The 144179-nt window shown below is 41.4% G+C and overlaps 8 protein-coding genes across 16 annotated transcripts; 3 read left to right on the top strand and 5 right to left on the bottom strand.

Annotated features, from left to right (window-relative positions):
- The first annotated feature begins 40473 nt into the window (after positions 1-40473).
- On the top strand, positions 40474-48666 carry ccdc92 (coiled-coil domain containing 92). Of its 4 annotated transcripts, none has more exons than XM_035639595.2 (5): positions 40474-40612; positions 40785-40970; positions 44507-44678; positions 45269-45310; positions 46819-48666. In XM_035639595.2, exons 3-5 carry the CDS (start codon positions 44543-44545, stop codon positions 47625-47627), a joined length of 987 nt encoding a protein of 328 aa, XP_035495488.1. In that variant the 5' UTR covers positions 40474-40612; positions 40785-40970; positions 44507-44542; the 3' UTR covers positions 47628-48666. The 4 variants fall into 4 exon arrangements, with proteins under 4 accessions (XP_035495488.1, XP_035495489.1, XP_035495490.1 ...); XM_035639596.2 differs by having other exon boundaries at positions 40548-40612; positions 40782-40970; XM_035639597.2 differs by lacking the exons at positions 40474-40612; positions 40785-40970 and adding an exon at positions 41011-43179.
- A 1970-nt stretch (positions 48667-50636) lies between these two features.
- Positions 50637-54499, bottom strand: chmp7 (charged multivesicular body protein 7). The gene is made up of 10 exons (XM_035639594.2): positions 53873-54499; positions 53625-53796; positions 53205-53390; positions 52959-53092; positions 52240-52288; positions 52034-52153; positions 51834-51932; positions 51675-51732; positions 51352-51585; positions 50637-51267 (listed from the first exon to the last, which is right to left on the bottom strand). The coding sequence occupies exons 1-10, from the start codon at positions 54133-54135 to the stop codon at positions 51212-51214; spliced, it is 1371 nt and encodes a 456-aa protein (XP_035495487.1). The 5' UTR covers positions 54136-54499; the 3' UTR covers positions 50637-51211.
- A 564-nt stretch (positions 54500-55063) lies between these two features.
- On the bottom strand, positions 55064-62745 carry lgi3 (leucine-rich repeat LGI family, member 3). Its single transcript, XM_035639593.2, has 9 exons — positions 62192-62745; positions 61336-61407; positions 60628-60699; positions 58324-58395; positions 58158-58229; positions 57699-57868; positions 57426-57590; positions 57241-57331; positions 55064-56779 (listed from the first exon to the last, which is right to left on the bottom strand). The coding sequence occupies exons 1-9, from the start codon at positions 62392-62394 to the stop codon at positions 56050-56052; spliced, it is 1647 nt and encodes a 548-aa protein (XP_035495486.1). The 5' UTR covers positions 62395-62745; the 3' UTR covers positions 55064-56049.
- Positions 62746-71810: 9065 nt separating this feature from the next.
- fgfr1a (fibroblast growth factor receptor 1a) lies at positions 71811-99635 on the bottom strand. 5 transcript variants are annotated; one of them, XM_035639592.2, is made up of 18 exons: positions 99045-99635; positions 95049-95229; positions 87237-87479; positions 87051-87140; positions 86267-86439; positions 84167-84290; positions 81928-82118; positions 80297-80441; positions 77350-77540; positions 76815-76960; positions 76340-76461; positions 75766-75876; positions 74935-75125; positions 74644-74766; positions 74483-74553; positions 74260-74397; positions 73217-73322; positions 71811-73125 (listed from the first exon to the last, which is right to left on the bottom strand). In XM_035639592.2, the coding sequence occupies exons 2-18, from the start codon at positions 95200-95202 to the stop codon at positions 72949-72951; spliced, it is 2496 nt and encodes an 831-aa protein (XP_035495485.1). In that variant the 5' UTR covers positions 95203-95229; positions 99045-99635; the 3' UTR covers positions 71811-72948. The 5 variants fall into 5 exon arrangements, with proteins under 5 accessions (XP_035495485.1, XP_035495484.1, XP_035495482.1 ...); XM_035639591.2 differs by lacking the exon at positions 80297-80441 and adding an exon at positions 81230-81380; XM_035639589.2 differs by lacking the exon at positions 80297-80441 and adding an exon at positions 81230-81380 and having other exon boundaries at positions 77344-77540.
- Positions 99636-112189: 12554 nt separating this feature from the next.
- ankrd39 (ankyrin repeat domain 39) lies at positions 112190-114139 on the bottom strand. The gene is made up of 5 exons (XM_035640425.2): positions 113874-114139; positions 113648-113752; positions 113335-113438; positions 113032-113235; positions 112190-112928 (listed from the first exon to the last, which is right to left on the bottom strand). The coding sequence occupies exons 2-5, from the start codon at positions 113739-113741 to the stop codon at positions 112782-112784; spliced, it is 549 nt and encodes a 182-aa protein (XP_035496318.1). The 5' UTR covers positions 113742-113752; positions 113874-114139; the 3' UTR covers positions 112190-112781.
- Positions 114140-114429: 290 nt separating this feature from the next.
- kctd9a (potassium channel tetramerization domain containing 9a) lies at positions 114430-119052 on the top strand. Its single transcript, XM_035640423.2, has 12 exons — positions 114430-114626; positions 114911-115032; positions 115132-115175; positions 115261-115357; positions 115457-115515; positions 115629-115757; positions 115839-115906; positions 116002-116097; positions 116193-116342; positions 116664-116769; positions 116847-116980; positions 117489-119052. The coding sequence occupies exons 1-12, from the start codon at positions 114579-114581 to the stop codon at positions 117603-117605; spliced, it is 1170 nt and encodes a 389-aa protein (XP_035496316.1). The 5' UTR covers positions 114430-114578; the 3' UTR covers positions 117606-119052.
- A 143-nt stretch (positions 119053-119195) lies between these two features.
- Positions 119196-120014, top strand: LOC118314176 (progonadoliberin-1-like). 2 transcript variants are annotated; one of them, XM_035640426.2, is made up of 4 exons: positions 119196-119389; positions 119477-119615; positions 119697-119795; positions 119931-120014. In XM_035640426.2, the coding sequence occupies exons 1-4, from the start codon at positions 119379-119381 to the stop codon at positions 119976-119978; spliced, it is 297 nt and encodes a 98-aa protein (XP_035496319.1). In that variant the 5' UTR covers positions 119196-119378; the 3' UTR covers positions 119979-120014. The 2 variants fall into 2 exon arrangements, with proteins under 2 accessions (XP_035496319.1, XP_035496320.1); XM_035640427.2 differs by having other exon boundaries at positions 119377-119615.
- Positions 120015-129720: 9706 nt separating this feature from the next.
- On the bottom strand, positions 129721-134970 carry npy8br (neuropeptide Y receptor Y8b). Its single transcript, XM_035641083.1, has 2 exons — positions 134816-134970; positions 129721-132516 (listed from the first exon to the last, which is right to left on the bottom strand). Exon 2 carries the CDS (start codon positions 132363-132365, stop codon positions 131262-131264), a length of 1104 nt encoding a protein of 367 aa, XP_035496976.1. The 5' UTR covers positions 132366-132516; positions 134816-134970; the 3' UTR covers positions 129721-131261.
- Between the last annotated feature and the right edge of the window lie 9209 nt (positions 134971-144179).

Here is a 144179-nt window from a genome sequence, read left to right on the forward strand (position 1 = left end):
TGCATTTTTTAGTGTGTCTCCAAATTACTTAATTAGTGAAAGAGTTATAAATACAATAAACGTGTATTTAAAGTAAATTTTTGCAAAGCGTATTAATTAGATAATTTAATTTAATTTGTAATTTAGTAAATTTGTTAAAAGTGCACTTTATTTAAAATATATTTACAATTATATGAATATATACTTTTCAACAGTGTGTTAATGTCATGTTTTGTTAAGTTGAACTTAAATAATAGTTTTCAAAAATCTATTTTTAACTATTGTATTTAATGTACTTTAACAGTATATTTACTGCAAGTTCACTCCAATATACACTTGATCTAAGATTCACTTTATTATACTTCTCAAAAGTACACTTTTTAAATGTATTTTTAAATGTGCCTGTACTTCATCTAAGTTGCACTTAAGTACTACTTCATAAAAGTACATTTTTCTTCAGTGTATGTTTGTGCTTTTATAGTATGTAAAGGTGCGTTACTGTTAAATTAAACATAATTAATGAGCCAGAACCAGAAGTTATAGATTAACTCTCAGATTTATTTTTAGTGAAGGTACAAAACATAAAAAAGTGGACAATATTAAAATTATAGAACCCGTTTAATATACAGACTGGGCTTGTGCAAGCGGTAACAGCTGAGCTCAGAATGAGCCCAGAGCTGCAGAGTCCATGTGGTGGGAGGAGAAGGGGATACAGTGTGGGACTGTAGGGGACGGGAAGAGCAGAGCTGACAAGTGTTGTAACTATAGTTGATATTTTTTATCAACCTTGACGAACATAAACATCGTCCATGATAGTCAGGGATCTGTTTAGGCTTAACAAAGTGTGTCCTGAAGGCCAAATTCAAAGTCACAAGGTGCTGGAGGGGAGTCTGCTGCAGGTCATCTTCACGTTGACCAGCCTGATGCTACTGATCTCCCTCAGGTTATCCCACAGTGGATGATGAGGACGTCAGCTGCTGCTCTTCCTCACGGAGTGGAAGAAGGTTTTTCCACCAAAGTCCACCCGCCAAACACAGCACGCCAAGGTCTGCAGCTCTCTGGACCCTAAACAGACTAACTCATCACCACGTCCACATTGTGACTAGGATTAAAATTAATAAATGAGTGTGATAAATGCTTCAGATAATGAAAAATGTTTAGTCCACTAAAGAGTGTAGCTTACATTTTTATGTTGACAACACTGTTATGTCACATCTTTAGGATAAAATGGAACTAAAGGGCTACATCTCAGAATATAGATGGGTCTCTAATACTTTATTTATAGACTATATAACTGTAAAGTCAAACAGCAACAACTGGTACTGGTTTGTTTTGTGCAGCTAGTGGAAGCATCACAGGTGAACTCAACAACAACCAATGTGCTGGAAATAATAAACATATTGTAACAAATATAAAAGTGCCTTTCTTACAGTCATATTCAAAGTGATAATCTTGTACAGTAATATCTATAGCAGTAAGGTAAGGTAGACTACTACAGTCTTCTGTCAGTGTGAAAACTTGATCTGTGCACTGTTTACAACTGTGCTATGTGGGGAATTATAGTTTTTCTATTTTCTTGTTTGGTGTATGTGTATGGCCCTTAAGGCCAAATTAAATAAATAAATGACAATAATAACTAAGACTACAAGCCAGTGTTAATAACACATTAACTGTATGCCAAGAACAATAACCATCACACGTAACTTCTTTTTAGTTAATGTTTATTTGATTTAATTCATTAGAATCAAAATATAGTCGAGCAAACTAGATAATACAAATAAAAAATACATAATTATATTATATATAATAATTATAATTTCAGTAACAAATATTTTTATTTCAAATGGTTTTTTTTTATAGTTACAGTGTTACTAACCACATGTAACGTTGGCTGGGACGACTGGTACCGGAGCTCACGTTACCGCAGTCAGTACCGACCCGGTGCAGTCTCAGGGCCGAAGCGCTCTCACTTAGCCGGCTCTCACTTATCCTAGCTTATTAGCTTAGCTCCTTAGCCTCAGCTAACTGGGAAGCTTCGACATAGGTGGTCGTGTTTCAGTGAGCGGTCTGCATTTGGCCCACTTCTTTGTCCATATATGGATTAGCCGGGTAAATTTTTTTTACCCGGGTAAAATTTTTTACCCAGCTAAGCGACGGCTGAGCCGCTGCTGAACCGCCCACTTTAGGCTTCAAAACTGGCCTGCAGAAACCAATGTGTGATGTCACGGACGCTACATCCATGTTTATATACAGTCTATGATACTGAATGGAGGATCACTACTGTCGCTGTGTGCGTGCAGCCTGACCGGGTTGATATTTGTATCATGACTGGGTGAAGAGGGAGAGGGCACGGCATAAAGTGAACGAAGAAGTTGGACACTAGCTAGTTAGCCCCAGTTAGCACAACCATTTTGTGTAGCTTCCCCAGCGACACTCCCGTCCGCCTTTTTTTCCTTCAACAGTTTGTGTGTGTGTGTGTTTGGGATTGAACGGGCAAACTTTCGCCCAAATTATAAAAATAAGCACAAATGCACAGATTTGCTTTTTTTTTTTTTTTTTAACCATCCGGTGTGAACGCACCATAAGTCTAAAAAAGTTTTTTTTAATTTAACTTAGCTTAGTATATTCTTTTCAAAGTGTATTAATGTCTGTATTAATGCAAAGCTTCACTTAAGAAACACTTCTGTAATACACTTAGTACAACTTGAGTGATATCCATTTACACAATGTAAAAGGACACAACGGCGGTGGCTCATGAGGTAAAGTCACTCGGCCAGCGACCTGAAGGTTGGCGGTGCGATTCCATCTTCTGACAGTGTATGAATGTGGCAGAAAAATGCGAAGTGTGGCAGCGCTGTATGAAAGTGTGTAACTGGGTGAATGTGCTATGAGTTGTCAATATGACTAGAAAAGCGCTATTTATGTACAGACCATTTATTTTCAGCACAAAAAGCATACAAAAAAGCTTTCAGAAAATATACCTCAGTGAACTATTTCCATATTTCCAGCACATTTTAATTGTATTATAAATACAGTAAAATGTTAAAATGCAGTGACAGTATATTTTAAGTGAATTTATTTTGTTTTCAGAATATATTGGAAATACACTAGACTCACTGTCAGTATACCTTTTTTACATTTGGAAAATCATACTTCTGATGCTTTAAGTATATTTTAACACTAGTGTGGTATTTTGGTAAGTGAAAGTACACAAAAATTCAGAAAATATACTTTTAATGTATTTAAGCATACCTTAAGTGCAACTCCCAGTATATTAAACAACTTAAGTTGTTTCATTTTAACACAACTTCAAGTATAGTAATTTTAAACATAAAAAAATAAACTTAAGCATAGGAAATATACTTTTACAAAATCTATTTAAGTATATTTCTTTTTCACCTGGGTAAATTTACTTGCAGGAGCTTGGCCATTGGCCATAGTCTTGGTAGCACATGTCATACTCTGCCGTAGACACTGCCTGTTGTCTCAAATGAACTAGGGAACATAATAATCCTATTGAGTTTAGATGACCCGACTACTGACTGAGTGATGTCCCCAAAAAATAAAACACCAGTTCAGATGCCTGCTTCTCCCCCCCTTTTTCAAATTACTTGGTATCAGTGGTGGATGATAAGGTAAAAAAAAAAAAGTAGCAGTACACAGTGACAATTTTTTTGCAATCATGGCAGGAAAAGCAGATAAGACAAGATTGACATATTAACTCCTTATTACGTAAGTTGATAAGGTGAACATAGTTAACAGAATTTACTTATTAGGCAGACATGTAGCAACATTAGAATTTGTTTAGAATTGTGTTTCTGACGACCTGATGAATATAAGTCCAATATTTACTTTGACAATTTTAGCTCTGTTTTGTTCTCCTCCCACTCTCGAGGGAAATATTGGATACAATAACTACTAAATACTCTCCTATGTTCACCAGCTATTTTCTTTATTTGTCCTAACTTGGTTTGCCAAAACGCTAAAAATACTCAAAAAAATCTTCGGGTAATTATTTTGGCATAGTATTGCAGGCACCTTAAATAAGAACTTTATCATCCAAAGAGTGGCTTTCACTCTAGATGTGTATTTAGATTTCTGCTGTGGCCCTAAATATATTAGGACTCATGAGGAGTTAATGCTAAAAAGACCACTGATATTTGGGATTCCTTCCCCTGGGATATTTTGCTTCTTGCACAAATTGTGTGTTAAGTTGAGTAATATATATTATGTGTCTGAGTGGCACTTTGCACACTTGTATCAAGTATTTTCGATTTTGTCTTGAATTGCCCTCTGCTGCTTTGTTTTTTTACTTGCACTTTTGTTTTTTTTGCAATATAAACCATTTGATTTACTTATTTTTCTTCATCAATTCTCAGGGAGGTGTGCCACTGGGACCATATATTTCACACCAATATCATGCCTCACAAATAATAGGAGACATTTGTATTCACCCACAAAGATCCTGTGTGCCAGTAGCCTGAATTCTCACCCACAATGCTACAGTAGGTTTTTCCCCCTTTCAACAAAGTCTCCATGTGCATTTAATGGGCCTGAGGAACAATGTTGGCCTTGTGAAGGCTTTCCATTCGTCCAAGGACGTGGCATTTCACAGAAACAGAATCTTACGAATGCCTCACAAAGGCAATGGATATTTGTGTTTCAAAGTGTGGGCAAAGTAGGCTCAGAGTTGGGAGGAAAAAGCACACTCACTTAACAAAGTGTATACTGATATTGTCTACATGCCTTTACATATGTATTTGGCTGCTTCCTTCTGCTTGCAGACATGTGTGTATGCATTGTATGAGTGCGATGGGAAGGTTTCCACTGGAGGTGCCGGTGGGTGGGAGGTGGTGGAGAGCAGAGCAGTGGCTGTAAGCTGTGGACAGATCGGTGCTCCGTCCTATCTGATTGTGTGTAGCTGACATTCTGGCTCAATGGGCCATTTCAACACCTCGACACTCTATGTACATGGGACTGCAGACAGAGCTGCAGAGCTTGCACTCTCCCACTCATTCCATCTCTCTCTACCTTTTTTTTCTGTCTAGACAGACAAATGTGCCTCGTTTCCTTTCCTACACATTTTTTTATTGAGTTATTTGAAGTGCAGCTGGTTAATCTATGATCATTTTTGCTAAACCCATAAGTCAGGAAACTCAAGTGAACTATACTATTTGTAATGGAGACTTGATAACTACTACTAAAAAAAGAGGAATATCATCATACAAGTGAAACGACAGTGCTAACAGGATGCAATTAGTAAGGCTAATACATGGTAATCAGTATAACTTTACTACAAGTAACTATAGCTGCTTATATCAAATAACCAAATAATAGACAAGATAACACATCAGCTCCTTATTAAATCAAAAACACAGCCTTCTTACTGCTGGGTCTCAGTAACAGCAACCCAAATGTAGTTCTCTACTACACAACCATGGTAAACACTCCGATAATAATTATGCAGTGTCATGTGAGTACACACATAAGAACAATAGTACTGTAACAGTAATAATACTAGGCATTAGCATGCTGCTAGCAAAGTTTATGCTAACATACTGCATTTCAACTGAGTATCCCAGACCAGACAACATTCATATAAACCTAAGGCACCGAAAATACACATGTAATCATTTACACCAGGGTACTCACATGTCTCTGAATGCACACATGCACAGATGGCGACACAGACGACAACTATACACGTCAGAAATATCTACGATGTGCTTCTCCCGGCCACTCTCACTATTAACTCAAAAACGAAAACTTATCAGCCAGCGCAAACAGGTGTCCTCCCTGTGACCCCAAAACAAAGGCACTGATTGGCTGATCCCCGATACCCCAGACATATAAAAAGTCCTTCTTTACACTATTATTGTTTCTCTCATGATTTTCATTAGGCAAATACTTTCAGCTTAATAAACTGAGCACCAAACAAAAGACAGACAAAGTTTGAGACTATCTGGTGATCATAGTGGCGTACTGCACTTACACTAGGAAGAAAAGAGCCATTGGTTGAGACCAAAACAGAGCTAAGCTTCACTTAGAGTGAAGTTTAGATTGCCGCAGAAGTGATTCCAAGTGAATGATAATGTTACTTGAAATAATAATGTTGAACTGCATGTGTCCTAATGAAACCAATGTCTGCTAAGATGTTTGCCATATCAACTGATGATGCAAAATGTAAGAATGGGGTTTAATGCTTGAGGCACTATCCCCAAGTGGCTGACAAAAAACAGAATGAAGCAGATTCTCCTTATTTATGTCTATGACACATACCATACAATAATTCCTGAGACCAAAAACAACTAGGAATGCAAAGGAAGGTGTGACACTATGGAATGAGCGAGGCTCCTGTGGGAGAGCCTGGTCCATCATTTTTCTTTTTTGATTAAATAAACAAGGCATAACTCAGTCCCATATTCACTCTTTAATTTCTTAGCTATGTGCTCAATATATGGCCTAAAGGAAAGCCAACTTCAGATCAAAGATCAAAATAACTCAAAATGTCCCCATTGTGGGACGAATAAAGGTTTATCTTATCTTATCTCTTTCATGCTTGTTTTATGAATACCACATTAAAGTTTTTTCCATGATGCCACACAAGACAATACATTGAGAAACAGCCAGCTTTGACAACCGCATACAAACATTTCTCATTCATTTCAAATGTTTTCTACTAAATATAACTTACCTAACTACAGTATATGGTGTGCCCTAAATTAGTTTTAACCAATATCTAATATTGTAACGGGGGGGATTGAACCCAAGAGCAGTACACCACGGGGAGAGTTGGCAATATCCTTTATTGCAGCATACTAGCAGGTTGCCAGAGAAAACAGGCTAAAGGCAGCTTTTAGCATATACCAGGCGGAAGAGCAGGCACCCAGGAGCAGTCCAGACGACCGGGGCATAACACAGCATAGAGTCTTTAAGATGAGACAACCCACAGCATTGATGGCTGGAAACTCACGGCGAAGAGCAGGTACGGGGAGAAGCCAGGTCGCCGAGGACACAGGCAGACAGCGCTCCAGAAACACACTGACAAAGCTCGTAGTCGGGGGCAGAAGGCAGATGAGTTTACCGTGGCAGAGACAAGGCAGGGAGGTCGGGGTGAAGCAGGGTCGAAGCCGGGAAATCACTCCAAACACTGGAAAGTCTTTCATCGATGCAAAGAACAATCTGACATTGAGTCTGTGAACTGGAGAGGCTTATATACTGGGTTTGATTGTGGATGAGATGCAGCTGAGAGACCAGGTGAGGGGCATGAACTAATGAGGTGGGTGTGGCTGGCTGGCAGATAGGAGCAGAGGTGGGGTGAGTGGAAATTTACTGGAGCAAGTATGGAGGTGAGCAGACTGTGACAAATATAGTAAAGAACATAACATTAATTAGCAATTATTTTTTATCACACCTGGATAATAGGTGGATAGGTAAGAGCTGAGAGCTGCCAGGAGAAAGAGAGAGAGAGAGAGAGAGAGAGAGAGCGAGCGAGAGCACTTTTACTTGCAGTCTGCTCTATTTATAATTCTCAGTGGGTTCAGGGAGGCTGACTCCTGAATGGCTGCCCACGGCATTCGGTTTCCAAGAAGAATTGAATGTGTACAAGCTTACATCAGGAGCCACTGGCTGCAAATATGACTGCTGAGTGCAATCTGATGTTGTGAGAGCATGTGTCACCTCTACTGGCAGGCTCAGAGAGGGCACAGTTTTGCAGAGCATGCATAGAGGCACTTATGTAGGCTACTGAAGTAAGGGTTGAGTTACTGTCAGCTCTGTAGATATATTTTCTCTTGATTGTCGGCTCCTTGTGTATGATTGGACTGTAAGTGATAGCATGCTGTGCAGTTTGATACAAATGACCTGGTTTGTCAACAGTGTTTCTTAAAACTATGTGAGTCCTGTCCTCTAATGCACAGCACAGAAAGCTGTAAACACAATTAACTGACATGAAGTTGACATTGACAAATGTGTTAGCAAACAGCTACCTATATTCACATCTAGCATACATGGAGCAACAACCCTCTGTTTACGGTGATGTTTCTGGCAACTTGATGATGAATGTATGTCCAAATTTCTTTTTTTTAACTATGCTTTAACTCCTGAGGGAAACATCTAGTTCTTTAGCTTTTAAATGTTGGCTAATGGAGTCTGTCTTTCGTCTGGTGTTGGATAGATAGCACATAGTGGGTTTACCTTTTACTTGAGTTTACTTTTATACTGAAAATAACTGTCTGCTGCTGCTAGAGACTTGGTAAACTGAGAGTGAAGTAACCAGTAAAATATGTTAAAATGCTTAATTTAGCTGAGGTAGACTGCACTGATGGATGATAAATCAAATATTGGTTTGTACAGCTTTAAGCATGGATGATCGAATACTCCAGTTTAAAGTGATGATCCAAATGAAAAAAATAACATGAAATTTCCATTAGGTTTAATTCTACACATTTAGACAGTTTTCTTTTGGTAATAATCACAGTATAGTCCTCCGGTTACCTGCTGAGACCTTGGAATGTGGCTACACTGCTAAAAAGTGGAGCAGGTGAAGAAGTTCAAGTAGTAGTAGTTGCTTTATCTCCAAATAAATCAGTTTAGATAATTTGAATAAGATGTTGGATTGTTTGTGACCTGTCTGACTTCTCATGTATGTGTGGTAGTACGACTTGGACGGCCACCATTTTAATGGCTGTACAGGAGGTCTGAGCAGGGCTCAGGTTCTGTACTGCTAATGTCCTCTTGCAAAGTCAGCAAACCACTATACCCCCACACACCCCTAATGGCCATCAGTCTCCTCATGTGATGCCCCGACTGCCAGGAAAAGCACCAAACAGTCCAATAGGGTGCTCTCATCACTGCCACCTCATTTGCCCCCCATTAATGCCATTATACCTGTTATTTTCTAGGCTCACCTCTTCATTGCAACCAGTCCTCTCCTCTCACTCTGTCTGTCTAATTTGCCCCTGTGTGTATAATAGGAATCCACTGCATGACTTCACTGAAACTGAATCCTCAGAATGGGAATGGGAGAGCAAGACCACTGGTTAAGGGGGGTCACGTAGGTTTATGGAGGGTCACACTGGCTCCAGCACAGATCAAACAGATTGAGATGTGCTTTGATAATGTGCCTAGAGGTGCTGCCCCATTCAATGTCCTCGAATAAAGGTTTGAAGTTACGTAAGCATCACGAGAGGGGATCCACCTCTGAGTCGGCAGCAACAGCTTTGCCTTCGATCCTGACCTCTTGTCCCACCTGAGTCTTGTGACTACAGGGCACGGGGATGGTGATGGGCATTTGAGCCATGCCTGGAAGGTGACTCCTGGTGCCAGTGTTGGGTTTCAAACTCAACATACAAAATTTGAAGCAGAGGCCATGTACCACTGCTGCCAAGGCAGCATGTGAGTAAATGAGATTGAGAGAAATAAAAAAGACTGCAACCTCTACCCCCTATACTGCTGCATGCTGGTTATGAGTATGTTTTACCAGAGAGCTTGAGTCCTCACCACTACTGAGAGCCCACAAACCCAAACACTGTAGGGATACTTCATTTTTGGGACCATGATGGTTTCTGGCACTAAATTCTGACATTTCATTTCAAATTGGTACAAAACTTTAATTAAAAATTGGCTCTGAGTAAACATTTCACCACTTACGCATGAATTAGGCTGCGGCAGGGATGAATGCTCTTAACGATTTGCACTTGGTTATACAACTGGCACCTATTATACTCTGCCACTTATGTGGAGATTAGATTATTTTTTTAATTTTTTTGTATTCAAGATTTGTGGTCTACTTCACTCCAAAGCTGCCAGATCTGCTCTGAATCATAAGAAATAACAGAGAATAGATCTGAGTCCCAACAGGTTGATTCAAACACAATCCACTCCCACCAACCAAGCAGGAATGATAGGAATGAATTTCTCACCAACATTCTCTGTTGTCATCCTGAGAATCATGGTGAAGGAGTGATTTGTTGGGGGGGAAAACTTGCAGAATGTGTTGAGCATTATCTGTTTATTTCAGCAGGTCAGGATGATATACTGTTTAATTCCTAGGTTTGGTTGAGTATGTAGTGTTAAAATCATTGGAGGAAAATGCTTTACAGCATGAAGTGATGGTACAACTGAGAATCTGCAGCTATGATACATTTTAACATTAGAATGCTAACACGCTAACAGTGAAGAAGACATGTAGCCCTGCCCTGTTTGCCAATCCATCTTGTAGTCATTGAAATATTCACAAATAAGAAAAAAAAAACTTTTCTACCTGGGGAGCACAAAGAAGAGTCAGGAGATCACTAAAATTAATATGATTCATCACCTGGGCATAATCTGTCATGGTAGTCCAACCTGTTGTTAAAACATTTCTTGAAAGAAGAACATTCCACAGAGAAATACATGATCTGGGGACACTGACTTTCAATAATTAGTTGTTGAGATATTTCAATCTGAACCAAAGTGGATTGACAGACAGACTGCCACTGCCACTAGTGTGGTTAATAAACTACTGATGCAGGACACTGACATAGCTACCATGGCCTACAAGGGTGTGCATGCATATTTGAATGTATACAGTATGTGCTTAATGTACTGATGTACTGTATGCATGTATCATCAAAACCATCTTTTTTATGCTGCACGCTATACCCTTTGAATTACATTTGCATTCGCACTGATCAGAAATTAGCTTTGGATGTCCACTTGCAGACACAGTGCAGTGTGCTCCAATGTGTCTAGACAGAAGATATATTAGTCACATGTACCATTTATAAACAGTAAAGAGAAAGACACATGAGAGATGATAGCGTGATACAGCACTGTTGGGTTGACAGATTAAATGACAACGCTATATGTCTGTGTGTCTCCGACAGGCATTTCTGGCTCGCCCAGTCAAACGCCCTCCTTCTTTCCCCTCTATATGTTTGTTGCTGGGCCTCCCCGGTAGTTGCCAGCTCAAGTGAGCTAAACTTAACCCCAGCCTACCATGAATGTTGGACATATATTACCACACCCTTCCCTGTCAGTGCTGCCGCCTTCTTCTCGAACACTTGTGTTTTTGTGCCTGTAACCAAGGCAGCAGCCCTGCAGAGAGGCTGTAACTGACTGCCGGTGAGGCATAAGAGCTGTGAGAAACAGAAATTGACACATGCCCATTAAATATACAACACAAACAAAATTCTAGAAGGGGATCCATCGAAAAATATCCCGGAACTGCACCCACAATAGGACCAGGAACACTGTCCAAAAATACATGGTATTGTTAAGGTAGGACACGGCAGGCTGCTATGTGTGGCTGAATGTTTGGGTGGGTGCTCAGTGCATGGTTTGTTTTAATCTGTGAAAACAAGTTTAGTACCTGCCTACCAAACTCAAGAAAACACGGAAATCTGCTGCTTACAGACAAGAATATATGACCCTTGATAACATTTCCTGAAATATGAAAACAGTGTGATTACTTGTGGAATGTGTTTCCCAGTGTGGTGTGTGTATTTCTGTGTGAGAAAGACAAAGGCGGGAGTGGGAGAAAGAGAGAGTGTTTACATATCCCAGAGTTCTTATCAACAATGTCGACTACGAGGGACATTTTAGCTCACCTTGACCTTGAACTTGCGTGGGACACAGCTTGGTTAAAATGTTCAAACATTAATTCTGCAGGTAACTAAAAACCTCATCTTTAATTTGCATCTTGTGATTCTTTACTTAGCTAGCTACAACAATACTGGTGATCTTCCTGTTACGGGGTTGTTCCGTTGGGGAAATATTACTAAACAAACTTATATGACAGTACTGTTCAAGCGCTCTCAGTAACAACATTCCATTCCATAAAGCCAGCATATCAAAATTATGAATGCCATTTTGGGGAGTACTAACTGTACCCCCACCAAAAATAAATTCCCGCCCCTGATCAAATCCACCCAATCCATCCCAAAAGATAATTACCCCAAGTATCAAATAAATTAAATTTTCACTTTTAATTATTGCCAGACCTTGCTTAAACACACTGTCTACAATGAAAGCTCAAGCTTTTAAAGAGTGTTAACATTATTTGAAACACCCTTTAAATATATTTTTTTTGGCAGCCAATAACAAGAGCAAGTGGCACATACACACTACTCCACACTGTGGTGCATAAAAACAGCTAAGAGTCAGAACTGGGCAACAGTCTGTCAGCAGATTTTCTGAGACTGATGTAAAGATATATTGCCTGAGCTGGTGGGCGGTAAGAAATCAAGTGCTGCTGACAGTCATGTAGTCAAACAAGACCAAAAGACATCCTCATGTTTCTCGGTCAACACCACCATGTCCGGTCCAACTGTGAGAGCGGATGTCCAGCGGACCAGTCAGGCCGTGTTCATACAGGGGCTTGGTTACTTGGTTCTTCCACTGCCGTGCAGAAGCTGTGGTTCCTGGGGGCTTCTGTAATGTTGATTCTCATGCATTGGGAGTGTAAGAAATGGTTTTCAATAAGGAGAAAGATTAAGAAAGCAGCAGCTGTACAAACAGGCAGGTCTGTGCCAAATGAAGTGCAAGTCTTCAAAGCTTTCATGGGAGATGTGAAATAGTGAAAAAGGCTTCCTGTCTGTTGTAGTTGCTCCCTGGTCTGTTGATCGTGTGTTCCTCCAGAGTGCAGATGCTGATTTGATATAGTCTGTGATATGGGGAAAAGAAGACTTTCTCTTTCTCTGGCTGATGTTTTATTTTTTGTAGGAAACTACCAGGTACTGAATGTTTTCCATGTAGCTGCAATCTACTGCACTTCCAGTGCAATACTTTCTCATTCCACACAGAAACCTATCCACTGTTCACATTTGGGTCTGATTATTGAAATATGAAGAACAGGTGAGAGGACAGAAGTCAGCTAAAATGATGAAAATGATCTGTAATGTTTCTATATTGTTGTGCCTGGACATTGGTGAATGTACCATTTGTTTAAGCAATATAATTGATCAGTTATGGCTATCAAAATATTAATATAATAAATTTTAATATTAAATAATAACTTTAATTAATATCAAAGTTCCTCGGGGCACCACCCTTCAAAGGAAAGGAAATGATAGCCAATCAATTGATTGAGTCTCATTTACAAAATGCTAACTATCAATTTGGAATTCTGATTGATAATTCAATTAATAATTACCACCAGAATCACCACCTTACCAGTACCAGACTTTTCAGCCTTGGTTGGTCCTTTGGCAGGCTCTCGTGTCGCTGCCTGTGGAAGTTGCAGCAGTCTGCTTCTGCAGGCCTGCATGGAGGTCAGGGTCCAAGAGCAGTGGTTTCTCCCAGAGGAAAAAGAGAGGTTTTTGCTCTCCGTTGAGAGGTTGGACAAGAGAGTGTTGTTTCCTAGAAGTTAGAGGCAGGAAGAGAGTGAAAAGATGGGTGCGCTGGGGTTTTATGGGCCTGATGACCCCCTGGGGTCTGGGCCACACAGTGACCAATGGCAGCTGGAGCTTGGAGGAGAGTTCACACCAAGGTGTGATAAGTCAAGCATTAAGCCCCTTCACACTGGCCAAAAAACCCGTCTAAACCCACGAACACGCGTCGTTTTCTGCAGTGTGAAAACGTTTAATCGGCATTCAGCCCCGGGTCAAATGACTCTGCAATAGACCCAGGTAATAATCGGCTTCACCTCCAATCGGCATTGATGTGAACATCACACCCGGGTGAACCCGCTAATTTGCGCGATGACGGAGGCAACGAAGGCTCGACTCCTCCGTCGGTAACTTCCGTTACCTCACCAGCTGTGGTAAAGACACCTCTCGCATGTGGCTAGCTCGCTTAGCCTAGCTTTGGCTCGTTGGTGGTGACAACTAATACCATCCAGATCATCGATGAGGTTCAGAACGGGGCGCTTTATTTCAACCCTTCGGTGGATATACACGGCCTCATCAGGCGGTCTCTCATTACACAGTGGCCATAAACTGTCGGTAACATGGATGATGTGTGGAGCACATTCTCTTTGTGGCTGCAGCTACGTACAAAACAACAGCGTGCAAAGCCAAGCTTCTTCACACACACTTCAAAACCCATATGCCACCTGTTTAAAGGGCCAGGCTCGGCTCGTAACACTGCGCTGAGCTTGTAAACTTTGAAAGAGTGACAGTGACAAGTATGAGATATAAAGTAACGTTGACCACCGGCTCACTGGCTACATGCTTTCTGTTGTTTACTACACTGTTCTTCTTCTTTGTTTTACGGCGCGCACTGCTCTCTACCGCCATATATGGCCGCCAACTGTCACTACACGATCATCAGACCCTGGTCTGCTCGCAGTGTGAAAGTGGCCAATTGCCGATTAAACGCGGGTCGACCCACGTTTAAAAAACCCGGGTCTACACAGTAATTTTGGTGTGAAAGAGGTATTCTTGAGTTTTCCAGTCTGTTCCTTTGTCTTTGAAACAAAAGACCAAATGATCAGATCCTCCATTTTGTGAAGCACTACAATATTGATCAAGATGATTCCAGGTGCAGGAAAAAGTACCCCCCCCCCCCCCAAAAAAAAAAGAAAAAAGCATCTTTTTATCCTCCTGCTGATTGTCAGAAAAACTGTGACCACCACCGTGCGCATTTGACCCTTAATCATTTCCATGCATCTCACAGGGCTTGAGAAAATTGCTGTCATAAGTACAAAGACATATGCTGTTCCTTCCATGTTAAAGTAAACATGGAGGAAACTCATCCTCCTCTTTGTTTATCCTGCCTTTCCAGTTGCCAAACAAATACAGCAAGTTGGACTTAATCGAAACCTTGTGAAAGCGCAAATGATTTTTGAACGCATCCTTTTTTTCTATCTTGAGCAGTAATCCCATTTGAAACATTTGACAGTAAGTAATGTATGGCATCTCTGTGTCCTCTAATTCTGCAAACCACACAAACTTTTCTATTTCTCTGTGTCCCTCTTTCTCTCTGCCTCTCATCTGTGTAGTCTCTAATTTCCGCCTGGCCATGGGCATTAATTAGCACACGCCAAGACCTATAGGAAACAGATGACTTTTAATAAATCAGGGTCACGTTTTTAATTTGCTGTAATACTTCCACTACAGTCCCTATGTAGCAACATCTCTGCCAGTTCAACCCAATGACCAACATTCATAGAGATTCAAGAGTGGCAGGACAGCTGGGGGGAAGGGCTGTGGACCCACATACTCAGCAAGTCCTGAGTTATCCTTTGGGCTGCCACAGATCACCATCTTTTTCCTTTTCCCAGGCGCAGAATCTTATTTGATAGCCAGACAGGCTGATTCATCAGAGACTAAGAGCCTGCATTTAAAATAACCAGTGCCCCTATCTGGGGCAGGTCCTCATAACCATTTCAGCACTCGCGATTAAGGTCAGGTTTGGTATCTTACCTTACCCAAGCTTTCCCCTGGAATCAACTCCTTCCAGACGTTTTGTGGTTTCATCTCAAGTTCTCCTCTTCGGGGAGATTTTCCTGATTAGAGTCACAGAGCTCAGTGGGTAAAATGGCAGACATTCCCCCTCTTCCTCATAGTTCGGGGCCTTCACCCCCTGTACACCTAAATCCTCAGGGTCTTCCATCATTTACAACTATAGGATTTGTCATGCATGGCTCCCAGCTCTTGTCCTAACCAGGAGCAAAACAACTGCAACTCTAATCCTCCCTAAATAAGTCTTTCCCGATGTCACAGTGTGTGTCCGTTCACTTTCTTAAGGTTTCATTATGCTTCAACTGTGTGGCCTCCCCTGATTTTTTTTTTCTCTCCAAGGAAATTTAGAGGCACAAGCGTGAAAGCCCAATCACTACTGCAGGAGTTATGTGCATATGTGTTCCCCTCATTGCTAGACAAAGGCAAACAAACACATAGTGGCTGACCTCCAAATCCTCTCATAAATCCATAACTTTTTCTTTCCCACCTTATATTGCATATTACATTGGTGACAAATCTATCACTGCACCAACTGAGTCATTACTCCATTTATTTTATTTGCAATCCCCTTAATCTTAGCAGCTAAAATTGCTATATTAACATCCAACTCTCTTTTTGACTGCTCCCATCGTAAATGATATGGGTATGGCTGGCGTTCTGCTTCTGCTCTCTGTCCCCTTCTCTCCTTTGGCATTTTTTTTCTGTTGAGAAGAAAAATGGCTTTGGTTTCAGAAGAGAGAAGCAGATTCCCAGGAGAGCTCAGCTCTCCCAGCTTTTCTCTGCAAGTCTTTACAGCACTTGGTCCCAAACATTAACCAACTGAAACACTTTTTTTCTCCTAATGACACAGATAATTTCTTGGCTCGTGCTGAATGTGGGTACTCTTTCTTACCGGCCACCTTTGGCTTCATGCTTTTTTGACATTTTATAATACCATAAACCATGATAATTACATTTAACTGCTTAAGCCATTGACATTTGACTTGGTTTACAAAGCATTATAGACGTTTCTCAGTTTCCTTACTTTTCTTTACTGTGTGAATCGATGGTCTCTCTACTAACAAGGAACCTCCACATGTTTCTGATTGAAGTAATTGAAGGGAAAGCAGTGTATTTAACACTAATTATAGGTTTCTATTAATTATACCACCTCTCTGCAGTACACCATCCAGAAGATCAACCATGTAGATATGTGGCTACACAGTTGATTTTGGTGGTATTTGCTGTTGTGCATTTTATGTTTAGAAGTCATGTAAAAATATATATATTTTTTAAACATTTAAAGTTCTTCTTTTTTTATTTGACTATAACAAATTGTTAGTTCAGGTCAGACACATTTTGCCTGTGATCTTAAGGGTGGACAAACTATTTTGCTAATAATAAGACATGTCAATCAAGCTTGTTTAAGCTTATGTTTACACCATGTTTACTCTACCCTCCATGCTTCTGGGAGCAGGCACCTCCATGCTGCTATTGCATAGTTGTTGTTGCTAATTGTATATGTGAGCACTTCTTTCTTCCACTTTGCCGCAGCCTCCTGTTCCCTGCTGCTGTGGAGGAGAATAGAAAAATGCCATGCTCAGAATTGCATTTTACAAAGGAGTAACACACACTTTCAGTCGTTAACTTCCCCTTTTATTACCCTAAAGCAGTAAGGAGAGAAAGGTGCCATATGCAGGCTTTTTCATTGCCCTTGTCCGAACACTATTTTACACACATGGTAAAGTGGTATGGAACTTTACAACTAAGAGTTTGAGCTGATAAAATGTTGTATCATGAGATGAGGAGATGGAGGAATACCTGCACAAAATTCTACCTAATCAGATAATGTCTGAATTCACCGAGGGGTGAGTGATGGGAGAACAAGATGAGGTGCACAGGGCACAATTGGAGGAATGGGTGTAGCTCTGCAACAATCATTCCACCCCAATTCAAATTATCCTCCACCTCCTGATCATTCTACCGCCTGTTGGCAGCCCCACACCCCACACTAAGCAAATATACAACCCAGCTTGGTCCTGTTTTGCTTCCTCTCCCTCCCCTGCAACCTGCACTGGCTCTGATGCCCTTGACTTTGTTCTCAAAGTCTTCGATGCCAATCCTCTGAGGTTAGGACAATAAACACCAGACTGATGGGGCAAAACCCAGAGGAGGCCTCACTTCCTGTCTGCGCGAGCTGGTCTCTGGGAGACAGACCAGAGAACTGACAGGAAAGAAGTTCAGGGAGACAGAAAGAGAAGGTAGATGAGCCACAAAAATTGTGTGTGTGTGTAAATGGAAATGGAAAAGCAGAAAATATGGTAAGACAGTTGCAGGAATGTGATGCATGACTTATCAGCCAGGTTGAAGAATGGATTAAGGTTAGTTTGATATTTTATTTATATATTTGAAAGCTCAAATACAATTAATTCACAGATCTTTTTTATGACCTTTCAATAATTTAGAACAAAATGTGCACACAGGCTCAGGCTTATTTCTGGATGGATGCAGATCACTGACGATCAGAAAGCATGCTTTTCAGGCTTTGCAAGCCTGAAGAGAGCTCAAGCATGTTGCAGCCTCTGTGAGGGGCTGCAAACTGCCTCTTTCTCCCCGTCTGTCTTTCTCTCTGTCTTTGAGACATCTGGCTGCAAGCATCTTTAGGATTCCATCAATACCACAGCAAGGGGGAAAACCCCACAGCTGAAAAAAGCAGCCTCAGCAGTCTGAGTATGCGCCAACTCATATCAACTCCAACAACCTCTCAGTCATCTCACAGAGCTCTCTGAGCTATAGATCTCGCCCTGCCAAGAGTAGGGAAGCCAGAGGAATGAGGGTTGAGGTGCAAAGAGGGAGCTCATTACTGTCCCAGTAAAAAACAGGGGGTCATTGGTGTGTGTTTGTGTGTGTGTGTGTGTGTGTGTGTGTGTGTGTGTGTGTGTGTGTGTGTGTGTGTGTATGTGTTTGAATGGCAGCTTGGCAGTTCCAGCTGTTGTCCTTCATCTTGGCAATTAGCTGTAATCAGGTCTCTGAGCTCGCTGGGTGTTCTAGGACACTTTCACACGCTGGCACTCCACCGGATAGCCATCATCACCACATCTTCATCTCACACACACATATACATACACTAAAGCTCACACACTGACTTCTACCTGAAAACTAAGGTGATGGTGTGAAGGTTCAACCCCCTGTAAAAGTAGAGAATGAACAAGAACATGGGTACTTATGCACGTGTGTGTGTGTGTGTGTCCGGGGGTGTGAGTGATGTGTGGTGCTTGTTTGTAGCCAGGTCTCTGTGGGCCTCTCACGCCCATGGCTCTCAGTCTGTTCAAGCTTCACCATGTGTTGCACACATGTTCCCATCAAGCCTGTGAATCACTCTTTGTGCAGAGCAGCATCCTTCACAGCAGTTACTGTATTCCTCCTTTGTTACAAACACTGACCTCGTCTGCCTTTTCATCTGAGCGAAAGCACTTTCACCCCAATATGCGGGACAAAGTGGGTGCATATACCCATAGGGACCTACACATTGTGGAGAAAGTCCCACAAATATTTAGGCATAGGCAAGTTTGGGCACAGGCATTGACACAGGCATTGACCCAGGCACACACACACAATCACACACACACACACACACAAGCACACAGCTATCCCCTACTTTTTTAAGATCTACTGCGACTGATCCCAGCTACAAAGGAGGATTACGGGATAGTCCAGTGAGTTCTCCGTGGCACTTCTCATCCCCACAGTGTGTGGGCCGAGTTGGCCTGCAGAGGCACCGCAGGCAGGCAGGGATGACTGCTGCTCTGGGCAACAGCTGCTGAACAAAATGGAGCTGAAAGATTCCACTCCCAGTTCCCATAAAAAGGACTGAGACAGAGTATAATTTACATTTTGAGAGACAAGAAGAAAATTATGCACCTTGCTGCAGGGCAATTGTCTTTTAGAAATGTGTACATACTTGCAGAATACTTGTTTAAACTATTTAACTACAATTAACCCATTATGCATGCCTCAACAATCCATGATGGTGCAACTCAGGGGTCAAAATGTCAATATTAGAAAGGGTGACATTCTTCAATATTCAGCCCAGTTTCCATTTGCCTCCTCCCGGGCCAGATACAGAGCTGGGAGTGGTTTAGTATTTTTCTCAAGGACACTTTAGCAGTGTGGGTGCCTGCAGATGTGGCATTGAACAGGTCTCATTATTTTTTATTGTAATGTAGTGACAGTTGCTACAATGTTGTATTAAAGTGTAACTGTCTGTATCAGTTCATGTTGGTCAGCGACTGTCCGGCACCAAACAGCCTTCTTAACCTGAGCTCTTCATCTCACGTCTCCACTCACTTGTCACACATACACATGCAGGCCCAGCTGACCCATCTTAGCCCCACCTCATACACACCTACACACACGGATAGTGAATCCCACCAACAGAAACATATCTGCACACAAGCACCCGAACACTGCACACACGTGAACACATGTACACTTGACTGACCTGTGGATAGAGTGGAGCTCAGCACATTCTTGTGGGGCATGTTGACAACCTGGCAGGAACTATAGGGAGGTTCTGGCATCAGGAGCATTTTGTTATTCCAATTACTTGTGAATACTAGCTCCCCCATCTTAGACCACGTAAGAATTCAGCCAAGTATTTTAGTCGCACTACATGCAACATTAGTTGCGTTTGGAACTCTGTGAATGGATGTGTAGCCTATTATTACTTTTCTGGCTCAGTCGAGTTTATTGCCCGATGTATTTATATAAATTCATGCCTAAAGTTTAGACTGTTGTACAAATGTGGAATACCCTGCGTGCACTGAAAAGGCAAGATACCCTGGACACTCAAAAAGCCCATTCACACTTGTTTAAAGGGCCCATATTATACCCCCTTTTACACAAGTTACATTGGTTTTCAGGTGTGTGAACTACATGTCTTTGCCATTCCATGTCAAAACACCTCAAGGATCAAGCCACACAGCACCCTCCTCTTTCTGTATAAACAGCCCTGTGAGACTATGGTCGATTCCAGCACTTTCCTGCTCACATCTCGCCCCCCTCCCTTCGTGTACCGCAAAGCCTCGCCCCGCCTCACTCCTCCCCGGGTCTGCTGCGCAACTACGGCGTTGCGCTGCCATGACAACAGTCGCACGTGACAAGGCACAAACACAACGTAGAGACCCGGGAGGCACAGCGAACACGTTCTCCATAATAACACACAGAGCACAAGGGGCTCGGCGATAGAACGATAACGATATGTATCGCGATAGACACGTTATCAATAGAAAATGCGTTCGATAGAACGTTTCGATAATAGTTTTGTCCTCGTTGCAAGAAACCGGAGCAAAGAGTCTAGCTACCCCGGCCGGCCGCGAGTCTAGCTTGGCCATGCCCGCGGTCATCGTTCGCTTGGGGGGAGAAAATTATGGCGCAGACGCAATCTGTTTTTCCGCACTTCAAGGGGGGAGATGCTGCTCAGGTTGGGGGCGATGTTGCCCCTGATACAAACTTCTAAACCATTGAGAATATGTGGGGCTTTTCACATTTTTAAAGGGGATATAATTACATTAATCATGTTAACAACTGGGGCTGCACGGTGGTGTAGTGGTTAGCACCTTCGCCTCACAGCAAGAAGGTTCTGGGTTCGAATCCCGGTTCAATCAGGGCCTTTTTGTATGGAGTTTGCATGTTCTCCCCGTGTATGCGTGGGTTCTCTCCGGGTTCTCCGGCTTCCTCCCACAGTCCAGAGACATGCAAAATGGGGTTAGGTTCATTGGAGACTCTAAATTGACCGTAGGTGTGGATGTGAGAGTGAATGATTGTCCGTAGGTGTGAATGTGAGAGTGAATGATTGTCCGTATCTGTATGTGGCCCTGTGATAGGCTGGCGACCTGTCCGGGGTGTACCCCGCCTCTCGCCCAATGTTAGCTGGGATTGGCTCCAGCGACCCCCCGCGACCCTTAAATGGATAAAGCGGTAGACGATGAATGAATATTAACAACTGATCACATGGTAAATGTTCGGTATTCTTTTTCGGTTTTCTACTCTTACTGACCAGTCAAAGCGCTTTGCAGCACGGTTCATTCTCACTCATTCACACACATTCATACAGCTGATATTTAATACGCTTTTCTGTCACATTCATACACTGCTGTCAGAGGGAATTTAGGGTTAAGTGTCTTGCCCAAGGACACATCAGCATGCGGACTGTCTCTACTTCCCGCCCTTAACATGACTACGTACTGTACTTATATGTTAAAAAATATATTGGTACTGAACGTCAGCTGATAATCATCCGACGTTCGCCTCATTTCCAAAGAGTGTTTTAGCGTCTTTCAGCTCATTGTTTTGATTTTGCACCTGCAACTCTGCAGTGTAAGTTCACTGTCAACCCCCAAATTGTTTATTATTGGCTGCAGCAGGCAGCTGTGTGTCGAGCGTCTAGCAGGTGAACAACCATCTATTTTCCTCAGCAGTTGGTGGACATCAACAATGCAGCAAAAAGAGGAGTGAATATTGGACCTACATTCATCAGGTGGTCAGAGACTAAACACCAAATGAAGGCTGACCGTGGTCTGTTAGACATGAATGCAGGTTTGCATTATCAACTGTATAAGGTGATAATGTGTCAGTCTTGTTTTAACAGCTTATTTTTGCTGAACCCCCCCCCCCCCAAAAAAGAAGCCATTATTATGGTTTAATTTTCTTTCATAATAGAACCTTGTCAAACTGAATCTTTTGGTCATAATTAGCCTTGTAGTTTCCCGCAACTCATCTATGATAACTATTTACGATTGTAAAGCAAGTAATTTTAACAATTAAATACATATTGTGAATATTACTTGTAAATGCATACTGTGAATATACTGTTGTGCTAGTGAATAGATTGAATAAATTGTGACGGATTTGCAAATTAGAAGCATATTTTCAGTTTAAAAATCTCTACCAAAATGTCTCATCTTCTGTGCCTTTAAACTTTAAACCCAGATTTCCAACAAGCCAGCAGTTTGCCTCCTTTACAGTCAGTGTTTCTCTTCACCTGTGTTTCCCTACATATCCCATTCTGTGATGAACCTGACTAATAAGCAGCAGCTTGTTGTGGCCCAGGACTATAAATAGACTTGGGCCCCTTAGCGGTCTTAGAATGTCTTTACCGATGTGGGGCACAGGACAGCTAATGTCAAACACATGTGAAGAGGAAAAGGGTTTACAGCGAATGCAAGTAAAGACGTTTCATCTTTTAAATAATAATTACTTGATTCCTTCTCTGCTGCTCTCAGCGTTAGCCTTTGATCTCCTGCCAGTCAGCCTGCAAGACAAGCATAAAATTACAGGAGAGTGTAATGAGTTTAAAAGGCCCGTACTTTAGCGTTACATGTGAAATTAGGGAATTTCTCTCACTTGCTTGTTTGCCGATTCATCCCTCCTCCTCCCTTTCTCTAATTCGTTCTTTGACACTTGTTGTGTCACTCCCATTTATTTTCTGTGTGTGTGTGAGTGTGTGTGTGTGTGTGTGTGTGTGCTGTGAGTGCAGCATGCATGCCTCTTGACACATTCGCCGCTGACTGTGGTGTGACTCAGATACCAGTGGAACAGGGCGCGTCTCCCACTGCCAACTGCACATATTTCTGAAGTCAAGATTTGCAAGTGTCTTTCACAGAGCCCCTTCATTTGTGGCGAGAACAAAGGTCTGTAAGAGGGAAACTGAACTCCAGTTAGGAGCATTGTGGAGTTATTAAAAATGCTGAATAGAGCATTGTACTGTATCCTCTTCAGTAAATATATGAAATACCAGTGCAGTTCAAATGGTGTAAAAAAGGTTATCATCTCTGTCCAAAAATGAAACATTCAATTTTTATTTGTAGCAGCTTTAAACCAAGTTAATACTATGTGCTTTTTGACTGCATCTTGAAATATACTGACTTCAAGACAGAGAGCTTAAAGGGATCGTTCATTGATTTTGAAGGGGGGTTGGATGAGTTACTTATGGATATTAATATGTTTCTTCATGGAAATGGTGATCAGCAATGTAATTTAACAGAAAAATGCTTACAATTGAACAGATATTTTTTAAGGTAAGCATTTAAAAATGTGGCGAAATAGACGTTTTTCGGTGGTCCCCTCTGCAACAGTGGGACTCAGACTTGCGCTACTTCCATTTCCCTTCCAAACTCTGTTAAATGACATCGCTGATCACCATTTCCATAAGGTAATATATTACCTATGCGTGAGTAACTCATACAAACCCACTTCAAAATCAATGAACTATCCCTTTAAGAGGCCATTTGCCACTGCAGGGCTCAGTCTTTGGCCTTATGTGCCTCCTCCCCCTGTCCTCCCTACCTCCCTGCATCCCCTGACCACTTCCTCCTGCCTTTGAAGCTGGGCGCCCTTATTCTGCTGCTGCCAGACAGGATACCCCACATCCTGTGAGAGACAGGAAGGGACTCTGCTCCAAGCCCTAGACAAAAAATCCGTGTTCCAGCAGCCTCCAGCAAACCCTTCACTCTGCTCAGCTCTTTCGACGAAAATATTACTCCAACAGAAAAGATAAATAACATTCTTCTCATTTGATTGTCTCAAACAAAGCTACTTCATCCCAGCAAACAATGAAACCAACTGATTCAAATCATTTTTTTGGAGGTGCACCTCAAATCTGTGAGGATCTCGACAGCTGACACCAATTTGCCTGAGTCTCTTTTGGACGGGCTCACTGCAGAGCTAGTGGTGGTTTTGCTGGCTGCACTGATAAACCAAATGCAAATCAGAAATTTCTTTACCAGTGTTTTCAGAGCTTTCTTCTTCTCATACAAATGCACAGTCAGGGTCTGTCAAAAGATCAGCTGAGACAACGGCTATCAACGTGCACTGATGGCTGCGGACAGGGCTCAATCCAGCTGCAGGACAGATTTGTGAAAAGTAAATCTTTGCATGTAAGAAAAAGGCATTTCACTGTAATTAGTGCACCTCAACAGTAGCTGGGTGTCATTTACTCATTTACCCTCCACGAGTCAGTCTTCAAATTGCAATGTCTGCTGTAAGTAAGAAAAAAAAGGAGGCAGGTTGTTTTCAGGCTCAGGTTTTATTCAGGGGACTTTATTTTTGTGTACTTAGATTTTACTGCTAAATTTGATATACTGCAGCCTCGCTCTTCGCCACCGCCCTGTGTCGCAGCCACTTGCTTAAATTGGCCGTTTGGTCCATGATGTGGAACTATGCTTGTTTTCCCATTCGCCTGCAGTTTGAGGTCAAAGTCCAGAGTGCCTCACTAAACCTTCTCCAATGCTCAACTGTCACTTGTTTTCATGCAGGCGTGTCATCCTGTCAGAATATTGCTTTTCAGTGCCATGAAAACAGGCGCACACCCAAAATGCTTGGTGTACTTCCAGAAAGTAAAGAAAGGGGGGACAGTGGCTGTTGTAGCTGTGAACCGAATAGCTCTATATCTAGGGCCAAAATGACACTTCCCTGTCCAGCAGAGTTGGTCTGAATTTGCCAGCAGCAACGGGCTTTGCTGTCCTGTCAGCTTTCAGGTGTGGGAAGCTCCTCTCTTCCAGGCAGCCATCAAATGCAGAGCTGTAATTGAGTCCATTAAGATGCAGTGTAGAGGTCAGGAAGCTGGCATGGGGACACACCACTCCCAGCATTAAACAGTTGAGCTGGGAGAGAGAGGAGATGGCAGGGAGGTGGCCTGATTGGCTCAACTTGATTCACTTAACTAGTATCTCAGGGGATCGGATCACAAGCTTTGCATGTTTTTTTGTGCAATTCATTCATGGCTTTATATATTTTTGCTTGAATTTTACTTGTCATTCAGCCATGTCAGCCAGACTCTGTGTGAATGGATTTGTGTCCTGAGGCTCAAAAAGTGGGCCCATGGGCCCTAAAATTGTCTCCCTACAGCAAATAGACCCTGCTGCCAGTGAGTGTGCATGAATAAACAGCAGTCCAAGCCAGAAAAATATTATACCTTTTTTTTTTAATGGGCCTTATTCATTTATGTTCCACACTCCGCAATCTCTATTTTACTAACATGCTCATACAACATTTCAGTTCAGAGTGAAGCCAAAGTTCTTCATAGTAGGATTTATTTTATTCAATATTTGTTTATTTGAATGTGTTGAGTTATACATATTGTAAGGTTTTGTTTCATATTTACAACTGTCAGTTTTTTATATAATTATATATTTACTGTCTGATTTAATGGTCCTTTTAATAAACTGATTGCATTAACCACATTGTTTCTTAATGTAGTGGTTATGCAGGCTTATGTCCTTTTGTAAATTGTGTCAGTTTGTTCTGACAGTATATGATTGATGTGTCATGTGCGTTTTCCTGTAAAACTCGTGTCACTTTTGCTATTTGTCTCTGTGCATGGGCAACCAAACTAGTTTTCCCTGATATAACCACAGTACCATGCATTTCTGTTTTAATATAGAGGCTGAGTTTTTGTCAGCAGTGACATGAGACACCTAGTGGCCTGTTTGGATTTGAATACAGAGAAGTTCACTGATCATAGTCCAAACATATTTTAATTCAAAAGTTTATTATTTTATATCTAACAAAACAAACTAAAGCGGCAAACACATGGGCAGCTCCTTCGTAATGGTCTGCCATCTAAGATTCAAACCCCCCTCTTGTTTTCATCTCTTCTCCCCGCAGACTTTCAAAGAAACATTGATCCTATGAGCAGGCGTTAAAGTATAGGTTTTAAATATTACTATAGCTCTTAAATAAGACTTCTCTCTGCCATAATACACATTTTTGCCATTTAATCAAAAAATGTTCCTTAATAATCATATTTTACTGTTGACATTATGATGTGATAATAATGTCAATAGTATATCTACAGTGCACTATATTATTGTTTAAAAATGTCTTGTGTCTTGAGCTTCCTCTATGTTGGTTAAGCATGGGGCAATAAAGAGATATGGCCAGGGAGCAGCGCTCTGAAGAATAGTATAGTCAGCAGGAGACATGGAAGATGTGGACACATTAGCCTGTAGACGCTTCAGCTTTTAATATGGTTGAATTGGCACAGGAGCAATGTCAGCTAACCCCAAAGTTCATAATGCACCCCACTCATGTTGTCCCATCAGGCCCCCTCATCCTGATCATTGCCAGGCCGATTGTTTCTGCCACCCATTTCTCTGGCTGTGTTTTGACAAACTTCTTGCTGTGAAATGGTTTGTTAAGAGTAGCGCTGGGTCAGCAGCAGAGCCAAGGTAAGAGTTATAGCTGCCGCGTCAGGACTGCATGCTACACAATAACAACCTAGGACACTTACAGTAAAGTATGATTGAAAGAGTGCATATGTCCAGTGGTACCAACTACATATATTCAAACTAATAAATATTGACATACATACACAAGCAGTAACTTTAACATTTTCATGAATAGTTAATAGTAAACAAAAGAGTCCAAGCAAAGTCGAGGACCTTCAAGGTGAAGTGTGGCTCCTGCAGTGACAGAGGGCTTTTTGTTGGTCGGCCTCAGCCTCACGGTCTCTCTGCTCCGGACAGAGGCAGCAGTGCCAGTGTGCCAAGTGGTGGAAGTGGGTCAGTGCTCTGTCACACAGTGGCTGTAACACATACATCACACATGAACCTGTACAAACATACAGAGGGAGAGGGGACAGAGGAGAGCTGGAATGTCACCTCCAGAACTTGAATTTAAACTTGAATAGTAGTCCACTTTTTACACACAAAAATTGCTCTGTAACCAGGGTTTTTGCCATGCAGACTGCACAAAGATTGATGTTATATGCAACAAGTTTATAGATACTGTGGGCTGACTGATGCTTTTTATGAAAAACTATGACAATGACTCGACAAAATATGACTAGTATATGACATATACATTTAGCAATTTGTTGGTGTTGAAATTGATGCCGTCTGTAGTAACCGCTGTACTGTTCGTCTGACTCAGAACTCTTGTCTACAACAAAACATAGACTGCAGGGGCAATATATTTTACTACTAGTTTGTTAGTGGTTCAGAGCCTATGGCTTTTTGTGACTCAGCAATCTGAAGAGCTATGAATCTATCGTACAGATGAATGCAGGCAGGTGATGCCAAAGATAGTGTGGCTTAGTGAGTGTATGTACAGGCATGTCTGGAAGGAGCAGTGTAATATTTCATGTCAAGGGCATTTACGGTCACAGAGCAGTCCTCAGAGCTGGAAGCTTCTATTACAGCTAACAAGAGATGGTTAGCCATACTGCTAATTCACTTCTGTTTTTTTCCAGCCAGACAATGCAGAGGAAAACAAATTATGGAATATACGTTTACTAAGAAGAAACACATAACTTGCTTTGAAAAAAGAACACATTTGAAAATCTTTCACAGTAATTATGGTAACAATAGTCATACATCTATGAGGCTGTATTTTGGCGAAACAGTGCTTTGAGGTAAATGCTAATACCAGAATGCTAACATTATCACTGAGACAACTGACATTTTGATGTTACAGTAAGCAGGTGTTCTCTTCCATAATCAATACACAGCAAATATTAGCTTGCCAACCTACTACACTAAGATTGTGAAGATGGTCAATATATTTGCTTAAGAGCATGGAACAAAAAGTATTGCACAATATTGTTAAAATTGTAAAATTGTTGTCAAGACATTTTAACTCTAAATCGCAGGTATCAGCTCTAAGACACCCCAAGTCATGGGATTACCATTGCTTATATTACATTTTGTGCCAATTTATGACATCAGTCAGGATATTTAACTGGATAAATAAAAACGTTGACATGCTGGCAGCACAGGTGCTTGTTTATATGATGTAAAATGAAAATGAGCTCTTCAACATGAAGTGCCCATAACAAATGATGGGAACCAGCAAGTGTCGCTGTCAAGTCTGTGAGTCTGGATATGTTCAAACAAGAGGAAAGGCCACATTCATACCTGGGAACGGTGAACAGCATCTGACAACATCGATACCAGTGAAGCAAAACATATGTAAACTGCCTGTGTGAGGCATAGACTAATCAGAGTATTGCAAGGTGGACCTTGTTTTTTTCTGGGAATATAAGCATATGTTTATGAAATAAAGGCAAAACGTCTCTTTCTGCATCCTGTATTCCAAGCGCCAGTATGGGAGGAAACCTTAGTCACTCCTTGGTAAGTCTAAAATTGTATGTCAGTGTCTTGATTGGCACTAGTTTGTTGGGAATTTAACAGCTTTATCTCAGTCTGTAAATATTTTTTATGACTTTACTCACAATGTCTGTATGTTTGTGATCTCAAATGTGAAAGGTGGCTGCCCCACTGTCTCTCCCCCATTTCTGTGTTATTCTCACAGCATGAGCTGTCATGTAAGACCTCAAGTAAACAGCTTCTTTAAAGTTTGACTTTTGTATTGTATGAATAAACTGTTGCAAGCCTGTAAACTTTAACAGCTATTTTGTTGCTCATTGCACTTTCCTGTGTGGCTCATGTTTAGAGTGGAAAATGTCCCTGACAGCTTGCCCGTTGTCAATCTACTTGTTCCCATGAAACATTTTTTTATTTCGGCAGGATTTTTTGGATCAGTACTTGGACGTAAGGGCCAGTCGCAACATTTCTTCTCATTGAGGGAAACTTGTTAAGAGAAACTTCTGTAAAGTGGTTCATTAAAAGAGTTTACAACTGCTAGGTGATTAAGGAACTTTTATTTTAAAAATACAGATAATTATGTTGCATCAACAAAGCTGAAGCTGGTATAGTAGAGTGCACCTATTAATGCAAGATCACCAACCTGCTTTGCGAGATATTTAGGAGTCAAATAGAGACTTAGAGGATTTAAGTATTTCCTACAACCACAGTACTGGTGAGCTGGACTCTCTTTATTTGAGCTGAATCAGCTTTTAAAGGCCAATATTTCTATGAAGTTCCTTCTAATCCTACGAATAAGCAGAAAAAGCCTCAATTAGACCGTGTTCACCTGACTAAACAGCTGCTGAACAAACAGGTTTGTGTTGATTGGCACCCCCTCACCCCTTTTTAGAGTGAAAGGTAAATATCCCACTCCAGGATGTTGGCTGTACCTGAAACAGTCCAGAGCAGGCACTCCTAAATCCTAGAGCTGTCCACTGCAATGAGAAATTTGCCACATACATATATAAATAAAAAAATAAACTGACATCGCCAGCTGTGCACACTTCACATTACTAGCAAATTCACAGGACATCAAATATGCTGTCCTGTTGAAACATTTATGCCTTGTTTATCAAATATGTTGAAATAAGTGTGTAGTGTGTTCACTGGTGAAATACTGTTGGCAGCTGCAGCCCTTCATTTTCACTGCAGTAATAAACGAGTTTACCTGTAGAAATAATCAGCTATGCGTCTGCATGGCTGCAGCAGATGTGTCCTCTCCACCCCTGGTGGTTCCGACGAGACAGACTAACCTGTCTGAAGAGATCTGTTTCACCTTAACACCTTGTATTTCTCACATACAGACAAGTTAAAGTTTTACCAGATGATTATTCAATGCATTATTGATTTATTATTTACTGGCTGATTTTGAGAATGTTTAAACATTTCAGCATGTATTCATCTATGTTTTTGACATATTGAAAATATCTCTGAGGTCTTCAATATAAGAAATGTCAGTGAATATACCACACAGACACACACACACACACACACACATAGACACACACACACACACACACACACACACACGTGCATAAGTACCCATGTTCTGTACTTGAGATATATAAGCTTTATGTGAAGCAAAATTTACCATTTAGCAAGTGTGTGTACAGTTACATTCTAATATATTATTACATAGGAAAATACATTTATTCACTTTCTTTCTGAAGGTTACAGTACATGAGAAAATTGATACCACTCTCATGTCTGTGTATTTAGTATGAAGCAGAGCCAGCAGGAAATTAGCTTAGCCTATAGCTTAAAGACTGGAAACAGGGAAATTCTCTTGGCGTATAGAAATACACTACCAACATTGCTAAAGCACACTTATTACCACATTATAATCTCATTTTTTTAATCTGTACCCACAAAGAGATAAACATATGGAGTTACATGCTGTATTTCTCATAGAGCAGCAGCCATTTGGCTTTAGCTCCATACTTGAAGCACATGAGATAAATTTTCTCATCTAAACCTCAGCAAGAAAATTCATAAATGTATTTTTTAAACGTGCAACTATTCCTTTAACAGTGAATTCATCCTGTGACTTCAGCTGTGAATGGTGCTCGTCAGGTTACGGTGTAGGGTAAGCATATACCTTTGGTGAATGAATTGTCCCTTTAAATTTCATCATCTAACTTGAGCAGAAGGAGCTGAGCCTTGGTCCCTCCATTGCGGTTGTGTAGTTTGAAGAACGTAGGAATATATGGGATGAATTAGAGCGACAAAGGCCCTGAAGACCCACTCTGAGCCCACCAGCCGCAGAACCAACGGGGCCACAGAAACGTTCCATATACTACAACTTTATTTTTAGCCAACATTCTTCAACCGAACAAAGAGGTCATACAAGTTAATCCAAAAGCAAATATTTCTTTGCCCGTTACAGAAATAAACCATCTCAATTATTTACATATGTGCAATGAGTGTGTCATATTATGGCAAATATAGTAAATCCTCTTGTGAGGGTTTGGTAATTATAAGACGGATTAGGAAAAAAAGACTGAGTAAAGGTATTGTCATATGCTATATTCTTCATAAAATATCAGTTGAAAGAAAAAAAAACAATTCTGCTCATTGGATGTGACTGCTTCACTATTTCAACAACAGTAGAACATTCCTCAGTGGCATTAGAAACTATTTGGAGAGGGAGGAAGAAAGAAAGAAACCCAAGACATAAACCCATGGGGCTGGGAGAACTAACAGACATGGGAGGACAATTTGCCAACAGGAGCTGCAGCTTCCAAGAATGTGCATAAACACACTGCCTCTCTGTTGCCCTCAGTGCCAGGTATCACCAGCCCCCGCTTTCTCTCTCTGCCTGTCTCACCTGCAGCTTGCAGACGTCTGAAGCTGAAACTGACATCTTTCAGCTAGAAGCTGATAATGATATTTTTGGCCTTAATTTGCTACATTTATTTTGAATGTATTTTTTGGGACAAAAATAATAATAATCTTTTGGGGGGGGGGGGCTTGTTCTCGCTGAGTTTGATTAGAGGAGTGATACCTCTGTCTCGTATGCTTATTATGAATCTAAACAGCAAGGCCCCTCTTAACTACACTCTTAAATACATAAAGACTAAAAACAACTATAGCCTTGCTCTGTCTGAAGGTAACATATCTGTCTACCATACTACTAGTAATAGTGTGTATATACTGTATATTATAGTTCAAAATGCAAAAAGAAAAAATAATGAATTGGTTATATTTATTACAAGAAAGGGCATATATTTGGCCAATAGTGCCTTATTCAGTTTCTGGCAAGTTGTCATTCATAGTAAAGAATTTGAGTGAGTGGCAGATAAAGTCTCCTTTCATTACACACCCTGGGGCACTGGAGTAGGCCTGTCAAGTCAGAGTTGTGCTCCTGCCTGAAAAATACTGCATGGAAAGAATTTCCTGAAATGAAACTCAATCGCATTTGCCACCAAACAGCAGTGTGTACTGAAGGAACCATCTGCAAAGTTTTGGGTTTGAAATGGCATGTTAAAGCAGGTCTTGAAAGTCACCCAACAATGAAAATTAGAAAGGGTGAAAGGGAAAGATCTGAGGCTGGAACACTGACGATATTACACTGAACAAAATTATAAACGCAACACTTTTGTTTTTGCCTCCATTTTTCATGAGCTTAACTCAAAGATCTAAGACTTTTTCTATGTACACAAAAGGCTTATTTCTCTCAAATATTGTTCACAAATCTGTCTAAATCTGTGTTAGTGAGCACTTCTCCTTTGCCGAGATAATCCATCCACCTCACAGGTGTGGCACAATAAAAGGCCACTCTAAAATTTGCAGTTTTACTGTATTGGTGGGGTCGGGGGGTCCGAAAACCAGTCAATATCTGGTGTGACCACCATTTGCCTCAAGCAGTGCAACACATCTCCTTCGCATGGAGTTGATCAGGTTGTTGATTGTGGCCTGTGGAATGTTGGTCCACTCCTCTTCAATGGCTGTGCGAAGTTGCTGGATATTGGCAGGACCTGGAACACGCTGTCGTATACGCCGATCCAGAGCATCCCAAACATGCTCAATGGGTGACATGCCCAGTGAGTATGCTGGCCATGCAAGAACTGGGATGTTTTCATCTTCCAGAGATTGTGCACAGATCCTTGCAACATGGGGCCGTAAATTATCATGCTGCAACATGAGGTGATGGTCGTGGATGAATGGCACAACAATGGGCCTCAGATGCACCTGTGGTCGTTGTCCATAACATACGCCTGCCCATGCCATAACCCCACCGCCACCATGGGCCACTCAATCCACAATGTTGACATCAGCAAACCCCTCACCCACATGACGCCATCTGCCCTGTACAGTGAAAACTGGGATTCATCTGTGAAGAGAACACCTCCAAAGTGCCAGACGCCATCGAATGTGAGCATTTGCTCACTCAAGTCGGTTACGACGACGAACTGCAGTCAGGTCGTGACCCCGATGAGGACGACGAGCATGCAGATGGTTTCTTCTACATTCTTTGGTTATGCAAACCGATTAAGCAGCTGTCCGGGTGGCTGGTCTCAGACGATGTTGGAGAAGATGCTGGATATGGAGGTCCTGGGCTGGTGTGGTTACACGTGGTCTGCGGTTGTGAGGCCAGTAGGAGGTACTGCCAAATTCTCTGAAACGCCTTTGGAGACGGCTTATGGTAGAGAAATGAACATTCAATTCACGGGCAACAGCTCTGGTGGACATTTCTGCAGTCAGCATGCCAATTGCACGCTCCCTCAAAACTTGCGACATCTGAGGCATTGTGCTGTGTGATAAAACTGCACATTTTAGAGTGGCCTTTTATTGTGGCCAGCCCAAGGCACACCTGTGCAATAATCATGCTGTCTAATCAGCATCTTGATATGCCACACCTGTGAGGTGGATGGATTATCTCGGCAAAGGAGAAGTGCTCTCTAACACAGATTTAGACAGATTTGTGAACAATATTTGAGAGGAATAAGCCTTTTGTGTACATAGAAAAAGTCTTAGGTCTTTGAATTCAGCTCATGAAAAATGGGGGCAAAAACAAAAGTGTTGCGTTTATAATTTTGTTCAGTGTATATGTAATTCAAAAATGCATTGCATTTAGTTTTTTCTCTTTACAGTTATTCAGTTTCTTCCGTCTGACAGATTGAAATGTTCTGAAATGTGCTTTTGTTGTGGAAGAGCCTTTCCTTGGAGCAAAGGTGGACTGGCCGCCGAAGGCAAACAGCGGTGTTGCTGAAGATGGTATGGCAGTGGAGGCCATAATCCGTGGCTTTCCTGTGTTGACTGGTCTCACAGAGCCCAGCTGGTGTTGGGTTTCCATCCAAACAGCTGGGCAAGGGTTTTTTGTGGTCCTCTTTGAAAGAGTATAGTCAAATTAAGTCCCTCCATGAGGCCCTAAGGACTGCAGCAACACTAAGGAGAGGCGTCCCTGCTGCAGACCTCTAAAAAGACAACAGGCCTACAGAGAGCAGCTGGAAGACTCTGGGAGACATTGGCAACAGGTGAACGCAGCACCAATGTGAGGGAGAATATCTGGCAAGTAACTTGGAAGGTCTTGAACCAATGTGGGAAGTCAGGGTGTTGTCAATGTGGGTGAAATGTGTGTGACTCAAATGATGGGAAGAAATAAAAGACACTTGTCAAAAAGCCAATGTTTTCTGTTCAAGGAGGTTTCTCAGACAGGGTGGGGCACGTGGAGCTTGTGAAGCAGTTCTCCTGCTGAGAGAGCCGCTGTGTTTTTGTGTAGCTTTGCAATTGCCCCCACAGAGGAAGTGGACAACTTTAGGAAGGGCTTTGACAGTGTGTTGATTGGGTCTTTTCATCAAGCTCACTGATCTACTGTTTCTCGATGTGGGAAAGCCTACGGGGTTGAACTGGTTTCGTTGTATTTTGTCTGGCCACACAGATGGTGGAAAATAGCTCTGTAGTGGGTTTAGCTTGGCTAGGCAACTCTGTTTTATTTGGAGTCTGGGCTAAAGGATGAGTAGCCCAGCTTGACTGGAGCAGACCCAAGGCCTTTGGAGATCACACAGGCACTAAAATCCATATGTGAGATGTATAAACAGCAGCCACAGTTTATTTGCAGCATTTGATGCTTCAGCATGCACCCCCATGCTTGCCAATTCCACACTTTGGAAAGGAGGATCTTAAGTCTGACATACCTGGGTGGAGTGAGGGCAATATAAACACACAGAATAAACCACAAACTGAGATAGGTTCTATAAAAAACATGTGTCACTGCAGTGTAATTTTTAGTTCACTGGACAACATCTCTTAAACAAATTATTGTTCTTATTATTTCGAAATTATAACTACTGAGAAGTTCGAGAGGACTCATTAACATCAATCAGTGTCCATGTAGGATTAAACTGATAATTGGACATTTTCTAAAATACATTTTCCTTTTTGTTTTTGCTTAGAGTTATATTACAATACCACTCATATATCTGCCCAATCAATATAAAGCAATCACCAGCAGGCATTAAGACCGGAAACACAGGGGAACAGATAACTGGCTCTGTCCAGTGGTAACTCAATCCACATAACCGCCCATAAAAGGGGGTGGTGTGAATTTGCTCATCTAATGCTGAAGTAAAAAGAGAATAAGTGTATTTCCTAAAATGTGACAGTACTCAAACAGTGCTGTTTGGTTTTTGGCGGGTGTTTGGTGTTTAGCTTTTGGACTTTTCTGCCTTGTCCAGTGAAAGTGGCAGAATTTAATGATTTATGCCATTTGGTGGGATTAAGGGTAACTTTAGAGGCTACTGTTCAGACCCCAAGCCAAAAATTCAGTACAATTCTGAGGACACATTGATATGCAGCACATTGCACAGCAGGGCTTAAGACATTATTCTGCAAAGCCACAGCACCGCCTCTCACAAAGGTCGCCACAATGTGACATGGATCTCATGATTCCTCTCTGCAACGACACACATGACCACATCACTCACACGTGTTTTAACCATTTCCTGTAACCTTTTTAAGAAGTGCATTGATGTGAAAGTTAGGTAGCTTACACATGCATCATTTGACACTGCCAAAGGTTTTGTGCAAAACATTTCAAAACATGATGACTCTGCATTTGAACATCCTCAAAGTTTCCCTATTACATTCTCCAGCAGTAGTTTGAGGATGGATAAAGATGAGGACATGAAATGAAGATTTTAGCAGAAGTCTCATCCTTATCGTGACCAGACACCAGGATTAAATATTTCTATTGAAAAACAACCAGTGTCTGTTGTTTTGGGAAAATCCGAGAATCTTTGAGTTGTGTCTTGGAGCAGTGATCATAGTGGTGCAAAGTTGATGGCTGATGTGGTTAAAATAGATTTTAAAAATGGTTAAAAATGAGCCTGGAGGATTTTATTACTCCTCTGAATCCAGCAAAGGCCTGTCTGCTTCTGCTTCTTTCCTGGTTGTGAACCAAACTGGAAAAGTCAGATTGCACATAACTTAACCACACAAATTAGCCTCAGATTAATAATGTGCCAAAAGCTGCATTTATATTCTATGCATCTGAACATCCACCAAAATAGCTGCCACAAATAAAATCGAAGCTTGAAATAGGAGAAGTAGTTTGTGCTGTATTCTCGGATTTGTATAAAGGATTGGATACAGTAAATCAAGTCCAGATTTAGATTTTAGTCTAGACCTATGAGGTATACAATGTTAGGCCTTCTATTATTTAATCTGCATATTGTAGTGATCTCCCACAACAGTCAAAGAATACTATTGTTAATGTTTGTCAAAAACGCCCTTGTAAACACACAAGAAAAAAACAGCTACTGTCAATCCACGGCTAAAGCTGTTATAGAAAGGATCACAATGTGACTTGATTAATCAAGTCTTTGTTTGAGTATTTTAAGTTTAAGTAATGTAAAAATAGTCAAACAAAAAAGTTAGATGCAGCTTTCTGAATAATAAATTAAATCAATCGATTGATTCATACCTTCATTTTACATTCTATACATAAAGTGACATTGAGCAATGTCTGCTCAAACACCACTTACATTAGCGTTTGAATTAAGAGAATAATCTGATGTATGCAATACTTTTACTTTAAAATTCTCCTGTATTCAAAAATCAAGAGTCTCAGGCAAAAGCTTAAAGCTTATTCCCATAGTTGCTCTCCTTTGCTTTGTCCTGTGAGGTCGTATGTTTTCTATATCATTGGCTCATTTGAACTGAGTTATGTGTCTTATCACAGCAGATCATGTACCAGTATGTGTGAAAGGATTATACCATGGCACACGTTTTTCCTGCTGAGGCTGGCCGTGCTGGCACCTCGAGTTACAGCCACTTCAAAGTCTGGTATTAGTGGTCCATTAACCACTGGTAATTAATATGTCACTTTAAATGGCATTGAGTACACTGCTCTCCTTGGACTGTAGAAAACTGTAAAAGAAAAAAAAAAGTTATTAAGAAAGCATGGTTTCCTGCAGTCCACTTTCATTGCCAGATTTTGGCAGCGGTGGTGCAACGACTCTGTTGCAGGGCTTTCCATGTGGGCCCTATGTAACATGTTGGCTGTAATTTCCTCTCTGTGTTCACCTATGTTTTGTCAGCTAGTAAATTTGTCATGAATGATGAAAATGAAAATGTCCAAAACTACGCCAGAGAAGCTGATTGCTGTTGAAACAACCTTTTCTTTAGTTGCTCATTTCACATATTCTGGCCTCCTTATTTTCAAATGGCCTCATATAAAGTCCAGATGCTACCAGCATTCATAGGCTAGATACAGTGTCAGAACTTGAAAGGACACATACTTTCCATACCACACAGGCACAGAGCAAATCAAAATAGAAAAATCTCTGGGTCCATTTACCGTTGGACAGAGAGAAGATTCAAAAGTCTGTTATAGACTTGACTCAACATCTGGCTAAAATATGAGCAGCTCTACGAGAAGGGCTGTACTCTGTATGTGGGCCAAGAGCACGCACAAGCATTTACACTTACTGCAGTGAAGTAGAGATTTCAAGGTTATGATGTAATGATGGCAAATGATCTTCAATGTGTCTTCCATATGCATTTATATTATGATTTTTACATTATGTTACTGTATTTATCCATTATCAAATGCGCTGTAATAAAATTGAAACAAGTTTGCTTGCACTGTCAGTGGCTTACTTTGAAGTTGTTGTTACTTAAAAGACACATTTAGTTCAACAGTGAAGTGATTATATTTTCTTTGGACAGACAATTAAAAACAAGGCTTGGAAATTGAATTAGGTTTTTTAGAGCTATAGACGCATTTTGTCTTGCCAATTTCAATATAATAACTGTAAAACTATTACACCCCGAGAAGTGTTGATATTGGCAGCCGGTCAGAGCCGGTCAGGCAGTAAAACTGTGCCATTGTAAAAACTGTGCCATGTTCTTACACCATGTGACTGCCGGTCTCCTCTCCACCCCCAAAGCCTACCTCCGCAGCTTTGGAGACAGAGTTTTCTCCAGGCCTGCTCCCAGGCTGTGGAACTCCCTCCGCCAAGAGATCCGTGACTCCGACTCCCTCACCAGCTTTCAGTCACGCCTTAAAACCCACCTCTTCTCATCTGCATAATCCCCAGATTGTACCTGAACTTTGAGCCCCCTTTCCTTCAGATTATACCTGAACTTTGAGCCCCCCTTTCTTCGGATTGTACCTGAAACGTGATGACCTCTTATTTGGCATGCTGGACTGCATCTAGATAAATAGTCTGAACTCTACAACTTTCCGCCTCCATCTTTCGTCTGCACTCTCACCTGAACCCAATCTAGTGTCCTGACCCGACACCCTGGAGCGATTGTTGCCACACCTTAGGATCCGCTACACATACTTTCACACAATTACATTTCATCTGTAATTCCATGAATCTGACAAAGATGTGTGCTATCTGTTTGTTGTCCCGCAACTGCATCACTGTGGATGCAAAACTGCACCAATGAGAAACATTGGTGCAGTTTTGCTCATGAGATTTTTTTTGAAACTCACACTTAATGTTTGACTTATGCCCAGAAGTTGTGACAAAGGCTCAATACTCCAATCTTATTACTTTTCCAGCAGTAAAACATACAATATAACGTTGTGGGCCCATGTTTAGCACCCTTGACACTGTCTGTACAGCATCAATAGGAATATTTCTGAGTGCATTACTTTGTGTCAAAGAATGCATGTCCTCGCCTCCATCATAAAACAACTGAATGTCTGTCTATAGACACACATGACAGTCAATCACAGACAAATTTATTAGGGCTGCCAGATTGTTAAAATCTAACTGTGGACACTTCTGCTGGGAGAGAGGCTTTGGTCAACTTCTTTGAAGGACATTTCTCAGGTGGAGTCTATCCAGCACCGGATCACCCGTAGGCAAAGGGCAAAAAAAAGAGTATAAACAGGTATAAACTGGTCAGTAACAGGAGGAGTCCAGAGTCAATCTTGCTTTGTTTTATTTTGTTGGTGTCTATCATTGAGCTACTTTAATACCTGTAATGATATGTGGAGATTTCTAGGAGTGTGTAAGTAAAGCAAATCACATGGAAGGTATGGGTCTCTGTTGGAGAATTATTTTTCACCTCACTTCTGCTGGGGTGGGGATAATTTACCTTCTCTTCAAGTGGTTGCTTTCTGCAGGCAGCTGGGAAGTGTGCCAGCGACCCTAAAAATAAAGGAGAAACATTGAATCCCTATCACAAACACGCCAAAGCCAGGGGAAGATTAAAAGCTGAATCCGAAAAATAACATTTCTGGAGCTAGACAATAATTCCATTTATTCCACGAGATATTTTCTTTTGACGTGTGAGACTCTTACTTAGGCTGGGAATGAAAACTGATGCTTTTGTTTTTGGTTTGTATCGTTTTACACAGTATCTGTGCCACCGAGGAATTTCTCTTGCCAGAAATAATTTACGGTGATATTTTGGGTCAGAGTGAAAAGGCTTCTGTGTCCCAGGTTTCCATACCTCAAACTTGGAAACTCAGAGTCAAGGGTCCTGATATCACTTAAGATTAGACAACGTTTACTCGTTCCTATGTAAACTGCATGAGGTGAACTTAATAGTGTAATTTAATATAACCGACTTTAACAAATCAAATGAAATGAAAATATATGCACTTTAAATATGATGATAAAATAAGTAAATATATGCTCTTACGCGCGGCATACACAAACAATTTACATAAATATCATCTATGTGCACAAAGAGTCAAATTTCACTTTGTCAAAGGGTTGAAACAGCAAACTGCGTATGGTACTTTACTTCTTGGCTGTTATATAATCCAGACATGGCATGTTTTGCTCAACATCTAATTGTTTAATTACAATAGAAATAAATCTGATAAATCAGACAGTGACATTCCTGAATAATCTCTAATGACTATTGTCACCTGAGTCTGGTTCCAACAGAGGTTTCCTCCTGTTAAAAGGGAGGTTTATTTTTCCTCTACACCCTCGCCAAGTGTGGGAACTTTTGGGTTCTCTTCTTCTCCTTTTTTTTTGCTTTAATGACGAGAACCACCTAGTATTTAAGGTGCATTACCACCACCCATCATGCTGGAGTGTGGGCCAGAGCTCAAAAAGAAAGCCGGCTTCTTTGAAAAACCCAAACAAAGATCCATACTTTCCCTCGTCAATGCAGTTGCTCCACAACTGTAGGATTTCTCTCTCAATATACAATATATCAAGGCTCTTAACAGAGTGAGGTTGAAAGCTCATTCTGTAAAGAGCCTTGACATATTGTATGTTTGGATTTGGTGCTAAGAGAGAGCAGTGTTGCATGTGAATGTTTGAATACAACACGTGAAGGAGTAAACCCACTCTGCCGTTGCTGTGTTCTCACTGCCACTGAAGGGCAACACTCCCCTCTGCTGTCCACCAGTTGTAGCAACTCGGCCCACAGCCTTTATCTATTCGCATTAATTCACTTCATCCCTGCAGTTTGACAAGTGCTGGACGTTACACCTGACACCTAAATGCAGCTCGGTGAGCGTCAATAAATCGCCAGAAATTTCACGTATTGCAGTAACCCTATATCCCGAAGCCTTCACTAGATGGCGTGAATTAGTCGCTGGTGAACAGGGGACCCACGCTGTTGCTATGGTGATGACGCCGGCCTCTGAGAACCGTGGCACGTCCCTGACGACAGCTGCTTCCACATTTCATGTCGATCAAGGTGAGTTGATTTGTTTCACCGCTAATGTTGGACTGTTTTGTTTAGTTCGAGCTGTGATTGTAACAAGTCGATGTTGACAGACAAGGTGAGAGACAGTCGCTTATGAATGTCTTAAGGCCAGAAATAATTGCCTCTGATTTCCCATGATGCATCGCTTTATTTTGTCTAGTAGCTCGGGGAGATAAGAGGACACTGACACGGCCACCCTCCGCCCTCACCCGTCCAAGGCGAGCCCCTGACAGCATCACCGACATGCCCCGCGAGGAGGAACGCACTTAGCCGGTGTGGCCGGTCTGTTACCCGACAGTTTACAACGTTTTAGAAAGACCGTCGACGCCCTCGTATTCTGAGCCACAAGGTAAGCTTTCCCCCAAGATAGTGTGCCGCCTTAGCATCGTTAGCCGTTCGGCGACGCTAGCACGAATAAAGCCTCACACAAAGTCCCCTGTGCGGATATGCTGCTTCCATCCAGGAACATTTTGAAGTGTCACCATTTAATTAATTTGCTTCGTTTCGTTGTCTTCTTTTATTTTACAACTCAGCATTCGTCCGAACAGTTTGACTGTTTGTTAAATGACATTTTAACTGTTATAATGTGTTTGCCTGGTATTGCTCTGGGTTTTTCTTTCGTCAGACAAATCCTAGATCGGTGAATACATGGGTGGCCGCTGCTAATGTGCAATCTATCCAAATGTTGATAGACCTGGCACTTATATTGGGAAACCCCTTGCCCCGTGTGTGCCGAATTTACCAGAACACATCAACACTGAAATCATATCATTGTTCACATTTGACCATTGTTACATTTCCCTTTTTGTATAGCAGGCGATTGTGTGGGTGTCGGATTGGGAAGGGAGTCTGGGGTTACGTTTCCCCCCATTCAACAGAGAAGCGGCGCGAATCGAGGGCGCTAGCTTGTTTTGCGGCTGCTGAAACGGAACAGCTGCAGGACATAATGTCAGCTGCAAGGGCATCCTTTGTGATGACAAGAGCAAGTATAGTGATGGCAACCCGCAGTATCATCAGGCCATAGCGGAAGAGAGGTGTTTTTACGTGAAATGTTTTTAGTCGTTCACAGGCGACCGCTCGCCAGCCCCGGATTTGCGATCATTGGCGTGTTGTATGATAACGATGAAGAAGGTCATGTCCTAAAGGATCTCCCTGGTTGAGGCTGGACAGTGTCGTTTGTGTGAAATGATGACAAGCCCCTGGCAGCCATAGTAAGGACCAGCAGCGGGTCAATATGAGCTGCGGGTTTGGGGTGCTGTCCGCAATGCAGGTGCTGAAAATTGAAAGTGCCGTTGAAAGTGTGGAGCGTCCCTGCCGGCTAACACGCGGCTTCATATCCTGTTACAGCTCCAGCCACTGTTTGGAAATGGTCCACCGGTTTAGCTTTGGTTGTTTGCCTAAATTCGTTGTCATTGTTGACGAGAAGACGAAGGATGCTGGAAGTTTATTACACGCGTGATCGTGTGTGAGTCGGTTGACTGTTCCAGATTGTGTTGTGGACACGTTTACCTATGAAATACTAGGAGAACGCTGAAGAAAAGCCACAGTCCACATAGTCCAATCTAAAAATGAATTTAGGATTTTAGTTTTGTCCCACAGAAACAGTTGAATAGTGACTGCAAAGCTGGTGGAGTTGAGGATGGGAGCTACTAGCTGTTGTTTCATGTTGCTGCAATTCATTGATTATTTATGTTCTCTGTTAGGGGGAAATGCTGGTTTGTTTATTAGAAAAAGAAAGACGTGGAAACACCTCACACTGGTTTGTTAATCTCTGTCTGATAAATTTACCCTCCATGCTGTCTCTGAACAAAGGGACACCATTTTCACCACTGTCACCTCAATGCTCTGGCATGAGTCATGCTGTACAGTTGGATGAGGTGATGTCTTTGCCACTGGAAACATTTCAAGCTATTCTAGGAAAGGGATGGGATGAGAGATGTGCTTGCAATGCAGGCTTTACCAGAAACAAGCCACATCACTGATCAATAATAGATTGTCTCTTCATCCTTTATGACACACAACTGGCTCTATTTGTGACTGTTGTTTTGGCTATCAAATGCTTTTTTTCCCCCTGTGTGACCAATGGAGGAAAAAAAACACACACACACAGAAAACTTCCCGATCGGAGGAGTGTGTCCAGCAAAGTGTCATGGGATGCACTGTATTATTCATGCTAGTAAGCTGGTCATGTAAGAGTGAGAAGCTCTAGGATGTTTTATTCAAGCACACTCACTGTATGTGTGCTGGGAGAGGCTTTCTCTGCACTCAGAGAGATGGGGGATGTTTTAAAGGGATCAATGTGCTCTCAGCCCATTACAGTTGTCTGGCTGAGGGGGGAGATATTGGGACTGAGTAATTGTTTCTTTCCCTCGGTCTCCGGCTTGGCTGTGGAGACGAGGATGTCCAGTGAAGGGAGGGAAGAGGCAAGTGGGGCAAGGCAAAGAAGGAAGAGGCTTGCTCAAGACTGGCCACCTCCATGCCACACCCAGTGTCATTGGGATGTGCACCAGTGTGTTCAGCTTTGAATTTCATTTTAGTGTTTGTTGTTACTGAACACGGTAAGAACACTGGCAGATACGTTTTTCCTGCCATCTGTTGTATTTATTTACGTACCAAGTGAAGAAAAGCTGCGCTACAGGATGTCAAGTCAAGTCAAGTCAAGTCTCAGAGTCCAGAGTTCTTGGGGGCAGAGGGGAGGGGAGGGAGTGAGGGAGAAGGGGCCTTGAGCGTCCTGGTGAATAAAACTGTTTGCCAGTCTGGTTGAACAGGCCCCGAGACTCCGGTACCTTCTCCCAGATGGCAGGTGGTTGAGGAGGCTGTGTGACCGGTGGCTAGGGTCACCCACAATGCTGGTTACTTTGCGGGTGAGGCGGGTTTCATAGGTTTCCAGGAGTGAGCGCCACTATGCGCTGCAAGGTCTTGCGGTTGGAGGAGGTGCAGCTCCTGTACCACACAGTGATGTAGCTGGTCAGGATGCTCTCGATGGTGCCCCGGTAAAAGGAGCACATGATAGGTTGGGGGGCTCTTGCTCTCTTCAGTTTGCGGAGGAAGTAGAGGCGCCGGTGGGACTTTTGGCCAGTCATGCAGTGTTCATTGTCCAGGAGATGTCCTCACTGATGTGCACCCCCAGGAATTTTGTGCTGCTCACTCTCTCCACAGCAGCACCATTGATGGTCACTGGGGGTTTAGGGGTGTGGCCTCTCCGGAAGTCAATAACAACCTCTTTGGTCTTGTCGATGTTCAAAAAGAGGTTGCTATCCGTGCACCACGTGGCCAGTTGGCGGACCTCCTTCCTGTAGTGGGTCTCTTCATTGTGGGAGATGAGACCCACCACGGATGTGTTGTCCGCAAACTTCACTATATGGTTGCTGCTGAAGGATGGAGTGCAGTCATGGCACATCTGATACAGCATTTCATACTTTTTTGCTACTAAAATTCCAACATTAGAATTTGATCAATCTTCTGTTCTGAGGATTATTTCAACTGGATTTCCTTGTTAAATTACACAATGCAGTGAAGATTAGATTAGCATATATTAGATCAGTGTTACTTTTCAGATGTCAGGGTTTGGAAGGCCCTCACTGCTCACCCTCTCTGGTTGTGAATCGATAGCTTTATTTCAGTGATTGGTTGCTAATCACAGCCAGCAAGAACAGAGTGTCTACTTATGTTCACTTAGCTTTTCTCTGATTTGTCCAATATGTCATCTAAAGCAAATTGTGTTTGTTGACAGAGCAAAGTTGGAGCAAACTCAGAAGTTTAAGGATGTGGGTGAAAGAGTGAGAATGAACTGTTTACCTGATCAGTTTACTTTTGCTTATCGTCTTCTTCCCCTCTCTCCTTTCTCCGTACCTCCTTGTTTTTTTCCGTCATCTCCTTGTGGAGGTTGAAAGCCTGGTGTGTGTCGGAACATTGTCAGCCATGGCCTCTGCTAATGTCACTCTGGAAAATCAGCTGCACAGTGCACAGAAAAACCTGCTGTTCCTCCAGCAGGACCACGCCAACACGTTGAAGGGTCTGCACGCAGAGATTCGCAGATTACAACAGCAATGCACAGGTGAGCACGGTCACGACTACCAGCAGTTCTTCTCGTCATACCACTGAAGAAAGCCAGCACATTCAAGAACTTTGCAGGAGGTTTCTGAAGACAGCAGAGCAAACAATAAATGTCAATAATGACCCTGGTATCCTTGAATTGGGATAGATGTACAACCTTAATAGATATTTGGTACCAACAGTCAACAAGGTGCTTTGGTGCCACGATTAAGTCTTTTAGAGAGAAGATGATGACTTATAGGAAATGCAATCAAGCCTGTCGTAATGCATCACGTAAAAATGCGTATTGATGAACCTGTGATAGATATACTCTGCACCAAAAGAAAGCGAGAGGGTCACCCAGTGCAAAGAAAAACAAGACACTGTTTGCTTTAGTCCTGCTTTTCTGTATCCTTGTTCAACCTGTCACCTAAGCTGATGTGGAACTCTCACTAATCTTGTTAAATGCATTCTCCACCATATGGAAATCGCCGACATGTTTTCCCCAAACATGCATCACTGCTGGTTAGGCTGTCTGTGGAGCCTGTTTGACACTTCACGTGATGCAGACATGTGAGTAACCTAAAGATTTTTCGTGTTTTTTTTCCACAGACCTGACATATGAGCTCACTGTGAGAAGCTCTGATCCCTCAGGTAAGCCTCCATCATACTGTACAGTACACAAACACATTAGTTTAACCGCTGGCATTCAATGTCTAGTGTCATTAGCGACCATCACCATTAATGTTGCCTAAGTTGTATTTCTGTGGAGCTTCTCAGAAGTGTGATCCCTCTGTGTTTTCATCTAGAATTACTGTTGTATGACTTACGGCTTGTAGTTTAAGTCCTGCTCTCACAATTTACTCTAATGATAGTGTGTAATTCTTGAATACTCATTTCAAACCTGTTGTTGCACTGTGCAAAAATTAAGTTATAGTATTAAGTATTTTTCGTTGCCAACTGGTTTGAGAATGATATTTGTTCTTGTAATGTCTCAGTTTTACTTACACAAGTATATATAGTGGTTCATATAGTGAAAGTTCACATCAGCAGCAGACAAACTCTACAACAGTCTGAGCTATGAATCTGTGCGTTCTGCAGAAACAGTGGTCTGTGTCAGTGGACTGGCCTGAGACCCGAGGGTTCTGTCTGTTTCCTGGTAACGAAAGTCCCACCCAGGAAGCACTGCATTATGGTACACCCCCACTGTTCATTAGTTCTCCCACTGCTCAATACCAACTGCCCCTCCCCCCGTGTTACCATGGCCATGACATGGAGTCACAACACTGATCTGATTCAGTCCCGGCTCCACTGTCTTCTTACTGGCTTGATGTACAGCACAGTACGATCAGTGTGGCCCCTAACAGGCTGCATGCACTACAAGTGATTCGCAGGCTGCTGATGACCCCTCTGATGTGTGTATCTGAAAATGAAGCATGTCGCATCACACCGGGAGTGACTGCATGTTCTGAGCATTCCAACATGGCTGGCCCAGATCTGAGCAATGTTTTTACTGGGCCTGCAGTCAGAGGCGCTATCATGTCAGTGTGGGACATCTCAGAGATTGGAGTGCAGGAAATGAGATTATCTGTCACTGCGATAATGCACAGCCTGCAACCTACTTAGTGCAGCAGGGCTCAGCTGCTCCAGCTGGGGTAGACATTTTTACCAGCGCCTGTTAGAAAAATTAAAGGAAAGCAGAACATTTTTGCAGCCCTCTCTCTGCTTGATAGAAGACTGAGTTTAGGAAATGTAAACGTAAACCAGACATAGTACACAACCATTATTTGCATAAATATGCAGACGTGGCTGTCACTGGCTGGGGCAGGGCAGGGCAGGGCAGGTTATGGTGTGGGCAGCAGTGATGAAGGTGAGAGGAGAGCAGTGCCTTTCTGTCTATAGAGCTGTAATGTGAGACTGGAGTTCTGTGCCCACTGCAGATGAGTCTCCTTAGCATCATGTCAGCTGACAGACTGCACATACTCAGTGTCTGCACTTAATGTACTAATGATTGGACCGGTTTGGTGGGGTTGTGTGTCTCTGGGTGTGTACTTCTGATGCACATCCGTTTAGGTGTGGTTATATTTGCTGTTTACTTTAAGTGTGTATCTGTGCCTACATGTAAGAGCTGCATATTTGATTATCTTTTACTGTGTGTGCAGACAGCAGTAAGGTCCGTTGCAGGGAGCTGCAAAGGAGGTGTGAGGAGCTTGAGGCCGAGCTGAAGAAGAAGGAGGAGGAGAACACAGAGCTGCTCAGGGACCTGGAGCAGAAGAACGCCATGATCTCCGTCCTGGAAAACACCATCAAGGAGAGGGAGAAAAAGTATTTGGAGGAGCTAAAGATGAAGAGCCACAAGCTGGCTGTTTTGTCTGGGGAGCTCGAACAGAGAGCGAGCACCATTGCTTACCTTACCTCACAACTTCACGCCACTAAGAAGAAGCTGTTGGCCGGCAGCTCATCTGAGGGCAGCCCAAACGTCAGTCCCGTCACGTCATACAAGCCCACGCCGCCTCCAGCCAAGGACAGACAGCCTGAAACCCCACGTCGCCGCATGAAGAAGAGCCTCTCCCAGCCTCTTCACCCGGAGTTGACAGAGGTGTACCGGCTCGGCCAAGATGGGAGGAGGCTGGTTTTGCGGGAGGCGGTTGATGCCATGCCTGACCCCACACCCTTCCTTCAGGCTGGGAGAGAGTCACCGGAACCGCAGGTAGTGCGTGAACGGCCCGCTGTCATCCCTCCCATTTCCTCTGAGCGCTCCTCTGGCCCTCCACTGGGTGCTAAGTCCAGCCCTCGCCACAGCCCCGCTCGTGACCGTCAGTACAGGGCTCACGTGGGTGTGGCGCACCGCATCCCGCATGGAACCTCTCCCCTGGCTCCGCCACAGGCAGAGCTGGAGACACTGGCAGTGGACCAGGTCAAGGAGGAGAAGGTTGTGCGGAAGCGCTCAGGAGCCGACAGGACAGTTTAAAACTGCGATGCTAAAACGCACATACACACACACACACACTACTACTGTACATACACTACACCATTGCAATGTAAAAAAAAGAAAAATCACACAATTATCATTTTAACCATAAAAAGTTTTTTCTTAATATAAAGTAGAGATGGTCTACTATAAAGCATGCCAAATGTTTCTTAATACAACCCATTGAGATCTTGTATTACACACGTGTTGATTTTTGTTGCGTAGACTTTCACTTCAGGTGGTGAAACTAAACAAACTCTCAGCCAAATATCTGCATCAGTGCCTGCTTGACCGGTTACATACACAAGCTGCGTAGTGTAGTCAAGGCTGACAGTGAACAGCTGCATATCCCTGTCCGCTCCGTCTTCCCAGCATCAGTCTGGACATATCAACCAACTATATAACAAGATGTCTGCATAGGATAGAATTTAACTGATTAAACTAAATGCTGCCCCAAATGTCTTTCATCTACTCGTGTTATCAGTATAATAACTTTACTGTAGGGACGAGCTGCGTAATGTGCAATTGAAATCTGCTGTTTGTTGCGGTGAAAGCTGTGATTTCACCCTGCGTTTGCTGACTTGCGAAAACAGCAGCGGCGTACATGTTTGGATGCAGTATGAAATGATGGTGAACATTTCATATGCGTGTATGCGTCCTTGTGTGTGTGCGTGTGTTGAGAGAAAGAGAAGGTTTCAGAGAGAGACAATGAAGGCCATTGAGAGACTTAAGTTTCGGCTTGAACAATATCCATTGATTATAGGTTATTTGTGATACAAGGGCATTTTTGAAAACACTGCTGTAATAGGATTTTGTGATATTATTACTCTGTACTTTATAAAGGCTGTACATTTCTAATAAATTCTTTTTATTTATTTATTGTTCAATAGAGAATACAAGAGCACCACTGACAGTAGTTACTGCACCACCAACAAGATGGTAATTATAATCACGTAATAATCCGCTTTTCATATTAACGACACTTTTCCTTGAAGTATATAAGTCAATACAATAAAGCAGTGATTTTTTGGTTTGGTTACTCTGGTTTCTGTGTTTACTGATGGGTGGACATTTGAAGGAAAAACAACACAAAGCATCTTAGTTAGGTTACAAGTCGTCTGAAAAACTACTTCTATTGAGTCTCTGGAAGTCAAATAAAGGGATGAACGATATTTTTCCAAAAGATATTCCCTCATCTAGTGTTTGATGATGGTTGACACAAAAGTTTGTTCAAAATCCCCCATTGGTGTTTTGCTTTGGTTGAGATCTGGTGATTGTAACTCATGATTTCACAAAATGTTCACACTCATAAAATAATTGAATGCCCCCTCGTGCCCTGTGTCAGTGATACATTTAGCTACACCAGGGTGTGATAAGAACATTGATAACATTACATGTGAAAGTGTAATTCTGCAAACCCCTGAGCTGCTTCTCTGGATGAGGTGGAGGTGAAGTGTTTCAATTAAGTGCATTTCTGACCCACTTATTAAGGAGAAAAATGGAGACAATTATAGTATTCAGTGTCATCATCAATAACTCACAGTGTCTCTGGGCAACAACAATTTAATGTCCAACCACTGTCACTGAAAAGGCGAGGGAATCTCTGAAGAAAAGTGTTGTGCCTCTTTATACAAACTTTTGTGTAGTTCAACCAGTTGGCCACCCGGTGTCCTCCTCGAATCACAGTAAAAGCAGAGTGATGGCTGTGTATGGCGAACAGGAGATACTGTACCACCGGCATCCATACAAACACTACAACACTTACTGTGGAGTACATTAATTAAATCCGTGGATTAATTTCCCTGATCTGAAAATGAACTGCTCAAATGCTAAAATACAAAGGCCTCTCGTGTTAGCCTATACCAAGACCAGGATTGATCTGATTGTAAACACAACTGAGACGCTAAACTAAAGTCTTAGTGTAAATAAATCAAAATAACTGCAAAAAAATTTGATACAGACACTGTGAATTTTGAAAAAATGATTTTGAATCAATAGCATCCTTGTCGATTTGGAAGGAATAAATACATCAGCAAGTTTTACATCCATTCAAAGTACATTTTGATTATGATATTCAGTAATCTGTACCAGTTTGCATTTTAATGTTAACTGCCTCTCTAGCGTTCAGAATATTTATCATCTTTAACACATACCTGGTCTCTATGTATCAACTCTGTTCTGCCACTGCTACAGGTTATGTCGTAATATTGTTTTTCAAATAACATTTATATATTTTTATCTCCTGATCTTCATCTGCTCTGTTGATGCAGAGAAAATTTATAGTATTCATGTGTGATAAATTCTTTAAATTGAACTACTCATATTTCATATTAATTTTGATCAGGTCAAAGATATTGTGCACAAACACTAACACAATTAGTTTTCTTTGACCAACCACGGATCCAGTCTATAAACAAACATAAGATATGAGATAGTAAAAGCAGAGAGGTTGGGTGTAAAAGTACCAGTAAGTTTGGATTGTGTCTGAATGACTGATAGTAAGTACTTGTGGCCATTGTACTGTACATTCTTAGGTAAATACTGCTTGTTATATTGGGTGGAATAATATCATTGAATCCAACATTTTGAAAATAAGTTTGTATAAGTTCACTTCCATTTAACCACATTACCAAATTTTACATTCACAAACCACTGATTGTTTAACAGTATGTACACAGCATGTTTAATCTTGTAAAAACGATCTGAACCCTTGGATTACAAATGTCCCTCTCTGCGAGTTTAAAATGCACATTTTCTATATCATAACACCAAGCACACAAAGTCCAAGACAAAGTATCACGTCTGTGTGTCTGTTTAGATTACAGCCATGTTTTAATTGGTGCCGAAGTGTCCTGGGGCCTTAACCCTGCTCCTGATGGCTGTACCAGAAGTGTATGAATGATACATATAGAAGCACTTTATGAATGTGTGTAAATGGGAGAATGTGACCAACACATACACACACAACACAAAATCCATATCCGCTTCAAACAAACAACATGTCAGACGCGTGATTAAAATAAACTTTATTCTGACAAACATATTAGGTCAACTTCACTTAAGGTAGGCTTCTCAGTTAACACAGATACTGTACGTTGTAGTGAGGCTAATTATACATATGGTTGTCATAAATCATTTGGCATAATATTCTGTTATATTGACAGTTCAGGAGGCCACTTCCAACACTTTACAGGACTGCCAATGAGGGACATTTACAATCAACAAACACACAATTTCCCAGAAACAATGTAGTTCTCTGTCAAAAACACAACAAAATGAAATGCGTTCCTGATGGTGGCGACACTGCACAGAATATTTTAAACTGTTAAAATCTGCAAGTCAAGTTAATTTATGAAAGAAAATGTTTAAAAAAAAATCCTTTTTGGCATGCCTCCAGAGGAAAAGGAATTTTATCTTCACTAAATGAAGGAAAGCTTTTTGTTTTCATTTTGATATTTATTGCACAACACCTCAAAATTCTGATTCAGCAAATTTATGATTTTGTGCTCACAGAGGATTTTTTTTCAGACATACAGTTTTTCTTGATATGTTAATACAGAGACTTGCCACGTTTGGCAATGCCGTCACTGTGCAGGCTCTAATCTCTTGGCGGGTGATGTAATTTTCTTCAGTTGGAAGCCTGGACAGAGAGGCGACCATGTTGATTAGAAACATTTCTATGACATTTAAAGAGGAAAAAATAAAGAAATCTGAAAGCACAAACCTGAATCTGTAAGAGTTAACTGATTCAACTCTTCCTCCAGTTGCTCGTTCGTAATATCCAAGTGGCTCTGAGGCACCACAGTGAGAGAACTGAGCAGGTAGTCAGCTGGTTGGCCCAGCCCCCCGGAGGGTCCCAGAGCATTTGTTGGAACTTCAGGTAAATCTTGGATGGAATCTGGCTTTGACTCATCCAACAAAGATTTTAGTTCCTCCTCCAACTCATCTATGTCTTCATCTGCATAAAAAAAGAGAAATGTAGCTCTCAATGACATTTATACATACAATACACTGTTTAAAATATATGTCAGAAACAGAATGGCATACCTCCGCTGGTCACACCACTGGATATAGTTTGATTCACCTCATCTTGGATGTCACATAACTGGTGAAATAATAGAAACAATCAATTAAGATGCTTAAGCTTGAAATATTCAATCAAAATTAACAAAATACAGTAATCATTTTCTTAAAGTCAACAGGCACCTCCTGGATTTGATCCACGAGATTCTCTGCACATTCCACAGTCACATCCTTAAGAGAGAGTTGGAGGGCAGACACTCCAGCCTGATACGCTTGCATCACCTACGGACATGTTCAGCACACACTGTCAGTACTGACAACAGACTTGGTAAGAAGCAACCTTCACAGACAATCTAGATTGTTGATGGATAAAACTTTATTACCATCTTATCAGTCTGTGACTGGGCGATTCTGTCCAGGATTCCTCTGATAGTCTCCAGTTTGGCAAACAAGTGGTCTGCTTTCTTCTCTACCCTCTTGCGGCCTCTCAAACATCTCAGTGCCTGGGGAATAGGTGATGAATATAACCAGCTGAACTGACAGCTTTAGGATATTTGAATAAATAAAATGTTTTGAAATTAGTAGCAACCTGTGATTTCTTCCCCTCACACAGCAGGAGCTTTGCCTCCTCTCTGCACCTGCACAAAGATAATGTAAAACGGTTGGAGTCTTCCTGTCTGAATGCATTGCAATCCATCTGGCCTGACTAAAACTCCATTGCCTGGAAATGGATGGCTCAAGAATCAAGTTGCACACGAACCATGGGTCATTTCAGAACAGGAGCTACTTAACACTGAACCATCTTAAATATAGCCTGGTGTAGCCAGACTAATACTCAAATGCGTATAAGTCTGGGACCTCGGTTAATTTTCGATTCTGTGAATGAGTGTTGCCGTTTATGTGGGAGAATTTTGAAAATATCGGATACTTTAAGTCAAATGCATGTTCATAAGCCGCAGCCATCTTGGTTGTTTATAAAAGTTCGCTTTTCTCCCAGTAATGGTATAAACCCCGCCCATTATCAGATAATCGGTTGTGATTGGACCGGCAAGATTTCTGTTGGTGGGAAATCACTTCCCAATGGAGGGGATCCAGACCATAGTCTGGCAGAGCAAATTAAAAGAGAATTTGTCTTGGTCCCAGGCTATCTTAAATATGATTCCTTAAAATAATAAGACGTGTTGCATCCACAATTTTACAAGCACAACTTCATGGACTTTGCACAAACCGATTTCCTTGGTTAAAATCTACAAACCAAAAGCCAGCATCAATCAATACTTGAGATTCTATTTTAAGTTAAATACGTACTTGTCTGCCTCCAGGCCCAGTTTCTCCACCCGCTCTCCGAGCAGCTTCTCACTGCGCTGCAGCTGGTAAATGCCTATGTCCACGTCACTCACTGGAGAGACGCGACCCTGGGCAGGCTGACAAAACTTAACAATCTGTAGAGAAAACAGAGTAAGACGGAAGGATCGCTGGCCTAGGACGCCTCTAAAAGGGGCGTATGAAGGGACGGTTTGCCAGACTTTGGACTGGTATGGTTGCACTTCACACCTTTTCACCCTCATGCAGTGAAACCGTCACTTGTTTGTCCCTCTGCAGCTGCAGGAGAGCCATGCACAGGGTACTCTCGTCAGCACAGACACCAGAGGAGAGAGCACAGAGCTCTTGGAATGACAGGATGGAGCGGCCTGCAAACTCACTGCCCCTGTAGACCCGGAGGAGTTCTGTTGCTTTCTCCTGGAAAACACAAGACAACTTTGAAAATAGCAGCTGTCATCTAAACAGTCTAAACAAAAATACTTGTGACGGGGAAGGGGAAACAATTTCGCATGGCGGCAAGTTTAACCATGTTGCACAGTTTTCCACCAACCAGTTTGCATAGCTATGAATGTAAAAATCATGGTGGTTCATGTACCAGGGCATTGTTATGTTGTAGTGCGTCTGAATCACAATCCTCAGAGTCGGACATACCTTAACTAGGTCAATGACAACGAAGGACTCCTCCAAGTGAACTCGGCTGCTTCCCAGCAGAGTGGAGACGGTCCACTTCAGGGGCTTCACCAGCAGCAGGCCGACCCCCCACGACAGCCAGCCACAGTCCACATTGGCAGCAAACTCTGACTCCTTCTGGATCTTCCCACATCTGACGGAAGTGAAAATAAAGCCAGTGAGAAACCAGACCGAGCCCGATAGAGAGGGGTGGACACAACCGCAGTTACCTGGCCATGGACTGGAGGACAGTCACCAAGCCCAGCGGTGATTTCTCTTTCCTCCTGAAGGTCTGATTCAGCTCCTGCAAATTGACACACACGGCGCCCCGGTCGCAGCAGCTGTTTGAGATCAGAGCCGTCCAGAAGTCCATCTTACTGTCCCAGTCCGTTGTGTTCACGTCTCGGTTCTCCTTGAAGTCGGAGAACATGAAGTTCATCCGCTCGTCGTCGTCCCAGTCCGGCGGCAGGGTCATCCCAACAGAGTTCGACATGTGTAATACCCGAAGCTAAACTTTAGCTACCGACTTAGTTATACCCAGCAGGGCAGGACTGGTAACTAACGTTAGCTAGTTTAGAGCCAGGTTGACGTTGTGCTAGCTAACAACGTCCACTACTACCAGCCCTCACTTCCAAGTTCCTACCAGAAACACAAAGCACACAACTTAACGTTGGTCGACGTGTTACGGATACTGTCTGTTGAGGAGGACGTTAGCCCAAATGTCGCGGCCACAGCAAACCCTCACCTCACCATGATGTGTTAAAATGTAGCTAAGATGCGCTAACGTTTCACGCATCAACAACAACAACATACGGTAGAGCGCGTTTTATCGCTCATCTCGGAACCCCGCGGGAAAGCGGAGTCTTCCGCCCGTAATTGTAAATGAGCTATTTCCACCCACGCGGACACACTTTGAAAACAAAGCAAGCGCTCCTACGACTCCGCTCAAAAACATCGTGTTTGCACACCACATGCGCATCTCTGAGCTTTTATCTTTCCTCAATTATTTGCAATATGTTTTCCCCTCATGTCCTTTCGTTCTTTTTAGGGCCCGAGCCACTGACTATGTCAGGCGAGGATCTATTGTAATTTGGGGAATTATTATTTTTATTTTACTTAGTACGCATGAATCGGCTTTTTCAGGGCCTAAACATGCTTGTAAAGTTGTTTAAATTTGCACACGCATCAGAGCTGGTGAAAGATTTGATATTTTGGGGGTCTCGTGATTTTTGTCAGTTAGTGTACCATCGATGACTCATTATGCACCATCATTATTAAACAGCAAATACAGACTCATGTGGGACCACCTCTTCAAGACTAATTTGTAGGCTACTGCAACAAATGAGAAACTATGAGAGTGAGTGCAGGTGTGCATTATGCTCTTTGAAAAGCTGTTGTAGCCACATAAGACAAAGGACACGAGCCGTAAACAGGCTTTATTTATACACCCATTCCACCCTTCGATGTGCAAATGTACACAGAAACAATTCAATACAGCTTGTGAATGTACATTAACAAGTTGGCATCAGAACTTTAATAAACATTCTCTGATCACATTACAGCTCAGACAAATCCCAGTTTTTGTATCATGCCTCTAAAATAGAGACGCAGTTATAAGTGTATATGCTTGTGTAATGTTCCCTCTTTTTACAAGTTCCCAAAATAGCTGTCGCTGTCATAAACTGAGGATATTTTAGGGATTTGGGCACTATAACAAAATCAACAAACATGTTATTTAAACCAAATTACAAAGAAAATGAACAGAGCAAAACTTAAGTATTTTCACATTTTCATTAATGCTCATGCCCCAGGCCAGCCATGAACTCATGTTATTATTGCAGATCAAACATTAAATCCAAAACAGATTCAAGGATATCTCATATATAAAGAAAAAACTCATCAAGGATTCAAAGCTTTGTAAATGTAAGTATTGCTTGTTTTACATAGTTAAATCATTTTGTACAGAATCATGCAAAATGCTACACAGTTAAACTGCACCGTGTAACTTACAAAATTCTCATGGTTTTACAGTTAATTATAATTTCCAGTCTCGTCCAGTCAATAACACACATGCACATCATTTTCACATTAGTAAAGTAGCAGATTATACTTCCAAAAATAATTGGCCTAGAAAAGTGGTTTCGCAGAACAGAAGCAATGATATGATAGTGGCATGACACTTATGTTGGCATGTTAGTGATGCTTTACATGATCACATCACATCATTTCATTCAGATTTTAAGGAATGGTGCATACAAAGAGATTAGTTATTATTTAGTTTCCTCTCTTAAAACAACAGGTATAACAGCAGATCTTCAGTTACATGGCTGAAACATTTTGCAGTCTTTAATTTATTTGGCACATTATATACTCAGCAACACCTCCTTTCTGTCTGACTGTAACATGCCTACTTGGCACTGAGATCTACCACCAGGTGCTGGTAGGCCAGGGTGTTGCCTTTGAAGCTGGCAGTCAGCAGAAGGTCCTTTTTGTCGACAGATACCAAGCTGAATGCCCGCGGGGCTCTCATGTTGAGCTCCTGGAAGGGCTGAAAGCGCTGAGTGAGATCATCCCACAGGTATACCCTGGAGAAGGAGAAATCACTTCCAAGAATCAGGTACTGGCGGGGGCCCACTGTGAAAGGATACACTGCCATTGAGCCCCGAGATGGGAGAGTCTGGATCTCTGTGAAACGCTGCCCTTCCCAGCGGAGGATCTTGGAGTCACCAATGAAGCGTGTGAGGCAAAGGTAAAGAACTCTCCTCACCCAGAAGTGCTTAACCATCTGCACGTCAGCTAACTCTGTGATTTGGGAGTAGAAAGAAAACTGCCTCTGGCTTCGGCTCCACTGGTAAACTACAGGTGGTTGAGAGGCGCTGGAGAGGATGAGGTGAGGCTTTCCCCCCACATCGAGGAACTCCACATGTGTGTCTCGATGCCAGGGATGGAGGGACTGGTGGGAGTAGAACCCATTGCTGTTCCAGCGATAAATGCTGGTGGAGCCCGCCTTGGAGCTGTCTGCCACTATAAAGTACCACTCTTCATCCAGCTGGAAGGTCTCCACAAAGTTTGGTTTCCTCACTCGAGTAGTGTCTATGTCTTGGATCTTTACAAAGCGCTGCGGGCCCTCTTCCCACCTGTGATAACATGAGTTGACATAAGATTCCTGAAACTTGTAAACAATTAAAGGAATAGTTTTGGGAAATATGATTTTTTGCTTCCTTGCTAAGACGTAGATGAGAAGATTGATACCACTTACGTCTGTACAGTAATTATGGAGCTGGAACCTGCAGCTGGTTAGCTTAGCTTAGCATTAAGTGAAAAAAGGGGCAACTGTGCCCAACCACGAATCAGCCCAGGACATAATGTCCTGTAAAGGGAAAAATGTAAATTTTACACTTAAGTTTTTGTAAGTATTAGACAAACAAGATATAACATGTAGTGTAGTGAGCTCTAGATGTGCTGGTAGGTGGTTATCTTTTGACAGAGTCAGTCTAGTTGTGTTCCCCTTTTTTCTTCTCTTTATGCTAAGCTAAGCTAATTGCCTGCTAGCATCAGCTACATTCTGACTGTACAGACATGTAAGATTAAATCTCACTTGTAGATATGAGAGCCCCCAAAAAGTTGAGCCACAACCATGTAAACTGTGTTGTTTATCACCACCGGTTTGCAGTACACAGCAGAGTGGGCTGCAAGACAGACACACAGAAGCAGAAAAAAAAAATTTATCAATTTTTTTTAAACATGGAAATGCACTTTTTTTATGCTTTCATCACAACTTACAGGTAATGTTGTGAAACCTCCTGAAGACCAATTCCACATGATCCCATACAAACAGGGTGCAGAACCCTGACTCAGGCTGAGCAAAGGCCACAAACTGATCTCCACTGAACTCATACGACTCCACTGACACAGAGTGGAAAGGGAAAGTTTCATAAACAGCAAAATCTATAGGAAGAAAATAAACAACCAGCGTGAGTGACAACACTTTAAAACCAAGAATTAATGCCACGACTCCACATTGTGAAAAAATGTTCAGATGAGATAGAGTAAAACCTGCGCTGATGCAGCTGAAGTCTCGTGGTACGAGATCATGGATTCTGCGTCCTTGGAATTCGAAGGGGCTGGCACAGTAGATGGCAGGAACAGAAGTGTTGGTCTTTTCCATCCAGTCAACCAGCCACTTAATTTTACAGTCACAGCGGAAAGAGTTCCCCCGCAGGTCTCTGAGTAACAGAATCGGAAAAAGAGAGAATGTGTCTGACTAAATATGAAAGGCTCAAACATAAATCTTCCAAACCAAACAGGAAGGGAAAAAAACAGACAAAATGAGAGCAGAAACATAGTATGAATTTGAAACAAACCACACGTGCATGCAGTTTTGCCGATGAGCGTGGTAGTCCACTAAACCGTCAGGGAACCCCAGCAAACCAGTGTTTTGTAGTGACAGATTGTTGGGTCAAAGCTTTGGGGATATCAAGCCACTGTTTTAGATTTCAGTGTGGGCACACTTACAAATCTGTCAGGATATCTAGATGTATGAAGAGATCTCTAGGCAGCTGTTGCAGGTTGTTGTTTGAGAGAGATCTGGGGAAAAAAGAAACAATCATGTCTAGCTTGTATAGTCTGTAATTGTTAAAGAAATTTTGTCTCCATCGTGTTTGCCCAAGAAAATACTCACAGATGAGTCAGGGATTTGAGTCCTCTAAAGGTGTACTTTGAGAGAGCCTGGATGTCATTATTCTCAATGAACCTGAGGGGAGGTGAAAGCGGTATTTATTTAAAGCCATACTTGTTTGGAGAAGAGATTGTATTGTAATGTTGACGATACAATAGGTGTGAGACTCTAAGCAGTCATTATCTCAGTAACAGAAGGCCTCCGGTGGATTAACAACAATATAATCTTATCGGAATTGACAACTTCCAACAAACAACAAATACGAACGTGACGATACCGATTTAAATTAATACGCATTTCATTTTTATTTGATAGATCCTATTCACTAATACAATTTGTGTATTGGCAGCAAAAATGTAAGAAATTGAATTACTTTTAATGGCAAAAGCTAATTTCTTGCCTTTGAGTTATGTGCTTAAATGGAAGCTCTGAGTGCAGCATCATTTGATCGTGTCCTGTCTATTGATAGTTGAGGACATAAAGCATTGTACAGACTTCCCGGAGGTGGCTGGATGTGAACTGAAGACAGAAAATATCTCAAAACCTTTGATACAAGTCCACCTAACTTAATTAGCACAAGTAGAAGAGAGTCACAGTCTGCAACCTGACTCACTGATGTCACACAGTAATATCTGTTCAAGGTTTTCCAACATTTGTGATCATAAAGGACTAAGGCCTATGCAGCAAAACATCTTCTGTTCATTTAATTGCTTATTGACACATTGTAGGTGGAAGAATGTGGTATTATCTTTTCCTTGAATAACTTTGTCAGTGCATACTGTACACAGTGGCACATTTTATTTTCAGGTACTTCACAACTGAACACATTATTGCCTTGAGGACTATATTCTATCAAAAATCATTATAAAGTAGTAGGAGTACTTTGAGATTGCTTTTAGCAATGAAAAGTGCTTTATAAATGAAATATATTATTATTATTATGTCATCTCATATCATCTCATCTTCAACCGCTTATCCGGGGTTGGGTCGCGGGGGCAGCAGCTTCAGTAGGTGGCCCCAAACTTCCCTTTCCCGGGCCACATTGACCAGCTCTGACTGGGGGATCCCAAGGCGTTCCCAGGCCAGTGTGGAGATGTAATCTCTCCACCTAGTCCTGGGTCTACCCCGAGGTCTCTTCCCAGCTGGACGTGCCTGGAACACCTCCCAGGGGAGGCGCCCAGGGGGCATCCTTACCAGATGCCCGAACCACCTCAACTGACTCTTTTCAACGCAAAGGAGCAGCGGCTCTACTCCAAGTTCCTCACGGATGACTGAGCTTCTCACCCTATCTCTAAGGGAGACACCAGCCACCTTTCTAAGGAAACCCATTTCGGCTGCTTGTACATGCGATCTCGTTTTTTCGGTCACGACCCATCCTACATGACCATAGGTGAGGGTAGGAACAAAGATTGACCGGTAGATCGAGAGCTTTGGCTTCCGGCTCAGCTCCCTTTTTGTCACAATTTTGAGGTGCTGATTCTCATCCCAACCGCTTCACACTCGGCTGCGAACTGATCCAGTGAGTGCTGAAGGTCACAGACCGATGGTGCCATCAGGACCACATCATCTGCAAAAAGCAGTGATGAGATCCCCAGCCCACCGAGCTGCAACCCCACCCACCACGACTACGCCTCGATATCCTGTCCATGAATATCACAAACAGGATTGGTGACAAAGCGCAACCCTGGCGGAGACCAACCCCCACCGGGAACGAATCCGCATTACTGCCGAGAACCCGGACACAGCTCTTGCTTTGAGTATACAGGGATTGGATGGCTCCAAGAAGTGACCCCCTCACCCCATACTCCCGCAGCACCTCCCACATGTAGACTGGATGGGCATACTCCCAGGCCCCCTCCAAGATCCTTGCAAGGGTAAAGAGCTGGTCCGTTATTCCACGTCCAGAATGGAATCCACATTGTTCCTCTTCAATCTGAGGTTCCACTATTGGCCGAACCCTCCCTTCCAGCACCTTGGAGTAGACTTTACCCGGGAGGCTGAAAAGTGTGTTACCTCTGTAATTGGCACACTCTCTGGTCCCCCTTTTTGAACAGGGGAACCACCATCCCGGTCTGCCACTCGTTTGGCACTGTACCCGACTTCCACGCAATGTTGCAGAGACGTGTCAACCAAGACAGCTCTCCACACCCAAAGCTTTCAACATTTCTGGGCAGATCTCATCAACCCCCAGTGCTTTGCCACTGTGAAGTTGTTTAACTACCACAGTGACCTCCGCCAGGGAAATTGATGATGATATAATTAGATTATCTTGAAATACATACTCTAAAAATAAAGTTAGACACTCACAGGTACTGCAGGTGAGACAGACCAGCAAAGGCATCATCAGCCACTGTGGTGAAGGTGTTGGAGTTCAAGAGCCTGTAGAAAGGAAGCGATGATGATCAAATCATACAGATGTGGGGGTGGTGGTGTGTTTGTGTGTGTGTGTTTGTGTGTGTGTCCAAGTAAAGCAATAGGGGAACATTTAATTTAAATTTCAAATAGAGATGCTGTAGAAAAAAAGGGAAGAACCTACAATGATAGAAAATATTTATAGCCTCAATTACATTCACAGTATATGAAGCGAACTGTAAAGCTAAACTTCTGAATGATAACATAAATACATTTCAAATTTACACAAACCCACACACTTTCACAGACAAACATGAGCACACTCTCGTGACTGCATCTGAGGAGATGAACAGCCCTTTGTCTGGAAGAGCACAACTGAAGGGAGTCACTCATTGGCAATGCCACTGATACAGAGCCACTTTACACTTATTACTGCTATGTCACCACTGTTTTCAATAACCATTCATTTCTAGCAGCTCAAGTCCTTCCATTGTCACTGCAAAACAAAAGATGTCTGAGTCTGTGATATAAAGTGTTGTGAATATTTTCAAAAAGGAAAACTTAGTCAAACTGATACAAAAGTTCAGTTTGTTCTATTTATTTATTTATTTATTTTTTAACAGTTGTAGCACAAAGCTGTGTGGGGTGGGTTGGATCACTCACAGGAACTGCAGTAGGTGAAGGTGTGAGAAAGCTCCCTCTGGGATTGTAGTGAAGGCTGCATTCACCATGGTCCTGTTCAGACAAGCAACAACAGTTATCATCAGATGTGTCTCCTCGATGTAGATTACACAGGAACTGTCAAAGCTTAGGCCTGTGGCGCCATGTGTTTCACGGTGGAAAATGTATTATCACATTTACCATGTGATTTTCATTCCCTCTAGTGCCCGTGTTGTCTTCTGTCCTTACAGTTAAGTATCAAGGAGGGCTGAATCTTTTAAAAACTGGGACACACAACTTCCTTCTCCACTTCTTCACTTCTTCTCTGTTGCAGAATGAGGGCACCTCTGCCAGCCATGTGCTCTTATGCTCCCTTGAGTGCTTGAAACTCAGCATTCAATCCATGGGCAATGGGAGTCAATAGGGGATGAAAGGGGGACACCCCCCCCCCCCCCCCCCCAAATCATGTGTCAAGCTTTTATTATTATAAATACTTGTTTTATTGAGCGTATCTCTGTTCACTCTTCAGTATTAAATTTCTCAGAGGAAAAGCAGGTCTCCTAAGGAGAGATACTGAATCTATTGTTAGTACTCCTCCCTGGAGCTCGGCTGGATATTACTGCTGTGCTCCCTCAACTAAGTTAACAGTATAGCAGAGGGATATTATGGTTTTATCACTATGTAATTCTGGCTGCTCTGCATCTCTCTGCCAGTGCAAAAATACTACATCAGAAGACAAGCAGGAATTTTATGTATCATTAATGGAGGGTGACATCAGCGATGTAGTCATCTGTACCAGCCTGCATTGAGACAGATACTTTTGGTGAGTGAACTGCACACATATGAATTTTGAACTCACAGAGAGATGATTCCAGGAGGGAAGCTCTTGGGGATAGCCTTGGTATCCACACAGAAGGCACTGTCTTTGGTGCAGGAGCAGGTCGCGGGACAGCGGGGTATCTTAGGGGCTCTCCTGGCGTTCAATCCACTTGGCAGGCAGAGACACAGGCACAGAATGGACAGGCAGATCAGCCTCAACCATCCAGGTCCGAGCTCCAACATCCTGAGGCTGGAAGAAAGGGAAGCTCCTTGAAGTTTCTCCTCAAGTGGCAAGTGGCTTGGTGAGATGCGACGACGGTCAGCCTGCCCACAACCCCAGCACTTCTGATAATGCTCAGTGCAGAGTTGAGAGAGACAACACGAGAGAAAAAGAGGGGAAAGGATGGAATAGGGGAAGTAAATGTAGTCCTGTGTATCCTCTGGTGGGTGCGGGTGCTCTGCAGCTTCCCTGGATCTGTGCAGTCTCTCTCTGGCTGTTAGGAACCACTGCCAGATAGTGCACACTGCAGGAATGACGAGTGAGGCTTCTTTCACCGCACCACGACCTGTAGGCAGTGTAGCTGACAATGAATTATTTACTGTTGGACACGAAAAACGCCTTAAAACAGCTGCAGCAAGGAGAGGGGAGTTGGAGGGTGGGGGGACTTCACATCAGTGCTGATGGAAGATAATGCTGCCAACAGTCTGCATGCTCTCCTCTTATCAGGTGTAAAACTGGTGCAGTCATGAGAGTGGACAAGCATCAAGGATGCACGGAAACGTGTGTTCATGTATTCACATGTCAGTGGTCAGTGTGTGTGTGTGTGTGCGCGTGTGTGTTAGAGGCTGGTTATATTCAGGCAGTGTCTGAGTAGCAAATACCATTTTTTGAAGGCATGAAGCAGGCACAGCACACTAATTTCATAATATACAGTTACATACAGTGTTGTATCAGAAAAAACACAAACTGCAGAAGTTCAAAACATCTGTTTTTCACGAATTTCCTGAATCATCACAGCTAGGGTTGCAACAAAAGATTATTTTCATTATATTTCATTTGCGTATTATCTCAATAACATGTTTAATTGTTTGGTCATTCTTATCAGCTGTAAAGAAAGATGCCTTTCATAAGTTCCCAGATCAATAAATACAAAGATTTATTATAAAATAGAATAGATATTTACATATGATTATAATTAGATACTAACTTATTAAAATTATTATTAACTTTGACTGAAGATTAAATCTTCTCAAAGAGGCTTGAGATGAAGTGAAACTATACTACAAACTATAAACTCTTTGTCATTATGATTGTAAGGAAAAAATATTTTAACATTGATAATCGTAGTATTAACTTTTTCTTTGTCATGTTATTTGTATTAATGTAATCATTATATATCATAATTCTTTATTTGTTTTAGAATAATTTGTTAATTTGATGTCAAAGACCATGTCTTCCCGTGTGTCTGGGTTTTCTCTGGCTTCCTCCCACAGTCATGCAGATTGGAGACTCTAAATTTACCAGGTGTGAATATAGATATGTTAATGGTTGTTTGTCTCTGTATGTGGTCCCTGGGATACGTTGGCAACCTACCCCTCGCCCAATGTCAGATTGGCTCCCGGTGACCCTTAAAGGATAAAGTGGTAAAGATAATGGATGGATGGTGATGATTTGTTTTAAACAGGAGAAGCGAGACTAGGCAAGGCAAGGCAAGGCAAGTTTATTTTGTACATTTTAACACCAAGGCAATTCAAAGTGCTTAAATAATACATTAAAAGCTTTGGAAGAAACACATAAAATGACATTAAAATACAATATATTTAAAAAGAGAAAATAAAAATGTTAAAGTAGAATAAGACAGGTGATAAAAGTTACAGTGCAGTACAAACAGGATCCAAATAAACAAACACACACTATGAGAATCAGGAACTAGTGAATATTTTGAATCTTTTGAATCTTTTGAATCTCTTGTCACAAGAAACATCTCAGGCTCTTACTTTGAAACCAGTCCACTGTCAGTGAACTGTGACGTTGTCAGTTTCAGACTAAATGGAACATTTGTCTTTAATTCATTCCAGTAGTTGTTGAACTTTTTAAAATCAAAACAATATGTATTTGCGTCTCCCTACAAATCAAGGGCATAGATCTCATTATAACTTGGGACACGACAATAGACATGAAACTTTCTCAGGAGCATTTTCTGGAGGGGACATTATCTGCTGCAACCGACACAACAAATTAAAAAAAAGAATTATACATGAATCACCTTTAGGTCATCACTATACATATTTATTTATTTTACAGAGCCACACATCCACAAATGCAACACCACTCACTTTGAAAAATAGGTAGAGGTATAAGGTGCCAATTGTTAGTAACTGTGTAGCTGGAACAGGATGAGCAATAATATATATTATACAAAAAATTGTTCTGAGCAACTATTACACTCTGCTTTATCTCATTGTTGTCACATCAGTCATGGCTGCATCATTGTCTTGACAATAATCATATTAGAGGCCCCCCCCTTTAAAGAAAAAAAAATTCTATTGTTTAAATCAGAATTTGATGTTTAACTTGAAACTTCAAAAAGGCTTTTGTGTAAATTATCTAAAATGTGGATTTGGATTCTATTAACTAGACATTTTTAATTATATGATATATTTAGAAATGTTGTGTTTTTCAGAAGTTCTGCCCATGTTGCCCCTGCCAACAACAGATAAGCATCAGATACATGCTCACACATTTGAGAACACATCTGCCCAGTGGTTCTCAGTACTTATGACAGGAGAGGGCGCTGTTGGCCATAAGATAAAGTGAGTTGAGGGCAGGCGACTGTGCAGAGAGTGGCTGAATGTCAGGGCTGTGGCCTCGGTGCCAGGCATCACCAGCCTTCCTGCACAATGACTGTGTTGTCACAGACACAGAGCCATCGTACAGTCTGTCCAAGTCTCAGCAAGTTGTCACAACACAGCAGATACAACGGGCAGATGAGTAGTTTTACTACAACTCTTGAAGCAGATGATAATGCCACAGACGAACCTATCAATAAAAGTTGTTGTCCCCCCCTTAATAGTCTTTCTTTCTGTCTTTGTCTTGATGAATGAAAGAGGAAAAGCCCAGAATATCTTTGGGGGCTTTTATTTGAGACAGTTTCATGTTTATCCAAAGATTCTAGTGTTTGTGAAAAGAAATGTGTCTAAGCCTAAAAATCTGTGAAGCCCCTTCGGAGAATTCAAAATGAATAAGTCACAGAACTATGGGTGGTGCCGCCTTGTGACTGATCCAGTTAAAGAATAACATTTCCTGGACAGCAGCTATATTTTCATGGTTTATCTACTTTTATGCTTTGCTGCAGCATGTTTGTGTGTGTCCAAACTCCTCTGCTCCAACTACGTTTGTGGTTTTTATGTAAGTCGTGCTCAGAGAGGCAGTTAATGCCTGAGCTTATTCCACTGCAGAGCTCCACCCAATCCAAACCTCCGGTGGGAACGAGCGTAATTGCATGGCACACAGAACAGAGCATGAAACAGCAGCTGGAGACCCGAACATGCCTTGTGTGAGGAAGAGGAATCTGAAATGCTGCAGACATTAACCCACTCGATACTCTGTACTCTTCAGTCTAAAATGGTGTTTAAAAGGTATGCTGTGTGACATTAATCACACCAAAGCATGTTTTTGTCTTCAGAAAGTTGTTTCCATATTGAATGATTGAACTGTTGTTCTCTATGATAAAACAGGTCCTACACCATGAGGAGATATAGGAGGAGGACGCTGCAGGAGAGTCAGCATGTTGGAGCTTTTTCGCTACTTGTGTGGCGGAAATGCATCAGGCTGAAGTGCAAGATGATTACAACCAGCTTTGACTATTCAATGCTGTTTGTATATGATTAAATTAAACTCAATACATTATGGTGGGAGTGTCTTGAGCAAATTCACATGATTAAAAATGTTGACTGATTTGTTTGAAACTAGTTGTAGACAACTTTTTGGACAACTTTTTGGCTTAAACTTATTGCACAGTGTAGTGACCAAAACAAAATGACACCATCCGCACTTATGTTGGTCCTCTATAAACCAGTTTTTGACCATGTTATTCTCTCGTTTTTTGCGAAAAAAAGGTGATTTACGGCACTAAGTAACTGCGTTACCCATTGCATTGCGTAACCAAAACAAGGAAGAGAATTGACGTGTCCTGGTTTCTATCCCCAGTGATGGAAATGGCAGAATTCATAAAACAACTCAACCTCGTAAGAGAAAAAAAGTGAATTTTTACTAATAGGTATATCAGTAATAATAAATGACCTTTCCAGGCTGTGATCTGCAGCGACACTGAGGACATATCTTGATAATTCTGTGTGCTTCAATGAGCAGTGCGGCTTTAACACATCTCTTAGTCAGGTACAGTACAGCATTAATAGCTGTGCCTATTGTGCTGCTCTGTTTCATATCAACTTTTCAAGTAATAAAGGAAAGTTCAGCCACGTCACCACTCACTCTCGGAGCTCAACATTACTACTAAGGACCTACTTGGCCATGCCAAAAAAAAGTGTCAGACTCTCTCATCATATCCTCTGCTGTCTGGTATGTTTTCTAAAATCAGAGCTTTTTCACCTCTTCACCAGCCAGCTCTGCATTGTCGCTGTTTGGACAGCTTGAAGTCTATACGTCACAGCCGCTTTTAACTCTGGCTTTGTTCACTTCGGCTTAAAACCCACATCCCATTCTGATTATGGGCCAAGGAGCCTGAAAAAGCCTCTCTGTCTGTTCATTTCCATTTCTGTTTAGTTTTCCATGGTTTGGCCTCCTGTCTGCACAGGAAGCAGAAAAAACAAAATAGGAGGAACAACAAAATGTGTTTCACCTCGGCTCTTTTCAGGGAAACTCCCAATAGCTCCAGGCAGGATTCACAAAGGTGTTGACACTTCAGTCAGACATGTACGCACACGTTTTGGTGTTTCTATGTGCCTACTGTTGATACTGTACTGTTGGAGATATGAAGGCAATATGTCTGCACCTCCTCTGCAATTCTTTACACAAAGTGATTAACGGAGGTGGACAGGGGCACAAATAAGCAGGTGATTAAATCATCATTAACATATTCTTCATGTGCTTTGTGTGGCCACTAGTTGATGGATGCCAGCGATCGAGTTAGCCAAGTCTGAGGACAAGCTATCAGATGTCCTCCCTGGTGAGTCAGGAGCAAATAATGCATTTCACACATGAGAAAGAAATTCAATAAGGTAAGTGTTTGTCACAACAGGCCTTACTGAGGCGCAAATCTGTCATGCTTGATGAGTCTGTCTTTAATAAGCGATCGTGTCGCTACAAACACACCAATAAAATTCACAATTATTTTATATTAGACGATAAATGTTCGGGCCTTGGAGAAGTCAAGGGGCAAAGGCAGGCTGTAGGATACCTCCAGGACTTTATGCCTCTCTGTGCCAAGAGAACAACCATCACAAATTGCTTCTATTCCTTGCCTCGCTCTCTAAGTCACTGCAAGGTATGTCAGCCAATCTCATCCCGAGCCTAATTCAATTAAAGAGAGTACAAAGACGTATGGCTCAGGGGCGAGAGATATGATTAGAGTCCTGAGCACGATGACGCTGCTGCTTTGATTCATACCCCCTCTTCTCTGGTCACTCACAACGACGAGCCTTTGAGCTGAGACAAATGAGCTAAGCAGCGATCTCTGAGGTGGGCTGCAGTGTCCTCAAGGAGCTTCAAAAGACCTCTCATTCTTATCTCTCGCAATCAACAGGTCATATTGTCACTATATTGTCATTATCTCTGCAGTGAAAATAAAGCCCACAGCCACAACAATTGCAAGAAAACACAAAAACTATTGATTTGTTTTTTTCTACAACAGGGATTTTCTGTTGATCGGCATCCTGATATTTTGGGACTCAGGGGATCAGGAGAATCCTCCAAACTGCAATCTTAGTTTTCAATCAGGACAATGCAGTGGAGCAACTGTACCCCAGCCCTCCATCCACCCTTGAGCCTCGAGCCAAGCTGCCATAAAGGACAGGTAATACGCCACTTGGGACAGGGATGTGTCAAAGGAATGCATGTGCAGGTATCCAGCTGCCTGTGGGGACTGTGGAGAAAGGCCCAGTGCACCAGTTGATCCTGTTTGATAAAGGCCTTGACAGACCCCGATTATATGTCTTAGCCTGGAGGAGGTGTCTGTGTCTCATTCCTCCGTTGAAGAAAGTCGATCTGGTGGGAAAGAGGCAGGGCCATGCCTGTAGGCGTCTATTTTTGCATGGACGCCAACGCACACCTTGTCGGGCAGACATCACTACCACCGCCCCTTCCCCAACACCCCCCTGCTAGCTCCACACCAAACAAACACCCTCACCTACTTCATTTACCTGACCACACCCGCGCCTCCAGACACCATAAATACCATTTCCACGAATCATGCTAGATATGTATTTCTCCATCAGAGCACAAGCATTTGCCTCAAAATTTCTTATTAGTCTCCTCTGTTTGATGCATTCCCCTGAAATATAATATATTTGCTACATATATTCAAACCCTCCTTCGTTTTTTTGTGATGAGGAGAAAAGAAGGAGAGGGCCAGTGTCTCCAAAGACCGTAGTGAGACATGCAGTGAGTGACAGGCCGTGCCCCAGGCTCACCCCTTCTGCCATATCTATCCCACGGAGCAGCCAGGGCACCGGGGAGCTGTCATACAAACAGCCAGCTCACAAACAGTGGTCTGGGCCCTGAGTGGAGACAGACATATCAACAACCAAAGAGAACAGACGGGGAGATGACACGGAGCGCCTTCATCTGTCATTTCTACTTGGGAAGCCAACAGAGGATTCATCAAGATGTCGACATCTACTGACAAAAATATTTACATCATTAAAAGAATTGCATATTTTTGTTCTGCTGCTCTTCTCAAGTGAGCTGCACCCAAGACCACAGTGGCCACATGCACACAGAACAGCTGTACATCATCTCAACTATTGTTGATGCGGATGGGGAATCGGTCACAGTGAGCAAACAAAAGATAATTAAAATTCTTCCTGTTTTGAAATTTGCCTGTCTGCTGCAGTTATCAACTCACTTAAACTTTCCAAGGTCTTTTTTTTTCTCTGTATGGAGCACAGGGAGGAATGCCAAGACAAGAGATATGTCTCCTTCACCTTGCGCATGGATGCTGGCCAGAATGATATTCATGAGTTCCTGTATAGTACTGCTGTTACCCTTTTCTCTCTGTCGCTTCATGTGCACTGATGGCTAAACTCTCTTCCCTCTGTGCCATAAATAATAAGTTCATTTGTGAGGAGACAGAGGTGCACAGCAGCAGGCTGATGTCAGGCCGATGATCCTGTTTCCTGGACACACACACACACACACCATCACAAGTGTCTCATCATCACCACCTGCACAGCACCCTCCCTGGACCCTCTCTCCTGACTGTGTGGAGCGGAGAGATGAACTCTGATTGATGACGTGTCTCCTTCACAGGGTGGCAGAGAGTTGAAGGGCAGGTCATCTGTCAACACTGACGGAAACACACTAGGTGGAGATTAATGGAGCAGCTCAGGCTTTTCTCTCGACCTGGAGATGATAATCCTGAGCTGTAATAAATCAAACCATCTCTGGTAAACAAGAGCATGAAGCAATTCATCGAAACAGGCCACCAAGGATAGATGCTCGGGCCACATCTTGCTCATATTACTGACTTTCAAAAAATGTTACACAGTTTGAAGATTACACTTTAAATTTTTTTTGTCTTTTTTATTTGTGCGACGATGGAAAGAATACATTAAGTTTAACAGTCTGTTTAAAATAATACACATTGTAAAATGAAACATATTTTAGTTTTAAGGTTTACTCCCAACATTTTGTCACGCTTCACCTTCTAAAAGTAGAAGTTAGAAATAAGTCTGAGGTTATTTGATTGTTACACTCTTTCAGCCTGTCAGACATTTAATCCAATTCATCGAATCTGACTGAAATATGAATGAGATTAATTTATACCTATATGTCAGAGTTTGTCATTATTTCTTTGACAATGAAAACACTGTTTGTGTGTTGTGTTCCAGTCCCTCACCCAGATAATTTTCACCTACATTAACCTTATAAAAAATCTTCATTATAAATATATGGTTATCATCACCGTACAGTACTGTAATAATGCTTTAGTAACACATTTTAGACAAGTCCTTCCTCAACCGTTTTTGAATTATTTTGGGAGGCTGAGGTTAGCCGAAGTAATTGCCTCTGCTTCCACACAAAGATAACTCTGCCATTTTCGTGCAAGGCTTTTGTTCATCAGTCTTTTTCAACCAATACTGGACAGAGCAGCTTTACTTCCTTAGTGTGCGTCATATGTCCAGCAATCAAGGACAATTGAGAGATTTATAATGTCCTTAAACTAAGCAGCTGGTATACTAGGGCCCTGTGTGTTTGGCTGAGAGTTGCTCATGCTTTAACATGCCAGTTGCAGCTGGGTAACGCTCAGATGGCTGAAATTCCAGAATTCCCAAATCAATTTGCATTCCCAGAATCAGCCATCAGATAGTGATTTCTCTGAGAAGACCAAAACAGGACATAGCAGCCTCCTGAGTGATGGGAAACCACTAATTAGATACGGTCACATCCCCAATTTACAACTGCTAACATTATGATTCATCCCCAACGGAGCAAAATAAAGACTCACACCGTCTGAGTGCATGAGTCACACCGATCACCCGAGCATTGAAAGTGTTGCTACATCGGACGATAGTTGATGAACTTTGCTCCACCAAACTCTTCCTGTGCCATCTGTCAGAAGTGATAATACCCTCCACCCCACAGCACCTTTGCTCCCTGCTTGGCACCATTAGCAGGTTATAAAGCTCCGGTCTCCTGTCCTTTCTTTTCTTGAATAGAGCTCTTCATTGTCACCTAAACCACGGCGCATACGCATACTTTTTTATTGCTCCGCGTTTCCAGGAGTGGATGATATTTCTCCCAAAAACAAAAAGGTTGTGTGTTTGCTTGAACCCTGGCAGTGTGCGAGGAAATCAGCAGGTGACAGTCAGACATGACTTTGTATCTTTGAAGGCCACGACGTGTAAATTTGGTGTTGATTTACAAATCCCAGTAGCACGATTCATGTAACTGTTGGGATCCAAATAACAAGGATCTGTTCTCTTACTTACTTAATCAGCTGCTCTCTCCCTCTGCTGTAACACAGTACGTGCAGAAGGCTAACTACATTGGCCATAGCTGTAAGAGCTGGCTTTTAAGAAAGGGTCGAGAGCCAGTCACATTGTGCGGCTGATTTTAGCCTGTTGCGTGGAGACTGCAATCCAGGCGATACGTCAGCAAATGGCAGGAAGCCAGAACCACACACGGGCATCAATGTTGGTGTGGCTGATGGATGGGAGTGTAGCACCAGCACTTGCCAAGCCATTCACACGGCCATAAATTACATGTTTACTGCCGCCTGTGGCTCTCCGCGCTCGCCAATTTCTTCTGATGTCAGCAGCGCATTATCATATCTAATCAGCCCCTGGCAACCCGCGTCAAATGGGCAGCAGATTGAAGTGGCCATTCCTGTAAACATGATCTACATCACAAACGTGAAAATCTTGATATTTATAGACCCGTTTATGAAGTCTAGTTCAAACTCTGAAAGCTTTGGAGGTTTGTTTTTCAATAGCATTTTATTTAATGTAATCTTTTTACGATGACGAAGGTGTTCTGCAACCCTTCATCAGAAGTTATATGGCAGCAAATGTAATTCCGTTAAAGCATTTACAGTAAAAGACAAGTTTGTCACATGGAATGCATGCACAGTGGAAGTGCATGACGTTGACCGAAGCAAATTACTTGGGGGGGGTTAAACAAGCATGGAACCAGGAAAGCAACCAGGAATATTTACAGTTGTGACCATCCTTGAAGTAAATTAACAATCTTGATTGAGAAAAAATGAAATATAAGACCGACCACACACACGTGCACGCACGCACACGCGCACACACAGAGTCGCACTAAAAAACAATAATTTCATTTCCATTAATCCATCTCTATTCATGGAGAGAAGCCCCTGACACTGAGTTACACTGTATTGCAGGTGGGGTCATGAAAAGCACTTACAGTTAAAAAAAATAGAAAACCCAATACATATTTTTTTTTCCGTCGAAAACTGGCCATGTAATCCTCAGCAATTTTAAGATACTCTAATGTAACTACCCCTCCTGATGACCACATTCAAAAATGGATCAAAACAAAAGCACCCTTGTACAAAAAAGAAAATAAATCAATGATGGTATTCAAAATAAGAGTACAGTGTAAATATATATTCATATTTATAATTTTCGAACTGTATTTACAAAAGGAGAGCGAATGACGCAGTGAACCATGTCCCTTTGTTTTTTCTGGATTTGGTCTGAAAAGCAGAATGTCGTCCTTCACTACTGATGAAACGACCATAGAGGGGGTTAAAAACAACAATTAAAAACTTGACATCATCACAGTCGGTCCTCCCGTTCTTCTGATCTGTGGCATGGCCAAAGTGGAGAGAAGAGTGAGAGTCTTTTTTTTGACACTCCCGTTAATACAAAGTGCCCCATAAACATAGTCACCGCCAAGAACTGGAAAACTGCTGCACTCCTTCAGTCCATGTGATCCAACAAGTTCTACAAGGTGTCTCCAAGCTCCTTTCTCACAGAGCACCAGTGTTTTGTTTAGCTTCTTCTCTGGGAATACGGGGAAGAGTCATACCCCATGAGGCAAGGAGTGGAGGAAATGTCAATCTTTTACTGAATGGAGAGATGAGGTTATCAGCGTTTCTTAATGGCTACCCCATTGGAGTGGGGAGGAAACTTTGGCAGGCACGGCTCATCGGCTCCGGCATCGTGAGAGAAGACCGAGTCCTCGCCGGAGGAGCAGGTGGAGCTGCGGGTGTCGGGGTAGCTGGGGGAATATTGGTCCAGAGGCACTGAGAGCTCCAAATACTCCTGTTGGCACACAGGGCAAAAGAATATCAAAATTTCCCTTCCAACACAGACATTTCTACTTCATATTCGCATATTGAATAGGAGAACTGACCTGATTGGAGGTCATGGCCAGGCAGCGATCTAGATCCTCTACCAGCTGTTTGAAGGTTGGTCTCTGAGACGGCACAGCATGCCAGCAGTCCCTCATCATCATATACCTAGGGAGATTCACAAGATTGCAGTCTAGATAATCTTGTTTTGATTATCACTGAGTATGAATCTCTAAAAAAACCAAACAAATGTCATGTTAAAGACCCTCCCATCTGTACAAAAAAAAGGGAGGGAAAGGCTGAACAATAGGTTCCATTCGTAACTCACTGAACCTTGGAGCAATTCATTATATTGGACATCATGCCAAGCAATAGTAGGGATTAGGGCTGGGCGATAAAATGATAATGATATGTATCGCGATAGTCACGTAATCAATATCAATAGAAAATGCGTTCGATAGAACATTTCGATAATTTTATTTTCCTCGTTGGAAGAAACCGAAGCAAAGAGTCTAGCTACGCTGGCCGCTAGATATGGCGGCACTCGTCCTCTGTTACCTAGCAACGTATGGAGTGACACGCCTAATAGCCAATCATGTAACAGTATCACGTTTGGTTGCGCCATCTCGTTGGCTCGTGTTTGTGTTTCTTAGGTCATAAAAATTATCAATAATTATCGATATCGACCGATATGAAACACTTATATCTTGATACAGTTTTCAGCCATATCGCCCAGCCCTAGTAGGGATGCTTACTATGTTGCTTAGCGCTTGGAATTTTTCTGATATACAAAAACAAGGGTAATATAAATATTAATGCCAACTGTTCTGGGCAAGCATGAGACAAAGCAGTGACTTAAAAGCCTTGTGAAAACTTGTGTGAACTAAATGCTCAAATACACAACTTTTGTAACTTTTTAAAATCAAAATCAGCCAAAAAATTTGCTTGTTCTTGTTCGAGTAGGGCTTGAAGGTTCTTATTCTGTTACGACTAGTTTAAAAGATCTTTTTCCAAAACAGTATTATCCATTTTGGCCATGTGGTGTCATTCAAGAAAAAAGACAACATGCAACATGTTGGCCTTTAGGTGTGTAGTATCTCCTTACAGCTCGTGCGTGCATGTCGAGGGTTTGTCCATACGGTGACCTTCCTTCAGTAGCTTGAACAGCTCCTCCACTGGGACGCCGGGATAAGGAGAGCCTCCCAGAGTGAAGATCTCCCAAAGCAGCACCCCAAACGACCAGCTGGAGACAGAACCAGACACAACTAAAATATCTTCCTCACGTTCCGTCAAGACTGAATTGGAAACTAACAGGACGGGATACTCACACATCACTTTGGTGTGTGTATATCCGGTCGAACAGGGCCTCGGGAGCCATCCACTTGACTGGTAAACGACCCTGTAGGAAAGAAATGCATGTTACGGTGATCAACAGAGAATGTTTTTCTGCATTTGTAAATAACATAAAATGGATGACAGGAGGACTCACGTTAGTGGTCTTCTTATAGTAATCAATGTGGTGGATATCTCTTGCCAGGCCGAAGTCCGCTATTTTCATCACGCTGTCCTCCGTAACCAAAACATTGCGAGCGGCAAGATCTCTGTGGATGCACTGCGCAAATAAACACAAACGTTACTAGAACTGAACCAGCGTCCCAGGAATCAGTGTCTCAAATACAAAGCCTGATCGGTCAATACGTTTTTCACAGAGAGGTGCTCTAGTCTAATCTGTAAAATAGACCAGGACGGCTGAAAACCTCTGGTTGCACTTTGTGGTTACCTTTTTAGAGGCCAAATACTCCATGCCTCGGGCCACTTGGTAAGCACAGGACACCAGGTCTTTGATGGACATATTCTCCACAGGAACCTGGTCTGGGTTGTAGCAGTACTCCATGCCTGGGGGGCGCCGAGCTCTCAAGTACTCTCGCAAGTTTCCCTTGGATGCATACTCCACTATCACATACAGAGGACCTAGAAACAAGCCGAAAATATTAGAAGAAAATTATTTCATCACCATAAAGTGACGCCATGTGATATTCTAAACAGACACGTGTGAAATATGTCGGAACAGTAATGACACCAAAAGCAATGTGCAATTAACAGCACATCAGGAGTTATAGTTGTACTTATTAAAAAGCAGAAAAAATGCAAAAGGTCACAAGGTCATCAAAATCAATGTGGATCTGTCATTTTGTGAGATAGAATGTGAAGAAATTTGATTCCAATCCAGCAAACTGTTTAAATTCTGGGGTTATAGCCAAGCTGCACTCACTGGCAGAGGCAATAAATACCTCAACGGGTATAATGCAAACTCAAGGTTCATTTCAAAGTTAGAACATTTGGTTAAAGTGGAATGAAGAACTTTGCGTGTCTTTGAGTGTTAAAGTGTGCACCACAAGGTCATCAGAGGTTAGTCTTCCTTCAGTTTGGCATCAGGAATGATTGGAGAGAAATGATGGTTGATTCAAACAGTGAGCTCGAAAGCTGGTGTCAAAGTAATTTATTCACGCTGCTCTTTACTTCTTCCAAAGTAAGATTCACTGTGACACTTGTCTATGGGTCAAAAGTGTGTTTTGGTCTGAATAGCAGACCCCCAGCTCTATGGTCCTACCTTCCTGTGTACAAGCTCCTAGCAGATTAATGATGTTCTTGTGCTTCCCAATGATCTTCATCATCTCCATCTCTGAAATCAGGTCCGACAGGTCTTTCTCTGTGGCATCAGCTGGGGGAAGAGGGAAATGAATAACGCGAGGGCTATTAGCTGATGTTCTGTTGGTGAAAGGGCCCAAAAATGGCCCTTACAAAGTATATACACACACACTGCAGCTCTTGCAGAGTTAGGCTGCCGTTTGTCTTGGACACTGCTCCCTGGGGAAAGGCACTTCTCACTCCTTCGTGCAGTTTAATGAACACTTTTTTGTATATGGGATGTCAAGGGTTCCCATAAATTTTTACTCTGCTCTCCCATTTGCATGGTGACTGGGATCCAGTGGCACATGTATCTAAGTATCTGTTCATCACAGTGTTGGTGTCAGACGTTTTCTTATCTTTGGAGTCTGGACTCCTGTTAATTCTTTGACTAAGCACAGCAAATATTTCCTTTAAGCAATTCCCTAAACTCACGCAATCCAAAACTACTCTACACTCGCACAACCATGAACTCTGAAAAAGAACAGCCAACTTACATTTCAACATTTTGACTGCCACCTTGGACACACGGTTCGGCTTCTCTTTGTCGAGACCCAGCACCTCTGCCATCACCACCTGACCGAAGCAGCCTTCACCCAGCGGCTTCCCAAGAACAAGTCTGTGAGGGGCAGGAAACACATGTAGCAGCAGTTAACAATCAGTGGAGCAGAACTCCAAATCTGTAATGTGTGATTAATTAAGTTTAGCCTATCATTATAAAATTGTTGTCAATTTGTTGTTTTCAAATTTAAGTTCAATTTTAGTCACATTTTATACAGAATGCTCTAAACTTGCACCCCCTTAATGTAGAAGCTGGGATGTACAAATACAACCACATTGCTGTTATAGTTACGTGCCTTGCATGACGGCACCTCAACACTAGTAGGAAGAGTGAGAGAAAATCTTTCATTGTACAGCTGGGAACCACACTGTTTGAGGCCCTTCTGAAGGTTTCTTTTTTTCAGGACATACCTGCCCCGGGAAAGCTCCCAGCGGGGATCCTGGGGCAGTTCATACTCAGACACCCCTGACAGCATTGGAGATCCGCTAGAAGAGAGGCGGGAGGGGCGAACCAGCATCACCCCAGAGTGGATGGAGGAGCTCGAGTCCACAGACACCTGAGGTAAAGAACACTGACATTACTCCCCTCATACTGAAACAGACACCAGTAGTAAGAGCTTATTTAGAAGACAGTGTTCAGAAGAAATTTAAAATTAACAATTGTAAATTCTTGTAAAAACCCCCCACGCCATTCAAGAGTCTAGCCATTCCTTTAATACTTACCTGCTGCACAAGGCCTCAAGGCTCAACAATGAACCTGAAACCTCTATGAATGCATGCTTTTAGTTTTATGAGTGCATCCAGATTAGCTGCTGTGAAATTGTGCAGGTGAGTCAAACAAGTCAGATACATTGTAAAGATTTGAATGTGGAAAAATCTGAGTGACAGAAAGACGAACAGATGAAAAGGTATAAATGTTCCAAACCCCCTATCTACTTTCTGTTACCTGTCTGCGCAGCGGGATGCTTTTGGCCAGCTTGTGGACAGCCAGCTGACTGTTGAAGTCGCTCTTCTTCGACGAGGTGCGAATCTTGACAATAACGGCGATGGCAATCATGACGGCGATGAAAAAGAAGCCCACGCAGTAGATGACCACCTCCAGGTAGGTGTGGCTGGCTGGAGGGTAGTTCGTGACAGCTAGGTGTGGGGGGGACATCGGTCATGAATCAACTGACTTACATACGCAAGCACATCAAACATATGCTTCAAGCGCACACACACACACACACACACACACACACACACACACACACACACACACACACACACACACACACACACACACACACACACACACACACACACACACACACACACACACACACACACACACACACACACACACACACACACACACACACACACACACAGCTAAAAACCAGAGCCTTTTACACAGACACATATGGGATGCAAAAACCCTGAACACAGGGTTTCATACTATATTTGTTTTCTGAATGAGAAGTGATCATAGTCTCTTGAATCACAGCTAGACCGGAAACAGGACAGACCCAAACTACCCATATTCTGTTACACAAGCTAACAGTGTTCACTCAGATATATCAATATTTAAAAACAAACACTAACTAGTAAGTTTTAGTTTTAGATTTGGAGATGTACTAAGTAGTGGATTTATTTAAGAGTGTATCAGTGTGCAAAGGATCTGACTTTCATATAGACAATCAACAAAATGTTTGGACACTGAAAATCATTTCTACTTAAATAGTCTCACTCACATTTCCTGTCAGTCTAATATCAGCATATCACAAAACATGAACTCAATACTGTAGTTTAAAGTGCCCATATTATGATTTCCAGGCTTTTCTCCATTCCTTTACTGTGTCATAGCCTTTTGTGGATGTAAAAGATCTGTTAGGATACAGAGACCAAAGTCTAAAGCAAAGGGAGAACTTCTCTCAAAGAAAAACATTGCGTTTGTTTCTTTTCAAATACAAAGCGCCTACATTACCAAGTAACTTGTAATTTGTCAGCCTACCAGCTAGTTTGAATTGTTGCGACAGAACCACAGCTATTGTTACTGGTGAAATGATGAGACAAATAATGCTTTTTTAAATTTAAATATATATATATATATATATATGTATATATATATGTAAACTTGTTCTGGTAGACCCCCAAATTAAAACTCTGAAACTGTAAATAGACAAAATATGGGCACTTTAATAGTTTAATAAGTAAAATTCGTATTCCCTTTGTAATGTATTCTTAAGAGAGTTGTGTGTTGGTGTTGGTAATGCAATTAATGCTTATTAAATAAAGATGTATGTACTTAAAGGTTTTAAAAGAAACACTTCAATTCAGATCTTGTTTTTTCCTCCCATTCAGTGAAAACACCAACATTTATTCATACCAACACTGGGGGTGTGATGGTTTCTATATTTTAGTGGAATAGAAAGTTCGGGGTGTACCTTGGCTTGGGATGTGGCTTTGTGTACAGGAAGTACTTATCACAAATATTTAACACTAGTTCTGAATGAGTTTCTGGTTTATAGACAAGTCTACCTATGGTCTAACATCCTGTTAATAATGCGGTTAATTGTAAAAGGCATTTAAAAAAATCAAATGTAGTATAATGTTGAACCGTGTCTTTTAAATCCATACAACTGCTGTCATTCCTGTCTGGTGCATTGCTACCACCACTTCTGAATGAATAAACATATATTCCTTATGAAACCCTTGGTATTGATTTTATTTATGTAACAAACAGAGCTTTAGTAGATTTACATTTATGTTAGGTTAACCTAAGTGCTCATTTGATTTTATAAACCCTGATTTTAATGCTTGATTTTGTATTTAAATTTCAGATGCACATCTGCACTCATAATAAATCTCGCAAAATGTATTACCACTAAAAAAATGATATATGTAACCCACTCCCTCAGCAGTCCCGATCACTGCTGTTATCTTATATTAGTGAGAGATTTATACCATAAACTTATTTATGCTTTAAGTTCTACATGCTGATCAACAGTGCTTCCCAAACCAAGGGTCCCGAACTGACTGAAGCGTGCTGTTACACCCCAAACCAACACCAGCAACACAAGTGAGCTGCACTTGTGAGAGGAGGCTGTCTGACAAGCAGCGTGCTAATTGGACAAATGCCCATTCCGACCCTCAGGAATGAGACACATCCAACATAGCAAGCCAATTATCAAAGGTAGCCGCTGTGCTCACAGCAGGAAATGACATCGGGAATACATGTCATTTGTGGCACTTGTCAAGGATAATCAGCTTTACACCGAAAAAAAATGCAAACACCAATTAAAGAGCAGAATAGTAGAGAAAGTTCAAAGTGATATATGATCAGAGCTGCCAAACAACACTCGCACAACCATACAAAATTACAAAATTGTAAGATGGTAAATGGACCTCAATTACGAAAGCACTTCACTCACACAGTTCAGTGTCTTCCGACACACTGACTGGAGGAGCCATGGCTCAACCGCCGACTGTCTGATTAGTTGACAACCTGCTGAACCTCCTGAGGTTCTACCTGGCTGAGACCATTTAATATTAATCCTTATGAGCTCGTTTTTAAAATAATACCGGCCTGTATTTATATGTGGATTTCTTTGTTGAGATAGACCAGGTAGGAGACAGCTTCTGGGTTGTTTGGCATTCTGTGATTGCATTAAAAGAAACAGCAGAGAATGGCCTATACTCGTCCATCTAGCGAATCTAGATAGAGCAGGAGCCATGCTGAGCACGGGGGGGGGGGGGTTAGTAATTGTAACATGCACTGGCTTCCTCTCACATTTTCAACAGAACTCAAGTCAGAAAAGACCTAATTCTGGCAAATGTGAAGGTGGAAGGCCAGGCGGTAGTTGGAAAAGGAAAAGTTAGGAAATATCGGAAATAGACAGAACTACTGATACCTTCAAAAACGGTCAACCATGCAGAGTGATGAGAGTACCCGATAGAATTGCCCGCCAAGCAGGTATACTCCCCAGCGTCATCAAAAGACACATTTCTCAGTTGGAGCACTTCCATTTCCTTGTCGGTGGTGTTAAGGCCAGCGGTCTAGAAAATGACAAAGGAAGCAGACCCGACAAGAGGCCCAAGAGGGAAAAGGAAACCATGAGTAAAGTATTCTGAAAAAGAGGAAGGATGGAGGAGCGTTCTCCTCCACGATCCAACACCATCTGCCCAAAAGGTACCACAGAGAGCCCCTGCAGAGGACTCTGTCAGGAAGAGCCCTCCAGTATCTGTTAGTGGAGGAGCTGGTTAGGTTGAGTCTGCACTGTTGAACCACACATTGGTTCACCCCATCACCATTTCAAATACCTCAGTCTCATCTCTACATGCAAGAGATGGGCTACATGGAAAACTCCGCAGCAGAACAGGTCACACTTGTACTTTTGCCAAATATGCAAGCATCAGACAAACAACAGGTCTGTTAAACGTAGGTAAGCAGAGGAGGATAGCTGGGAAAAAACAAAGGAGAAGAGAGAGAGAGACGCACACAGATGACTTTAAAGGGCAAGGGAGCGAGGGTAATAGAAGAAGATGGCAAGAGAGGCCCTTATAAGGAGGGCACGGCACAGGCATGGGGCACGAATGAGAAAGGGCCCACATAAACCTGAGGGTGAACACTTTCAACTGTTCTGCTGGGAATTTTCCATAGCGTCATTTACAGTCAGGAGCACTGAGGCAGGAGAGAGGGAGGGAGAAACGAAGGGAGGGAGGGAGGAGAGAAACAGCTGAGGTTGTCTCGAGTTATATGGCCCTAGTTTTTCCAGGTGGTCCCAGAAGCGCCTCCACTCTGTGTCGTCCCTGTGCTGCGGCTGCGTGGTGGTGGTGGTGGTTACCTGTGGGCTCATATCTGGTGACAGTCAGCCAGGCCGACTGATTGGCCTCTCCTATATAATTGGACACTTTACATATATACTCTCCGCTCTCCTCCTCAGTCACATTGTAGAGGGTCAGCACCTGAGCGTCCGAGCTATTGACCCCAGAATGCTGGAAATAAAAACAAGTCATGTGCAGCACAGACAAAAAAGTCACAAACACAATACATTTGATTGGTTTTCGTGGAGAGTCACATGAGCAACATTACATTCAAATTATTACCTGCGGTTATCATTTGTTTTCTTTTTCAGCAGGATTGTGCAAAAACTACAGAGATGATTTGGACCAAGCTTGGTGGAAGGATGGGACAGGGGTCCAAAAGATACAGTAACATTTTTGGTGCAGTTAAAGGGTGGGGATTTGATTTGAAAAAAAAAAATTCTCAAGAAATATTACGGGGATGTGGATGTAATTCTTCTTTTTTACCATATTTGTGGCCTTGACGGAGATGTGCACCCTATTGTGTGACATTCTAGTTTGTTACCTCCAATGGACTACTTTCCCAACAGAAGTGACAAGCAATGATGGAAAATACACAAATAAATGTTACTTCACGTTAAAATCTTCAGTTTCAGTTTTGCATTAGAAAAAAAAGTATTTCAGTAACGCGTGCAGTGTTGGGCTCGGTGTGGCTATATTGGTCAGAGTGAGCTCCTACCTTTAGGATACGGACATACGGTAAACCATCAGGACCAACGCGGCTCCCGTTGACCTCGATATGCTTCAGCCACTGGATGTGAGGCTGAGGGTCACTGAACACCTTGCACTCAAACTCCACGTCGCTGCCCACTGCTACAGTGCGATTAGCTGGTAGGCCAGCCTGCAGGATTGGCCTGTGGGGAGAGCGCTCTGCAGACACACACAAATGTTATGAAGGTAAATATGTTGCAAAATGCAAACGCTTGTAGACTGAATTTGTGAACCTGTAGTATACAATGTGAGAACTTGTAGAAAAAAATTTCAACCTGTATGCTGAAATTTTCTTTCACAGAAAAAAAAGGATCATATCTACAACGGCGAATATGGTTTTAAAAGTAAGCACTCATTCACAGGCACATAGGAAAAAATACATACAAATATAAATCTTGTAAGATCGCATGGAGCTGGATTCGATCTCTCCACAGAGAGTCCTACAACTGAAAGTCTCCGATTATCACTGTGAGCCACGGCCACTTAACGTGCCGGTGTCGGTCACATATTGATACATTATGTCATCATCCAGGTAATGTTTTGATCTCGGTTCACCTAAATCAATTCGTTACAGAACTAAGCGACTAAAAATCAACAATCAAGCATTTATTTTAAGAAAAGGCATTAGACAAAATAAAGTTTATTTATTATTTATAGTTTTTCTTCAATCATTACGAGTTATATTTGATCTCCTCCTGTGGATCAGTGTTAGCAATTATTTAGTGTGTTTTGACAGTAATGTATTGAGTTAGATCATTACAGTTATGAGAAAAATGACTGTAACGATGAGAAAACAATCTAGATTAATTCTGGTATTTCCTGAGATGATGCGAGGGTAACCGATTTAGGTGAACCGAGATCAAAAAGTTATCTAGATGATGACATAATGTATCAATATGTGACCGACACCGTAACGTTAAGTGGGTGTTGCTCACGGTGACAGGTGGAGACTTTCAGTTTTAGGATTTTGCTGTGGAGAAATTGAATCCAGCTCCATGCGATCTTACAAGATTTATATTTTCTGAAGTGCATTTGTTCCTAGGTGGCTGTGAATGAGTGCTTACTTTTAAAACCATATAACCCCCCCCCCCCTGCTCAGCTCTCTCACATCTCAGCTACAATTGCAGAACAGTTTTGCAACAGGCTGGCGGCTAGAAATGTTGCAAAAGTCAAGGCGCAGATTCGTCACTTGTGAAGTTGCAGTAGCCGATTCGAGAGGTTGTAATGAGTGAGCTGTGGCTGTTACAAAAAAATTAATCGGTTAATGTTAGATTACAATTTTGCAGCTGCCATTGTATTCATGTAAATATAAATCTAGACATTTGTGAATATTTTTTTGTGACTTCAAATTCAGATAACAGGTGTGAATTTTTTCTGTTAGTGAAAATTTCAGCATACAGGTTCAATTGTTTTTACAAGTTCTCACATTGTATTCTACAGGTTCACAAATCCAGTCTACAAGTGCTTGCATTTTGCAACATATTTACCTTCATAAAATGTTAGTTTGGAAGTTTGGTGAGCAGAGAAGCAATGTGATGTGTACAGGACAAACATGTCAAGGCTTTCACTGGAAATCAAGTTTGGCTGTAAAATTTGATCTGACACCGGAGCAATTTTATAAGTTAAAGATTACGATTTCACATACAGAGAATTAAAGCGGCTACTTCCCAGCTGTGTGCTGCTTGCATAATTATTAAGCCACAATAGATGGCCAAGCAAGTTAAGTGTCTCATCTGGAGTCGTTCCTGTGAAATGAAATGTTCTTGTGGCTCCTCAGTGATGACTGATAACTATCTTAAGTAAACTTTTGTGTCAAGAATCTGGCAGAGTTTCAACTCGAGCCAAGTCCCAGGGCGACTTCATTAGCACCTTTGACATAAGACCCACCCCCCTAACTTAGGCGATCTCACTGTTCATCAGACCCTAGACTTCTGAGGTCAGGCGGAACTCGGGGGAGAGGGGTGATGAGGAAGTGGGACCATTGGTGTTAGAGTGAGCCACAGGGCAGATCCTAAAGGAGTAATCATCTCTCTCTTCAACATGGATCCATTATAAAGCATTATAAAGTACACAAAAAAGACGCAGTTCAGCCAACACGTGGGCTACAAGACTGTCACACTTGATTGATTAATATGGTGTACTGGTGCAATATCCAACAGGTGATTCAACTATGACATGTTATAGCCATCATTACACTTGGTACTCACCGACTACATCTAGCTGGTAGGTGTGATTGATGCTGCCATACTGGTTTTCCACCAAACAGGTATAGTTTCCCTTGTCAGAGGGAACTACAGATTCCATGATGATGGTCCACACATGGTCACGGACCTAAACATTTTGGAAAAAAACATGTAACATGTTATGTTGGCTGGCATCTAAAACAGTACATGATAACCAAAACAAAAAACACAGTCCCGACAGAACTCATAGTGAAATTAATATTTTAATAGTAAATTATAGTGTTTTTTTTTTCTCAGGCTGATGAAGTTTATCATACAAGACACAGCAGGTCAAACTCCAGCTGCTTGAACAGATCCTACGGTCTGTTGGTGGCTTTGCATTTCTTCACCAAAAAAAAAAAGCTAATCTCAGTGAAGATCATTTTAATTCCTCTCTATAATAGAAATTGTGAGAATGAGCAACGCAACACTGAATAGCTCTTTTCTGCACCCTCGCTCTCACGATATGAATTGCAGAAAATAAAAATTCTTTCATTTTAAAAGCAACAAGTCAATGATGTGTGATGTGATGATAACAAAATAAAACACTACCCCCTCTTCCTGTGACACCACCCAACGTTTTCAACAATGCATTTTTGTCCTACCTAACAAAGACCACGGAAAAATGGGTAGATGTTTTAACATGCATTTGCCCCAACATGTCTCATTAGCACCAACTGATGTCTGGCTCTTTTTTTCTCGAGACATGTTATAATTTTTCTTCCATAAATCTGACAAGACCAGCAGTGTGTGATTAACCAACGAACCTCTAAGGCAATGGCAACATCAAACATGCATATACAGAGACCAAGCCTTACGGTTTCCCTCATTTATTTCAAAAACGTGATGAGGGAGTCCAGCTGCGTACTGCCAGATGTGTTGTGCTTGGCTTCATGTACATGTGGTCCACATTATTCCCTCCCTCCTGCACGTCTCCATGCAGACGATATGAACACTAGAAGCCTGGCCATAAAAGCAAGAGTGTGGGATGACAGACGTCCCTGGTCGCTGATGCAGACCTTTGCACCTTGACTGAAAAAACAGCAGCCAGATGGTTAAGTGTGCTGCCTGGCTGGGTGGGGGGGCTTGGGGAGAGAGGGGAGCCAGCAGCTGAGAGGAAACTCCTAAATGTGTCCCAGCTGGGGAGGGAGATGGGCTGGGGAAGCACAAGACAAGGCTGGACTGGCCTACACCTTGATGGGAAGAGCAGATGCTGAGAAGGAAGACGGTCGTTTCCCCCGTCGCTGTGAACATGCACATACATCCAACACCTGTGGGCCAACTGCCACTGAATACAGCCATTCATAGACAGGTCACAGTAAAGGTGCATACAGAATCTACAGCCTACTAATACATAATGGCCATATTATGTCCTGTGTGATAAGGATTAATAAAATGACTGGCTTTCATAAATTTCCTGTGCACAAAAAGAAATGATGATAAAAAAATGATTAATTGTGTTTATCTCTCAGGGCTCATGATATCGTTGCCAGAAAATGATGGTGATATAATAAATCCAGTCCACACCCCTCACCTGTCACACCTCTGCTGAGTAAATCTAGAGACTGGTGTAAACTGTCTTATCAGCCATTACAACCTCACACTTTACCAGCTGTTAGCCTCACATTTGAATACACCCTGGCTGCAAATGGGAAGACGCTGAGAAACAGTAATCACGCACATCTTATATGAGCAATACAGAAGGTTTTATTCTTCTAGCTGTAAAATTTACGGCCGTGTGGATTTAATTACAGAAAAAATGATGCACTGACAACCAGAATGAGGACAGCCAAAGGTATCTTTCTCCCAAGCGGATGGCTAGGATTGCCCATCTGGAGGTATTATTCCTTTTTGTGGCATAGGGTTTCATCTTGCATTGTTTCTCAGGTCAAATATGAAACTTGCCTCTGCTTTTCACTCGCAGAAAGTGTTTCTTACTCAAGGGGAGTGTGTCGTGATGTGAAATGAGATCACGACACACCTTCATTTGTAGTGAGTGAGGTGAATGGAGAAGAAATGCAAAGAGGGTTTAGTGTCTGCTAGAAGAAACTGGAGGGAACACATTTGTGAAATATAAATATTAACCTTGAAGCCTCCAATGCGATGGTCTCTCTTGAACTCCTTTCCATTCTTGTACCATTTCAGAGTAGGAGTTGGGTTGCCGCTGGCCTGGCATCGGAACTTCACAGTCTTACTGGCCGGGACAGCATGGAGCTTTTTCTCCATTTTTTCTGGATGTGCCCATTGTGGAGCCATTGCTAAAGAACAAGACAGAGGAAAAAAAAAATTACAAAGATGAGTGGCGAATACAATTGTGGCTCTGATATAGATTAAAAAACTTGTTCAACCCCAAAAAACATTTCCAAATTATAGTCACAGGGCTTTGTTTCTCAAATAAGAAAATCCCTTTCTTTTTCATGCTGTGGCTTCAAAATTGCCACTGTTGAGTTAAGTAATGTGTATATTTCAGGGGGAGAGTAAAATCTGGGAGTCATAGTACAAACTGCTGCTGGATTCTCTGTGGGCAGAGTTGGCGGCAGCAGCCAGCTGATGAAGCCCGGGTGTCTTAATTGCTCTCTGGACAAATTGGAAGACGTCCAAGGTTAACCATAGTTAGTCACCGCCGGGACATTCCTCATGTAAAAGCTGTCACTGAGGTAGTGAAAAACCCTCTGATTCACAGTGAAATCATTCACCCAAATGTGACCCACACGCACGCATCAGACCCATAACTGAATCATAAAGCTCTCAAATCACTGACTATTCACTACCCTTAGGCATAACCCTGTGACTTTTTGTGAAAGGATAATGACCGCTTGTTGCAGGCACAAGGTGAGCACTGGTAATGTAAAGAGATCAGCACACTTACGCAACAGCTTTTGACTGCCCAACAGTTTGGCTTCCTCTGATGAAGACTCTTCATCTTCATCATCATCCTCAGATGAGGCCAGGGTATCAACTGGTGAAACAAAGACAATTCAATTTATAATGATTCACACTGAGTTTTGTGATCAATTCATTGCAGACTAAAAGAGAAAAACATGCGACTCTTTACCTGTGACATTGAAGTGGAGGCTGTGGTTCCCGAAGGTGGTGCATGCGTACAGACCAGAGTCAGTCAGCTCCACGGCCTCGATCTCTAGCTGGCCGTTACGGATGCGTGTGTGTTCTCCATCCACTACGGCCAGGTGGTCTTTGGTCCAGTTGACAGCGTGGACTTGCTCCTTGGCAGAGCAACTCAGATCCAGACGATCACCGAGATAGAGCGTGAACAGGTCCGCTTGCGTTTCCACAAAGACTACAAGGGAAACAGAGAATGTGGTTCTGCTTCGTCAGCTTAGCAGGCTTTTCAACACCAACTTTAAGCAATTATAAATACAACCAAAAATGTTGTACAAACTATGATACGTCATAAAAAAATCCAGGATTGTTCCTTCTCAAGGAAACGGTTGACGGGTACAGAGCGTCCACAATGTTCAGATCGCTCAAACACAAAATAGCGCTGCATGCATATTCTGTAAACACATCACAAAAGCTACGTTAGCAACTATTGCTCCCCCTCAAAAACATCAGCCAAACTCTCCACTCAGTCCGGATCACCTGCCATGCTGTAGATCATCCTGCTGTGTGTCTGACTCTATCCTATCTATCCCATCTTTAGTCAGCAAGTCCGTGGTAAACACACACGGCTATAAACTCCGCATCCGCCCTGACCCGGCACCACACCGGCATGATGTTTAAGTACTTAAGAAACTCCAGCACTCCAACATGTATGTCAGCAATTAAACAACTTGGACTTCTACGCCGACCCCGCTACATCCATAGAAGCTGCCGCAGAAAGTTTGTTTATTCCCAGTCTGGTGACTCCATCCCATCTTTCGTCATTGGAACATCCCATCTGGGACTAGTAGTAGCGTTGCAAACACCGCGAGACCTGCTCACACGAAGAGGGACAGAAGACGTGGAGTGGATTTCAGTCTACTTCGGCCTCTACAGTCCACCACCCCAGCAGTTATACATCGCTGTGAAACTCACCCCTCTGTCTCTGCCTGAACTGTCCTCCTTTGAATGCCTTGCTTTCAAATGCAAACCCCCCTCTCCAGTGACTATTCTTCTCATTTACCGGCCACCCAGATCAAACCCAGCTTTCATCCCAGAGATAAGTGGACTTCTCACCTCGCTCTGTACCACATCTTCAAATATTATCATACTCTGAGATTTAAACATTCATGTTGACACCCCCTCCTGTCACCCTGCAGCTAAACTCCTACAATTATTGGACTGTCTCAACCTCAAACAGCATGTCAACGTCCCCACACACAACAGAGGGCACACGCTCGACCTGGTCATTGCTGACACTGCCCCCATCAAAAAACTGCTGGTGTACGATCTGGGAGTGTTGGATCACAAAGCCATTTCATTGGAGTTGAACTTATCTCACCACACCAAGCCAAAACACCAAATTAATTTCAGAAACCTAAAAAACATCAACCTGGACAACATGACTTTGGACCTCCAGCAAATACCCTCTGCAAAATTCACATCAGCAAATGAATCAGTGGATATTTACAACAACACCCTGAGCAGTATCCGGGTCCTCCACGCCCCTGAGAAAACACAAACAGTCAACTTCTCATGCTCAGCCCCCTGGTTCACTTCAGATCTACGGAACAAGAAAGCAGCTGGGCGTGTACTCGAGCGGCGTGTTGCAAAAACCGGACTCACTGTCCACAGATTGGCCTATCAAGAACACCAAAAGGCCTACTCAAAGTCACTTAGAAAAGCACGGTCACAGTTCTACTCCAACATCATAAGTACAAGTCCTAGAAACTCCAAGCAGCTTTTTTTCTACTTTAAATCATCTCCTCAAGCCTCAAACTCTCACACACCGATACCACAGAAGAGCATTGCAATAACTTCATCATCTTCTTCAGGAAAAAAGTCGACACCACCCGCTTTCTTCTCTCCAGCTCTCCTGCTCTGTCAGTCCCTACTGCCGACCCACTTCCTGAGATTTTTCAGCCTCTCTGCTGCTTCCCCAAGATCTCTCAACGAGAGATGAGGAAATCATCCGCAGGATGAAACCCTCCACCTGTACCCTGGACCCTTTTCCCACAGCCCTGGTAAAATCCAAAGTCTGCGCTCTAAGTCCCCTAATCACCCAAATCATCAACCACTCACTCCAGGCTGGATACGTTCCATCTGATCTCAAAATTGCTGTGATCAGACCCCTCCCCTTCACCCTCTACACTCTTCCCCTTGGCCGCATCATCAGGCAGTATGGAATATCATTCCATTGCTACGCTGATGACACACAGCTCTACATAAAAACCGACCCTATCCCATATAAAATATCAATAATCAAAATATACCCCTGTCATCAACAGTCACCAACCTGGTTGTAAGATTTGACCCTCATCTTACATTTGACACCCACATTAAACATCTGTGCAAGACCTCCTTCTATCACCTCAGGAACATTGTCAAACTCCGACCCACACTCTGTCTGTCAGATGCCAAAAACCTTGTCCACGCCTTTGTCTCCTCAAGGCTGGACTACTGCAATGCTCTCCTCATCGGGACTCCTGGCAAGAGCATTCAAAAGCTTCAATACGTCCAAAACAGGATCCTGATGAGGATACGAAAATATGACCATATCACGCCAGTCCTTCACTCACTCCACTGGCTTACTGTCTCTTTCAGGATTGATTACAAAATCTCCCTACTCACCTATCAGTGCATCCATGGCAATGCCCCTCCCTAGGTGAAAGATCTAGTCTCACCACTTCACCCCTCCAGGACCAGGCTGCGCACCATGGGGGATCGAGCCTTCTGCTCAGCCGCTCCTCGCCTGTGGTATTCCCTTCCAGACCACCTGAGGGCCCCACAAAGCACTCTCTCTTTTAAGAAGGGCCTGAAAACCTTTCTTTCATTCACCTAAACCACCGATGTTTTTTCTTTTTAAACCTTCTTTCATCTTGTTTCTACTCTGTAGCACTTTGAGATTGCTTTTAGCAATGAAAAGTGCTCTATAAATGAAATTTATTATTATTATTATTATTACTTCAATTATGAAAGAGTGTCAAAAAGACAGCAGAAAGGAGCTTCCCTGATTTCTTCCCGGCACCTTAACCTCTTCCCAAAAATTAAATTGCACCTCAAATTAGTCAAGGCCCCATCGTCAGGCAGGCAAGGAGCTACTTGGGGAAGGAGGGTGAGATTCAATTTGAAGAGAGGGGAGGCGTCACCGATCGAGACACCTGAGCCCCCCTGTTCTAAATGACTACATAGTCGGCGAGGGGGAGGGGGTAACGCAATTATTCTGACATGTTATCCATCACTATGGTGTTGTTTGTCTAGTTACAAACGGTAAAGCTCGTTACTGGCTACAGTGGCCAAGCCACTTGAAATTTGTTCTCTAGGATCACATTTCTATGCTAAAAATGCACACAAGGAGGAATGTTGTTCTGATGAAGTCAACTGACATCCTGATTTTGGGAACGTGAGGGCTGCAACCAATGATTATTTTCACAGTTATTTTCTTGTTTTGTCTATACATTTTTAAGAAAATTGTGAAAAATCACTAACAACCAACAGTCCACAGGCCAAAGTTGTTCAGTTAACAATGATGTAAATCAACCAGTGAGGAGCAGCTAATCCCCCAATTTCAAAAGATGGAACCCAAGATTGTTTTGAGGTTTAAATGAAAATGTACACAAAAAAAAAAAATCAACAGACTATCAAAAAAGCTGCTGATTAGTTTATGTTGACTGACTAACTGATTATTCGATAATTTAAGCACTGGCATCTCTGTGTTGCACCACTGTAATATAATTCGTCATTTTACACCTCCTCTCTTATCTCCTACATGGTCTGTTCATCTTTGTAACAAGAAAACCTGAAGAAGTTCATTTAATACCACAGTGGTGAGCAATCCCTCAAAATGAGATCAATCTGGACCTTTCTCAAAGTAAAAGTGTACCTCCTCACAACAGGAAACACGTCCATATAGTATAACCTCAGGACAACACCGGCAAACTTGACTAATCCTTCCCACCATCACAACAAAGGCCTCCAAACAATGACGGGGAAGAGCGAGCAGGGAGAGCGAGCCAGTGAGCATGTGCACAGGAGCAAGCAAGAGAGGGCCTGCAGCGGCAGGTTCTAGTGCCAGTTGCTATGGTGACCCCACTAGGGCCTAGTAAAGGTATTTCCTGGATCACATATGTCTGACAGGCCCTTAATCCCAGTTGGAAAGGGGCCGGGGGGTAGGATCAACTTTCTCCTCAAAAACAAAACGGGGGGGGGGGGGGGGGGGGGGGCAGAGCAGACATTTGGTGATGGGCTACAGCGATCCAACCCGGACACAGCCTCAAACACAAGGTCTCTGCTCCGTGTGTGCCTGTTTGAGGCCAGCCTGTGTGTTTCGGTCCCTGCCTTCTAAATGGAGATGCCACTGATAAGGCTGTGTCAACATCCCAGCTGTTAATCTGGCAGAAGACGTCATAAAACGCCCATAAAAGCCGTAAAATTTGCTTGTTGCTTTATTGTAGGCCATTTGTGCTTCTGTGACAACCTACTTAAACCTGGAGCAAAATATTGCACAACATAGTCAAATCAACCTGACCGCTGTCTAGAGAACAGACTGAGCTTCTGACTCACACAGAGAAGAAAACACACACACATTATATTTATTTTCAACTTTCCATATGGATCTAAGGGCCAAGTTTCCTACTTTTCCTTTGGATCTAAGGGATTTTTCATCTCAGCTAATCCTCCGGCTGCTATGACTGGGTTAAAATGGATTAAAAGAACCGTATTATCAGAGAGCAATCCATCTGGAACAGTCTCACATGTGCTCCTTCCAACCATTTGGAAAAATTGATTGACATAATTTATAATCAGCCTAATTACACAAATCATGAAAAGAATGTTGTTTAAGACAAAAGCATTTAAGGGGTTTTAAACTTGGGGAGTGGAGGGGTCACCAGTCTGTAAATGCAAGATCAAGTAAAAGGAAGAGTTGGCGCCAGTCTATGGAACCTTACTTGGCTAAAAGATAGGAAGCAATATGCCGCGTGAATGACTTCTGGGATTTCCTGCTCTCACTGGAGTGATGGTTGAATGCAGTAGAGTCGGGCTGGTTGAGGCCCTGCTGTGGCACACAGAGAAAAGGGGCTATGGCAACTTTTCTCTGCTTATTTGACCACACCACAGTGAAGGGGTGGGTGACGTGCAGAGGAAATTGATAAGAGACAAAAGGCAGGACCGGCAGGAAGCAGAGGAATACGACAATGCCTATTAGCAAGCACAGCAGCCCCTCAAAAAAAGCAAGCGTCCCTACAAAAAGTACTCCAGTGGAGGACCTTTTCATTCCTAAATGAACCTCTGGCAATCAGCGTGGATTAATTACACTTGGGAGCTACAGAGATTACTATGCAGTGTTCCACTGTCATTCAAATGAGTCCAGCTACATTTAGACCGACATCATGTCTTTATTGAACAAACATAGTACAACTAGCAGATCTTAAATGAAGAGACCTGTACTGGACTGGTCTAACTATTACTTCCATTTACTCTTGCAAAATTTTGCCTCAGTAACCAGAAAATCACATGCCAACACAGTTAATCCGATAAAAAATTAGATAATTTTGCTATACAGACAAAAGTGATCCACTTAACTTGAAAACACAGGTCCTTCCTTACTTGACTTAAGTAATTATCAGGTTTAACTGGATCATTTCAATTTCTATCCTGAGGATGGTAAATATTTAGAGCATCAACTGCACCAAAATGATTATCTCAAAAGTATATTTCCTGTATTGTTAAGATTTTTCAGCATGAGGAGCAGCTACGGGTCCTGTGAGCTAAAACTCGATCTAGCCATTTGCCTTTTCTGAAGATATGCAAGACACAAAGATTTGTCAACAACCACAAGTTACTATGCCTTTATGTTCAGGTGGGAACATTTCAACCATTTCATTATTATTCATCGCAAATTTTATACCATAATTCATGGGGCACTATTGAATCCTAATTAGGGCGATTTTTGTGCATCTATGTTGAATTCTGAACCCTAAAGACTTTTTTTTCTCATTACCATGTTGGAAGTTTGGATGAAGGTTAAGATAAAACGTGACTATATAAAAGTTGCTAATATTACCCCATCACTACATCATGTCACTGACAGATGATGGTAGTTATCCTTGAGTGGTAATTACTTCTTCTGACGGGGGAAATTGTTTCATTAATCTGGTGTTCACCCTTATGTTCACCATCTTCCCCGTTTCTCCCTGAAAAGAGTCTTTCTCAGGACTGTGGCTGTTCCAACTCTGAAGAGCCCCTCTGACAGACAGCAGAGCATAGAGTCACAGAAATCCACTGGGAACAACTATTTTTTAATAACTCCATAACATTTCACTGTACCAATCAAAAATATACACGAAAACATTAGACTGCTTTTAAGGAAAAGGTTTCTCTGAGCAATCACACAGAAAAAGTTAAAAAGGCTGTGATCAACTGAATGGCTGTGCAGGGAATATTCTTTTCTCATGTGAACAACACCCCCACCAAGACAAACAATGAAGCATGCATAAAACATGGCCATTTCCATACAACTATTTTGTTTCCTCGCCCAAGACAAAAAGGAATGCAACCAAATGCTTCTGCTGTGATTGTTTGTCGACAGCTGAAGCCATCCGTCACCCAGCGGGGAGGCGGGGAGAGGGGGGGTGAAGCATTCCCAAGCACGAGTCAGTGGGGGGGGGGGGGGGGGGGGGGGTGGGCGCATAGATAGTACCTGGCCATTTGGTGATTAAGAACTGTGTGGAGTGTAAATGCATCAGACTTCCCCAATCCCCCGTGAAAATATATGGCTCACCTTAGAAGACAAGCATTCTCCTCAGAAAACCTATCCTCGAGGATAAGGGAGGGCTCAAAGTAGCATCTTCTTTCCTTTTTTTCAAAAGACGGGCTAATTTATAGTTTCCCTGGCAGTTAACTCCTCTCTCTGTGACAACAAATACCTTCTCATTACAAAGGAGGAGAAGAGAAGGGACTGCTAGGTAGCAGGGCTGGCCTTGGGCTACACATGGGAGTCATTTTCTCCTCCCTGTCCCACTGTCGGCATAAACATAGCCACACCACGTTTATTTTAGGGCTTAGAGCCCAAGAGAGACCCTCTTGCTTAATTACTCTAATTATAATGCTGGGCTTTATCATATTCTTTTGCTGCTCTCCACTTCCGACTGCAATGTGTAAACATCCAAACCCATCTGCCCACATGTCCAGGCAGTTATTACACTGCTGGACTGGATCCAAGAGACACATTTTTAAGGATTCAATTTCAGCGCCTCTTTCCCCTTTTTCAGAACTGAACTCCTGTAGCAGCTCAATTTGTTGTTCTGAAGTTGTTCTGCCCACTTAAGGAAAAAATTTAAAGACTTGGAAAAAAACTGTCAGTAAGATTTCTTACGAACACATTTCACTAATAAGCTCAGGGGTATGAGTTGGTTAAGTTAAGCAGGAAAAAGAAATAAAGGGGAGGTTTCCTACTAGTCAGAAACAGACTTGTACTACACTCAAACATCAGACTCAGGCAAATGGGGGTAGTGGGGGAACAGTGACGCTACAAAGGACTGACTTCACCAAAGCCTGGAGTGTGTTAGGATTACATTCCTGCACCAAGAACAAAGCTTTGATTATCAGTGGACTGTTTCTCAAACCAAGAGTCAAGTTAAGTCAGACTTAATACGTTCATGAGTTCAAGTAGTTACACGCTATTCAATAATGCTGCAACAAGAACAACGGGGGGAAAAACTGTGTACAGATACAGTCTAAATAGCTTGAAGTTATCAAGCCATCTTACCTTCATCAGTGTTGGGTGGTCGGCACTGGATCCTTAAAACTTGGGCAAATAAAGCCAGAAACAGAAGTAAACTTTGCCTCATCAGCATCCTGCTGAGGAAGCTACAGCTTTTGGCTTCTCTGTGACTCGAACTCCATTCAGACCTTTGGGGCATCAGCAGCGGGTCATTCGCAGTGCTCAGCTAAAAACAAACAGACAAGAAATGAATAAATAAATAACAGTTAAAGGAGAAAGGAAAAATTGCTAAAGACAAAGAGGAAAATAAACCGATATACAAAACTAGAGAAACTAGGCCAATTTGTAAGCTTTTTTTTATACTAATGACAATATATATTTTACAAAACTAGGAATTCCTTGCTTGTCCAAGAAAAGAAGAGAATATTCTGTATGTCTACAAGGTTCAAGGTATGTATACAGCATTTAGGGCTGCTTGTACAAAAACACTGATAAGACACTACAGAGCACCCGCCTTGTTCTGATATCTGAAAGCACACAAAGAGTGGATGCGTCATGCTCAGTTCTTGGGAATGAAATGTTCTGTTTTGAAAACTCCAAGTAGCTATTAAAGTTTGAACTCATAAAGCCCGTCATCACACTCAACAAGGCGATGCCGGATAAAGTTTCTGCTTTCGTTGCTTGACCACTTTTGGTGCTGAAGGATGTACAGAACCCTCTAACACAGGGCAGGGTGCAGTGGGTGACCCTCCAGTGGGTGACCCTCACATGCACATCTGCTCGCATCATCACCTCTGCAGCATCTGACCGCAGAGATTAACACTTGGCCCTAACCCCCCTTGAGGAATTTGTTAAGGGCCAAAAAACTACAGCCGGCTACATGACACCCTTGTAGAGAGAGCGCCAGGCCATCATTTCCACACAGAGATCTATCACCTAACAGTTGGTTTTGGTCCTAAGCCTAAAATGACCCCCCCTGCAACCATTTGCTCCAAGAAGTGTCAAACAAATGTTGTTATTAGGGTTCCTTTTCCCTCCTTGAATCAAGCTTGAGAACACAGGACTCACAGATGAATTTTTCAATAATCTATGACGTCAGGAATAAATCCAAAATATTCATCCACAGTCAAAAAAAACACAAGCGTCACATCTGGGTCAAAGAAACCCCAACTTAGTTTTGCGTTTGCACACAAAGTCCTGTTCAGAGGAAGCTGTGTTTTTGTTGCGAGGTAATTGCTTGTGTGAGCGATCATCACTGAAACCATCATTGTGTTCTCCGCAAAACCAATTCAATTTCTCTTTCCAAGAATGGTCTAGTGTTCTAGCAGCTGAGCAGGGTCAGGGTAGGTCCGAGGGGGATAGAGAAGCTTGGTCATCGCAGCTCTGTATGCGGTGAGTCAGTTTTTGGGAGGGCTCCAAGAAAGTTTTGTCCGCTGCCAGACAGAAGGAACCACACAAGCCGACCAAGTTCCCCAGGCGAGGTCTCTACAACGATGCTTCAATAATTCAAACAGGAGGAAGTAGCTTCTTTAAAGTTTGACATAATGCTTTGTCATACACCGCTCCCATGGGAGCACGGGTTAAACATACATTATGTCTTAGTATCTACACACAACACAAAGCCGACTCAGCTCATACTTGTGAGGAAGTCCGAACAGAGACTGACCCACAAAAAATTCAACATCTGTCAGGGCATAGTTACTTACAATATAGATTCTTTAAACATTTACTCTTCAAAGTTGCTGTAACTCTTTAGCTACTACCATTTTTAGTGTCTTATTAAATATTAACATAACCCAGCTCTATTTATTTTGCAAAATGCAATAAGTAAATTGGAAGGATCCCTGACAAACAATACTTTTTTTTATAAGGTGCATTTTTAAATGCATGAAGCAGGAGATATGTTATGTTCTTCTGGCTGTTTTTTTGTTTTTTGTTAACTAACAAAATCATAGAGGACACAATCTGATTTACAATTATGACACAAGCCTGTTCATACCTGGTGATAACATTTGTCTTTGGTGACCCGATCACAAGTGGACAGCTCTAACGTGTAAATGAACCCAAGACAATTTTCAGAAAGAAAAAAAAGCATAAAATGATTCACTTCCAACATAATCGGACTTGACAGGGAACAAAACAGAAGTCTGAACCCTCCAGCATTGCAGGAGTCACTGAAATAATGCGAGGCTGATACCCGTCTATAAATTCATGTTTCTTAACTTCTTTTAACAACGTTCTTATTTTATTTTTTGGCCTGATGAGGTTTCTAAATAACAAATACTTAATGTTGATTACTCTTGGTTCTAAGGAAGCAATCTTGCCAAGAATGTGTAATAAAATTATTGGATTTGAAAAAGAAATAAATATATCCAGAAATAATCCAGAATTAATATCAGTGTCAGCAACAAAACAAAAAATCATTATAGCTATAAAACTCACATTTCCCAGCTGAAATGTTGTTTGATTAGAAAAGGGTGTTTCTAAGATGTGAGGTGAAGAAATCGTTTCCCTGAAAATCTGGCAAATAAATGGGGTTACACTAAACAGATCAGAGGCTGCAAGACACATTTGGCATCTCCCGTTATACAAAGACAAAGGTTTACAGGCCTAACCCATAACATGACCTGCACCATCATTACTGTTCACTGGCATCCATGCATAAAATTCCTCAGCTCCCAAATTCTGTAGCCCCCTTCTGCGCTAACAGCCAGCAACAGGCCAGTCTGCACATGGCTGCAGTTCAGCGGAGATAAGAGCATCAGACCATTTCCCCATGGCTGCTGTTTGCACAAAAACATGCACCTTTTTTCTCTTTGCAGCCTCACGGTCGGCAGCGTGCCATGGAAGGAGATGAGGTGTCATGAGATTACACTCATAAGTAAAGATGATTAATGTTGAGCCATTTGACACCGAGTCATTTGGTTTGACACTAAAACCCAAAGTGTTTTTTTTCTCCCAGTAAGTTGGTTCTATTCCTTACCTCACTGTGATTGAGTATGATTTCCAAAGGGAAGTTAAATCAAGGAACAAAACTCTAAATCTGGAGACATTGCCAACATGCAAAGGAAATATGATCTATCTGAATTAAATGAGATTATTATCACAACACACACAAATCACATGTTGCTTTTCTAAACCATCCATCTTCTCCCTGTCCCTCTACAACATAACACTTGGAGCTTTATATAACATCAGGTTTGCCCCTCACGACCCCAGACTTCACGGCTGATGTAAATGACGGCTGTCCTCTGAGGATTTTTGGAAAGATCCAACTCACTGTGCTGCACTTCTGTAAAAGCAACGATTTGAAAGAAAGATGTTGTTGGCTGAATTTTGCTGCTCTGGTTTGATAGTTTGGTGACATGAACCGGCGGCAAAGGGAGCAGGGCTAAAGACAAGGACTGGGGTCCATCTGCAGGGAATGCAACACAAAAGAGAACCGCAAACCCATATCACAAGAGACGTTCAGAGACCCGCTAGTATGGATCCATGGAGCCAAACTCCATTGTTTAAACGGGGACAACGCCATCGTGTGCAGCTGTAAACGTGTGCATCTAATGGTTGTTGCCTTCGACGTGGGAAGGTTTATCCGAATAAATGATCAAATCTGAGTGAAAGCCTCCACTGTGACTTTAGATGGAGAATCAAAGCGGTTGTTTTGCAGGACTACACGCGACATTTGGGCCTTGCGCTTAAACGTCTCCCTCTCGAGGTGTTGATGAACAAAAACACGAACGTAGACAAGACACATTTTCATAATTCCACTCGTTTTCCAATTTCCAATGCACGAAAAACACTTTTTCTACAGAAGAAAAAAACAAACAAACCAGGTGCTTGAATGTGAACAATTCAATGGATGCGTTTCAATTCATCGATCGTTGATCCGCTCCCTCTCGGGGCAGGACGCTCGCCAATTAAATCAACAACAGAAAACATTAGCTAACCGCTTGTACAAGTTCAGAAACAGTAATGGTTACACCAAAATGAGGGAGGTGGAATTTAAAAAAACAAAAAAAAAAACAAACAGCACAAACTCACCTCACAGTCGTGGGGCTGAAATCTGCTGCAGGAAAAACTTCCCGAAAACCGTCAATCCAGGCGTAAACGTGCGGGGCTCACGTACTCCGAGCGATCATGGTTCAGCCTAACAAGTTTGCTCTTTTCTGCCGAACTTGTGCGGCAGAAGTAGAAGTATGTGCCCCCCAGTCCCGAGAGCCTCCAGATAATCAACAGAGCGGGAAAAGAAACGTCCTAAATACAGTCGATTTATAATCTCTAACCCTGGAGTCTGGTTTCCTTTGAGAGCAGCCTCTGGTGTCCCACCGAGCTAACCTGAACCCAATCCGAAGAAGCTGCTCGGGCGCAGCCGGCGAGGTCCCTTTATCCCCAAAAACGTTCCGCTCGAAATGACACAGAGTGTCCGCACCTCCGAGAAACTGCACCTGAAGTTGTTAAACCCGCACTAACAGAAGACCCGAGGACGAGTTGTCCTTCAGTCGTATGTCCCTACGGATAGTAAGGTTTCGGAGGTGAATCCTAGTAAGTATTTTCGCCCGGTCCTGGCGGAGAAATGCTCTTACAACGAGAGTCCGGTCTGCTCCGAACCTCCCCCCTTAAATCTGAGAATATGCGCATCCTTTCGGACCACCATCAAGGCAGAGATAGTGACAAACACAACTTCCGGTCTCTCGTTATAAAATAAAAGCCAACCTGAGCATTACCTCGTGGTTGTCCTTGACACAAGTTGAATGAATAACTTTACTGGATTTAGTAAATAGACCTACCGAAAGACATTCCCCAGCTGAGTTGATATTTCTGCTCCATTAGTCATGTTGAGCTCCAAAATGACCAGGAAGGGTTAATGTGGGAAGAATGGTTGGTTATTTTGAGTAAAAATGGAGGGCAAACATTGCATTGTTTCTGGTTACTTATTCAAGAGAAACTGCTGCCAAATAAAAATGTGCTGTTTATAAGAGATAAGATACGATTTTACTTCATGTATTCCCCGTAGGGGAAATTCAAATGTTTTAATTACTTCTTACCTTTACTCGAAGTTACGAGGGAAAACAAATTCAAATTTGTTCTATAGTTTGTTTCCATTTGGGTTATTTATTGTAACTACTTTTTTTTCTCAACTCCAATTCTCAAAGAAAAAATTCAATTTTTCTGGAAAAATTGTTTGTCATATTACAAAGTTAATCACTTTCAACACAATATATTTACAGTATATTAATTTCAAATTTATTGAACTATATTGAATATGTATTCACTCCACATTGATTGCACTGGCTAAAACAATGTTATGATTGTTGTTTAGCTCCACACAAATGATGATGATTTTTCCTCCTTTGTAAGGAAAGTAAAGCTTTTATTTTGAATGTCATATCATCGGAATTCCGGTAGTATTCGGGTTTTTGCTTTTCAACTTGACGCAGGTCTGCCCTGGCAGTAGAAACCTGGCTCCCCCTGCCATCCACCGCACCTCTCCAGCCGAGCTCCACCAACTCTCCACACTGCTCTCTTTGCATTGTGGGATTGGAAACCAACACAGCACAACACACCGGCTATTGCCTCGACATTGAATAATTAGAGCACTGCTCATTTCCGCTCCCACAGTGGTTACAAACTACACACACAAAGTCAGTAGAAACTACAGCCTAAGATTTGACCACAACGGAATCATTATAAGGAATAAAAATAAACGGGACATATCTTATAAATGTAAAAACTATAGAGGTGAACAGGATCTCATTATAAGAACGCTAAATGTGCTTAAAACATGTAAAGGCATGTAGGAAAAAATGGTTTTATTGATATTGAACACCACTTTTACTTTAAGGGGATACTAAGGATCACTGGTAAATAACCCAAATAAACAAAAAAGAACAACATTTTTGTTGAATTTGACAGATAAATCAATAAGGAATACATTTTCCAAACTAAAAGTACAATGTTTTTTAAAAAGCTGATGTGAAAATACACTAGCGTACACAGATAAAGACATGTTTACCTACCGAATGAGCGGACGCTTCACAGTATTTCCGGTAAACAACATGAATGCTAATTCACAGACAGAAAAGAAGCACTTTCATCAAACTTCCCATTCAAGGCGACTATAAAATAGCTTTATTGTGCTGGCCTAAGGATCATATTATTTGGCACCATTTCAAAGAGCATCAGAATTTTAAATGTATCTGCCAACTCAGCACAAACACAAGTTTGCTCTGTCTGATCAAACACATAGTTCATATGAGGCACTCATATGGTCTTTGATTTCATGTCACAATTGACAAATGATTGACGACTAAAGCTGCAGAGACACATGAAAGCCAGCTTGGGAGTGAGATTAAAGAATGGGAACAAAAGAAATAGATCTGTGTTTCAACATGTGTTGGTCTTTCCTGTAACCTTGTGCGGTGTTACACATATTCACAAAATGAGGCGACTCTCTTGTTTGCTTTATTTCCAATTTGTGCACTGAAGGTCAGAGAGTCTTATGAAAAAACAACAGCACCACACAAAAATACTTCTTCTGTATCTGTAGATGCTGCAATATTCTATTACTCTACTGAGAAAGGAAACACCTTATTGCTGTTGTATTTGTGGCAACACAAGCCTCAAACTGAGCTTCTACTCAAGCAAACACAGCAATTCAATTCAATTGAATTTTATTTGTATATCGCCATATCACAACATACATTGTTTCAAGGTACTTTACATAGTGAGGTCAATATTACAATATTACAGGGAAAACCAAACAAATCCCACAATGAGCAAAGCACTTGGCGACGGTAGAGAGAAAAAACTCCCTTTTAACTGGAAGAAATGTCTGACAGAACTGGACTCAGTTTTGGGCGGTCATCTGTCTCGACCGGTTGGGGTGAGGAGAGAAATGGGGAAGAGAGGAGAGGTGGGCAGAAAGAGGGTGGGAGGAGAGACAGTAGGAAAGAAGAGAGAGAGAGGACAGTTGTACAACCGCCGTTTTAGTCTCTACCAGACTGACACTTATAATTACAAAATAAATACAATTATGTTGTTGTTATTATATAAAAAAATATATAATAATAACAACAATAACAATAACAACAACAATAACAATAATAATAATAATAATAATAATAATAATAATAATAATAATAATAATAATAATAATAATAATGATGATAATAATAATAATAATGATGACAGGTTTGGGTCTTGCAGCTCTGGGGTCAGAGATACACTAGGAGAGATAGAATAAACAAACAGGGTTAGTGACATGTAATGTAAACGTATTGGGGGAGAGAGGAGTTGTATAGCAGTTGCTTTAATCTCTAGCAGACTGATACTTATAATAATGGAAAAAAAATGACAATAATAAATCCAATGATGTTATTAATAATAATAATAGCATAATTATAATAATGACGGGTTTCGATCCTGCAGCTCTGGGGTCAGAGATACACTAGGAGAGAGAGAAAACAGAGTGAGTGACATGTAATGTAAATACATGGGGGCAGAGAGAGAGAGAGAGAGAGGGAGAAGGAGAAAGAGAGAGAGAAAGAGAGAGAGAGAGAGAGAGAGAGAGAGAGAGAGAGAGAGAGAGAGGGAGATTCTTTGAAAAAAACTTTTATTTAGAAATTCACCAGAAAAACCAGGGTCGGTTCCACAAATGCACTTAAAAAGAAAACTAAAAAAATCCAAGAATGCATTAAATTAAAAAAAGTCATCAAAACACAGAGGGAAAAATGAGCTCAATATCCGGAAAAGGGTCTCCCGCAATCGGGGGTTCCGGTCCCATGGGAGAAGGAGAGACCGAGAGAGGGAGAGAGATGCTCATGATATAAGTTCCCCCAGCAGTCTAGGCCTATAGCAGCATTATAAAGAAATGGTTTATTAAACACCCGAGCAGCTCTAACTATAAGCTTTATCAAAGAGGAAGGTTTTAAGTTTAACTTTAAATGTAGAGAGGGTGTCTGCCTCCCTGACATTTTGGATTAACCGGAGGCTTTTGACAGACTTATTGGGGCATCCTAGCAGTAATGAATTACAATAGTCCAGTCTTGAAGTGACAAATGCATGGACTGGTTTTTCAGTATCCTTTTGAGATAGGATGTTTATAATGTTGAAAGAAGGCTTTCCTAGAGACTTGTTTTATGTGTGAGTCAAAGGACATGTCCTGGCCAAAGGTAACTCCAAGGTTTCTCACAGTAGAGCTGGAGGCCAAAGTTATACCATCCAATGTAACTTTATGATCAGATCATTTTTCCCTGAGGTGTTTAGGGCCGAGTAAAATGACCTCAGTTTTTTCTGAATTTAGAAGTAAAAAATTATAAGTCATCCAGGCCTTTATGTCTTTAAGACAGTCCTGAAGTTTGTCTACCTGATTAGTTTGACCTGGCTTTATAGATAAATACAGCTGGGTATCATCAGTGTAGCAATGGAAATTGATGTGGTGTTTTATTATAATATTGCCTAAGGGAAGCATATATGAAGTGAAAAGTATCAGTCCCAGCACAGAACCTTGTGGTACTCCATGTCTCCCTTTTGTATGAATGGAAGATTTGTTGTTAACGTTAACAAACTGAAATCTATCAGATAAGTAGGACTTAAACCATTCTAGTGCTGTTCCTTTAATCCCAATGTGTTCTAGTCTCTGTAACAGAATTTTGTAATTGATGGCTTTATGCTAAGCTAAGCTAACCTTGGCTGTGGCTTCATATTTAATGTATAGACATGAGAGTGGTTTTGATTCTCTAATTGCACCTTTCGCAAGAAAGCAAATACATATATTATTTCTTAAAATGTTGACCATTTCTTATAGTCATAATGACTGTGATGCCATAACTGCCTTTACGTTTACACTTTTAGATTGGCATATTTTAGTCAAACATTCTGGCTTTTTACATTTCTCAATAGCTTTTTCAGCTCAAATTAAATTGCAACATCAAAGAAAACTGTTAACTATGAAGCTCTGACAAGCACTTACATACCAGAGAAAAAAACAGGCATGTTTATTAGGGTAAATAATAGTGAGAGTTAAATGTTCGTGCTGCCATCAGCCACATCTTACAAATTCAGAGCAGCAACCACGACTGAGGAGATCTTTGATGCAGCCACAATTAGAAACCACATATTTTATAGACATTTATCTTTCTCTTTATGTCACTGATAAAGAGTTCCCTTGAGATATGCATCAAGCTGTTAATGATAAAAAACAAAAGTAACATGACAGCCCTTGCAGTATCCATTACATATGTTTTTTGTTTATTCATTTGGCTATGTATTGTTTTCCTCTGATGATAAGAGGTGAGTGATATATCTGGAACTCTGGAAATCTTCACACGAGTCTGAACAGAGAGTGCAGAGGGTGGTAAGATTTATGCAAAACAGATGAGTTAAAATTGCAGACCAATTAAAGATAGTCTTCGGTTGCTTATAGCAGAACGGGGGAGACATACAGTCTATATTTGTGTATTAGTTCACTAGCACACATAAGACAATAAAAGCTTGTATAATCTGGGGCTTATTTGAAAAAGCCTTGATCATTAATCATTAACCCGTCCCTGTGATGTGTACATGCCATGGTAGCGCAAGGATGATGTGGATAAGATCAACAGGATTTACCAAAAGGATACAACATAGAGTTCATGATTTTTATTACTAATTACAATGCAGAGTTATTTTTAAGTAGTATACAGGTTGTCTAAAAGGATTAAAAACATGTCACGGTCATCAAGGTATCTGAGATAGCAACACACGTCAACTTCAAAGTCAGTTGAACCTTTGCTTAGGTGCTGCTGAGAGAAAGCTCAGCGTACGCACAGACTGTTTTAGGATGAGGCGGGGCATTTTTGATCACTCTGCGCTTCCTTTCAGCGTAAGGAAATGTGCCGGACACTGTTAAAGCCAGGAATACTTTATGCAAAAACAAACTGAAGGCAGTCTACGCCACTAATCAGCATGAGAAGAAACCCAGAGTCATGCAATCCTCAGAGTGAACACTATCTCCCCCCGGGGATGCTTTGCATGATGATTTTCCTCGCAGCAAGTGGTGTTATATGTTGTCCTCGCTTTTGTGTTTGCATTCCATTTTTACTGGGCAAGCACAAATATCCTCCTTTATGCACAAAAACCTCAGACAGGCCTTCCACTACATCACCTAGGGCCCAGCCCTCATCCATCCATCAGCAGTGCCCCTGTTCTACACAGGGCCCCCCAAGCTCCGCCATCACCCCCAGCCTACTCTTTGACATAACGCAATTGTGGCTTTCCGGGCCTTTATGCTTGCTGTTGTCTTAGGAAGATTGAGGACCCTTTGTGTGGGTCAGCCCCTGTCCTGAGTGGCCTAGAGGAACCTGCTGGTCTGCGAGTGGACAGACAGGAATGTGCATATGAATGAGCCAGTGTGTGCTGGGCACCCACTGACAGAGGGACGGCATGTCTCTATATGAGTCTTAGTTCATCAGCTCAACCATCTTGTTAAATTACACGTGTAGCCCGGTGTTGCACACTGAATGGGAGTATTGTCACTGCAGTTGTGAATACTAGTAATTAGGCCTGTTCAAAATGTACCATTCAAACATAACAAAAAGGAACAAAATAAATAATGAGCGATTAAGAGTTAGGGTCTCAAAAACCCAGTAAACACACATTTTAATCAACACTGCACTTCCTGGTGTCCCCAGCAACACACCCACCAAGTTTGAAGTCGATCAGAGGAGCAGTTGCAGGCAGACGGGAAAATAGACACTCAAATTAAAACTCAATAGGGTGAACAACATGTGCATGTGAACAATATGTTGGAAAACCTATAGGGTGAAAAGGGGGAAATACAGCGTACAGTAGATCTGCAGAGTTCCTTTGCAGATCTGGCAGATGATAAATAACAAGCTGATTTCTAACAACATTCTGGTATGATGGGATCTAGATATATGATCTCACAAGCCTCCCTAATTGTCCTCTGACTCATATGGTACAGCTTATGGGTTGTTGTTCTGGCCATGCTTTTGAGAAGATTACATCTCCATAATCAATAAAAAGAAACTTAACCATTCACCACAGGGTCTGAAAAAAATAAAAACAAACATCTGGGACAATAAACTTCCCCCCTTAAATATACTCAAAATAATACATACACACCCACACACACACACAATTTCCTAGGGAAACTTTCATGGCTATGGTCGCAGGTAGTGACATTTTGAAATTGTCCAGATGTGCACTATAGTCCAAGCATAAAGCAAGTTGATTGCACCTGAAAAGAATTGTATCACATCGTCCTTTTTGTGTTTGGCTGGATCACCTGATAGGCCTCACACTTCCCCCAGTCACAGTGCTGATGGAGGAGCTGAGCTGCAGCCCTTTGGACTCCTGGCTCTCATCACCCACTGACCTGGAAAGTGGGAGCATAAGATCTGCAACATCACTTCAAGCAGCAGACAACATGCTGCTTTGAAGTGGAAGTGGACCTTAAATTGGATTATGTAGCATGTCTGAGGAGCAGCTCCTGTAGATCTGATTACGCACGGCACCTCACCCAACACCAGCACTCCTACTTCCCCAAAGGAGATGAGACGACGAGGGGCGGTGCTCAATGCCAGAGTCTGGTACTGCACTTTTTAATGTGTGCCCATCTGCCAGCCATTTACTTGATTACTGTTGGATAACTCAGACAGCCCTGGCTCTGCCAGAGCAGCTGGGAGGCCAGAGAATGGCATTAGTATTTGAACACAGGAAAGATAAGGACCAGATGACCCTTTCAAACGTGAAAACAAGCACCCAGATATCACCTAAATGGAGAATATTTTTTTGGACATTATGGCACAATGGAAAACAATAGGTGTTTAACATATTTTTCACTGTTGAACTATACTTGTTTTCGCATCCAAAACCAGCTTATTCTACAGCTTAAACCATATTCTCAAAGTAGAGAAATGCAAAAAAAAAGTCCCAAGCACTGACTAAAAAACCCTCCACGCAAGCATGGAACACAGACCACCTTCTATTTCTGAGGAAAATAACATCCAGCCCTGGTTTAACTCTGTCTCATTATAGGGGAAGTGGGTTCCATGGCCAGGAAGTTTCATTGCTTTCCAAATAAATCTCACTAAACAGACCTGTAATCCAAATTTGTCTTCTTGTGGAGTCCTCTCCAAGTCCTTACATTACGTGAGAATTCTCAACAGTTAGGCACGAAAATCACTATCCTTCGAGATGTCACTCATTACAACATTTGTACTGAAACTGAGTCCAGTTGCACAGTTGCTTGAAAGTAACTTTTTTTTTAAAGATGGAAATTGCTTTTTATGGGTTTTTTTCTGGACGCAGCTGCTCATTTTCACCCAACGCAGTTGGAAATGCCAGTTTCTGATTGTTTCCACATAAAGGGGGCAAAGCTGCTCTCAAATTCAAACCAGCTCATAAAAAAAAAAATATCAAAAAAGAATGAGGCCCTCTAACATTCTTCTGATTTTGAGAATTTCAAGCTTTCGTTTCTTGAGCCATTTAGATATCAAACTGGGGTATTTTCTAAACAATTCTTCTCAGTGACCACTGAAAAAAAAGTCTGAGCCGCACACTGCAAGTTGTGTGATCCTGGTCACAGCTCCTCAGCTGTGTGGAAGGAGGAACTTGTCAGTGAGCGCAAACAGCTCTCTTGGCTTAGTTCTCCAAGCTAAAATACCCCCCGTCCCATTACCCCCCGACACCCCATCTCTTTGTGCTGTGTGGCGTCAGCTACAATGAGCTCCAGATGTGGCCTGGCACCCCTCCAGTCACGGCACTGGATATGGTTTGAAGGTAGTTTGGAAACACCACCCACCAGCGGACCCAATGAAAGTTCCTCAGACTATAGCGAGGGTTTTTTGTCCCGGGTTTACATTTGTACAGCCTGTAGGAGCGCACTACTTGAATTGTGGCTGCCTCTTGTATGTGCATGTGTTACTTATTGAACATGCACAGAACACAGAAGGTAAGTGGAAAGTATTTCCATCTGTTTCAGTAGAAATATCAACATCCTTTATTCATCCCCGTCTTCCATCCTTTGTTCCATTTGCTTATGAATTCTGGTTTAAAAAGTACTATTATGTGTTCTGCTGAAGAAAAGTCATCCCATTGAGAAGGATAAAAGCTAAGTACTGCTAATTCTTTAAAAACAGTTAAACAATTTGATATATATATATACTAAAGCATGAAAGTTTTCTTAAAAACACCAATAAAGCTTTTGTGAAGGTGACTTCACTGGTGACAAGATATGACAAAACAGGAGCCAGAGGTTGGGGGACAGTTTCAGGTTTCATTTACTCACAAGGATACGAAGACTATTAACTGTCAGTATCTGCTTTGAATGAAAAGAATTGTGAATGCTTTACACTAGAAGCAGTAGGACTCAAGTCTTTGCTAAAATACTTATACTTATACTTATACATGAATCTAGTGCAGTAAAATAGACGTGCTGCTTGGAACAGATCACTTGTAAAAGCTCAGCAAGAGTGTTCCTAAAGGACAAATTTATCAATGTGTCTAAATCAACTGAAATTGTCAGCAATTTAAGAAAAACAGTGTTTAATTGAATGATATCTACCTTCATCAATCCAAGGTAAATAACCCAGGGTGGTGTCATATACATAACTTAGCTGAATTATGACAGTTTTCCTAAAATCACAATATATCAATGAATGGTGTGCTCTCACTTTATTGTATGTTTATGTGCTCAACCACATAAACAAACAAACAAAAGTAAAGTGAAGCTTAAATCTAAACCAGATGTATTAATAGGTCTGATGGCGGACAGTTTCAGTTTTCAGGTCATTAGCACGCCGAAAATACAAACTACAGACTATCAACCATCAGAGTAGAAAAGTGGTGCTAAGATACTTTAAAAGTCATAAAACTAGTACAGTAATTACTCGTAAAAGATGTAGACTTAGCATGAATGTTCCTATAGATCATGTCATATTTAACAATAATTCAAAACTACCTGGGATTGTCAACAAGTGGTCAGTGTGGTGTCATACACGTAGCTGAACTGTGAATCTCTTATTCTTTGCTATCAGCTGTAACAGCTACACTGATCCTCATTTCTGTTTCTAACAGTTAGTCTGTTTAGTTTTCCACCAATGTGCTGAGAGGATCCCATGAGGTCACTGTGTAAAAGCTGCGAGTTAATTCATACTGTATGATGTACTGGAAAAAAATAAAACACGTTGCTTTTAAGACAACAGCTCCCCCTGCTGCCAGAGAATTTAAAAAGCCCAACAAAGAACAGGTCACATTTACAGATCATTGAACATTAAAACTAGTGACCAGATTTAATGTTGTGGTTGAACTGTTAAATTATCTAGTTTAATTTAACAAATTACCCTAACACAGGAAAATGTTACCATCCAGTTTTACAGAAAAAACTGCTGTGTCGAACACAGCATGTATGTACACTTTGTATACATCATTAACGCTGCGGTGAGGGCAAACACTGGTGTTAGCAGTGCACTGTACAAATTCAATATGTGACTCCAACACAACATACCTTGTAAGATACTGTAGGAACTCATAATGATGTTCAAATTATAAAAACATATATGTTGCTTCTCCCCTTTTCAAATCAGACCATTTGAATTCAATACAGAGTGGGTTTAAGTGAAGTAATCTCACAGAGAAATTGTGCCTTTTAAAATGGAATCCTGTTCCTGTCCATCTGCCAACAGCTATGTCATGCTAACTCCACTGTGAAAGTATCAACAAATGCAGTTCAGCATGCTTATATATGACGGGCTGTTAGGGGCATTATCCAGAATTACCTCTCACACAACTGAAATGCTCTCACACACACAACTTTAATGTTCTCACACACACAACTCAAACACTCTCACACACACAACTGAAACGCCTTCCTGTTCAACTGAAATGCCTTCCTAATGTCTCCCTTACCTTTTCTTTCCCCTCTGTACTGTCTGCCTTTGTATGCCCTGCATCCCATAGTGTGCAAAATGTATTCTTTGCACAGTATGTGTCATGTCTAATATGTTTCAATCTCGTTACCATAAATACATAAAGGTAAAAAAAAATTAAACAGATCACCAACATTAATCTCCTTACCACCTTTGTGTTGTATAGACACTGACGACCGCCACTCACATACCAATACAAAGGAAGGGGGAAAAAGTAATTCCTGCAGGTGTGAACTTGACACCTGCAGGAATTGTAAATAAAGTAGAAATTGTATGAAATTATGAACAGATTATTTCTTGAGGTTATTGCAATATATTAGATGACTTTTCGTAATATTTTTAAGACCACACCTGTCTGTACTATGGTTTTAATTTACATATACATATGTTTTGTGTTCTTCAAATAAATACATTTTAAATTTAATTTTAAAACATATGTATAACGGAAGTAGAGAGGCTACTCTCTACTGCTGGAGACATCTTCTAACTAATCTTGCTAATAATTCAATATATTTGTCTGTCTGTGTCTGTCTGTCATATCTTGTGAACTGTTCATCTTATCAGCCTCACACTTGTCATGCGCGTTGTTTAGGGTCCAAGCAAGTGCAGCTGGGACTCATCAACGTTAGAGATGTTGTCAATCACGTCAAGGCGTGTTGTTCTCAGCTGAACAGCTGTTTGTGCAGCAGCAGGGCTTCAGACCTCTGAAGACTGAATCCTGCACATGGCACAATTCTCTATCTCGTCCCTCGATCTGTCGTGTACATCCCCGCCCTGATCTTTGCAGCCTCACTAGGGATTGACTCCTCCACGTGGGTCTCTCTCCCCTTCCGGTCGTGCTGCTCCGCCATTGTCCACTGGTCACCAGGAGCTCACGTCTTGCTTTTGGTCGCTGTTCCGCACTTCTGAAAAAAAGTTAATCCTTGTGCAGGGATGCTGGAAGTAGGGGTGCGGAGGGTGCTCCAGCACTCCCTACTGTTGAGGGGTAATGGCAAGGCAAAAGAGATCACTATACAAATCAACAAATCAAATACTTTTTTAGAGAGATTTACCCATCGTTACATTTTCTGATGCTAATTAGTTGTTGTTTATGCATTTGCTTCTCTGTACATGTTACATTTACATTCATTTACTCATTGATATTTGCGCAGTTAGTAGTAAACTTCTGACAGTTCACCCTCGCCTCTTTAAGAAGGGGGGTTGCGATAAACCCAACCACCCTATTCACCCATGGTGTCAGCACCTGAGGCTTTTGTATGAATTAAATAAATAACAATATCAATGAATGAATGATACAAGATGCACATGATTTCACACAGAACGGTCAGGGAATTGTCTATTCCCATTTTTGTTTCCTAGTGGAGATGAACATGCAGTCACGAGGAGGGACAGAGCAGCAGCCTAGAGGAGTAATCTGACATGCCTGTCTCACAGACAGGCGCATGAGATGAAGATGGCCTAATAATATAGTTTCTGTCACGGATGGTATCGATAATGATTATGGATAATGTTATGTTATGTTACAACACAGTCATTATTTCCTTTGATCACTTTCATGAAAAATAATTAATTTCAGCAGAGTATTGTATGTTAAATGTTGAATTCATTGAGCTATAGGCTCAATGAATTAGACACTGAGACACTTGAAGCACAGTCATTAATAACATAACAGAACAAAAATTTGAACATACAAAGGGAATGACTGTACTTGAGTCCGGGTTATATAAGCCAGGCCCCTCATGACGCCACACTATGACGTCATACACTTTCTCTCAGCACCCCTAGCTCTGATGATTCCAGACTTAGTATTTCAGTTGAACAGGAAGGCATTTCAGTTGTGTGAGAGGTAATTTCAGTTGTGTGTGTGAGAGGATTTCAGTTGTGTGAGAGGTAATTTCAGTTGGATTCCAGTTGTGTGTGGGGTAACTTCAGTTGTGTGTGTGAGAGTTAATTTCAGTTGAGTGTGAGAGCCTTTCAGTTGTGAGTGTAAGAGCATTTCAGTTGTGTAAGGTAATTCTGGATAATGTCCCTAACGGCCCCTCATACTTATACACCATCATTGTTAGATGATTCAGTCATTAACACAGTATTCACTTGATTTTTTCCCACTCATCAGTGGCATCTGTTAGTTTCCTCAGCACTTTCAGCTCTCAAATCCCAACGAGATACCTAAGTTATAACTTGCTCATCATAACTTTTTCTCTTAATCATCACACTCAATCATTATAAAACTCTGGAAATGGTTTCCATCATTGGTAAATTGAGCAGAATTATTTATTTTGTTCAAAAAGGGGAAAGGGATGGGCTGCATGGAACCAGCGGATCCGTTGGATGCGGTTTATTGAGGCAGGTAGAAGTACAAAGAATAAGATCCCAGGAGTCGTAGCTGTTGAATAATGCAGACAGTTAGAGAAAAGAAACAGTAAGGCACTGTTTTCAGCTTAACAATATAAGTTAGCATTTCCCTGGCATCTAAGCAAACATTGGAGCTCATTCTTCATTATTTATTTTATTTGACAACTAGAGCAGAGCAGTAGCAGCCAGTGGAAACTGGTATTATTTGACAGGTCTTACAAGTCTCTATAGCTTAAGATGTGTATTTATTACACAAGCAGTGAACTAGTAATAAAAAACAAGGTGATGTTTGTGGTATAAACCCAGAAAATGTAATGTTTTGTTCACCCTGTTTCACTCAGTGGTTCTTTGCTGATGTTCAAAGTATCCCAATATGGTGAATCCAGGTCAACATGACCCTGACTTAAGTGGACTTCACCTTGTATGTTTTGAGTTCATATAATTTGTCTGATCTTAGCACTAAACATTTCCCAGATGCAGAGTGTGTCCTTCCTCATCGTGGTGGTTTTAAGAGCTCCTGCAGATTCCCCTGCTGTGCCAGGTGGTATGGTAGCTGGAGCCTCTTGTTCATCTGGCTGCAAAGTGCTGGACAGTCCTCAAGAAGCAGCTGACACACCTCATCATGACCCTGTTCTGCAGCCTGCTCAAGCATATAACAGGGCAACAAAGGCAAGCACCAGTTACATGTCATTAATATGTCTCTTTGGAAAGATTTCATTACATTATTGCTGCCAATTGTGCACCTTGTGTAAAGGGGATGCACCATCGTCATCACAGAGCATTGGATCCGCCCTGCGGTGCAGAAGGATTCGAACCACATCCAGGTGACCGCAGTAGGCCGATCGGTGGAGTGGCGTGGCACCGCCTGGTGTCTGGGGAGATGCACAGGCGCCATTCTCAAGAAGAAACGTGCAAACAGCAAGATGACCACTGCGACTTGCATAGTGCTGAGGCAAAACACACACAAAAAGAAGCAGCAATTCAAACACACAAAAACAACAGATGTTACAGCACTTACAGAAAAGGCGTCTTCCCAGCAAACTCACCAGAGCTGTGTATCCAGACGAGTCTCTCAGGTTGAGGTCTGTACCCCTCTGGACCAATGACTCAACCCTCTCCAGGTCCCCATCCATTGCAGCAGACCAGATCCCTGCATAGGAGGAGAACACACCACACAGCACTGACGCAGCAGTCACATCAGGAATGAAAACAACTGTTAAGTCAAAGTCATTTAATGAACATAAAAATATGTAACAATTTGAAATTAGAGTGGATTTAATGTCGGAGAACAAGACTGGCATTTTGAATATTCTATAACTAATAGCAGCATGGTTCAACTCCTTCTACATGAATGCAAACCTCGTTCGAAGTCCATTTCATTCATCGTCTGGTGGACACTGGGAGAGGAGACTGGATGGGAGCAGCACGAGCAGTGCTGTCTGTCAGACGCCATCGTGATGAGAGCTATAAACAGGATAAGAAAACCTCCGAACTGATTCAAACCTGAAGCTGAGCACTTTAGGTTTTTGAGTCACGTGTTTGACTTAACATCATGTCAGATAATCTCTACAATAGATGCACAGACCATAACAGACGAACTCATGTTGTCTGACAGTTCCGTATTTCTTCTTCTCTCTTTAATAACAACACGGTGGCGCAATACCACCACCAACAGGTCCAGCTCCCAAACACAGGGGCAAAGAAACAAAGTGAAGAAGCCAATGCAGGCTTGAAAAAACGAACAACAAAAATGTGTTATATTAGAATTCAGAAAAACTCTGGCTCTGTGTACGTTATACAAAACAATAACAACAACTTTTTAATTGCGCCACTCCTCCCGAACCGACGCAGGATGACGCCTACGTCTGAGAGCCCCGACCAATGGCAGAGCTGCGGTCAGAAGGCCCCCTTCACGTGCTCCCTGATTCGGTCGGATTGTCCTCCACAGATATGTTTAGATAAACCAAGCGGCGGTACATAACTTTGTGCGGTGGCGGGATGGTGACTATTAACTATTACTGATACTACTGATAATAATATAATAGTACAACTATATAATCCACCAACGCGCAAGACGTTTACACCTTTACATCTAACATGTCTGCCTCTCAGCCACGTATACAGTTTAAATCTCAGTCTCCAGTTTTCGCCGCCAGCTTGTGAAGGCATCTTCTGTCTCGTGTTGTTGTCTGATGCAGCTAGCACGCCAGCTTGACTCGGCTAACAAGTTGGCGAAAGACAAACTATCGTAGAAATTATAGCAGAACGTAACAGCCAAAGCTCATAAAGAATGAGAAGAGTTACGTTATTTATTAACGGGACGTCTAAAAATGGCAAGGTGAGTAGTTGTATGAGGCTGTTCAGTAAGGGCCGCAGAATGACAGGATTTTTCCACTGAACATTTGTCATTATTTTAGCTAACTAACTAATCTTACTGTGTAACTACTGCATATAATGAACGGTAGTCATGTGGAATATTGCTCAACTTCAGCTATGTATGACATTCACTAGAGAAACAGTTAGGTGTTAGCTCACTGCTAACTGCCACTCAATCTTTTATTAGACTGGAGTGTCTTAAATTCCTAACAGCACACTAATCCGTATGAAATCTTTCCTTTTTAGGTTGTAGCAGTGTACGGGGCCTTGTCCGACCTATTATCTGTAGCAAGCAATAAGTTAGGAATCAAAGCCTCTAGTTTATACAATGGCAAGGGTGGTCTTATAGATGACATTGCACTCATAAGGTAAGACCCGCCCACGGTGAATATAGTCATAATGCTAAAAAGTCATGGGCGCCTCACCTCATAGTGTGTGTTTATCTGTTTTATTTGTACTTCTGATAGAGACGATGACGTGCTGTATGTGTCGGAGGGAGATCCATTTATCGGTGAGTGCTGCAGGAGTCTCATCCACTGTCGGTGTAAGTTTGTGCATGGTCTCGGCAACTCCTCTTCTGCTTTTCTATGTCTAAGATCCTCAACATGAAGCCAAGGTTAGATCTGATCCGCATGGAGCACACACCGATTGGCTGACCCTCAACATTGGTGGGCGTCTCTTCACCACCACCAGGTATCTGTTGATTTAATGCTGTGCCCACTAGTAATAAACACAGAACAAAACATTGTATGTTTCTTGCACGACTCTGTCTGCTTTTTGTTTCATGCCCAGGAGCACCTTGGTCAGCAAGGAGCCAGAGAGCATGCTGGCACATATGTTTCGGGAGAAGGGTAAATAGGGGCTACAGAACGGCTTAATCAGTCTGTATGCATTAATTGCTTTATTCATTTACGTGTGAGCCATCCAATTGAATGGAGTTTGTCAACCTCTGTGTTTGCTCCAGATGTGTGGGGGAACAAGCAGGACGAGCAGGGGGCTTACCTCATCGACCGCAGCCCTGAATACTTTGAGCCCATTCTCAACTACTTGAGACATGGTCAACTCATTATCAATGAAGGCATGAATATACGAGGTATGCTTGTGAGGATGTTTACCTTAATCACTCTGAAGAGGGTCTGGATGTAACATTCCCATAACAATTTGTGTCTTGAAGGTGTCCTCGAGGAGGCTCGATTCTTTGGAATTGAGCAGCTCGCTGAACAGCTTGAAGTAGCTATCAAGGTAATGTGAAGTGTGCAAGCAAACATCTTCCATATAGTCATGCGATGCCTCCCTTGAATGAATTGTGACAATCTACATGTGTACTTTCAAAACAGAACTCGCAGCCACCTGAGGACCACTCCCCCATTTCCCGCAAGGAGTTTGTCCGTTTTCTTCTGGCAACACCCACCAAGTCAGAGCTCCGCTGTCAGGTACAGCTCTAACTCAAAGTGTTTTCATTTCCCCCATCATTTCACCATGTCAAATCAATTTTTCAAGCAATCAATATTACTTTCAATGTTTTCAGGGACTTAATTTCAGTGGTGCTGATCTGTCCAGACTTGATCTGCGCTACATTAATTTTAAAATGGCTAATCTGAGCCGCTGCAATCTGACACATGCCAACCTGTGCTGTTCCAATCTCGAGCGGGCCGATCTCTCTGGAGCCAACCTGGATGTGAGTCTGAAAACTCTTTTCTTGTCATCACTAAAAGATTAATGTGCACATTCAATGTCAAGCGACACAAAGTAAGTACAGAATGCACTCAAAAAGTTTTTCACTTTGGGGAAGCCAGTGTTTTCCTTCTTCTAGCTTGTGTGTATCCTTTTTGTGTTATTTTTAATTGTTGGCATTCCTGCTGGTGAGCAATGGAATTTACTTTTGGTTTCACACCTACTGCTCTCAGTTGTGTGGAAGAAGCGCCATTCGTTCTTAAACATGTTTTCAAATGTCACACACCCACTCTGAAGGGTTCGATGTTTGGTATGTCTTTTGAAGGGTGCTAACTTACAAGGGGTGAAGATGCTGTGTTCCAATGCTGAGGGAGCTTCTCTAAAAGGATGCAATTTTGAAGATCCATCGGGACTGAAGGCCAACCTGGAAGGTAATCCCAAACGATTTAACCAAGAGCCTGATTCCACGTTTATGGTCATATTTTTAATCAAATGCATTTGTGACCAGGTGCAAATCTGAAAGGAGTTGACATGGAAGGAAGCCAGATGACCGGGATCAACCTGCGTGTGGCCACTCTGAAAAATGCAAAGCTGAAGAACTGTAACCTCCGGGGAGCCACTTTAGCGGGGACTGATCTTGAGGTGAATTAAGGCTTTCAGAAAGGATTACTCTGAACATGCCTACGTTGACTCTTCTTGCAGTCTTTATTACGACATCATTTTTCTTACAGTAATACAAGATTGAACCCTCCTGTAAATTGATGATTGTTGTATGATTGCAAACTAAATGTATTTGTGTTTTTAGGAGCCCTCCTCCATCACACACACACACACAAAATAAGCAAGCTAAATAAATTAGCTTAGACTGTGGGAAATTGCTGTGTATATTTTTCACAATTTTCCCTTTAATGTTTCGTAAACTCATATGATGAATCAAGACAATTATTCCATTATAAAAAAAAATCATTGGTTGCAGATCTATGTAGGACTTTGGCTGGAGATAAATTGCCCTCAAATTTGGAATATTTTTCAACCTGCTTCTGTGTAACATTAAAGGAACATTACAATTCTTCTTTTAGATTTCAGGTCTTTCTCCAAACCCCTTTAATCCACCGGTCTCACTGCTTTGTCGCTGCTGCCTTGTTTGCAGAACTGCGACCTGTCTGGCTGTGATCTCCAGGAAGCCAATCTGAGAGGGTCCAATGTGAAAGGAGCCATTTTTGAAGAGATGCTGACCCCTCTGCACATGTCTCAGAGTGTCAGATAACTCGTTACACACCCGCAAGTCCAGTGTGGACCACAGCTGACTTCCTTTTAATGCTCTTTACCTGCTGTCAGCCTCTCCTGTACTCCCCCACTACCAGTCTCCCTTTATCTGTTCCTGCAGTACAGGTAGTCGTATGCACATCCCTGGCATTCCCCCCAATTTAAGTTAGCTTTAAATATCTTGCACTAGATTTTATCCAGGGTTGTTGATGTATGTTTGTATGGTTGGATGTTTTTTAAATGTTCAGCTGTATATCACCAAAAACAAAGTCATGTTTGTTTGTGTAGATGTGTCTGGATGCAATCCAATCACGATACTCATTTAATGTTTTCTATGACTTAAGTTCACTTGAAATGACTTCATGCTAATCACAATGGTCAAAATTAGAGTATAAGAGCACTAAGCTTCACTGTATGGTGCTGTAGCTTAAATCGAAGGGGTCACTTACCGATAACTGTGTCATTACATATTCCTCTTAAGTGTGTAACTTAATTTAGCTGGATTCAACATATTATAAATAATGCAAGCCAAAGCCATACAATAGCACAGTCTAAAAGGCTATAATTGAACGTGAAACTATGCGGCAAGCTAGTTATAAACACAGCTTGTTTATGCAATACATGATTTACAGCTGTGACGTTTCTCCCTAATTTTTAATGTTGTGTTCTAAAAAAAGAAGAAAACTTTCCCTGTTTTGCGCCCTGTGAATCTACCTCTTTTTATTTTAATCCTGTGCGAGTGATCCACAGTTGCATGCATTTAACTGTGGCACTGCATTATGTGTATGTACGTTATTCATTATTCTTCCAATTATGAGAAAATTATTCAACTTGTGCTTTCACAGAAAGCCATTTTTATGTGTTAATGTTGTCAGAGTGGGTTTTACCTGGAAACATGCTCTGTATATATCAGCATATATATCACTTAATCATTCTTTGAACTCATTTGCACAAATGTATGTTTACTTATAACATGTTATACCTTTTCACCAAAAATGCTTGGTGCTTGTAATCTTACGTAAATCAAATCCAGTACTTCCAAAATCTATTGGAGAGGGCAGTTGTTTTGTTGAGGAACTCTCCAGTTTTCCTGGACGGTGTCTGTTTGCATGTGTAAAAAGCTGTACTCGTCTTTGACTGATGGGATTTCTCTATAGCCATGACTCAAAGCTTCTCCGACGCAATACAGTTCACTCAGTTTCATAGTAGGTACCCAGCCTGTGAGAATGGACGATGAAGGCAATCATCCTGTGTATTGCAATTCAGACTCAGTTGAAGAGCTATGGCTATTTATTTTAATACTCACCGATTGCAATATGGGGCAACGGTTAGCTTGTGTTTGAGAGAGGGAATGGTAAAGGTTTCTCTATGTATGATTATTGCACTCGACCCTGGAAATATATTTCCATAAATGACTGTTATAAATAAGTTACGACAATGAAGAAAAAGTTTTCATGTATTGTGTCTCAGTTGGGAATGAGTGAGTGCTCAGTGTGATCAAAATACATTGTGAGAGTTCCTGGAAATGACTGAAAATGGTGTAACCTGTTCTTTTTACGGAAGGGCAAAAATCTCACAGCAGGTGTTGAGTTTTTAAACAGCTCTGCAGGTCACAAGTAAGTGTTGTCTAATCCCACTTAGCGCCCCCCCTGCAGTAAAGCGTTGGTCTATGACAAATGGAAGCATCAAAGGCTTATAAAAGCCTCTGAGAATAGTGTGCAGCAGCATCTACAAAGGACAGCCTGACAATCAAGTCAAAGAAGCTACCTGTTTCATGCATAGAAGGTATATATATCTGTGATGAGTTTTGGGGGTTGAGGTAGTAAATTATTTAAAATATACTGAGATGCATGTATTTTTTTCCTCCCTCAGGATGGCTGTGACAACCTTGGCTCTGTGGCTGCTGCTTGTGGCGATGTTAGTGCCACAGCGCTGCTGTCAGCACTGGTCATATGGACTGAGCCCAGGAGGGAAGAGACAAGTGGACAGTCTTTCAGAGACTCTGGGCAATGTAAGCATTTTTTAGTATCACTGGATGTTTCTCTTCTCTTTTGTACATATTCATAGTAGTGTTTTTTCCCCTCTTCTATAGATAGTCGAGGGGCTTCCACATGTGGACACAACCTGCAGAGTTATTGGTTGTACAGAGGAATCACCTTATGCAAGGATGTACAGACTGAAAGGATTCCTTGTAAGTTTTACTAATCTGTCCTTCTGTTTTTTTTTCTTCTCTTGATAAATATATCAGTACTGCGGAGGTTTAACTTCATGGTGCTGTTAAAGTTATATTTAATTCTCATAGATTTAATCTATTCTTCTCTTTCAGGGCAGCGGCCCCGACAGGGGAAATGGACACAGAACATATGAAAAATGATGATAACCAGACTCTAAAATAAATAATTATATAGAATTCTATTGTGTTTTTCTTCCTTATTCCTCCTTCCTGATGTCAGTCACTCACACCTGACAACTCCCCCCCCCCCCATCTCCCTCATTAGTACTCATTCTCTCTTCATCTGCCTTCCTGTACTTGTCCATCTTCTTCTTTTTCGCTCTCATTGGCAGCACAGTGGCTCTGATATCTTCTACGTTCTTCTTCGTTTTGCGTGGGGTTTACATGCTCTCCTTTTGTTTGCATGGGTTTGATCCAGTTTCCTTCATAACTTCAAAAACACGACATTTTCCTTACAATTTCATTTGATTATAACATTTGAAATATGATGAATGTTTTTTCCTTGAATAAACAACCAGTTATGCTACAGGCTTGTTGTTGTTGTTGTTTAGACTTTCAATTTTGTAAAGACATGTTTTAACGTTTTTTGCCAGGGACATATGTGACAAATCAGGACTGAAAATGCATAGAAATATATTTTTTTATGCCAACACATATCACAGAGCATAAAAAATATATGGGAGTTGTTACCAGTGCCTTGTATAACTTTTTGCAAATTGCCAATTTGAACTCGATCTTCATTGGTCTCATTGACATAGTCAGCACTGAATAACCTCATCTTATGTACTCAGATCATCATAAACCAAGTACTTTGAATTTTCTATTGAATACTTTATTTTCAAGGAATATTAATTTAATCTTAATGAAACACTTTTTCCTACAGCAAAAAAGCACTTGAAAATTGTGACTTAAGTGCCAACTGTAACTGATCAGAGCTCAGTTCTTAGCCACCAGAGTGCACTAGAAACCAACATAAAACTGCATTCTTGAGCTTAATGAGGTAATTTAGTTTAGTTTAGTTTAATTTAGTTTATTAAGATCCCCATTAGCTTCTGTCTGTCTTAAACAGTAGCTACGCTTCCTGGAGACTATTATTTAATAAGAATATAACATAAAATGGATTAAACACATCCACAACATTCTCAAAGTACATCAAAAGTACAGCAAAAACATAAGCTTACAAACCAAAAATCAACACAATACATCACACAACAATCAACACAAGCTCAAAACCTGTCTAATACAGACAGTAGCTCAACATGATCCACTGCAATTTAGTGCTTGTCAGATTCATGACCTAATCTGCCAAAAATTCCAAACTTTATAGAATCTGTCTCTGTTTCTCTGGCTGCTGCATTCATTTTATCTACACAACTTTTCATAAGCCTGGGGCAATCCCTGTCAACACTGTCATTTATTGTCATTTACTGTAATTTGTTGGGTTAGTGTTAGGGTTAGTTGTGTTTGTTCACACTGAGGACGTGTCCTAAGCTAATTTATTGTATTGTAATTTCTCAATGTTTGCTTGGCTTAATTCACGCTCCCACTACACAATCTCCTTTTGATTATAAAAGAGATTATTCGTGGATGAATAAGCAAAATAAAAATTATATGAGCAAGTGACATAAGTGTGTGTGTTTGTTTGCCAATAGAGTATGAATTTAATTAAAGTGGCAAATAAACAGGCGTATTCATCATGGGGATTTGACAGTAATACAACAGACTGTAATATTCACTGCTGATTGGTTACTTAGTCTTTGGGACGAAATCTTAATTTTGAGTAGCCTACATTTTGTAATCTAGCTCCTGTAGAAAACTGCAATATGAGAAGAAGTTGACCGTCACTTGCTGAAAATGCTAATATCATCATTAGACTGTAACTTCTTTTAAATGAGGATGTTTGACAGACAGTGGTTCCTTTGCTGCAGGAGAGGATTTTAAATTCATAGTTCTCCTGGATGAAGTTCCACAAGTGTCTTTTCTGTGCTGAGATGTATTTACTGGTCCAGTTTCACCTTTGTACACACTGGCAGTGGATTCAGAATCACTAAGATAATAATTAATGTTGGTATGAACATACATTTCTCTTTCCTCGAGTACAGGCTATAAGAATAAATGATGCACTGATGGCATATCATCAAGAAAATAGCACAGGCTTTGTGGCTTCGCGATAATAAAACTGATTTAAATTTCCAACACAATAATGGTGATAATGACTTGTCTTCAAGAGACAATCATTCCCTCTCACAGTTTTCTCCCCTTTTTACAGCAGGAATTTATTCTGTTCTAACAGATAAATGTACTGGAAAACATAAATAAAAAATACTACCGATCATCTGGAGTTGATAAGTAATAGCCTACAGAAATATTATAAACAAAAGTCCTTTTAATCCCCAAATAAGTAATATTTGTAGATTGAAAATAAAATTGTGAATAAATTGCTGAACAAGTTGGATGAACTGAACTGCATTGTTCTTATGTTCAATTACTCAATAGACTTGGATTGACTGTTGTACTTCTCCCCTTCTACAATCTCCAGTGCTGTCACTCAAATCTGGATTTTTCTTTTGTTGCTGTTTTGACAGAAGGAGAGAGGAGAACAATCTTAGAGTAAGTCTCAAACGCCAAAACGAGTAGCACTTTGGTCACATGAAATTGTTTTTTTGACAGCGTGCCCACCAGTTTAATATGATTGATAAGTGAGAAAGTTGATTGGCTCGAGGACGTTCAGCAAAATGATGTGTGGCCAGAGAAGTTTGTCCAATCTGGGGAGGAAGGAAACCTCTAATTAAAAAAGGAACGTGATTTCTAAAACTAACATTTCTGTCAAAGAGCACATGTATATAAACCAAGAGAAAGAAGATTATTTTTATTCCATATAATGTGATAGGGTAGAACAAGAACAGATAACATGTTCCAAACATTTCACAAATTTTGCTGTCACATTAAAAATTGTATTCTCTTTGATGACTTTATTTTATTCAGTTAACTCTATCTACATTATCTACAGTACTCTTTAGTTTGACCATCATTGTTCACCCATAATCCAATAATATGACCAGTGAACAGCCAACAATTCAAAACATGATCAATTTTCTTTAACTTTTCGAGTCAATTAAAATCAATACTGAAACATTGATATTGATTGATTAGGTGGCCCAGTTTAGCCTTCAACTCCTCTCTCATTGCGACAATAAATCTATACACATAGTGTTCACGGGGCAACTCATCTTCTCTGCAGTGTTACAGCCCTTTTACCTGAGCCAAGCTGAATGTGTCCTTGACACTGTCACTGCAAATAAATAACCCCAGCTAAAAACAAATGCCACAGTGCCTCAGGTACTCTGTTAAAACGGAAGTTTTGGGAGCAGCACATGCTGGTGAGTATTAAAGAAAAGCACAGTTCATACAGAATGTAGTCATTTTTCCACACAGGTAGTGTTCTTTAAGTTCTTATAAATTATGAACTGTCTTATTATGGTCCTCTTTGAGTAGTAGAAAAAGCAGAGCATGGCCGAACTCTTTAATCTAGAGAGTTTAGATGGAGTAGTCATGCTGAGCTGAGACAGAGGGAGAGATTTAGTAATAATAACTTTTCCTACTTTCCTCTCACCACCGCCGTCATCCAGTCAAGTTGTAGGAAATATGGTGCCAATCTCCGAGTTATGGCGTGGAATGATTGCCAGAAAAGTGTTTTACAGAACATTATGATACAACTGTTAGGTTGAACTTATCCACTGTTTGGATATCAAGTGTCATCATAAACATTTTTGTAACACTGTGTCATAATTACTGCATTAATAATTTTCCTAAAATAATAATAATAATAATAATAATAATAATAATAATAATACATTTAATTTATAGAGCACTTTTCATTGCTAAAAGCAATCTCAAAGTACCTACTTTTTAAAATGTGTTTAGCAAGGTCCCAGTGACTTCACAAGATCATCCGTGCCAAATTGGAAGAAGTTCCCTTGAGGCGCCACGTTAATGAGAATGTGACCGACAACCTGGAATAATGAGAGAGCCATGTGAGCCATGTGAGGAGAAGATGGCGAGAGAGGGGGCACAACACAGGCATGGGTCAGCAATGAATTTTCTATGATTTAGTTGAGTGACAACTCAAAGTTAATGACATGCAATAGTGTGATATAAATACATGGGGAGAGAGAGACATAGAGAGACTCAGTGCATCATGGGAGTTCCCTCAGCAGTCTAGGCCTACACAGTATATGCAAATATTCACGTAATTGGTTTGCCACAGCTTTTTCAAGGATTTAAAAAAGGGGAGGTCAGATATAGAGCAGGTGTAAACATCTTGATCAAGAGTAGGCTTTTTAAAAAGAGGTTGAATTACTGAAACCATAGAAGCCTGTGTTACATAGTTTGTTAATGAAGATAAATTGATAAATCCAGATGTGTGGATGGTTGTCACCTCTAAGCCACTATAATCATTCATCCCAGTGGAGTGGGATGAATGATTTTAGCTTGTGAAACCCTTGAATTAGGATCTAGAAATATATAGTCTGTTTATAGGCTTTACATATAGAGTAAATATACAGTATATATCTATATTATTTATATTATGACAGTTTTCCTTAAATTCCTTTTTTTAACTCACAAATATACCGATGAATGGTGTCTTGCTAAGTGTGCTCTCGCTTTACTGTATGTTTCTGTGCTCAGCCCCGTGAACAGAACAAACAAACAAACAGTAAAGTGAAGCTAAATCTGATAGAGATGTAATAATAGGTCTCAACGATGGCGGACAGTTTCCCTTTTCAGGTCACTAGCTCGCCAAAAAAAATACAAACTACAGCCTATCAACCATCAGTAACCACTGCTCTCAGAGTATCCCCTGCTCTCACAGTACAAAAGTGGTCTTAAGATACTTAAAGAGTCTTGAAACTACAACAGTAATCACAAAAATATAGACTTTGCATGAGTATTCCTATAGACCAAGTCGTATTAAAAAATGATTCAAAACTACCTGGGAATGTCAACCATTTAAAAAAAGACTGAAAATTGACTGTTTCATAAAATCGGTGCACATAACTTAGATGAACTATGGGGTCCATCTCTGACGCTTTGCTATCAGCTGTAACAGCTACACTGATCATCATCTCACCTTCTAACAGTTACTCTGTTTAATTATCTATCAATGTGCTGTCAACTATGTAAAAGCTGCCAGTTAATTCATGCTGGAACCCCTGGAAAACAACAACACATACTGCTTTAAAGACAACAGCTTCCCCTGCTGCCATAGAATTTAAAAGCCCAGCAAGGATCAGGTCACATAAGTTGGCGAAAGTTTGTAGGATAAGATTTAGTGGCAATTAGCAGTGAAGTTGCAGATTACAACCAACCAAATACCCTTCACCTAACCCTCTCCTTCCAAGGTAACATTAAAATGTGAAAGTCCAACAGTGGTGCAATATGCTGGACTCCATGGAAGAGGACCCCCTCCCGATATAGGGCTCATTCTAAAGTAAAGAAAACACAAAGATACTTAGTTTCAGGTGATGATATATGAATGATAGCATAAGTATGACTATCACATTACATTAATGCTATTAGATCCCCATCAATCCTAAACACGACCTATAACAAATAACCCAAACACAGGAAAATGTTACCATCCAGTTTTAATACAAACTGCTGAGTGGAACATGAAACATGTTCAATGTGTAATTACATACTCCATTAATGCTGCAGGGAACAAGGTGCACTGTGCAAATTCAGTATGTGATAGCAACCAAGTGACTCCAACCCGTCATTCCTAAGCACTTACAAGAAGCTTGTAACATGCACTGGGAGCTTTCTGACTCAAAATGTTGCACATTGTGTATACTTCTTTTTCATGTTATTGTGCCCTTCAAATTATAAAAAAATCATAATGTTCCTTCTACCCCCATCAAATCAGACCATTTAAATTCTACACAGGGTGGGTTCAGTGTAGTAAATTCCCAGAGAAACTTAAACTCTCATGAAAAGACTTTTTAAATTGGACTGTGGTTCCTGTCCTTCAGCCAAAAGCCAACTGCTCTGTTCCTGCATTGAACTGTATAGAACTTAAAATCTGCACGTCATGCTAATTCAACTGTGAAACCATCAACAAATGACGTTCAGTGTGCCAACAGCGAACCATTAACACTACATCAGATGGTGAAGTGGGAGTATTCACTTGATTTTTCCCACTCATCAGTCACATCTGTCTGTTTCCACATCACTTTTCAGCTCTCAAATGCCAACGAGATACCTCAGTTATAGGGAGACCTTGCTAGATAGAGGGACATTTGGACTTTACTTGGCCCTGATAATGTTCTACCTGATAAGAGATAGAAAAAACATGTATGGATATATTGATGAATGGTCTCTCATCTTTCTTCAAGACCTCAGTTTGTGAACTTAGAGAAAACATTTTGTGTGCTTTACAGAAACCAATCATTTAAATATATTTTTTTTACTTCTATTTTTGAATGCTTTTCGTGCAAAAAGGACTTTAAAAATGTTGATCTTAACATTAGGAGCAGAACTTTAGGGTTTTTAGCCACCAGAGTGCACTAGAAACCAACATGAAACTGCATCTTTGATCTTAATGAGGTTATTTAGTGCTTGTCTGATTTATTAAATAATCTGCCAGAAATTCCAAACTTTGTAGAATCTGTCTCTGCCTCGGTCACAGCTGCATTTATTTATTCTGAACTATTTTTCATAACCCTGGGTCAAGTCCAGTCAACACTGTCATTTATTGTCATTTACTGTGTTTCTTCACCATGAGGACATGTGTCCGAAGCCAATTTATTGTATTGTAATAGCTCACTATTTGCTTGGCTTGATTCACGCCCCCTCTCCACAATTTCCTTTTGATTATAGAAGAGATTATACGTTAATGAATAAGCAAAATGAAATTTTTTTGAGAACGTGACATATGTGTGTGTTTGCCAAAAGAGTATGAATTTAAACAAAGTGAAAAACAAGCTGAGGCGTATTCATCATGGAGACTTGACAGTAATACAACAGCCTGCAATATCCTGCTGAGCAGCATATGGGGTGGCCCTGCTCTTATCTCCAATGGAAAGTGTGTTTTTCAAAGTAGTTCACTCTGTCAGGCAGCTGTTGTTCAGCAAACACACATGGCAGAAAATCACTTCTGTGGGTTTCATCTTGTTGATGAGATTGCAGCTACTTTCATTGAACGTACACACAACACCATATGTGTCAAGTGGTGTCCTTTATTGGAAGTGATTTGATAAGGAATAAATATGGGAAAGGTAATTCAGCAGGACATAAAATATTTACACAAGATCAACACTGTCATGAACAAATCAAGCCCATCGACCCTCCATTTTAAAATTAAAGACATTATATGAGACAAAAAGCTTGCAGAAATAAACAGAATTTACCTATCTTTTTCTAAATAAAGGAAAGATGAGAGCAGTAAATTGCGTTATTGAAGAATATGTTTTGACAAGAGTAGTGGGGCATTCAATGATTTCAAACAGCACTACTGTATGTTTGCTATGTCTATAGAGTGAAGCTCCTGCTAACAGCCGGTTAGTTTAACTTCAGAGAAACAGCTTTATAGACAGCCAATGAAAATTTCTATTTAAATTTTCAATTTCTGGGTACTTGTATTTTCCATGCTGGCTCACTTTCACACAATCATGTCTTACTGGGGCACTGGGGCTGAGCAGAGTGACACTGTGCTGTTCCTACCCTGATATGTCAAAATATCTGCTGAGAAAAGGGTTTGTATCTAAATGTACGCTAGAAAGTGTGTACTTTTACATCTCAGACTATTAAACTCTTCATTTCAACATTACTCTCCTACCATAAATAGGAAGCTCCTGCTAGCTGCTGGTGAGCTTGATAAGGCATACAGACTGGAAACAGGCAGAAACAGCTTGTATGGCGCTGTCCGTAGATAGCAAAATTATTCTACCATGGTTTCTGAGCTAAGGTTTTTAATGACACCTGTGCTTTACCTACAAGCTCATAATAAGTCAATATAAATCATCAAGTATCTGCAGCAACAAATATCCCACTGTTCTCTCTAGCTACCTCTGTGTTGTTAATAAGGTGCCTTTAATAGCTTGGTGCTTGAAGGAAACCCACCGAAACCCCTAAGGAAGCTGTAACCAGGCAACTAACGCAGACTGTGGTCTACCTCTTTTCTTCTGATCAAAGAAAATGGGAGGTCAGACACAAAAGCCAGGCCCTAAATTGTCAGGCTCCCTTGCTCTATAGATCTATCTATCTATACAACTGATATTTTTTATATTTATTTCAAAAGTGGATAAACATGGGATTGTCTTGTCTTGAATTCATTCTGGAGGATTGTGTGTGTAACTCATAAATGGACTGTTTCATGCAGTTATGACATCCAAACTCCCTGAAATGAATGCTTCCTGATGGCTCTGATGACTCAGGAAGCACCTACGATGCAAGGTGGAACCATTAGGGTAATCCAATAGAAACATAAAAGACAACAAGGAAATTATCGACTGAGCTGATCGATGTGCTTGACCCTTAACTGGCTGTTTCCGTGCGTCCTACAGATGTTGGTTGCCTGTGTATAATATCATGATTAAAATTCCAGAGTCAGACTACCTTTGACCTTTTCATATGCCAAAACAAAAGCATTAGTTCCCTGTCACAAGTGACCAAAGGTGAACAAGGCTAATGACTTCCTATCTGACATCACCACATACAAGTTTTTGTTAAGGTGAAAATTGTTTTGTAGCATATCTCTATTGTGTCATCTTGTGACAAATTATATAACTTCACACAACTCATCGGGTTCAGTTTGGACCCTGCAGATACAAATACAGTACACTCTAGATCCTCTATGTGGTGAATATATAGGATCTTTATGTGTTGGTTAGGGAGAGAAATTCACTTGGGGTAGGGGGGTTCTTCTACGAAACAACAGCTTTTAGAAAGCCATCATTATTACTCAAATATAGGAACAAGGCAAAGCGGGATGAATCATGTCCTATTCTTACAGTCGTAAGGCAGGCGAAATATGTGACTGCAGCTCAAAACAACAGCTTGTGGAAATGTCTGGCCGACCATGCAGTTCATGTTGTTCCTGTGATCTGCAGAGATTGCTTATATGAGGATCTCTCTGAATAAAAATGCAGATTGCCAAGACGCTAATCTTTCTGGAACTGCTCCACTGACAAAGAGAGTCTGGCCCTGTGGAGTCATTATGTGTTTGTCTCCATCAGGGCTTCATTATATAGCACATTAATGTGCCCACAGCCCCCAAACAGTTACTCGAGTAGCATTGTACAATTGCATCATTTGAGTCCCACTCGGAACACATGTCAAGTGTTGATGGAGTCTGACGGCAATTCTAGCATCTCGGGTCCTTGTTTCTCACAGAATGAACACAGTGACTTTATTCAGTGGTATTTTAAAAGGAAATGAAGGTGAGAGGAAGGATGGAGAGGTGAGGGGATTGACAGCTTGTAAAGGTCAGATCAGGACAAAGCAACAGAAGCACACACTTAATTATACTGTCAGAGTCTAAAACAGTCTGGTATAAAAACTTCCTGCACTTGACCTCCTAACAAACCATTGAAATGTAAAAGCCCCTGACAGTCAAACACCTTACCCCTTCTCCTTCCCTATTAGGTGATGTGCTTCTCATTTCAGCCAGATAAAAGTATAACGTGTCATGCATTCCCTCAGTATGAATATTTATCACAATTCCCATTGATCTCTCATTGTTTTCCCCTCCCCATGCTATCTAACATTCAAGCCACCAAACACAACCCAAATTTATTCAACACAAACGCATCAAAAATCTCAGACTTCCCCCTGAGTAATGCACAAACAGGCAGTACACTCAATTTTACCTCAGATGGCGACATAATGTTTTTTAGAAGTAATTTTTATTGTACATCCCATACTAAACATTGTCATTTCAAGTGTCGATTAGCTTGTGTTTAAACACATCAGGGCTACATGTATAATCTCTGTGGACTCTGGATCCCGTCTTCCACACTGCTTCCCACTGTGGACATGGTGCAGTCTGTTCTCTGTTTACCATTTTGTCTTTAATGGGAAACTTAGGACCAATCATTTATCGGTTCAAAGCTAAGAATGAGACTACCTGACCTACAAGGTGACAACAAAAAAAATCAATTCTGGTTTAACACACTTTGAAAATAAGGTGGACGGGATGTTTGCCAAAAGATATGAAAGATTAAAAAATGCAGAACAACAATTAAAGAACGAATAGAAAATACTTTGATTCATCTAAACTAAATACTACAACATAGACATTATAATTACAGATATAGATATAGTAAACCTTTAAATTCAGTTCAGTACCACAAAGACAAGTTACAACAGGTTTCCTAGGAGATATCTGCTATGCTACACAGTGCTTTTTATTGCCGACCAAACCATAAACTATAACTGTGTCACATATGTTACAGGCCATACATTTATTTAGTAACATTATATACAGCAGAAGAACCCTGCGCTGACAAAGTCCCTCACTGCCATTTTATTTTGTTTTATGGCACTTGATATAAGGTTGCTGGAACCTTTTATGATGAAAACCATCCCACACACACAGAGTAAACTGGAACGCCAACCTTGGCAGACAGCAGAAACATGTACTATAGCTCTTGCAAAGGTTCTTTAGAAAAAGATTATTACATAGTTTGCGGTGATTTTAGTTAATAAGAAATGCATTAAGATGATACAAGTAATTCAGCTAAATGAATGTCTGGAGCCACATTTAGTGCACTAATGTCCTCTCCTTCAGTTGTAATAGTGTAATAAGCTATTCTGTTGATAATCTCTGACACAACACTTCACGATCCCTTAATATTTTCATCATTACTATTAACAGAAAACAGAAACATTTTAATGAACAACCACAAACCCTTTGTGTTTCCAATACTCAGGTGGTTCTACTGTTCACATTTACAGCAGTGAAAGTGTAAGAGGCCAACAAAACAGCTGATATTCACTGAAACATTACTTTTCAGCAAATCAGAGTACTTGAAAAAACACGGGTTATACCAGATTAAATGCTTTGTCTTCATTTGTATGTGCCTACAGCACATGGGAAATGGACTACACAGACTACAGTAGCAAAAGTGCTCATGTAAAGTGTCTTAAGTTGCACAACAGTATTAAAACTTTTCCAACCTTTGCACCATCATATTGTTATCTACTCCCTCTTACATGAGTACTCATACTTAATCATGGGCACTGGGCCATGTTGGCTAAGTGTCTTCAGTCTGCTTCCTCCTGACTGCTATTGTGAGCTTTATAACTTTGTAAATGTCAACCTTGCCTTTGCACGCATTGAAGCTAGAAAAGCGTCAGAGGATGACACAATGAGGCCTGGGGAGGCCCCAGTAGTTCTTTGTCTTTTACTGAAAGGGCTTGGAATTAAGAATTGATGCTGATGGATCCATTGCTCAAGATTGACCCCTTGGTGACCTCGGTGCTCACAGTGGAGAGTGGGACACTCTCGTACCGCTCTGCCACCCCCCAGAAGCGACAGTGCAACAGGGTTGATTTGAGGTGTTTCTGGAAATTGCTGTTGAGGAAACCATAGATGATGGGGCTGATGCAGGTGGAGGCCATGGCCATGAGGTGGCAGAATGAGAAGATGGCGTCATGGCTACAGGACGGGATGGCCTCGTGGTTCCAGTCGAACACGGTGTTGAAGATGTTGAGGGGGAGCCAAGAGACGGTGAATGCCACCACTATGGATATTAACATGGCATTGATCCTCGTGGAGCCCTTATTTTTCTTCTTTGTGGTGTTCCTGCCACGCTCCACCATGTCCTTCCTCCTCCTTAGGCGCAGGTAGATGTGAAGGTAGCAGAATATGATGAGGATGAGAGGAAGGAAGTACTGGAAGATGAGCAGGGAAGTGGTGTAAGCTCTCCGTTCTTGAAGCGATGGCCACCGCTCCATACAAACAAGGTGATCACCGACTAGAAAGGGGATGCTCAGGTTCTGGAAAGGCAGGGCGAGTACGCTGTATGAGAGGAAAGGCACTGAGATGAGGCAGGCAACAATCCAGGTGACAGCCACGGCCAGGTAGGACTGGCTCACCACAGGCTTCCATCCAGTCGGGTGGACAATGAGTTGGTAGCGCTCCATGGCGATGAGGACGAGAGAAAAGATGGAAACAGTAACTGATATACATTGGATGAAGGGCGTGAGCTTACAGAGGGTGTCTCCTAGGATCCAACGGTCCATCAGAGTGTAGATAATGGTGAGCGGCAGGCAGAAGATGCACATGAGGATGTCAGAACAAGAAAGGTTGACAATAAAGATGTTGGTCACGTTGCGCATCTCCTTGTACCGTGTGATGACAAACACCAGACATGAGTTCCCAATGAGACCTACTGCCAGAACTGCACTGTAAGCAACGATGAGAAAAGTGGTGCCAGTCACTGAGAGTGAGCAGTCATCTGCGGAATCCCACGGTATCTCTTTCCACAGGGCGTGGTTGTGATTGCTGTTGTGCTGCAGCTCCATGATGGTTTTTCCTTCCTCACTTCAAATGCTGGGAACTAATTAAAATAATTTGTTTGGTCACACCAGCTGTAATGACTTCATGAATTATATTTTCATTTTTACAGCTTTCCGTCATCATACTTAATCTTCAACAGCAGTCTTCATTTTCTGCCTGCAAAAAGAAGAACAAGAAATTAAAAATGTCCAGCAACAAAAGGTATGTTTTTAACGTTATAAACACTTATTTAAGGTATTGGGTTATCACTCTAATTATAATGTAGCTCCTGTTGAAAACTGCAATATGACAAGAAATTGACCATCACTCGCTGAATAAGCTAATTTCATCATTAGACTGTAACATCTTTTAAATGAGGATATGTGATATTCAGTGGTTCTCTTGCTGCAGGAGAGGATTTTAGATTCACAGCTCTCCTGGATGAGGTTCAACAAGTGTCTGTTCTGTGCTGAGATGTCCAGTTTCACCTTCATACACTGGCAGTGGATTCAGAATTAATAACATATTACTAACAATAATGTTACATTACTAACAATTAATGTTGGTATGCAGATACCGTCAGGCTATTGGCAGAACATACATTTTCTTTCTCCTCAAGTACAGGATAAAAGAATAAATGATGCGCTGATGGCATATCATCAAGAAAATAGCACAGGCTTTGTGGCCTGCAATAATGAAACTGATTTAAATTTCCAACACAATAATGGTGATAATGACTTGTCTTCAAGAGACTATCATTCCCTCTCACAGTTTTCTCCCCTTTTGACAGCAGGAATTGATTCTGTTTGTGTCGATAAAGGAACAGACACCTCTCATCGACACATGCGGTCTTTACCATTTGTAACAGCTTAATGTACTGGAAAAAATAAACATAATTGTATTACACCAAGGCCAAGAACATCTGAACAGTGGATGTGGATATGTGCATATATTCTTTTCTGTGTGTTTGTGTGTATGTGTGTGTGCGTGTGTGTGTGTGTGTGTGTGTGTGTGTGTGTGTCTGTGTGTGTGTGTGTGTGTGTGTGTGTATGTGTGTGTGTGTGCGTGCGTGCGTGCTTGCGTGCGTGTGAACATGCAGCAGTGAAAATAGTCCAGATTAACCAAGATATTTTGCCCATGGCCCAATTGACAGAAATTAGTTTTTCAACACAGCTTACCGGTGAACAAAATGAAATGGTGAACTCAACAATGACAAATGCTGGCATGGAGGGCATCAACAGCTTGTGGCTGTCTCCATTATGAGCAATAATGTCATTATAATGTGCTGTTTCATCTGTGTTTATTACAACCAAAGCCAGCATGTCAAAAGTGCACACTTGTACATGCAGCTATGCACAGTAATAACACTTGAATTCATTCGTGTTACACTGGCTTCTCTTAAGAACCTCTAGATAATCAATCCCCTCCCGGGTGTCAACCTGAAACTAGAACTAAATTTCTGGGTGTGCGGCCGGCAAACCATGCCCTCACTGCAGCTTTGATGCTGATTTATGGCAGAAATTGGACACTTCAAGTGATGGATTGCTTTGTGTTGTGTCTGCTGGCAGAGGGCAGCTCAAGAAACGAGGGAATTGTTAATAATACTTAACATGAGATTTACCATGAAGTATTGGCTACTGATCACCTGCAAATTACACACAGAGTACACTTTGTGAGAGGCACTGTAGAAATTATATAGTTCATGATGATTTGTCTCAAAAATAGAGATGCTACGTTAAAAATTTGTGCACACGATCTTCTGAGCCATTAACATCGCCGGTGGCGAGTCACCTCACTAAATCAGGTAGCCACAAGTTGGTCATGCGTAAATAAAAACAAACCTATAGGCTAAACCTCATCGGCAGACTGAAAAACACATGAAGGGATGTAAAGTGGAGAAGTCACTGGAAGTGGATATGTACGCTCAGTCTCTGCAGCTGTGGAGGATTCTCCGTCTGCAGCAGCAATGGCAGCTCGCAACTGAGGTGGACTTTCTCAGCTCCGGACAGGTGGAGGAGGAGACTCGTCGGTCCTCCGGTGCACCTCCGTGTGCACTCCCCGCTCTCGTGTCCGCGGGGAGACCCATCACTCATTTCCACCTACAGATCTGCTGGATGTCGACTAAACATATCTGCCTATACACTTGTAGCGTCTTGTGAGGACAGCAGCCTGACCAGTGGCAAGTGAGTGAATTATACAATAAATCCCACCACTATAGCTTATAGTCTGACAGCACAGGGTATTCAAAAATACCCGCGTGCATTTTTAAGGTCATGGAAACTCACTAAACGCATTAGAACCTATCAATAAATATCAGACAAGATTATTAGAGTCATTATAGTTTAGATCGGCAATTAAAAAAATAAAAAACACATTACCAGCCCTGTAAAAATGAATTAAGACATTTTTACACTCTGCTTAACCACCCCCCCCCCCCCCCCCCCCCCATGCCATATTTCAATGAATTGCCTCTTACCGAAATATTCCCTCCTCTGGGACCTGACGCTCCGCTTTGCATCAAGTGAGACACAACAGTTTTTGGTCGAGGAGGAGACATGAGGCATCCTGCCGGGATCCCTGATAGGAGCTGGGATATCTCTTAAAGCGACCTCACACTCACTGGCGGGGACGTGGTTGCGAACATGTTACATAATAAAACCTCCGTGGCTCGCACGCACCCACGCACACGCGCGCGCGAAGGCACTCGCGCTCAATGGGGCCGATGGGAAAATTGAGGGATTTTTTGCACACATGGTCTGCCTCACCAACGTGAAGGTCAGACGTATGAGAAGGCGACATTAGATACTTAATTTTCTTTTGCACACACAAGGACACAGATGCAAATGCGAAATCGCTAAAGTATCACTGAAATATAAAACTGACATAATGTATTATTGTACTGCAATGCTTAAAAGCCCTATAGGCTATACCTTTCTGCAGTTGCTGTAAATTGTCTACATATCAAGCCTGTGAGTATTATACTGTCTTTTTCTTATAATCATAAGACTAGAGAGCCACGAGAGTTAATTGATGAATCGATTACCAATCGATTACTAAATTAATCGCCAATGATTTTGATAGTCGATTAATCCGTTCAAATAGTTTTTATGGAAAAAAAGTCAAAATTCTGTTATTGCAGCTTCTTAAATGTGAATATTTGCTGGTTTCTTTGTTCCTAGTAAACTAAACATCTTTGCTGTGTGGACAAAACAGAAAATCATCTTGGGGTTTGGGAAACACGATCAACACATTTTTCACCATTTCATCGATAATGAAAATAAGGGTTAGTTGCAGCCCTACTATTGATTAAAGTGTGGATTTGGACACTGGTGCTGTTTTTTCACTGTGAACTAATAGACCTAAATCAATTTTGCTGACAGCATTTAATAATGAATATTGATTGATACTCATTAATATGTCAATGTTTTCTTGTAAGACCCTAAAATGATGATTAACCTTTTAGATGTCTCAGATTCATTAATCCACTGCAGTTTAAACCTAAAACGAACGACTCAGGTCCCATGTTCTCTATACATCGGCAGTATGCACCTTTGCTAAATGAGTCACAGCCACACAGACCGAAACATCATCACGATTAAAATCTCCATCAAGATCCAGATAACACCCTAGAACTATTTTAGACCCATCTTTTGCACCTCTCTTGCTTGTGCAACAGATTGTTAACTGCTTCTTCACACCATCCCCACACACTACTCTTCCAAGTGGAGGCTGTTTGTGAGCAGAGTAATAGCTGTTTGTCTGAGAGGCAGAACGGTGAAATGACTTGCCACCACCAACAACAGCTCTGTGGCTGTTCAATTGACACAGTGACATGGGTGCCTTGTCACTCAAGATGGATAATCTATATGTACATATTTTTAGAGAAGAGTTGGATTGTACTGCCGGACTTAATTTTTTCCCACCAATGTGGACTTAGGCAAAATATTGAGACTATTGTATTGAATCTCCAGTGCTGTCACTCACATCTGGATTTTTATTTGGGTGTACTAACAGAAGGAGAGAGAACAATCTTAGAGTAAGTCTTTGAGAACTGAGCAGCAATTTGGTGACATGAAATTGTTTTTTGACAGCATGTCCACCAGTTTATTATGATTGATAAGGGAAAATTTGATTGGCTCGAGGACGTTCAGCACAATGAAGTGTGGCCAGAGAATCTTGTGAAATCTGGGGTGGAAGGAAACCTCTAATGGAAAAAGGAACGTGGTTTCTAAAACTAACATTCCTGTCTAAGAGCACATGTATATAAACCCAAGAGAAAGCAGATTAGTTTTATTCCATTTTAGGCAATATGGTAGAACTAGAACAGATTACATGTTCCAAACATTTCTAAAAATGTTATCTTGCTGTCACATTAAATATTTGATTGCTCTTTGATGACTCTTTTTATTCGGCACACTCTATCAACTATTTAGACTCCCCTCCTGTGTCTATTTCTACAATACATGATGCAGCTTGATTCACATAAGGCCATATTTGGATTCAGAGACAGACTCACTACATAAGGTATTGTACAGCTGGGAAAATTGTGAATAGTTTTATGTGTCACTGCCAGTGTAAATCAATAAACTCTGCATCATTAATAATTAATTATTTCCCTTTCGTAGCTCCACATTTTGGAGTGAAAATGATTGTGTGTATTTTTGAGTGCAAATTTGTTTTAACATTTTCACAGACCTTTCATATCACCAGTGGAGCTTTAAAATAGATTTTTAAAACCAAATGGTGGCTTTCAAGTGGTGGTAACTTCACACTTTATTTAGTTGGGTTAAATGAGGCACAAAAGAAAGAAAGAAAGATGTACATTTAACTGTAAGAATCCAACACACAAGGTAACCCAGGTATGTTGTGCATATGACCATATTTTAAACCTGAACCTGTGCGATGACAAAATGACTATTTAAAAAAATAAATGATAATGATAAATAAATAAATTAAAAGACAGAATTAAGAATAAACTCATATCACATTCCTGCTGAGCATCTAAATTATTCTTGCCAAGAACTTGATGCTCTTCCCTGTCACATGTCACACTTCACAATATAAGTTCCTGGGTGAGAGTTATATAATGAAGGATAAAAATATGTCTTATGGCATATGGCAAAAAAAACAACTTATGTAACAATAATTAATGTTAATAGTGAGCATTAAGGACAAATGATGAAGGACATGAATAATAGAAATACATTATACATAGATAATGATGATATACAGTATATATTGATAGTGACCGTGTCGTAAATTATAGGACAGGACTGTATGTAAATTTCACCTGTTACTTTAAAATTAGGTCTTTGCTTTCAACTCATTTGTGTGGCTGTTAAAATAATTACAGCTGCTAACCCTGACCATAATGCCATGCAGATGATGTTCTGTTCTAACACTTGATAGTGCTAGCCATATACTCTTTAGCTTGGATATAACCATTTGTCAGACAGAGATAAGGAATCATATGCATACATGGATACATGTATGTGCAGACTGCATGAGGTAGAGAAAAACAATAATCAATCAAAACCTGCACACTTTGTCCTTCAGTTGCAGCTCTTTGGCAGGAATTTGTTGCATTTTGAGCATTTTTTAACTTTGGACTATATATGGAAATGTTATGAAAGAAAGGGAAGGAAAATTCAAACATGGAATCATGACTCTGTTTAATTGGAAGTTTGTTGATCTAATGTTGTTCAGCCATTAACACCTCATGAACAGTAAAATTACAAAAAGATGCTAGTCGTCAGTATAAAATCTGAATATAGCTGAAGTCTAATCCATCTTTTCAACTTTTCAAGTCAATTAAAATCAAACACTGCAACACGGAAACCATATTGATCAAGTGGGTCCATTTCGCTTTCGATTCCTCTCTAATTCCAACCCCAAATCCATACACAAAGACTAAAGAACACATGGAGAGAAGGACAATCTCCCCTGCAGTATTACAGCCCCTTACATGAGCCAAGCTGAAGTGATCCTTGACACCGTCACTGCAACAAAGTCCTATAAATCCCAGAGGCTTTAAATAACCCCGACAAAGAACAAATGCCATGGTGCCTCAGGTATGGATGACAAACAACCCCCATCAGTTGCACAGATCACATCTGACACGGAGCTCACCCTGATGCTCTTCTGTTAAAATGTGAGTTTTGGGAGCAGCACATGCTGGGCTAACACAGTTCAAATGAATGATGTCATTTTTCAACGCAGGTAGTGTTCCTTTGCTTGTTCTCATTTTCACATGGCTGTTCTGATCCTGATGTGAATAGTTAGTTAGTTAATTTTCCGCAGTAGAGAGACAAACGGCAGTAGAGAGACAAACGGCATCAGTCATGGAGAAGACACACAAGTATCAATCACCTGGCTCTATCTGCAGTTCCTTATTAGTGTCAATTGTCTTGATATATGGTGGATATTTTTATAGTACTGAATTACTTTAGTTCATTCTCGCTACTCCCATGAACATTTTTACTGCCTGCATTAGTCGGCTGATGCAAGAAGATGCTCTGGAAAATACTACATTTCCTTCAAAGTAACAGGTGAACCTGAGCTAAAGATAGTTCAGTGCATTTCATTCAGTGATATATTCAATTAATATTGATTAATATGGAGGTTGCATGCATCAGGTGGTAAACAAATGAATGCTAATGTAGCTACATAAAGCTGCTGGATGTGTAGCCTCTGTAAAGCTGTTTGCTTAGCTTCAAAGGTGAACGTTTGGATCCAAGTAGCCAAAACTCAATCATTGTAGATTTCAAGCTTAGGGAAGAGTGGGGTAAGATGAGCCAGCTTTTACTTATGTGCTTCTCCAGGCAAGGAAAATTGAGACAGAAGTATACTTTTAATTTGGGATGTTGCCAATTAACTGAAAAATAAGAATGCATCTATGAAAAAGAGCCTTGAAAATATGACCTCAGAAAAAAAAGTGTTCCTGTGACTCAACTCACCCCAGGCTAGAGGTAAGTTGAGTCACAGCAACACTTTTCAGGGGGTAAATTGACCATCCTATTTTTCAAGTTTTAATGTAAGTATAATTAAAAAAATATAACTTACCTCTTTAAAAAAATAATTTAATAATATGTTTATCTTTTCAAACGATGTAAATGTTTTTAAGCTAGCTCAAAAAACAGAAAACACACCAATTAAAGTTTAATATTCTGTTTAATATTTTATTTTTTCTATTGGTGAACAATAGTTTGAAACATTTTACACTGTAAAGTGAAGGTTTGTATTCAAATTAGAAGGACAACCAGCATAGTTTTGAGGAGCAAAATATCAAACATCTTAACAAAATGGTGTTAACTCAGTCACATATCAAAATAACAAACAAAAACAAACAAAAATAAAAGTTGCTCATTGATCCAGCCAGATCTGGTTGAGGTACCACTTAATCCTGGAGGTGCTCCTATGATGAAATGGTCTTTGTATCTAACCACTGCATTTCCAGTAGCATTGACTCCAAGACCACAGTCACAAGTTCTTCTCTTTCAGCAGATGTAATGGACCCCACTTGTTTCCTTACCTTTTCCGCCACAACCTGCTTTGGTGTCTGCACTGTTGTGACACCTGTTTCATCAACATTATAAATCTTGTTTGGAGGGAATTTAAAACAAAGACAAGAGCCATGTTAAAAAACAGAATCGTTACAAGCAATGCTAAAAGCATACTAAACAGCCCTGAATATATATTCTTGTAACTGTGGCTGATAATTAAACATGTGCCAGTCTCTTGTACAGTAAATATACTTAACTTTTGTGCAAGCTATAATTGCCATTAAATGTATTCATATTATGAAAAATATTCATTCTGTCACCTGTCCATCACATCGGTCAGATTGTCAAAGAACTCCCCAACTGTAGTTTTGTTGAAGGCTGTAGCTCTTCCCACAGATGTTGCTTCAGGGTTAGGGTTAGTAAGTTGAACCATTGGTTCAATTTACCCCACAGCATCTGGCTCACTTTGCCCCATATCCACCATAAAAACAGCCTAGCTAAGCAATTCAGGCTAACCTTTAGCTAAATGATTCACATGGTTTTATATGTTGGCAAATCACCGACATGTATCATACACAACTTTAGACCTAGATAAATCTGCTTTTACATAACAGTCATTATACCACCAATGCAGAAAATGTACTTTAACAAGCAAAAAAGTTTGTGAAAAAAACAAATCTTACCACTTGTCCCATGTGCTTCTCCGCTTCACAGCAAGATATACATGGTGGATGCCTTCTAAATGTATGGTCGCATGACACCAAATGTTTATAGTTGCCGAGAAACAGGGGGTGGGTCAACTTACCCACTGGTTTGTCTTACCCCACTCTCCCCTACATGCCTTATTGTGAAAAGAACAGTGGGATATTGCAGGAAAACATTTGCTTTCTTGCTAGGAATTTGACGACAATGATTCCAATCTTGTGCCTGTAAGATAAATATGACTCTACCACTAGCAGCCAGTTAGCTTAAATCAGCAAAAACACTGGCAACGGGGAAACAGTCGGCCTGGTTCTGTAAAAAAGCAACACAACCAACGAACTAAGTTTTTATACAGACAAACAATATAAAACAGATTAATTCATGAACTTTAGAGTGGTGTGAGGCAGATTTTGTTTCCAGTAGACAGAACCAGGCTACTTGTAATGTTTCCCCATGTTACCAGGCTTTGTGCTAAGCTAGGCTAAACATTTCTAGGTTATAGCTTTATTTGCATTAGAGATGAGATGAGAATTTCTCTGCATTTATTAATTAATTTGGACCTGAAGTCTTGACATGATTCAAAGCTAAAAAAAAAAATCACACAGTGCTACTTCAAAATTACATTAAGTATAGTGAAATAAACTGTTTTGAGGAGAAGAGAGAGAGAGAGAGAGAGAGAGAGAGATTTTTAAAACACAATGTTTATTAAGATTTACCAGAGAACATCACGGTCCTCTACAAATGAAATGGGAAAAAAAACAACAACAACAACACAAAACAAAAAAAATAACTGAAAAAAACAGAATAAATCAAGTCATAAAAACAGAGTGAAAGATGAGTTCTCCCTCCTTCACTGAACACACAGCCATGGTGAAACATACTCTTGTATTTCGTTCATCAGAGAGAGAGAGAGAGAGAGAGAAATAGACCAGAGAGGAGCCTAAGATTGGGGTTTATTAAAAACACAATTCCATTAGCAAACCAATAGGTAGAATCAATCAAGTGTGCATTAGACCTGCTGACCCATCTCCTGTAATTAATTTATAAATGTTCTGCATGTCCGTCCTGCTCTCTAAAGAGACACAAGTGTTCTACTCAGATGCAATCACATCTGTGTGCAGCACAGACTATTCTTTTTACTGCCTCACTTTTCCTACAGTGTTCCTCAGTGTCAGCATATGATTCAGAACTTACACTAACGTTGTCACAGCGAATTAAAAGGATGGATGTCACATACCAAAATAGCGTGCATCCCAATAGCTAGAGGTGAGAGCTGAATTCAGAGGCAGCATGACATGATAGGGGTAGGATAGCAAGTTGCTATCGATCCCCAGAAGTCCTGTTCAATATGAGTTTGAATCTACTGACACATGGCAGATATGACAAACCATGCACTCAGGTTCTTGGCCATCGTAGCTTTATCTCATTTAGAATTTGATTAACCATCGGTGCCATTCTGATTGGGCTCATTGCAAGGATGGCAGGGTTACTGTACATTGCTTTTCACATTCCACCAAACCTGTCCTTTGAGAGCAGCTGTCAAAGCACTGTCCAGCCGAGCTACTGTATTTGGTGCTATCAAGTCTCAGCCTGCTGTCTTGTATAATACTTTCCACTAGGAAATGCCAGTTTCCTAAAATGTGTGGGCCATATGTGAGAAAAATAAGTGATGATCCACCCTCTGTCTTTCACCACGAGAAACTATAAATTTATGTCAAGCCCTTTACAATCTTTTAATGGGCAATGAAAAAAAACACTTCTACCAGACTCTACGAGATTTTATTTCAGGTTTTCATCGTTATATCAACACTGACTGATAATCCTCGCTATCATGTCGTTGGGAGGCTTAAAAAATTTGAGCAACATTGGTGCGTTTTCTTGAAGTCCCTTTAAGTGAGGAGGGGGGAATCTCCCAGCATCTTCTCTGACCTCTGAAATAGGAAGCAAGGAACACTGATTTAGCTGACTTGAGAGTTGCCATTATTGTCAAACAATAATGTCAACATTTTTCAATGTATTCTTAATTATCCTAATCACTGAACAGACAGAAATAAGATTGTTTCATGCAATCGTACTGCGGAGTGCAATCCCAGTTTCTCACAAAATGATTCATAATCACAAAATATCCTGAAGGAGATCCTGTCCAAATCCTGTGGCATTGTAAATGACCCCACAGTATTTATCACTTGAGAATTATGTAAAACCAAGTGGCTGCCATCTTAAGATGGTTGGCAGGCTTTATCAAAGAGCAGCATTGTCATTGTGTTACAGGATTTTGGTGCAATGGGGAAAATTGTTTGCTAACTTCACAATCCTCAAACAGCCATGTCAAAATTGTTGCTGTCAGGACCACACCTGAGTCACTTTACAACAATCCATTCAACTTCTGAATCGTAGAGCATAAAGGAAAGGCTGTTCATTAATATTCTAGCCCTTATACCCTATCAAGTGCAGCCATGAAAACTTTTTTTTTCTGGTGTTTTCCTGTTTTTTACCATGCATTGCCCATCAAATCTCCGGTGCAACACATGGCAGTTAGTTGCCATGGAAACCCTCTTAGATGAGGTCCAAGCCGAATGAATGGCACCACTGGAGCTCAGCTGTAACAAACTAATCAGGTGCATTGTCCTCTGCCAGTTTCTTCTCCTATCAGATGTAGGATACGGGACCCATGGTGTGGACCATGGCTGATAGGCTGCACTGCACTATTCCTTATTAGAGCCCATTGTACCCACATCACACACTTATCATCAATGGATCGCCAGTAATGGCACTGTAAGATGGTCTCCTGCAGTAATAATATAAATGAAAGTCAAGGGTCTTACAATTGCAGCATTTGTAGAACAGCAAAGCTCAAGGTCAGGGGCTATTTCACATCTTGGTAACTGCTGTAGCCAACATACCTATTTAATTCCTTCTCTTTGTAGCCTAGAGTGACAGTTTATTCTGTAAATGCAGCCCACTTTGTTTTCACTTGTATTTGTCATTTCTTCCTTTGTGCTGCTGCACAGCCTTTCTCCTGATTAGAGGAGACAGTCCGAGTCTAATGTCCTGGAATGTTCTAGTCTCAGTAATGTCAAAACCAAGCTCTCGGTCATCTCCAGGGAGGTCCAACAAAAATCCCACTTTAAGTCTTTCACATTGAATGATGAAACAACCAGAGCACTAACACAATCCCATAAACTACATAACTAATTGTGTGGCTTTGATCGTCTCACCCTGATCAGCAGATGATGTGTGAAAGTTGTTTCAAAATCCATGTTGAACAATTAAAAAGGGAATTGCACGTGAGAGAATTTACTGCTTAAAAGGTTTCGCACCTTGTGTTAGGAAATAAAAGCACATTAACAGAATTTTAAGAAATGTTCATGTTTAAAGTCAGTAATCAAGATTTATCTTTCTGTTAGAATAAAAATACATTGTGGCCCCTTTATTGTCTATGACTGACGAATGATATATTATTTTTATTATTTGCTTTATGGCTGTTGCCACTTTAACACTACTTTATAAATCCTGTCAGTATGGATAATTGCAAATGACAGGTTGTGACTATAGAGCTGCAACTAGAAATTATTTTCATTAACAATTCATTTGCATCAGATTTTTCTCAATTATCAAATTTATCGCTTGGTCAAT

This window comes from Scophthalmus maximus, chromosome 19 (genome assembly GCF_022379125.1).
Source record: "Scophthalmus maximus strain ysfricsl-2021 chromosome 19, ASM2237912v1, whole genome shotgun sequence".
Lineage (NCBI taxonomy): Eukaryota > Metazoa > Chordata > Actinopteri > Pleuronectiformes > Scophthalmidae > Scophthalmus > Scophthalmus maximus.

Excerpts from the sequence above, each read along its gene's own strand:
- kctd9a (XM_035640423.2), top strand. The coding sequence starts at position 114,579 with ATGAGAAGAGTTACGTTATTTATTAACGGGACGTCTAAAAATGGCAAG. Across the intron at positions 115,907-116,001 it reads AGCTTGAAGTAGCTATCAAG|AACTCGCAGCCACCTGAGGA; the intron begins GTAATGTGAAGT and ends CTTTCAAAACAG. Across the intron at positions 116,098-116,192 it reads AGTCAGAGCTCCGCTGTCAG|GGACTTAATTTCAGTGGTGC; the intron begins GTACAGCTCTAA and ends CAATGTTTTCAG.
- ankrd39 (XM_035640425.2), bottom strand. The coding sequence starts at position 113,741 with ATGGCGTCTGACAGACAGCACTGCTCGTGCTGCTCCCATCCAGTCTCC. Across the intron at positions 113,439-113,647 it reads TGAAATGGACTTCGAACGAG|GGATCTGGTCTGCTGCAATG; the intron begins GTTTGCATTCAT and ends CCTCCTATGCAG. Across the intron at positions 112,929-113,031 it reads GTGCATCCCCTTTACACAAG|GCTGCAGAACAGGGTCATGA; the intron begins GTGCACAATTGG and ends ATGCTTGAGCAG.
- npy8br (XM_035641083.1), bottom strand. The coding sequence starts at position 132,365 with ATGGAGCTGCAGCACAACAGCAATCACAACCACGCCCTGTGGAAAGAG.
- lgi3 (XM_035639593.2), bottom strand. The coding sequence starts at position 62,394 with ATGTTGGAGCTCGGACCTGGATGGTTGAGGCTGATCTGCCTGTCCATT. Across the intron at positions 61,408-62,191 it reads CCTCCTGGAATCATCTCTCT|GACCATGGTGAATGCAGCCT; the intron begins GTGAGTTCAAAA and ends TTGTCTGAACAG. Across the intron at positions 60,700-61,335 it reads CTTCACCTACTGCAGTTCCT|GCTCTTGAACTCCAACACCT; the intron begins GTGAGTGATCCA and ends TCCTTTCTACAG.
- LOC118314176 (XM_035640427.2), top strand. The coding sequence starts at position 119,451 with ATGCATGTATTTTTTTCCTCCCTCAGGATGGCTGTGACAACCTTGGCT. Across the intron at positions 119,616-119,696 it reads TTTCAGAGACTCTGGGCAAT|ATAGTCGAGGGGCTTCCACA; the intron begins GTAAGCATTTTT and ends CCTCTTCTATAG. Across the intron at positions 119,796-119,930 it reads ACAGACTGAAAGGATTCCTT|GGCAGCGGCCCCGACAGGGG; the intron begins GTAAGTTTTACT and ends CTTCTCTTTCAG.
- ccdc92 (XM_035639595.2), top strand. The coding sequence starts at position 44,543 with ATGGCCTCTGCTAATGTCACTCTGGAAAATCAGCTGCACAGTGCACAG. Across the intron at positions 44,679-45,268 it reads ATTACAACAGCAATGCACAG|ACCTGACATATGAGCTCACT; the intron begins GTGAGCACGGTC and ends TTTTTTCCACAG. Across the intron at positions 45,311-46,818 it reads GAGAAGCTCTGATCCCTCAG|ACAGCAGTAAGGTCCGTTGC; the intron begins GTAAGCCTCCAT and ends CTGTGTGTGCAG.
- chmp7 (XM_035639594.2), bottom strand. The coding sequence starts at position 54,135 with ATGTCGAACTCTGTTGGGATGACCCTGCCGCCGGACTGGGACGACGAC. Across the intron at positions 53,093-53,204 it reads CACTGCATGAGGGTGAAAAG|ATTGTTAAGTTTTGTCAGCC; the intron begins GTGTGAAGTGCA and ends TTTTCTCTACAG. Across the intron at positions 51,933-52,033 it reads AGTCACAGACTGATAAGATG|GTGATGCAAGCGTATCAGGC; the intron begins GTAATAAAGTTT and ends ACATGTCCGTAG.
- fgfr1a (XM_035639589.2), bottom strand. The coding sequence starts at position 95,202 with ATGCCCCAAAGGTCTGAATGGAGTTCGAGTCACAGAGAAGCCAAAAGC. Across the intron at positions 86,440-87,050 it reads GGGCAGTCAAAAGCTGTTGC|CAATGGCTCCACAATGGGCA; the intron begins GTAAGTGTGCTG and ends CTTGTTCTTTAG. Across the intron at positions 74,398-74,482 it reads TACACACACCAAAGTGATGT|CTGGTCGTTTGGGGTGCTGC; the intron begins GTGAGTATCCCG and ends TTCTGTCTCCAG.